General features: G+C 38.3%; 6 protein-coding genes, 1 long non-coding RNA gene and 1 pseudogene across 7 annotated transcripts in view; 3 read left to right on the top strand and 5 right to left on the bottom strand.

The window, feature by feature from the left end:
* Positions 1–8,638, bottom strand: part of LOC139719641 (AFG1-like ATPase) — a 13,824-nt gene extending 5,186 nt beyond the window's left edge. Inside the window, exons 1-6 of the mRNA XM_071631047.1 lie at positions 8,506–8,638; positions 6,450–6,691; positions 5,230–5,389; positions 3,841–3,971; positions 1,881–2,039; positions 750–804 (exon numbers count right to left, since the gene is read on the bottom strand). Coding sequence (XP_071487148.1) covers positions 750–804; positions 1,881–2,039; positions 3,841–3,971; positions 5,230–5,389; positions 6,450–6,691; positions 8,506–8,638 — 880 coding nt within the window. The remainder of the gene's footprint in view (positions 1–749; positions 805–1,880; positions 2,040–3,840; positions 3,972–5,229; positions 5,390–6,449; positions 6,692–8,505) is intronic.
* Positions 8,639–13,813: 5,175 nt separating this feature from the next.
* Positions 13,814–20,598, top strand: LOC139719640 (sorting nexin-12-like). Its single transcript, XM_071631046.1, has 4 exons — positions 13,814–14,005; positions 17,227–17,322; positions 18,406–18,533; positions 20,355–20,598. Exons 1-4 carry the CDS (start codon positions 13,835–13,837, stop codon positions 20,458–20,460), a joined length of 501 nt encoding a protein of 166 aa, XP_071487147.1. The 5' UTR covers positions 13,814–13,834; the 3' UTR covers positions 20,461–20,598.
* Positions 20,599–30,549: 9,951 nt separating this feature from the next.
* On the bottom strand, positions 30,550–46,081 carry LOC139719605 (probable inactive peptidyl-prolyl cis-trans isomerase-like 6). Its single transcript, XM_071631014.1, has 6 exons — positions 46,010–46,081; positions 45,515–45,577; positions 44,005–44,158; positions 43,517–43,573; positions 31,380–31,515; positions 30,550–30,667 (listed from the first exon to the last, which is right to left on the bottom strand). Exons 1-6 carry the CDS (start codon positions 46,079–46,081, stop codon positions 30,550–30,552), a joined length of 600 nt encoding a protein of 199 aa, XP_071487115.1.
* On the top strand, positions 35,046–36,336 carry LOC139719665 (uncharacterized). The gene is made up of 3 exons (XR_011710114.1): positions 35,046–35,126; positions 35,730–35,836; positions 36,254–36,336. It is a non-coding gene; the product is annotated as an uncharacterized lncRNA (long non-coding RNA).
* A 32-nt stretch (positions 46,082–46,113) lies between the features above and the next one.
* On the top strand, positions 46,114–53,263 carry LOC139719604 (nuclear receptor subfamily 2 group E member 1-like). The gene is made up of 6 exons (XM_071631013.1): positions 46,114–46,117; positions 47,531–47,787; positions 49,087–49,230; positions 51,169–51,265; positions 52,021–52,170; positions 53,016–53,263. Exons 1-6 carry the CDS (start codon positions 46,114–46,116, stop codon positions 53,261–53,263), a joined length of 900 nt encoding a protein of 299 aa, XP_071487114.1.
* A 13,565-nt stretch (positions 53,264–66,828) lies between these two features.
* LOC139719603 (uncharacterized) lies at positions 66,829–86,917 on the bottom strand. Its single transcript, XM_071631012.1, has 12 exons — positions 86,642–86,917; positions 82,982–83,080; positions 82,251–82,352; positions 78,859–78,960; positions 78,252–78,350; positions 77,638–77,736; positions 76,672–76,770; positions 75,056–75,133; positions 73,687–73,848; positions 71,786–71,915; positions 69,642–69,805; positions 66,829–69,105 (listed from the first exon to the last, which is right to left on the bottom strand). Exons 1-12 carry the CDS (start codon positions 86,759–86,761, stop codon positions 66,829–66,831), a joined length of 3,531 nt encoding a protein of 1,176 aa, XP_071487113.1. The 5' UTR covers positions 86,762–86,917.
* Positions 86,918–108,778: 21,861 nt separating this feature from the next.
* LOC139719664 (1-acyl-sn-glycerol-3-phosphate acyltransferase delta-like) lies at positions 108,779–137,677 on the bottom strand. Its single transcript, XM_071631066.1, has 11 exons — positions 137,541–137,677; positions 135,115–135,323; positions 134,148–134,317; positions 132,466–132,627; positions 125,447–125,464; positions 114,706–114,840; position 114,027; positions 113,381–113,483; positions 112,461–112,539; positions 110,986–111,199; positions 108,779–109,797 (listed from the first exon to the last, which is right to left on the bottom strand). The coding sequence occupies exons 2-11, from the start codon at positions 135,290–135,292 to the stop codon at positions 109,637–109,639; spliced, it is 1,221 nt and encodes a 406-aa protein (XP_071487167.1). The 5' UTR covers positions 135,293–135,323; positions 137,541–137,677; the 3' UTR covers positions 108,779–109,636.
* On the bottom strand, positions 119,139–121,193 carry LOC139719662 (uncharacterized; annotated as a pseudogene).
* Positions 137,678–144,179: the final 6,502 nt, after the last annotated feature.

The following is a 144,179-nucleotide window of genomic DNA, read 5'->3' as shown; positions in this document are numbered from 1 at the left end:
AGTGAGAGGGAAAGAAATATATGGCAATCTCTTATTCTACTGCACTCAATATTCTATGTTGCATTTTGCTATTAAACAGGTAACACTCTGCAATAGCAGCTGCAATAATCACAGTCACAGAAATCAACATACTTTGCTGGTGAATTACATGAGAAAATGGAGCACTAACCATAAAATTCACAGATAGCAAAAGTAAGAGAGTGCAAACTTGGAAACATACACACAGGAGAAAGTAGAAACCCATGTACAATTCAAAAATGTCAAATCATTTTTACAAGATGGCCTGATGTTTATTAGAATGTTACAAATGACTGACATTGTAATTACTGTACATTCTTGAATGTTACCGTACAATGAGGCTCCAATTCACGAAGGTGGTTTAAATTTAGACCTAGGATTGAATTTAAACCATGGCCTAAAATAAGGGTGACATGAGTGTACATCTTTGACTTGCGTGTATCAAGCTGTAATTGTTGTTGGAAATCTGTCAGCGTACACAATCTGTCGTGTGCATTTACACAGAAGAAACAAGCAAAAAAATGGTCTAAATCTAAACAACCTTTGTGAATTAGGACCAGAGAGTTCAAGAACTTACAACTACATATGGTTCGAAGGTCATTAGCTTTAATGGTCATAAATGCAGTGCGTTACTTGACCAATTGCAGACTTTTACCACTACTGCCTCACAGCTGTGAACTAGCCAAATTTCTGATAAAGTGGAAGAGTGATGACTGGTATGAAAGTTTTACCTGAGAGTTTCCTGTAGTCGATACCTGAATCAAGAGATACCACATCACAGTGGTTCTGCAATGACAAGAGAACACAAAAGATAGCACACTGATATGAGCTTATGCATCAATAGTGTCATATTCATCGTAGACTACTGAGTGATCAAAGTGATTGTGGTCATTACAGCTACCACTCAGGTCCATGTTCACTCGTTTGTGACTAGCTGTCCATCTGCTGCATTACTGATCAAGTATTCTTGAAACATTGTGGAGGGCAGTATGCATAGATCATCTGGGAGATGTCTCAACTATCAAAAGAATATTTCGCCAAAATTTGTTTTTGTAGGAATTCAAAAACTGTACCTGACCTATCTCCTCCAGTAATATATCTCATTATTCGAAGTCAAGGCAATGTGTGCTTCTGTCAAGCATGAAAATTTGTGATATGCTTCAACTGTTTCTTAACATCACTGTACTACTCTGACATTACAGATTGTTGTATCCATCTTGTCTGGAGAGCGCAGCACACAGTATTAACCAAATCGTTATTTCAATTTCAATTTATTTTCATATTTCGCACAAATAGCACAGAAGAAAAATATAATGATACAATACCAAAATTATACAAGGCATAAATTAGATGAAACTTCATCGGAATGTACAACAGTTTGTCTCAGTATAAACACAAAGGTCTGTATGTATTAAAGTTGAGCTGTGGTCACAATGCGAGAAATATGATGGAGTCTGCGTAAAAGCAAGCTTGCACAGCTGCAGGTCCCCTGATATATCAGATAGGGGGAATTATGAGATACAGGTATCTATTTAGACCATACTATGAACTGATTAAAACAAAGAAAAAAACAGTCAAATAAATGATAATAAATGATACTAAATAAAACACACTTAAATCTCTCTCAAACTTGGGAGGTTTGTGTTAGTCTGTTCTAATTTTGTGTAGATTTAATGAAATCGACTAGTTTCATCCGATTGTTTTCCAATAAAAGATCAGCAGTAAAATTCAGAGGTGTCACTTTATCAATGACAAGATGATAATTTCTGCAGAAAAATTCCCCCAAGAATTGATAGGTCACACTTCTGAACACCCAGAAAACTTATGATGCTGACCACTGCTTGATGAAAGACGGATGTTACCTTTAGTATGGGGATGAAGGGGACAAAGTTGCTCCTCTGGAGTCCGTTTTTGTAGAGGTCGTCTGGGTGTCTGTTTGAGGTTGCCACCATGACGACCCCGTTGTTGAAGAGCTGGGTGAAGAGCCGCTTCAGTATCATGGCGTCGGCTATATCGGTAACCTGCAAGGGTATACAATAACAGCTTTAAAACAACCTGGGTTCCGTTTCGTAAAACTTGTTATCAATAACAACTGCCACATGTCTATGACAAATTTGTTCTCAGCCAATCAGATGCAAGGATTTCAGTAGCTTATAACAAGTATCGTAACTTGTCATTGATAAAAAGTTTTATGAAACGGGGCCCCGAGTCTCTACATAAAGAAATGACATTGTCGACACGAATGCTCAAAATCCTTTCAGTGCTGGTGACTTTCAACAATTTGAAGAATGGTATGGAGTTTTCTATGCTAATTGGCACTTAAAGCACATAGGGATGGTACAGTATTGGTGGAGATGAGAATTGGGCTTTTAACTTTTTGCGAGATACCAAGAAAACACTTATGATATAGTACAGAGCATACCATTTTAAGAGGAATTCAAAGTTTATTTGATGAAAATCGGGTATGGAATGACTGAAACATCCGAAAACAAAGTAAAACAAAGCGATCGTAATAAAGTGTGGGTCCCACACTTTACAAAACCAATTTTCATCAAATAAACGTTGAATTCCTCATAGAATTACATGCACTTTCATATTTCAGAAGAGGTTTCTCATTATCTCACCAAAAAATGTTAGAAACCTGAAATTAGGTCTCAACCAAAACTATACGATCCCTTTAAGCCTTACTGCTTTGTTCGGCAGTTAGCAAAGTCCATCCACACATCCACTGGAGTGTCTCCTTTGCTGATTGGTGCTCACATATGGAAAATAATTGCCATTGAATAGAGATTATCTAATCCTCTTAATCCATGTTGTGTCACCAGAGTCTTTCTCTTGCACTGAGGCACATTGTTATACCTGAGTGGAATGGTTAACTTAAAACAAAAAGGTCAGGTTTGGAGGAATTATCTGAAAGGTAATGAAAAGAGCACAGCGAGTAACAGCTACTGTATGTGCCGGCACATAAAGGGTGGAGTTGTTGTTAAAAGCATGATAATCTCTAAAATTACAAAATATTGATTTGGGGGTACAACACAAAGCAGCCACCATGACTAATCGCTGAAATTCATGATGGAAAGAAAACATGCTCGTGTCCACAGCTTGCACCATGGCCGGCGGAATCGTGGGAGCTCGGGCCCCCACGCTTTTTGTGCACCATACAAAGGAATACCGGTACATAAGGTGTCATCACTTTGGGCCCCACACTTTTTTTAACCCGGAAGTACGTAAGTGCCACTAAATAAAAATAGATGGAGATCTTGAAGTGTGAGCGTGGTAAGTTTATGATTTTCCACTGAAGACTCTTTTTTTTTGGCTTGTCAGCTGAAAAAAACGTAAATGGAAGGGGAGAGATGAGCTGAGGACCATTTTTTTTTTTTTTTTTTTTTGCTTGTTAGCTCATGAAACCCCCACACTTTTGAAAACGCTCCGCCGGCCCTGTGCACTATCAATGACTGTACAAAGTGGAAATATCTAAGCATTGAAGAATGATACAGCATTAGGAGAAAACGAAACAGAAAATTTAAATCTTTTTCAAACATCTGTGCACAAAAAAATTACCTTGTTATGACAATTTCGAGGGAAAAGGTAAAATATGCTCCAGATATAGGCAGAAAAACAATTCATGATTAACCCATTCAGGATGGGCTGATTGTGCTTCATAGAACGCATTTTCAATAGACACCTTCCCAATTATACTTGGGACTAGTCTTCAACGGGTTAATAATTATCATCAGTGATACAAATCTTCCATTTGTTTGTTGGGCGAATGGTTGTGATTCTACAGGGGGAGGAGTCCAACTGCCATCCCTGAAGCTTTACCTGGAACTCATCAAAACACAGCAACCAAGTCTCCCTGCTGATTTCTTCTGCCACTGGTGAGATGGGATCAAATGGTTGGGGCTTGGTGCTGTCACTGTCCTTGGGCATTTGCTTCTTTATCTCATGAATCCCTACATAAGAAATGAAAGACAAATTAATCGATTGAAACAAAAGTATGATCGCATAGATCACCGATGACATGATAATGCAAACGAAATTAATGCTGTAAAAATTAACGGAATATCATGATCAGGTAGATCTGGCATCAAAATCTAAGTATGTAAGACATGATATATTCGTGGCATGAAATTTTCGCGAATTAGAGCCGACAGCTTTTTAAGCAGCATGAAATTTTCGCGAACTGCCACTGGAATTCAATGCATATAGTGTAGACAAGAACTTTCACGTGCATTTTAATTTCGCCAATCATGGCGCTCGCGAAATTCGCGAAATTAAAATGCACATGAACATTCCTCACTTTACAGTCATCTCGTTCTAGCCTGCCCCTAACCTACAGTTGAGCGTTGTGGGTTTGTTAGTCACCACTTTGCCATGTGATGTACAAAGAATCAGTCTTCTACACTCGAAAACAGGTTGTTCAGCTGTAAAAAAAGAAAAATATTACTGATTAAAATTGTTGGGTAGTGGTCTCTCATTCTTGTTATCATTGATTTCAGTTCTTTTGTGGGAAACCAGTCACGGCTCTTGCGTGCCACAAAGCTGAAGTTGCAATGATGTCAACTACACATACCGGAGCGGGTTCGATGACATTTGCTCCTGCGACGATTGCTCCCATGAAATATTTGCAGGCTAAGCCAATAAATTTTACCCACAAACATAATCTAACCCTAATCCTAATCCCTACATCACACTAAATGTAACACCTTATCACAACCATAACCTTAACCCTAAAGTCCTTAGAGAAAATAAGACCGGAGCCATTGTCGCAGGAGCAAATGTCGTGTCATGACAGAAACAACATCTAAATTGTGAGGCTGAATGCATGAGGAGATCTTACAAGCAGTCCACACAGCATTTATTCTCTAACTGTATGTCCCACCAGTAAGAGGAATATCTGCAATAATCACACTTCCTTTCAAAGGTAGAATTAATCCCTACTGTGTTTTCTTCACCAACTGGTGTAAATGTCCGCAAACTAATTGTCAATGATTTAGAGATTACCTAATCCCCCTAACCCCTATTGCATCATCATGACCCTCAAAATGTTGGACTGAGGCACATTGCTACACCTATCTTTACAACAAGGTGAAGCTTGGATAGATTGCAGAATGATGATGAAAAAGCTCAGCAATTTCAGCTAAGTGCCTGGGCACATGAAAGGTCAACCAACTACGCTCACAATGAGCCAGACCTAGAAAACTATCTCACGTTTGTGGACATCCAGCATGAATGAGTTGAAATGGATCCTCAGCTTCTGATCCACGTCCACATCCTCAAAGAACAGGTCCATCAGCATCGTCTTGCCTGTCCCGACGCTACCGTGGAGATACAGACCCTTGGGACCCGGTCTCGGCTTCTTACCCATAACCTAAATGTGAAGAAAGAAGGCATGACATGGCATGACAACAATTGCCACCATTTAATCAGGACTCACCTATTAGGAACACAGATTTACAAGGCAAAATCACACAAATATTAACAATCTTAAGGTACATTATTTTCACTGCCTCATACAGGAGGAGACATTGGTTTGACCAGACACAATTTTTAATCTGATACTTGTACACAATTTGTACAAACTTTATCATAATGAAGAAGGAAAATCTAATGCATGTAAAGCAAAGTGTTGTCATCTGTATTTAAAACTCATTTACCAGGTATCAATTATGTAAACTATCTGTGCAAAGACACATTCAACAGGAGCTACAGATTTAATGTAAGACAATGCCTTGCATAGTTTGTCAGCAACACTGAGCCCAGCCTCGCCCAAACTGAAGCCTACCACACAATGGTGAAAATTTCAGAACAATTGCTTTTTTTGGACATGAAGGTCTCACTCTGAAGTTATCATAATTAAGTGGTGGCAGCTCTGTACATGGGATTTCAAGAACAGCTCTCTAAAGAACTTAATCTAGAATGGATCCCTTTATTTTGTGCCAAGCCATGCTACAGCTCTCATTATAGTTTTTGGTTTTAAAAATGGAATGAGAGTAAATAATGACATTCTCAACCCAGAAAGTCCAAAGAAATTGTGAATCTGACATCTAGCAACTCCAATATCTACAATGATCGAAGACAAATCTTCATGTGGACTAGAAAATGGTCGTGGGCATACATATTCAATTCACCCCTCTTTAAATCATATCTAAATACAATGATGTCTCGGATTTGAAATGACATGTTATTCACCAATATCAGTTGTCAAAATTGCACAACTCCATGTACGGTTGTAAGAAGTCAAGGCCTTGTGACAAAAGCTGGGTACTCTAATGTATTTAGTTCTAGCAAAACTGGAATAAAACTTCTGAAGTTCAAGTGGAAAGGAAACCTATGTCATTCATATCTTGACTGACTACTACACTTAGGTAAATTTGTGTGTGCCTTCCTTGAAGATGCTGCAGACAGAAGCATAACATGTTATGGCTTACTTTTTCCAGGAAACTGGGCTCTGCAGGCCGGTACCCTTCAACCGTGTCGTGAAGCTCCTGTAACCTAGCAACGATACCCCTCTGGTAAGAGTCATCCTTGAGCTGGTTGCTCTGTATCAGGCGGTCGTAGGTAGCCAGTGGACCTGTGCTCTTCGTTGCTATTACCGTCTGTGTGTATTGCTGTCTCCTTGGGGCACGAGATATGTTTGCTGTGAATCGACTGTATCCATTTTGGAAGAAACCTGTGCCAAGGAAAATCAATTATACTAACAGTGTACCCAGTACATGCTTTAATACATGTAAATGTATATGTAAACCAGCTAAATGTTGTTATGACATAGTAATAATTACTAGTAATTAGAGTTCAAGCTTAGGAGGTAGGGTTATTGCAGACAATCAAAATTCATGGAGTCAATTTGGCTTCATCACTCTTTGCACATGTGCAAGATGTGGTAGAGCTCTATACCGGGTGTACAGTTGTATGTCTGTGAATGCAATATTTGTGGGTAATTCCATGAAGTTGGGGCAGTGTCCATGTAGCATCATGATATTTAAAAAATACATTTCAGCATAACTCAATATTAATTATGCTATACATTTATTGTTTGTAGGCTTTACATTTGCATTGAGGCCACACATTTTCCTGGAAATTTTGTGCCATTCAGACTCAATTTTGATGAAGTTATTAAACAATATACATGTAACAGTGTCCTGTAGCATCGTGACGTGTTCATGTAGCATCGTGATATTTTAAAATTTGGTCCTAAGAGACAAATTATGGCAATTAGCTTGACCAAAATTTGATGCAATATGCATATTTACAAGACATGAATGAGATCGCTAAATATCTCAAATTTCCTGTACACAGTTTTAATTTTAAAAGAAAATTACAAAATGTATCACGATGCCATGCGGTGTCCTTTTTTGTGACATTTGGTGGACGCCGCGTAGCATAGTGACACATTGTGTAATTTTCTTGTAAAAGTAAAACTGTGGAAAGGAGAGTTAAGATATTTAGCTATCTGACTAATCTAGTAATTATGCATATTATATCAAATTTTGGTCAAGCCAATTGCATTAATTTGTCTTTTAGGACCAGATTTTAACTATCACGATGCTACATGGACACGTCACGATGCTACAGGACACCGTTACTTATTTTTTTGATAACTTCATCAAAATTGAGTCTGAATGGCACAAAATTTCCAGGAAAATGTATGGTCTCAATACAAATGTAAAGCCTATAAACAATAAATGTATAGCATAATTAGTGGGAAATGTCACACTTTGTGCCCCAACTTCACGGAATTACCCTTGTACAGTTTAGTGACACTGACATTTTTTTTTTCATATCCGTTTGAGGGGATGTGAAAACATGTCTTGTACTTGTAGGTTGAGAGATTTAGCTGGCACTTGTTTCTTGCCTGATTTATCAAAATTAAAGAAACTTACAGTAAGTCACACTCTTTTATTTGTTTATACTTTTCCTCAAGCAATGACTAGTCTAGACAATGTTCTGCCAAGTAGAATGTCGATCATCTACTACCAAGGTCAACTGAGTTGAAAATAGAACAGAGTTGCACCTAATCTTATACAATACCCTTGGAACATTCGTTTCCTGCAATTATGGTTCTTGGTAAATGAGCAATGGTTGATATTCTCTTCCAGATGTCATTAGACAGTCTACAATTTACAAACACAACAATTTCATATAGGATATAAGGTCAACCTAGGCTAGGGATATCTCACTAACATTAACAAAGATCTACGGCACGCCAAATTTCCCTCTTCTAGCGAGTCAAAAAGCAATCATAGCCAGACAAAAAGGTATATTTTTTCTAGATTCTCTCTGCATGGCAATCCTCCAAGCGGGCCAAGCCAGGCCAAGGCGCAAACTTTGTTTGGCAAATTAAAAGCGCAAAGCCCAATGACTGTGAATACTACACATAAACTTTCACGTGTGGGACTAACAAGAAATGTATTTTTTCACGACTTGCTATTCTTGAATAGATTCGAGGGGATACTAGACTATGGAAACTCGAGCACACCAACTTACCAGGACACCTAGCGAGGTGGTGACTAGATCTGCTTGAGTTGAACTCATTTGGCTTGTAATTCACAGAAGTGAAGACTTTAGCATTTGCTGTAAAACGCCGGGTTCGCCTTACGCAATAAGTCACCACTGACATTTTCACGGCTACCACAGCACTGCACTCACACTCAGCACAAGCGTGACGTCACAGTCGTCACACTACATCGACACGCATGTAGGTGCGTGGTGAGCATGGAGCGAACGCAATTTTTCTCCTCTCCACCACTGGGGGGAAATCTCTTTGAGTGAACATGACCTTTCGTAAACTGTAAGAACGACTAAAACAAAACAACCCCAGGAAAAAGACAAACAAACAAACACCCCCCCCCCCCAAAAAAAAACAAACAAAAAACAAACAAACAAACAAACAAACAAACAAACAACAAAAAACCCCAAAAACAAAAACAAAAACAAAAACAACAACAACAACAACAACAACAAAGTAAAAAAAAAATAACAACAAAAACCAACCAAAAAACAAACAAACAAACAAACAAAAAAAAAAAACAAAAAAAAAAAACAAAACCCCGAAGCAATACCAACCAACCAAACAAACAAAAAATAACAACAACATAGGAACGAAAACAAAAAAGCCGGGCTCAATTCAGTTACATAAACTTCTTTCCCCATTTCTTTCTCTTTTTTTTTTCATTATTGTTGCATTGTTTGCAATTGACATCTTATTTGCTATGGAACAAATAAGAATGATATAATCGCAAACAATGAAACAACAATATACAGAACAATTGCAGTTCTGTAAGTTATTGTTCTTAAATCATTTTTGGGCATATTATGAAAATTGTGTAGGCCTATAACTCCGCAAAATTAATGATTATTCTTAGTGGTTATACACTCTCACTCATGGTATTCACCTGTTTTCGAATCTATAGATATAGTTACCAGCGGTATACACATACTTATTGATTTGAAGTGAATAAAAGATGGAAATCAAAGAACGTTGAATGCTCAGTACAGAGTGTTTGAAGTGCTTATCGAAATATATATAAGATAATGTGATAATTATCGTATATCAACATCTGTATGATGAGGCAGGGGGAATGGGGGAGGGTAGGGGAGTTAGAGGGGTGAAATAACCAGTACAAGAAACATAACGCGAAGCGACACTTTTGAAAACTGTGTGAAATGGCCTAATCTTGAAACGGGCCCGAAGTGAACAGCCGAAGTTATAAAAGGGGGCATATGGATTACCCGGAAGCGTTGTTTGTTATTATTATTTTTTTTCCCCACAAGTATAAAAGTAGTTGCAATTGCAAAGAGATCAATAACATTTAAAATGAAAAAAGGTAATAAACTGAAACAACAACAATTAATCAACCAATTTTGACATTAACTATACAAAAAGGGGATTGGATTCTGTGAATTATACTGTTTTTAGAACTGATCAGAAGTTTGGATTTGAAAGCATGTGCTATTTCATAGTTCGATTAATCATCGAGACTTTGTAGAAATCAGGAGAAGGAAGATGATGAGTCATTTACTTTATATTTCCACATTATGAATTTCTGTATCGGAGAAATGAGGGTCCATCTCAAGCGTGTATAAACTTATTCACTGAAAGGCTCTTCATAAAAATGCCGAACTCTCTTGAGGGAACTAATCTGAGCACTGTGGAAATCTCTCTCTCTCTCTAAAAGCAACAACAAAACAAAACAAAAACATCAACAACCCAAAACAACTAGACAAGAGTGCTGTCGATATTAGTATAGAGTAGCTTATGGTTAAAATAATATATCATGTCAAGTCTAGCTCAACCGGGGGGGGGGGGGGGGGGGGGGCTCCACTTTTTCCATTGCACTTTTCGGCAGAAAATATAGGGTCTGTATGCAGATTTTTGTACAATAAAAGAAAAAGGAAGGAGGAATGAGGGTGCTTATCCAATCCATTAAAAAGTTACAGTTGAGTTTACATTTTCACATCCATGTAGGCTACAATAAAGTCACACAGTGACAGATTCCACGATTTTAACGGCCAAACAATTTTTCCTCAATGTACATGTAGGCCTACATTATACTCAATTCCGACTTTACTGATAAAAAGTAATCTTGAAATTCCACCGAAAGTTTGCACCAGATCGTTGAATTTCAGTTCTAAAATGCAAAAGCTTTAATTCCTCCGTTCTGTCTATCTCCATGACTTTGCACACAGGGAAGACGGAGACACATTCACATTGTCCCTTATTTTTGACCGACAATTTCCAAATTTGCCACCAAAAAGTGTGCACCAATATAGATCGATGGATTTTACTTCTAAAAATGTAAAATCGCCCTCGTGTGGGAGGGGGATTCCCCCTCCCCGTGCTGCATGCACACCCGCCCCCTTTTGACCCAGTCACATTCTACAGTGAAGATATACACGAGGAAAAAGAGGTGACAGATACCATATCATAGCCAGCCGCATTGCCTTGGATATTTATTTATTTATTTTTAACTTTTTGACAGACAGTTTTCCAAATATTCCCCCAAAGCGTTAACCAGATCGTTGCATTTCAGTTCTAAAAACATGAAGAACGCAACTTGAAGCCGCTCCTCTGTGTGGGCGTGGGATACCCCCTCCCCATTCACACCCTCCCCCTTCTGGTTCATCTCCACAGACTTACGCACAGTGAAAACGCCATGCAGACAGAGGAAAAGAGATGCTAGCGATACCATATTAGCTATCTCCATTGTCCTCGAATATTGATTTTTCTTGTTACTATTGACAATTGACAATTTTCCAAATATGCCTCCCAAAAGTGTGCATCATGCATAATGGCTCATAACTTATAACTTTTAACATACAAATTTTATTATAATTTATGTGTTACTTTACATTGTCATGGATGGATGTTGTAAACACAACACTGTATGATTTGTGTGGAAATTTAATAAATGAAATGAAATGAAATGGCTGGATTTCATTCCTATTGTAATAATAACTTTATGTATACAATCTTCTTTGTGTGGGAGGGGAGTTTACAAACACCCTCTACCTTCTGTCCATCCCCGTATGCTGTAGGCCTACAGTTTACCATTGAGGGCAGTGATTTACAAAATGTTCGAGTTATCACATTGATGCATAATGTCTAGGTTAGTTGTATAGCAAAACACCCTACATTATAAAAATTTCGCAATAGAACCTAAAATATAAGGAGATATCAATACGTCATTTCTCAATAAACCATAAATGTAAACGGTTTATATTCTAGAAATAATTCTATTATAACTAATATTCACATTTTGTATAGTTAACAATCTATATGTTAACATTGTTATAGGCCGCTTCTGATTAACTTTTTTACGTTCTTTGTTTCTATATCCCCAACTCACATTTTATAACTTAGGCCTATTTTGAAGCACTAAAACTGGGTTTTTGTTTCAAGTTGCAAAATCCAATTTGGTGAAGGTCCCATACATCAGAAGTGAAAACGCAGACACAGAAAAGCAGGTGATAAATATCACATTCTATAGCTGTTTACATTGTCCTGACAGTATTCATTTTTCTTACTTTTTTGATTGACAGATTTCATTATGCCACCAAAAAGTGTGCACCATCATTATATCGTTGGATTTCACTTCTGTGTAAAAATGTCCCTCTTTTTAAGGGATCGTACAGTTTTGGTTGAGACCTAATTTCGGTTTCTAACATTTTTTGGTGAAACAATGAGAAACCTCTTATGAAATATGAAAGAGCACGTAATTCTATGAGCAATTCAACGTTTATTTGATGAAAATTGGTTTTGAAATGGCTGAGATATCATAAAAAGAGCGAATCTAATGTGGGACCCACATTTTATTACGATCGCTTTGTTTTACTTTTTTTTTTGATGTTTCAGTCATGTCAAACCCGATTTTCATCAAAATATAATGAACTTTGAATTCCTCTTAAAATGGTATGCTCTACCCATAAGTGTTTTCTTAGTACGCGTATCTCGCAAAAAGTTAAAAGCCCAACTCATCTCCACCAATATTGTACTATCCCTTTAATGACTTGTGATCGACGTGTTTTTTCCTCACCCCCCCCCCCCCTTTTCGCTCCCTCGCATTCATGAGTGTTCTCCTCAATCAGGGCCTATGATAGGGCCTATATAATAATACTCCATGTCCCGTAGGAAAAAAAAAATGTCTCTGCTTACAGCCATGCCCCCTCCCAATTTTGAAACACAATACGGTCGAATCGACGTCTTTGTTTCCATTCATACTAAAGCAGGGCCGGCGGAACCGGCGGGTGGGGTGGGGGGCTCAGCCCCAGCCACTTTTTTTGAGGGTGTCCGGAAGTGGCGACACAATTGCTTGTTAGCTGATGAAACCCGGAAGTGCCCCACCCCTCCCCCCCCCCCCCCCCCATTTTTGAAAACGTAGCGCCGGCCATGTAAAGGGCCCTCTCATTTCTAAAAACGTACCGCCGACCCAGTTGTATACACAATGTTGACGTGATTGTCATAATAAAAGCTTTAATGAATATGAACGTCTCAAGGGAAATACTATAGTTTTTCTTCTTTATTATATTTACATATCGATCTACATTACGTATATATGAAGAGTACTATATCAAATATGTAACTGCAGTGGCGGATCCGGGGGGGGGGGGGGCGCACCGTCCGGACGTGCCCCCCTTTAATTTTTGTAAAAAAAAACAAACAAACCTAATAATAATAAATAAATAAAAAATGGGGGCGTGTGCGCCCCCTTTAATTTTGTAAAGGCGCCCCTTCTTTACGGAATTCCTGGATCCCCCTGTAACCGGACAGGTTTGTGAATTAAAATTCTTCAATAGAGTCGCAGTAGGTACTTGACGATTAATCTATTAAAATCACGGGGCCTATTTAGGCTTGGAATTGTTGTCAACATTCCAACGACATTTCTATGAATGTGTTTTAAAATGATTCGCATATGGCTTTCCCCTAAATCAAAAATAGTTTCTGTATTTTTGACACAAAATAACAGGACAACTTTACAAGTGGATTACTGTCCCAATGACCATGTGTTATCTTCCAGTATCTGTTCGTAAATATAGCCCCGTGATAGAGAAGATTTCCAGCGTTAGTTTTGTCAAACAAAAAAAAACAAACAAAAATACAAAAACAGTTAAGGAGGGCTAGGGACCACCCCTTTTTGCATGCTTTCTCGTGGTGCGTTCATACTTGTAGGATGTGAAGCCATTTCAAGTAGGGTAGTACTCGTAGCGGTAGAGAAGTACAGTGCATGCAGTGTACTGCAAAACGATCGTGATTTTTTTTTTTTGATCGAAGTAGAGTATCGATTCTGCAGTTTGCTAAAGCAGGAAGGAACGAAACATGGCGTCGGATGATAGCAAAGCCGCTGACACTAGCCGTTTGGCTTCAAAGAGGCAAACCTTAGATGATGCTTATGCTGCCCCTGCAAATTTTCTTGAAATAGACGTTGCAAATCCACAAACACATGGTATAGGAAACAAGAGATACACCGACTATGAACTTCGAATGAGGGTGAGTGATGTTACTTTACAGTGTGTGCAACCCAATGGCAGTCGTACCGATCACTAGTAGTTACAGTAGCACGCCTAACTGCACACTGCACGTTGAGGTCGTGAGAAATTAGAAAGGAGGCGTCAACACGCAGGTAGTCCTACTGCACTGCATGTGTTGCAGCAATATGCATGCATGTACTGTCAGTGTGTGTGAATGAATGTTGGTGAGTGATTTGTTGAAGGTCCATCTCACTAACTAACACTAACACTGCAGTAACAGTTACGAGTCCTTAGACCAGAGGTGTATGACTGATAACAGCATGTTTTGTGGTCATTTCTTTTGAAGCTTACCATTTTGTTTGATTTCGTAAACTATAAAAATATCCTCAAAGCTGATGATCTCTCTTCTCTGAATTATCATTGGTTTAAAATTCATTGTCGAGATTTCCATGTCAGACCTCAAAAAGAATAGATAAAAAGATGGTGTTGTGTTGTAGTCTGGCCTCCCACAATTCACAATATGAATAAATTACATGTAATCAAGCCCATGGTATTGAGAGTCTAATACATAATCATAATACGTGTATTTATTTTAATGTCGACTGAACACCATGAGGGCAACATCAGTTTGTGAAATATTGGGATTGGGTATGCAAGCAATGCCATGATTTAGTGACCTCTTTCAGTGACTATTGTATTCGAAATAATCTATCAGAGTGAACAATTCCTGTTCAATCTCTATGATTGGTTGGATTGGATTTCTTTTAAAACATGTGTCCAGTCATTTCACTGTTCCAATCTCATTTCATGTACTCTACTACTCTAGCTTTATAATTAGCCGTTCATTTCTTTGGATGTCTGCCAAATTTCACCTGTGAATCAGAATACACCTGTATCACACCATTTTGCCACTAATTGCTTTACATACCAGACACTGCCCACACAGGTTTAGAGTTTCTCACAATGATGTTGTTATGATATTTATAGAAACAAGTGCTTGTATTGAATATCAAGGAACACTGATGATATTATCACCACTTAGAGAGTACAAACTATGAATTATGGGTAAACTCTACAAAGGATGATATATTTCATACAGTGTACATGTATGGTGTGCGTGTGTTCATTGTGATGTCACTATATTTCATACATCTACTCTTCCACTGTGCATTAATCCCAGGCGATAATGCCTGGGATCATTTTCCAGTCAGTGTATAGGCATTTCTCACAGAATGTTGTCCCAGATGCGTATAACAGGGGATGATAGCATTTTCATAATGAGTTCAAAATGGAAGGCCTTCCTTTCTGCGAGAGCTACATTGAATACTTCTTTCTCTAGCACCAACTCTAAATATATTTTCATTGAGACAAATGAGAAGCTTTATTTTGTAACGTGGAACATTTTAATTCTTATCTTTTGCATTCTCTGTCGGGGTTTCCCCATCACACTGCTGTATTCTCTGTATCTGCAGAATTTGTGGCCTTCTACATAGATCCTGTTCTTTCTAGTAAACCACCAGTAAACCAATCTGTTCCTTGTCTGATCTCTTTGAGATGGCTACTGTTGCAATATTGGGTCTATTCCAGTCTTTGACAGTCCCATTGTAGGCCAGTACAACAGCAACCACAGAGTCAAGTACTTGGCTATGTGTCAAGAATTGGATGAAGAGTTGGTTTCCCCTAAAGCATCCCAATATGAACAAACTTCCTATTTATTGATCCCTTCATCTGCCATCTTTACGTCCACCAAGTTGATTAACCCTTAACCCATTCCATACTGAATTCTGAAATCTCCATAGACTTAAAACACATGCCACCAGGTTCCCGTATGGAACAGGTTAAAATGCACTCGGGTACAACGAGAACTTGTCAAGCTTTCTCTTCAGCATTCAGAAATCCATCCAAACGTGACCAACCTAATAGTATAACTTGCAAGTCCACTCAGGTGTAGCAATGCACATTGTTCTTGTTGTTCACTCTGACAGGAAGGCCATGGTTACACAATTAGGGATTAGGGAGATTAGGTGAAAATCTCTATTCATGGGCAATTAGTTTCCAGACATCTGTTCCATTCAGGCAGAGAAAGTCACTTCAGTGTGCATGCCATTCCCCAAGCAAATCACAGTATGGGTTTATTGGCTGCTTGCATAATGAAACTGGACTTTTGTTTCTTTTGTGCATGCGTGTGCATGCATACAATGTACTTTAATATGTCCGTGCTATTGTATCATGACCGCAGTATCTCAGCACAACTTTTCTTGGTTGTATACATGTAATGCATTCCCCTCTAATCTGTACTGGTGATGAAGTCTGTCTTGTTCATGCCATGCCACATGTACATGATTTATTCCAAGTTATCTCTTTAGTCCATTGCATGTACTGTGTAGTGTTCCCTCTTTGTTTTACTGCTCTTCCTAATACATGAGAGTCGTATAATACCCTGTACCTTTTAACTCATAGAAAACAGGCTGGTTTTGCTACAACACTCATTTCCCATAGACACTTGCCTGAGTATACTCGGGACTCGTCTTCAATGGGTTAACTCACTCTTTGACAGTGTCAATCACAGAGGACTACATTATCCTCTTAGTATCATTTCCCAAGAATACTTTCTGTCAGTGCTTCCTTGATGTTCAAAGGTCAGTTATCATAATCAGTCCATCTTGTTGTTGTTAAGCTATTCTCTAAAAAGTATACATGACTAATTACCCAACAGAATGTACATTGAAAATAATGATGTATGTACATGGTGGGTTTTGTGTGTGTGTGTGTGTGTGTGTCTTTGTTTTTGCATATATTTATAAGAGACTTGAATAACATTCACTAAATTAACAACTCCTGAAAATATTGCCGTGGAACTGTTTCAAGTCAAATACAAACTTTTGTCATGAAAGAGGATCAATTATTTCTCATTGTGACTGGAGTTCTCAATTACTAATTTAACCACTGGCAAAATTGTTCTACAAGTCCAAATAAAGATTTAGAAGTGAAGTAATGATTTTGGAAAAGTGGAATGTTAGTTAAGGTCAGTTTCAATTGTGTGCTGCATGTTTATGTGCAATATACATTTCATGATGCATTGCACTTTCACTTTTGCATGTCAGTTAAACTGAACCAATTTAGAACAGACCAACCGTGACTTGTTTTTCAAATCTTGAATTACATTGTAAATTAGCATTGTTCATTACAAATCAACATTAGTTTTATCTGATTTTTCTCCCCTTATAACCATTTCCACAGACAAATTTACCTGTATTTAAGCAAAAGGAATCCACAGTGAGGCGGAGATACAGTGATTTTGAATTCCTGAAGCAAGAACTAGAACGAGACAGCAAGGTAAGAAAGCCTTCGTCTGGGCCCCATTTCATGAAAAGTTTATATGATAGCAACTCTTGCTGGAATGACAACTTCCCATAGCAACAGCCAATCAGGAAGCTGGATTCTTGTCATTACCATGACAATTGCCATGCCAGCAAGAGTTGCTATCATATACATGTAAACTTTTTTAATGAAATGGGGCCAGGAGTTCTGTCAAGTACAACAGTGAACATTTTCTCTGGTGTTGCAAAAACAGAGAGCCTGGAGAAAGATTCACCTGACTACATTGTAGAATCCAAGAAAGATGATATTAGAGACTTGCTCAACTTGCTGTATACACATACATGTACTTGGGTATGACAGGGCATATTATTAGTGAATTCTATTGTCACAGAAGTTCCAATATCAGGTAAATTGTATCTTGTGATGTACGTTAAATATCAAATATCAGCCGAAGTCTAAAACGCATCATAAAATAATTATATCCTATAGCATCCTTAGGTACATTTCACCTTTTGTGGCATGTGCTGTCAAAGCAATATCAGTGGAAGAATGTGGGATTTGAAATCCATGCCAATCTGTACTAGGCTATATCGTTAATACCAGAAAGTGTACGATAATACGCCAGAGGCGGACTGTACCAGACTGGAAGAAGAAGAAGAAGAAGTGCAGTCATGTTTACAAGTGTATAATGTACAACCTTTGGGCTTGGAATATAAGTTATCAAGATTTGTGTATACCTGAAGAAATTAGAATGATCACTGACTTGTTTATGGTGTACTATTTTTTTTCCCTGTATGCTTGTGTTTGTATGCATACAAGAGCAAGATGAAGAGAGAGAGTATATGTGTGTGTGTGTGTGTGTGTGTGTATGTGTGTGTGTGTTTTAAATCAATGAACTTCATCTACAGCTTGATGCTGTGCATTAGTCATGACCTTTAGACCACATTAAATGTCACCTCGTCAAAACAAAAACAAATAGACCCACAAACCAGCAACTTCCTTACTACAAACTTGGTACCCAATGGACTTTGTCTGCTCTCCACCAGTGTTGGTGCAATGTCAATTGCAATATTATGTCACATCTCTCCTCTGTTGCAGATTGTCGTGCCTCCATTACCAGGGAAAGCTCTCACCAAACAACTTCCATTTTTGAAGAAGGGAGATGGCATCTTTGAGGAGGAGTTTATTGAGGAGAGGAGACAACACTTAGAGGAGTTTATCAACAAGTAAGGTCCTTCAACTGATTGACAAACTGCCCTATATCGACATAAATAAGCACTGAATTAATCAGTGTTTTAGTAGTAGCCATGGTAAAAAATCATGGACGTATGTACTCGAGCAGGATTTGAACCTACGACCTCCTGATCTGCGGACAGGCGTCATCTCCACTGGACTACCGAGCTTCCGCCTGACAGCAAGTGATTTTTTATCATGGCTACTACTAAAACACTGATCAGTTCAATGCTTATTTACGTCGATGTAGGGCAATTTGTCAAACAGTTGCAATGAAAATATCTCGACGGAAGAATTTCATGACTTGGAATAAGTAAGTTCCTGTCCAGCCATTCACTCTATAACACCATGTGTATTTAGAAACTGTGTTTGTTTCCCCAAAATCTGCAAGTAGCCTGGTACAATGTATTCTCGAAATTGAAGTTTGCGAAAATATTGCCTTCCGTGAGAGAAGGAGTTCACCGAAATGCAGTGCATAATCTGACTTTGCTAAGATTTCTCTCCAAAAGGGACATTCTTTCACTGTGATTCGTAATCGAGGACTCAACCACTTACAGAATTGTCTGTCACATCCCTGCTTATGAATTAATATGCTTGCGAAGTATGTGACATGTTCAGTACATAATCATGAATTTTCAAAGTTAAGGGTCCAAGGAGTTTGAAGCATATACATGGAATTACAAGGTGTAATTTCAGGAAGGACTGTTTTGTGGAGGGATATGTGCTATGTATGTTATGCTGTGAAGGCATATATCCAGAGACTCCAACCCCAAGCACCTTCTGATCTGGAGATTCTCCCGCCTGAAACCCCTAGCAAACGGGAGACTCCAAGTTGATGTGCGCGAAGATTCCTCGCGGCCCAGGTCCAGGGCCCGCTTAAGGGCCCTGGAAGCTGGGCTTCTAGATGCTCTTTCGTGCTATCTAAGGCCCGTCGAAAGCGGGAGAATTGGAGTCTCTGCATATTTGGTATCAAATGCGACAATTGTGAACTCTGTCATGTTTTGTCTGTCTCGAGTGATATTGAATATCAAAGTCAAAACAATTCTGTCTCATTTCTTGCAGTGTTGTTTTTATTGTTTCACTGGGGTCAGCCAGTGTGAAGTTCCACAATAAATTGTATCACTCTGAGATAGAGGAATGAGGAAGCAAGTCTGAAGTCAAATGTTCATCTATTTATATCATTTGCTCTCATGTGTACGACAATTCAGCAATTCATCCCTTCTTTGATTATTTAGATTATGTATCATTTATTAAGTAAATATATTCTATTTTGTGTATTATTTTTATTATAATAATGTTGTGTAGTTACATTGTTTTGCCCCCCCCCCCCCCCAAATATTTTTTGTAGTTGTGCATTTCACTTTATATAGAATGATATTGGTGTAATGGATATAAATGAATTGGAAAGTACTTTCTTCGTGCAGAGGAATTTTGAAGGTCAATCCTTGGTCACTAGAAAGGTCAATAAACTTAGATCGAGAGATTGCTTGAGAAGTAGAGGCAGTCCAATCAATCGTGCACAGCAGTGAAATTGCTCAAGATGGTGTGATTCATATTTCCATGCCAATTTCCATTTTCCTACATTACTGCATTTCCTATATTTTCCTTCATTACAATAGCAACTTGTTATCTATACCACATCTGTCAGTGGCCATTGTAGACAGGTGGCTGCTATAGATAGGGTCTTTAACATCACTTTTCTATGGGAGAAATTGAGTTTAGTGGTTTCATACAGCAGGTCGTTGCTATGGCAGGTTTGACTGTTCCACTTCTCATCATATCTGTTCCTTCTCGTCGTTGTATCTCTTGCCCAGGATCGCTGGACATCCACTGGCACAGAACGAGAAGAGCCTTCACATGTTCCTGCAGGAACCAGTCATGGACAAGAACTACGTGCCCGGGAAAGTCAGAAACACGTAACATCAGATTCCTCACTACCCCGCGCACATTACTTCTCTACACACACTGTATACACAGCACCAAAATTACACATACTTGTATATGCTACTGATATGACTAGGGCATGATTTCATTTTCTCTTTTCATTTTTTTTTTTTTTTTTTAAACATATCTTATGATATCGGCTACTGCCAGTAAAGGGCCCTCTAGTGTTAACTAAACAGTGGTTGCCTGTGCTTTCGTATGAAAGTAATCCATTTCCTGCTTCTAAATGTTTAGATTATAAAACAAAGAAGCTAAGCATCATGGCTGATCAGCCTTGAGGAATAGTAATCCAGATTATCTGCTATGAATATAATATTTGACCTGCTTAGATCATGTGAATATGCCTTAAGTGAGAGCTAAGTCACAGTTAATGTTTTGTCTGTTTTGTGTCTGTAGATTTATTGACCACACAACATGGATTGTGTACATTCTGCATAGTGTCTTCTGATTTTGCATTCAGCTAAATGACAACAAGCAGAATATTGCGGTTAACAACAGATGCTCAATGTCTAGATGCATTGTGAATAGGAGATTTGTTGTTCAGTGGTCTATTGTATTTACCAAGATGTGATCGGCAACATTCTGTGAGATTGTTAAAAACAGATATCAATCCTTCAGCCAATTCATTTTGTGCAAAGAGATGCTATGCTACATGTGTAGGTCTTATTCTAAGTACTATGAATCGATTTGAATGAGTATATTTTCAGTTATTTCTTTTCTTTTCTTTTTTGCTCCCAAGTTCTTGCAAGTGATTGAGCTAATGGTAGCTCACATTGTGCTCATGAAACTGCAGCAATTCCGATGATACTTTACGAGTAGTCAAAGTATGAAATGCTGGGTTACGTTAGTACAATTTGTATGCCCTTGACAGCAAAGGAACCACATCCCTTGTGTTGTAACCGTAAATCCAGTAAAATATGTGCACTTACTACTGTATTCATTCACCCGTGGAAATGAAACTCCTTCAAAGCAGACAAAATTATTTATCTTGTACGATAGTGGTGTATTGGCATACCTCTCACACACTTTTTATTTCACACTTGTCCATTTTCTGTTTTTTTTGTTATTACAGCAGAGAGATAGATCTTGTGTACTTTGAAATGTATCCTCATAGGCATTTGCCATTGATACAACTTCCAGTTATTCTCTGAATATCTTTTCTCAATGTAAATCACAAAGTCAAAACAACACAGTACAAAAGTATATGCTGTGAAATATCTAGACAGAACAAGTGATGACAAATATAAACAAATATAAAGGAGATAAGATCAAAATGGATAGGTCATGTGTGACCTAGTCAAAGAAAAAATATGTTATATTGATAGTTGTAAGTAGAACATTTGATCATGATCCTTTGTTTGTTTGTTTTTTAATGAGGTCACATCTTGTGTTTCCTCACAACTGAATGTGGTGTGCCAGCATAAGGTACATGATCATGTTTAGATGGCATTGCGACGGAAATCTTGTTATAGCAGAGTTACCTAGGGTTCCGCGGTTGGTTTGTTTGTTTCCAAAACTATTCTGGATTTGATGGCTTATTGCGTATGACTGCAAGCCCCCTGTTGGAAAGAATCAGAGTTGACAACAAGGCTGAGCAATTTGCAATTCACCAGAGAGGGACACTGGTATTCAGTCTGTAATCAGTTAAACAGCTCTGTTTTACTGGTACTCGAGAGGTCCAGTCCCAGTTCACACTGGAAAAGTGTGTTACATTTCAACTCAAGACTTCATTCACACTCCAAAACTGAGAGCATTTTCTACCTAATCACTCTTTGTAGGGTTTGCTCAGATTTGAGTGTATTGATAAAACCATCAGTGGTATTTTTCTTCCATTTTTTTTTTCCAATTTTATGATAGGTTACCATGGTAACAACTGAAGTACTCTCAGCTGGTTGCTTGATATTACTTTGCTGTTGCCATGGTTACAGCAAGTATTGCTAAAGTTGCACTTACGTATTGCAGAGTTTTCCAAAGGTGTCAGCGCCAACCAGACCAAATGGACAAAGCTGAAAAAGATAGGAGGTGAATGGGCCCTCTCCACACTATTTGCCAGAGCCCTGGCAGTGGACTGATGCAAAAAGTTTTATGAGTATCCAACACTTAATAGATAAACTGGCGCAAAGAGGCCAAAAGACCCAAACAAGATTTACTGTGTGGATGAATTAACTCTGGATATACTGATCCACATTTTGTCTCCAATTCGCCCATAAACCAATGTTCTGATTTTTACTTTTGTGTGGATGCGTGTTGAATTAGAGATTTTATGGTGCTTTTTCAAAGGCCTGGAAAATGTTGCCTCTCAAGATATATAATGGGCCACCAAGGTTGTATCAAAAAGTATGATTGTAGGATAGTTACTATAGTACAAAGTATATGGTTAGTAAGATGTACATTTGGGAAATGCAGTAAAAAGTGCATTAAGCTATAGTGTTTTTATTGAAGGTTACATAATTAAACGGGGATTGTAAATTAAAACAAGATACATGAAAAGACTGGGAATGCGTCTGGACATAAGGGTGTACTTTTTTTTTTTTCAAGATCTATATGTCCCACTACACCAAGTTTCCAAATGACTGTTTCAGGTTATTTCTTAGGAGTGCAGTAACTAGAATGAAAGTCCAGACTTTTCTTCAACTGTGTAGGAACTGGGAACGAACATGCTGAAATTTTCTGCCCTTATTTTTGACAATGAACAATCATGAAGGTGTGTAAAGTCTTTCCCCTGCACAAGACCATTCCAAAACATGTGTTTGCATTTTCTCACAAATTTCTGAGAACTATCTCACAAACAGATTCCTTTGTAGGTCTAGGACGTTAGGCCGACAATCTTACATTTCAGAGTGAATGAAAAGAAATCAATTATTTAGGGAGAAGCAGTTCCCTGGACACTGAAGTAATTTGATTTCTCTGCCATCGTTATTCAACAAGCCATTCTGCAAAAACAAGTGCAGGAGTATCAGTGAAACCCATGTGTATTCAGACTACCATTATCTGCATATTAAACTACAATTGTACAAGTATGTTTGTAGTATCCATCCCAAATGCCAATAAGTGACATTAATTTAAAAAAAAAAGAAAAAAAAGATTTTGAAGGTGTGATATCTGTAGCACTCTTCTTTAGAGTAACATGATAGTTCGCTGAGGGTTCCTTTACTTCAAGGCATCCGCTTCGCTCCTATGGTACAACATTACGGCACTAGCTGGCTAGAGTACGTTGGAATTGGAAGTTGTAGCCTCTCTACAAGCTGTACACTGGTCGTGCTGACATGTCCGATCAAAACCTAGTCTTTATCTATCGTGTCTGTCACCCTCAAAATTAGTAGCTAATCTATACCAAATTTTCACTTCATGCAGCGCTATGTAATTTTATAGTCTGTAGAGAAAAAACAAATGAAACAAACTATTCAAAAGGCTTACTTGTATGATGAAGCTACATCGTAACATGATGAGAAAAAAAAAATTGTCAAACTATTTTTGTATCTTAGTGGATTGATAGTAGGAAGGCTCGCTTGGTAATGCTTTTTTTTCCCCTGTTAAATACATAATATAGTGTATGCACATTTAGCATGATGTGAATATCAAAAGAGAAATGTATACATAAAGAATTGTAAGCATTGTATAAATATGGAGCACGGTGTATATGGTGTATGATCTGAACGTTGCACTTGTGTTATTCTGTGTATGCAGTTTGTAACCTTGGTTCCGACCAATACTACATTGTATGTAACAAAATCTTGACTATCTGAAACATTTTGACCGTAGATAATTGCAAACAGTTGCAGACTATGTTTGTTTCTGTCAATGTGTAAATCATTGTTGTATTTTTCATTATAATCTCTATCATGTCCTCTTTTTCTTTCTTTTTTTTTCAAAATATTCCAATGTGGAAGTATTTCATTGATGCTATGTACATCATATGAAGATTTACTTAATTTTCATCTTGTCAAATTTTTAGCTCATTTATTCAGTTAGCAAGTATTTAGCTTTTGTATGCGCAGGTCCTTCTTGTTTATGACTCAAAGAAAAGGCTTGTATTTCCTAATGCATCCATATTGGTTTGTAGCTCATTCATGTACACATACGTGTAGTTCTCTAGAAATTGATGATATTTTGCTGCAAGTGTACATCACAAGTTCCGGAGTCGTCTTGTGTATAGAAAACCGTTTCCGCGTTAGGAAGGATAAACTGTTGCCTAAATATGATACTGTAGTGTCGGGGTGCTTCTTTGCAGCTGTCTTGAGAACTTCAGGTCATTACCATCCAGATTTACTTTGGGAGATGTGGGAGGGTGCACAAAATCTTTTCAGTTGAGTTATTGAAAATCCTCTTCAAATTGTGACTGGCTTGTGCTGTGCAATTCTTAGGGAAAATAATAATAATAATAATAAAGTACATTTATAATGCGCCGTATCTATCATTAATGATACTCTCGGCGCATGAGAGCCTGCGTACTTCAACACATACTGTGTACAACCATCCAAATCTGCAATCTGCTAATTCTCTTCCTTATGTATCCTTCCACCTTTGTTCCATACTTGTGGATTATTTTAATAGTGAAATGCAAGGAGGTAAAATTGTCTACTAACGTAGCAAACTTGCTATCAAGAGATACATTAGCACATCAGATCATAATTTCAGGTGGGTGAAATGGACAAAGTCTAAGATGTGAACTGCTCAGTTATGGGTAGAGTTGCCACCATGTATCTCAGTGGAGAATTTGTAAAGTTAAACTACGCAGACTCGGATGCTTTGCTAGATATATTTGTGGCTAAGTAGGACCATGTTGATATTGAAAGATATCTACATGTTGTACATGGAATTCCCCAGTGTGACTGCCCCCTCTCAAATCAGAGCAGAGACTTTGAAGTGAGAAAAGGGTCATACAGTATGTGACTTTACGTGTTACGTTTGCGGGTGATTTTGCCCCATTTTATTAATGGAAGAAAGAAATACCAAATGCCCTTTGAAAGTGAGAATTAAGTATTACTGTATGGGATTTGGGTGTTACATTTGAGGGCAATTTTTCCCCATTTGTGACAGAAAGAAATACCCATGCAGTGACAAAGTAACAATTCTGTTTACGTCCATGGCCCTCTGTGAAATACTCTTGATGTGTCTATAATTGATCCACAATGGGGCATAAAAGGCTTGCCAGCAATTTATGCTATACACACGGGATTACATAATGAGTTTGCCACATACAGCATACTGCATGCTTGTTGGAGATAGAAAGTGAAACCAGGCTTACACCCAGTGTGTGTTTCATGTGTCGGTATACCGTTTGTACGATATGAACCTTCAGGTCTGTAAGATTCATGGCACAGGTGACACACTGAATGAACATTTTCCTAAAGGTTTTTCCTTTCCTTGCCATGCGGTGAGTGGCGTTTCATTACTTGTGGACATCAACCATCATTTTTTCCTCTCCTCTATTTGTAACAAGAGAATACATGTTGCTACAGTCTTTGTGGTGTTGTAATATCAGATAAGTGTAGCTCCAGAATGCCGGTGATGATGTTTTCTTTCTATTAAGTGGTCTCAATTTGGGGGTGATCTGCCTGCTGTTCTGTTCTTGAATTGTAGCTTATTAATCAATAAAAATCAAAATAAGTCAATTTGATCTCTGCCTTGTTTGCGTCTCATGTCGAGATTTCCAGCAAGCTTAAAGGTGCATAGTCCCGATAGTGTAGAGGGCGCTGTTGATGATACTGCCGAACACCATTAGCATTGATACGAAGATTACCAAAGTTGAGCTGTCATCAGGAGTAAAGTGCGTAGGTGTTGCTAAGTAACGTTGCCTTCGTTGTGCGCAGTCTATAGTAATGCCAGGGTGCGTGCATATGTGCTTGTTATTATGACATCACAAAAGAAGTTTGCTGGAGCTGTCATCCCCCTCAGCCGAATCATGAGCCGAACTGTGATCGGGCCACTGACTACAGTGAATCGGACTTCTTCGGGCTCGGAGAAGTGGGCCACAGCGTAAGCGCTAAAGAGGAGTCAATAGCGTACTAGGTCTCTATAGGAAACTTGCGCCGTGCGCCCGCGTACACATTTGACTAAAACACCGGGACCATGCACCTTTAAATAACATGACTTACATTGGAAGATACTGATTTTTTTTTTTTTATAATTGTTTATTTTTTTGTAACACAGCTTGTGAACCTAGATGCATAACCTTGGTATGCAAACATCTCATGTAAAAGCTACCATACCGTAGCAACTTCAAACTTTGTGCGACTCGACTGGCCATCCTCAACTATACTATGTCATCCCTAATTGAGAAGGCAAAAAAATTGTATGTGACTCCAGTAATTGTTTGATGTCAAAATTCACTTAAAAAACACAAAATTTCTCCAGATACTGCATTATATGATTTTGTTTCATAATGTGGAGAAAATGAAGAAAATCAGTTGGGCCCTTTTCTGTTCATATAAAGTTGTTTGATTCGATAACAAATTTTCAAAAATTGTTACTGAAGCTTGAATAGGCAACACATAGAAAATTAGAGTAGCAATACCCATTTCTTTCTCAATGTGGTAAATTTTGTTAAAATAAAGTTGTCTCTAATATATGTTTCTGAGTATTTAATGAATTGAACTGGTTTGATGTCATCTTTCTCACCAATATAAAACATGCAGAGAAATTCAGAGGTGCCAGTCCCTTAATGATGACAAGGTAATTTCTGCAGAAAGTTTTATACCCAAAGACTAGATGAGTAATACCAACTATTTTCATACCCATGTTTTCATCTTTATTTTCTTTCAAAAACTGCAGTGGTTTGCAAAAGTCCATATGCATATTCTGTAAAATCAGAAACATTTGTGGCATAAAACTTTTGCAAATGGTAGCCGGTGGCCATTTTTTTTTTTTTTTTTTCCATGGCATATAACTTTCACAAATTGGTGACTGGCATTCAATGCATTGTATAGACAAAAACTTTCAAATGTAATTTGATTTTAATGAATCTTGGCTCCTTGCAAAATTCGCAAAGATTTCATGCATGTGAATATTTCTGGTTTTACAGTAAGTACATGTACACATTATGTATAAAATTTGGCATATTTTGTTCATGTCAGCCATAGTTACAATACAGATTTCACATACAAAATTTTGATATGAAGTACAAATGTACCACGTAAATGTGCTTTCATATACATGTACATGCAGATGTGAACTCAATCTGTTTGGTGAATGACATGGTGAAGAAAATTAGGGTTTATACTGAAGACATATGTATTTGTGTGTGTGTGTGTGTGTGTGTGTGTGTGTGTGTGTTTTGAATATTTTTTTTTTATTCAATTTCAGTCTAATGCAGTTTGCTTTGCATAGGGCACTTGAGAAGGTTCTTTCAAGGTTTCTATGGCTTGAACAAAAAGCAAGGCACACGGTACATTCAAAAGAACTGAGAAATGTCGCAACATTAATTCCAATGTTTATTTTCACATTTCTGTTTTGCCCATGAAAATATATACAGTGGGATTGATACATACAATAATATATACATCGCAATATTAATTTACTCTGCTGCATGAAAATACTTGAGCACCAATGCTATGAAATTCATTGGTGGAATCTGTCAATGTATGTATACAGCATCAAACAATATGACAACACAAAATATTAATGCTCCTTGTATAAACAAGAGTCCACTTATGCAAATTTGACTGCATGTGTTCTCATAGGGAAGTGCTGTTTCAAACAGCTTGTACTAACCTTATAAGACATGAGAACAGTAATTTAACCTACCAAAATGTGTTTGTTTAGGACTTCAAGCTTCTTCAGGCACAACTGTCACACTTGCATACAAATTTACACTCGGTAAGATCCTAATTGACTCTTAGAAGTATGATTAAAAGGTGCTCTAATCTCTGAGATTCATGATAAAGGAAAATCCGAAGTACACAGGGTACAGAGCATGGCAACGGTCGGTGGAAAAGACCAGCTACGCGAAATTCTTGTCCCCTGCATCCCGTGGAGTTGAGCATGCACAGGTGTGGACAAACTGCACAAAAGGCACCTTGCGCTAACTTGCACAAGCTGTAACAGCAGTTTTAGTTGACACTGCATGCATTCACCCAACCACTGCAACACTTAATAATGCATGGTGACATACTATACATCTCTGAATGTATAACCCATAAAACAGCCATAGCCATACTAATGGCACCAGTACGTTTATGGACTGCTTTTGGAGGCATAGTTGATGTTATTGCCCCGCCCGACGGCTCCCAACTAGTCCTGTGACCCAAGAAGCTCACTCCGAGGGCATAGCACGGAGTTGAGATTCACAGTGGGCAATGATATAAGCAATGCCCCAAATAAAATTGTGTTTTATATTCAAGAATTACTAGGTAAATCAAAATTTACTTGGTCAATTGCAAATGCTCTAGTCAGTTCACATATCAGATGCTGCCTTCAGACATTTAATTTGCATCCCTATCACATCAGTCACCTTTTGCAATATATGGAAACTCAAGTATTTTGATACAGTTTATGTATATACGCACTGCGTACGTGCCAAAAGGAGGCAATTTGGGTAATATGGGACTGAAAGCAATCGGGGAATTTATGTCCCCAATTTCACATAATCAGAGGATTCATCAAATGAGTATAATTTATGATAAGTATCATTACGACCACATACCCTGTTTCACCAGTGTATCATGATAATACTACTACTTGGATAGGTGTGCATTCGGTGGTGATAAATGATCTCTACACTCGCTTTCACACACTCAGATGCCAAGCTTGGACTTACATACACCATTGGTTTCCTGATTTTTAATGACCGGACATAACTGCCCGTGAAGTGTAATGAATGAGCTTGCCTTTTGAATCAGATTCAACTTGAGCAAGATCTGAGCAAATGAAATTACACTGATGATCACAAAAGCAAAATGCATTGAAGCCTAAGGACAAGATATTTAGTGTGACATTTCTTTTGCATTAAAAGTAGTTTGGGTTTTTAATATCAGTTTGTCTTTTCATCAGGGTTACTTTGTACATGTGAATCATGTCTAACCTGGTGCTGCAAAATACCAAATAAGTTTGTAGTAGACTTGTTCTTGACATTGACGTAAAGGATATACCAAGGAGGTTCAAGAGAATGAAGTCACAACCGTCTTTAAAATATTTCCTTTACTAGATGTTCGATGCCGCTGCTCAAAAGTATTTGAAGCATGTGCCAAACGGGATCTGTCGCGCAGAGAGTAAGACAATTTACTCGTGTCTCATTGCATAATCACCAGCCACTTTCTAAGGAAGATACATGTATGTCTCTGTGATGGCCTTACTTTTCACTATCCCTTATAAAAGATGGCTGGTGCAGACACGAGGATGTGTGAATAGAAATTGCGCAAAAAATGCTGAAATAAAGATGAAAATTACTCGACTGGGCATACCCGGGCACTAATCTGATATATCTATCAATAAAGAACTATACTTGAAGATTATTACATGTTAGTTTTATTTGTCGAAATTAAGTGGAAAAGTGATAAAACCTGCGTTCTACAGAATGCTTTGAGCAGTAATGTGCAACAACCCCACAAAAATATACATCTGAATACTGATTTCTGTACAGGTAATTAACTGATGAAAAAGTAAGGTATGTGACGATGCTCAATCTCATAAATACAAAAAAAAATTTTAGTAGTCTGAAATGGGAAAAAAAAAAGGTCACTCAAGACAAAATCCAAACGAGCATGGTCGAACAAGTGCTGGGATTTGGGGCACCCAAACGATTTCACATCTCTCTTTGCTTCAAATAAACATTGACACTGGCTGTTAGCCACTTGTTTGTTATGCTTACATTTATAATGCTAGTGGTTTTGGTACAGTCAAACTCAGAGAAAAAGAGCAAAAGTAAATAATACAACAGCTTGCCTCCTCCAGCTTTCGCAGACAGCAAGCGCACAATGCACAGTTCTCTTGAATTCATTTGAAATTCGTTCATGCTTGCTGTGGTGGAGGTATGAGACAGAATTCAAAGACGGAAGCAAATATGCAATGTTCTTTGGAGAGGGGTCACCAGTTAGTTCCCACGATTAAAAAAAAACATGTTCCTCATCAGTCCTCTGGGGTGAAAACCCCACAGGCCACGATCTTGCATTCCTTCTTCGGTCTCTCGTTGTAAGTCGCCTGTGCCTCCAGAGTTCGCAGCACATCCGTCCCCTCCACCACTTTCCTACATCGGCGTAGACACAAGGAAAAGAAGAAGAACAGATGTGTCAAAAGAATCATATTTCCTTGAAAGCATTAGCAGATGCCTTTTTTTACATGCTTTTTTAAAAAAAGACTCTTGCGCAAGCCCTTCACTTTAAAAAGAAATAGGCCGGTTTACTGATGTATTCAAAATTATTGCTTTAATTTTTCTCTCCGGACTGAGCAAATAAAAGTTATTTAGCTTAACGATATCTATGATAGTGCAATTTCACTCCAAAGAATCCAGTTTTCATGCATCAGTGTTTTTGCTGAGTTGGGCCAGCTGTCTGGAGCAATCTTTATAATAAAAGGATGCATAAACCTTTTTTCTTGTTTCTTCTTCTTCTTACAGTGATGAAATGGGATGTATTATTGTAAACAAAAAGTATTTTCCAGTGTGGGAATGTTTTCCAAAATTTCATGCCCTGGTGTACTAATGCAAACAGAAGAGCAGGCAAGTACAACCAGGAGATATTGAAATACGCTCAGAAATACACTTATCTGCAATTTTTTTAGAAGCAAGTACACTTTATGGAAACTGAAGCAGCACAAAAGAAATTTGTGAGAAAGTTTCCACTTGTATGGTAAGCCTATAGCATGGCAACAGTAGTAGACTGCCGAAAATTTGCATTGTGAAATTCGTCAGTACCCTGGCCTGAGCGCGGTCATCTGGACCAGTGTCTATCCACACTCACCCGAAGGCCACATATTTGGTGTCCATCCAGGGGGCAGGCTGACACGTGATGTAGAACTGCGATCCGTTTGTGTGCCTGCCTTGGTTGGCCATCCCGAGGATCCCTCGAGAGCTGTGTTTGACGGAAAAGTTCTCATCTGGCAAGAGAGATCAATGAAAGCTCTGTCCATTCAGAAACTGCAGCAGGCAATCAACCAATAAATCATCTTGTCAAAATATTGCACTATGACACTAGCAAGCTCAGTGCTCAACCCTCTACAGCCCATGCAATAAAATATTTTATAGCTTGTGTTCTGGATGTATCAATCCATCTTTAAATATGGGTATTGTGAACAGTAACAGCACTTCAGCAGTCATAACCTCCCTTCAACCGCGATCCATACTCCTCGGTAAGAATATATGAGTAGTTTTTACTGGCATAATAGCAGATAATGATATCACGCCACAGGAACCTTTACTGGTCTCCAAGAGTTCGGACAATGAGATTGAAATAAGGGAAATATTTCCAGCGCGAGTGTAAAAGATAAACCTACCATTATTGTAATCACCACAATCGGGAAATCAACTTCTCAACGTCTTTACTGCCCTGTCAAATTAAAATTAGTATCAACACATAAATCTTCAACCAGGCAGGTTGGCTTCCTCTACAGTGAGAGGTTTGTTGTTTCCAGACCTATCGCGTACTTGTATTATGCTCGCAGCGTTGTGAATTGTATAATTCAGAGTGAAAATTAAAAGAAAGTAGTAACAACTTAAACAAAATCTGAGAAAACAGGAGAGTTGGGAGCTTTTGAATATTCATTTTAGCGCAATTTCACTCTATTTTCAAATCGGCATAAAAAGTAAACAAATACATTAAAATCAGACAGAATGGAAAAGTTTCATAAAAAGTGGTCCTTAAAGGACAAGTTCACTTTCATAGACATTTGGGTTGACTGAATGCAGCAATATTAGTAGAACACATCAGAGAGAGTTTGAGGAAAATCGGACAAACTGTTCAAAAGTTAGGAATTTTTGAAGTTTCTGCTCACTCAAGGGTGGATGAGAAGACTACTATAGCTTGTGATGTCACATAGTAGACCAGCCAAACCTCAAAAAAGGCTCTAGATAAGGATTCGACGGCATTTTTTGTTAATGCTCCGTTCTCATACTGAAAGTCTTGCAAAAATACTAAGGAATAGCGTACGGCCGGATGTCACGCGCGTTTTTGCCGAAAAATGTCATTTTTAGCACAAAATTCAGAAGCATGTCAAAAATCACGATTTTTATTTTTTGCTTGCATTCAATTGATATTTGAAAGATCATGAGTTTCAATTGTCCCTTTTAATGAAATTGCAATTTAAATGTGTTTCCTTAGCATTTTAAAAAGTCATTTTGTACAGCCATATATGGGGCTCTCAAATGTTTGGGTGTTGTTTTCTCGAAATAATATTCACAGATTACTTAACGTTCTGCAAAGTTTGCTTTTCCAAGCTAATTAGATGATCTTCCAAAAGTACTTTAATGTTTTATAAAACTACAAGTGCTTCTTTAATTGAATGTGTCAATATTATTTCTAGTTTTCTTGAAGAAATCTTTACTTTTAATCAAAACTCTGAACTTGCAGGAACTCAGAAAATGCATTTTCCGAGCATTTTCCAGTAGCCCCGCGCAGCTTGTGTGCGCGCGAATACTTAATACGTGTGCGTACGTCTACCACGCACTACCCCTACGATCTAGCTACATACAGGTAAAATCTCTCGCGCGAGAGCTGCATGTTTCGGTCGTTGAGTTGGAAACGTGGTGACTGGAAAAGGGACTATTTCCTTCGAATGTAAGTAACTTAGTAAATAAATACATAGTTCCTTATTGCACTGCATAACGGAACTTAAAAATCTGTTTTGATCTATTAGTTAGATATACAACTTTGATCTGAGACTTGGTTAATATCAAGGTTCAAGCGCTAGTACTACGTTAGGCCGATGTCTTTAATTACTGTATTTCGCACCGATCCCGTGGGCGCGGGCATGCCTACCAACCCCCGGGCCGCCACCCGACCGTGCCGGCGGTGTTTGTTAGTGGAACAGCGATTATTCCGTAAAGCACGTCTTGACACGGTGCGAAAAGAGGCCTAACAAACATTAGGTCTACGTCTAGATTTAGGTGTCTTGTTAGTTCGATCTAGGTTTGTAATTTATGGCCTCATCACATGCAGTTGGACTGAATCCTCGTCTACTGTTAGGTTTAATCTATCTAACGGTAATAGTCTAAACACTCTCTCTAACTGTTAATACTAACGTTAGTGTTAGACATTCTAGCTAGTAGGGGTAGTGTTACTCTAACGACGAATGTTAGTGTTAGTGCTAGAATGTACGGCTACGCCTGTTATTATGCCAAAACAATTCAATCGGGCTAGGCCCTATGACACTAGTAGTATAATCACAATGAACTTAACACCTAACGTTAGCACATTAGCAGTTGTATAACGTGGACAGTACAGGTCCACTACTACTAACGTTACTGCGCTGGTTAGATGTATTTCTATTTGTAGGGCTAGAGCCAGGTCCAGGGCAAGGGGCTGTAGACTATACAGAAGATGTAGATGTAGATCTACCAACGTTTAGAGTCTAATAGTAATATACTAGACCTACAATATAAAATCTAGGGCCGGGGTCTGAAGCATAAATAGCTGGCGTCTGGAATTAGGATCTAGGTCTAACTCTAGTCAAGATCTGGGCCACTGATTCTACCTAACGTTAGAGGTTTCTAGTAATCTACTACTCATATCTAGGCAGTTTTGTTGTAAAGACCCAGCTTACTAGGCCTAGCTAGACCTAAGTTTAGGCATCTAGAGGTTCTAAAATCTATGCATAATAATTATACTATATATGTAGGCTAACTTTGATAAAAAAGTTCATGTTAGATCTAACATTAGAAGATCCTAACATTAGCTCTAACGTGAATTATCTAGGCTAATATTAGTCTCTAGAGCAGAGGTCTAAGGTTGATTCCACTCTTTCTGGTATTTGTAGACCTGTGGGTTCAGAAAAAGAGTCTAGGATTTAGGCCTAGGTGTTTTATATAAAAGCGAGTCTACAACCAAGTGATCTTGCCATTCGAATATGCCTGAAAGAGAGAGAGAGAGAGAGAGAGAGAAAGTGTTCAGTCCTGACTGCCAACCTCTCCTAATCTGTGAATCATTTACATGTACTCTTCTAGTTTACAAATAGATCTAGTCAAAGAGAAACTATTTAGAAATGTCTTTACTCATAAGTACCAAGTTCTTATGTTAATGTCTCAAAGAATAAAGGTTCATTTGAAAAAATGTAAATATTACATTTTTAATGGATCATTTATACCGACTCACTGAAACCTAAATATCTTCTTCTTTTTTAACTTTTTAAAAAGCTAAAAAAAATATATATATCATCTTAATGAAAGAGATATATTTTTAGTTATAATTGATTTGCATGGGAAACAAAGAAAAGTATGTCAATGTCAAGATGCCTTTTCAAAACAATTAACTTTCAAATTGATTTTATTTTTTGTTCACTATTAGCTTATGATGCTCTGCTATAAAGATGAAAAAAAAAATTATTTGAGTCATGTTGATTTCTGTTTTCAGCTAGATGTACCAACAAGTGGACAGACTGAGTCTTGTCTTCAAACTTCACCACAGAGAGAGACATATGCCTATTCTGACTTGCCAAAATCTAATTGTAAAGACTGAGCTCTTTCTACCTGCAACAAATTGCAGAACAACCAGAAGGTAAGAAACGGTAAATGTCTTAAATAGCGGTCTAATTTGAAATATCTTTTAAATACTAACTTACTAAGTGTTTGATTATCAAATGTATCACTTCAGTGCCCAGTTGAAAATAATGCCAAATCTAAATACATTGAGTATCAAATATTCCTATTCCATTTGAATAAATTGTAACAAGCATGTTTTCGCTTTGACAGTTGCATTACAATGCAGTGTACAAATACTTTGCAAACAAAGAGAGGAGAATAATCTTATACACGTGTATCTCCATTTATGTAATAAGGGGAGCAAATCTATGATCGGATGTGTATTCTTGTTTTCTTGTAAATTCATTGCATGTTCTATTGTAGAGGATCATATGAAAGAACGGTATTCTATCTACTGAAGATGAGATCATATAAAAATCAAACATAAATGTAATCAAGTAAGATATTATATGTAATGAAATATTTCTCAACCATGTCAATTGGCACAAGTGTTTAATGTGTGCACAAATGAAAATACGTCTGTAGTCACAGATCAATTAACTTTCCATTGTTATTATGTTGCGTTAAGTATGACGTAAGGGTGATATGCTGTGATGTATTGTTCTTCATTTTTATCAAGGTGTCACCAACAAATGGACATGCTGAGTTTGAGATCACATCCACTAGAGTGAGGGGGAGATAGAAAGATGTCTTGACTGCGATGTGAATGCCCTTTCCAGCTCAGAAGTAAGTGTCATCGATTTGAAATTAGGAATATCATCTCATGAATACAAATCGATTTATGCAAGGAAATCATATCCTAATCCACATACAAATGAGAGCATGATACAATCAAATATTTGTGTACAGGAATTACAGGTGTCAAGATGACTTCCATCCTACATAATTCATTTTCAGTAAGATATGGCTTTAGAGCATCAAAGATGATAATAACAATGACATGATTAATGTATTACATGTAAGACAAATTAATGTTGACAGTGACCTGAAGATCCAAAATCTCATACTAAGGGATTCATGAGATCGTGATGATTAATTCTAATTCATGATGAATGTGTTTGTTTATGTTGCAGTATGATTATCCTGTTTCACTCATAAAAATGATAACTTATTTAAGTTTTTGTTAATTGTATTTTCGACCAGAATTAGCACAAAGTGGACAAAATGGACCCTGCAAACCACAGCCAACTACGGACAAGAGAGAGAGAGAAAAAAAAGAAAGAGAGAGATGTCCTGACTACCAACCTCTAATCTGTGCATCCTGCACTCTATTTCGAAAGGAAATGTGCGAGGTAAGCAATAATACATGTACATGTAAAATGTAAACCCCAAATATGTTGGAATATTTTGTCAAGCCTTTGACATCTTGACCAAATTTTTGACTGTCGATCGTTCATTGGGCAGAAAATTAACGCATGTTTTGCTAAATGAATGCAGTACTGCATATGCATGTAGTCAATCACTCCAACAACGAAGATTTACATGAATTAACGCTGATTATTATTTTTTTTTAGCCTCTGTCAAAGATGGTTGCAGGAGTTTTTATGTTGTTGCAGTCATCATTCACACGCACATCTGTCCTATTCTCATCTTGCAATAACTTAACATTTACTCAGCAGATCATCTTCAACTTTGGTTTTATACAGAAGAGATGATTACCTGCTGAGCCTTGTACAAGTAGCATTTTAGTTATTGTTGTGATTTTGCTGCTGATTGTAAATTACAGGGAAACCCTGATTTTTATTGACTGTAGAGCATTGCTACCATGACATTATATTTACCTTCGGATGGCAAAGTTACCATAACCTCTAAGCAATTTGACTTTGATTAGTTATGAGGGTATTGATGTGAAAGTTCACAGGGACATTATATGCACGAAAGTGTTGAATGTATCCAGTTGCAGTATCAGGCAAGCACTACCTTGAAATTCTTCTGAATGGAATAAAAAGCTTAATGGAAAGAATTGGATATTTGGATCATGAAAGTTTCCTACATTTTATATTTCATCGTGTACTCACGGTTAAATTGCTACAATTAGGATCTACTGTATAAAATAATATACTTTACAGTTTCAAGGAAACACTACATATAGAGGAAATCAAGTAACCGTATGTCTTTATTAGCCTATATGTCACTGTGTCTTCACCAAAGATTAAAATGCCCATGTCACTTTCCTCATCAAGTAAAGACAGATACACCATTTTTTTTCTCTCTCTCTCTCTCTCTCTGTCTCTCTCCAGAAACAACCCTGCCAGGCTATCCGGTCCGCATCCAGATTCCGTATGAAGGATGTCATCAGAACCTGAACTTACATGTGGAATGCATCCATCTAAACTTCTCAAATATAATCACAATGTGCTTTCAGAACTATTATAGAAGTTGAATATATAAAAGACATGTGTATATATTTGACATTTCTACTAATCCAGATTAAATGCTTCTTTTCTAATCTTTTTTTTTCCTTTTTTTTTCCCTTAGTGATGAAGTAAAACAAGACCTGATATCAAAATGTGCACAACACTACTTGGCAAAGAGCATTTACAATATGATTTGATGTAGATCTACTTCCAATTTTGATGGCAGCATTAAAGGGATGAGGGATGGCCTACTTTTGGTTGAGATGGGGGCTGATATGGAGATTTTGTAAAATAATGAGAACCCTGTTACGAAATATTAAAGAGTAAACAATACCAAGAGGAATTCCAAATTTATTTGTTAAAAATTGGTTTTGAAAAGGCTGAGATGTACAAAAACAAAGAGGTCCTAATAAAGGTGGCACCCACTTCTAATTATTATCATTCTGTGTCACTTTTTAAAAAAATTTCTCGGCCGTTTCAAAACCAAGAACTTTAATCAAACAAACTTCAAATTACTCTAAGAATTTGATGCTCTTTCATATTTCATAAGTTGTTTTTATTTGCTTGCAAAAAGTTAAAGTCTGAATCTCCATCTCAACCAAAACTATACCATGCCTTTGAGACTCACAGTTACAAGCCGCATACTAGTAGTTCATGGAAATTGATCCTGTTATTTCCTTTGAAGCCCAAACGCCAACATTTTAATCCTGTCAGATTGGAATGTCTTTTGTTTTTGTTTTTATGGGGGGGGGGGGGGCAACAAAAGGGAAGTGAACTTTGCCTTTCTTCATCAGATGGAGGAAAATATGTGACATGTTAGTCAGAAAAAAAAAAACTGCACGTTGAAGTGCTTAAAAAGAGAAAATTTCACAAAGTAACAGTTGGTGAATCTGAAGGGAAATAGCATAGAGCATGTTTTTTCTTTTCTAGTTTAAGATATAAAAGAATAGTATGTAGCTTAAAGGAACGAACATAAGTAAAATGTTTCAATCCAAACGCCAAGTACAAGAAGTAGTGAAAAGAAAATGTACTGGTCAAGATGTATGTTTTGCCAGGTTTTCTTTCACATGTGCCATAATTGTCATGATGTTGGTAATACTGTAATATATGTTAGCTATTCAGGGCCCCAGCAATGTATTCTGGTACTTGGAATGAGGGAAAGTATTAGAGGGAAATACCGGTACCATGCATTTTGGAGAGGTGATTTTTTTTTCTTCATTGAGAGACGAGTATTCAGTACAGATACCTTATCACACTGGTCTGCAGAACACAAAAATAATATCAGACTAAAAGTAGATTTTTAAAAATTTGGCAGTCACCATTCTAATTTAGTTGTACATTGACGAAAGTTCAATGCAACAGCGTACAGTCATAATTAGCTAGGATATGTAACCACAAATTTTTAAAAAGATAGAGATATTGAAATATTGCTTAAAGAGAACATTTTGTTTTTCTAACTGGTGTAACGTTTGTGATGCTGGACACATTATAGTATATGTCACATTAAAAAAAAAAATTGAGGCTATCAATGCAGTTAATGTAGTCAGCGCAATTTGTATTGTTTTTCAAACTCTTTTGATGTATATCACAGAGATTTGTTCATGAAAGACATTTTCACTGAGGACTCATTCTTTTCTAAAGCTTTTAATCATTTAAGAAGATTGCTTTCTGATGGATTTTTTTGCTTGTTTTTAGATGTCCACAAATGGAGACTGAGGTTCTTTACCTTTCAAAACGAAATACTGTTGAAGAGAAATAATTATATATATTTTGCAGGATTCAAGCATGTTCTTACTGTGTATGGTATTCTAATCAGCATTTTGGTAACCAGCAACATAGATGTCAAGTGCTGCTATTCTAGTAAATGTACGCTAATGGCAAATCATTGCTTTAAAAAAGAGAAATTGCCTCGTTTACTGTTTACTGTATTTCATTCGTGAACGCTGTTTGAGACGGTGGTTGCGGGCGTGTGCACATTGTGTAGTACGTTTTGTTGGTTGACTGGGAATTTAGAGTGTTGGTGATAACTGAAATGATTTTTTTTTTCACAAATTTGTGATAATATAGAAAAAAAATCGAATTGCAAACAAACAAGTTGTTACATGTCTGCTCCAAGGACATAGAACTTGGCCAAGGATTAATATAATCTGCAATATAGACTCGATGATATAACCGACTTAATGATGGGAAGGGGAAATAAAGCTGTTATTGCATTGTACGCATTTCACTTCTACTTCCTTTTCGCTTCTTATTTTCTCTTTTGAGGGTGATATTTGCCTTACTTTTTCACACAAATCCGGGATACATAATAACATTTTTATGTCGCCGACTAAGTGTGCGTTCCAAACAACGTTCATGTCAACAATCAACCATCATAAAAGAAACATTTAGTATAAGTCTTCTGCGGGAGAATAAATCAAAATAAAATGCAAACACCTCGCCTTAGAACATTACAAAAGTAAAAGTGATTTCGTGCCTATCCCTTGCAGGGCTCCGTTTCAGGGCCTGAGAATGCAAACTATATAGCATTACGAATTCCAAAGCATTCTCGGGGGAAGGGGTGAGTATGCAGGATGGGAGATTTGGTATCGTAATTTTTCCCAGTAACATGTGATTTGTTATCACGGTTTCCATGACAACCATTTCCGAACATAGTAAACAATTTTATATAACTCTTAGGTTTCATTGTTAAACATAGATTAGTTAGATTGACACATTTTTCACACACACACAAAATGTTTCAACACTTTCGTACGTTTTACAATTATGAATATTTGAAATTTTCAGGGAGTGACCTAATGATGATCAGTTGCCATGGTAACAACACTACTGATTTTATTTTATTTTTTTTTTTGGGGGGGGGGGTGGGGAAGAAGCACATTTCAGTCATATCAAGGTGCCACAAAGGGTTTTGCAGTCAGCTATCCAACCTGTCCATTGACTTCGCCAATTATGTAAGATAAATACCTACACGCACTATACCATGTACAATATATATGGGCTTACGCTATACATTCGATTTTTCATTCAAAATGCGCGTCCGGTAAAAATACATCGTCCCATTTAGGATAACATAAAACGAGTTATCTTTCGCCTTATCTTGTAATTTCTTTGCTGCATAAGATATCAGAATATATATTATATTTCGGAATAATAAAAACTTTTGAATAGATTGATTTAGGTAGTTTAAAAAAACGTTGAAATATTGGTAGATTTTACAAAGTACAATTTTGAGTAAATCAAGTTTTTATGTTTCATTGCGCCATATATGTGCGTGTAAAAATTCTACATTCAAATGCATATTAGTCAGGTTCTAAACTTGAAATGGAAGATAACACATTTCTAGTTTGAAAGGTACTTATCAACCATTACTTATTTCGGTTAAAAAATAAAAATCGTGATTTTTTACATTCTTTCAAATTTTGTGCTAAAAAAGACATTTTTCGGCAAAAACGCGCTTGACATCCGGCCGTACGCTAAACTTGAGTATTTTTGCAAGACTTTCAGCTGGAAAACTTAGCATTAACAAATTTTGCCGTCCAAAGTAAAAAAAATCGTCTTGGCTGGCCTACTAACATGTGTACAACGACACAAAGAAAGAATAAAGAAAATTCAACATATTTTCACTTTTCTCGCATAACAAAAGAACACTTGACTTCTCTCTTTCAAAAGACGGGGGGAATAATATCACCCTCAACATATGTCAGTAACAAGTCAAAGAAATGTGCACTTTATTAAAAAAGTGAAGTTTTGTGAAACTCTCTTTTATTTTCTTTATATCGTTGTAAGCATATGACATCATACACTGTAGTAGTCTTCTCATCCAGCAGTGACTACGCAGATACTTTTAAAAATTCATAACTTTTGAACGGATTGTCCGATTTTCCCCAAACTTTCACTGATGTGTTCTACTAATATTGTTGCATTCACTCAATCCACATGTATATGAAAGTGAACTTGTCCTTTAATCAGAAAAGTTATGTAATGCTAAAGTTTAAAAAGGAGAATGAAATGATGACATCATTGCCTGACAACTCTCTCATTGATATGCACTCAGTCTTCACTAAATTTCTATCATTTACAAGAAATAAAAAGCAAACAAACTGGACCCTGCACATCAATTGTTTGTTGTGTTTACAGTACCTCATAAATTATTACTTATGGGGAAAGGGTTGTAGCTATTAACGGCTCGTATAATTTTGGTTGAGACCTAATTTCAGGTTTCTAACATTTTTGGTGAGATAATGAGAAACCTCTTATGAAATATGAAAGACCATGTATTTTATGAGGAATTCAACTTTTATTTGATGAAAATCGGTTATGAAATGGCTGAGATATCCAAAAAAGAGTGATTGTAATAAAGTGTGGGACCCACACTTTATTACGATCACTTTGTTTTACTTTGTTTTTGGATGTTTCAGTCATTCCAAACCTGATTTTCATCAAATAAACTTTTAATTCCTCTTAAAATGGTATGCTCTGTACTATATCATAAGTGTTTTCTTGGTATCTCGCGAAAAGTTACAAGCCCAATTATCATCTCCACCAATACTGTACCATCCCTTTAACCCATTTTTTTTTTTTTCCACAGCTTCGTGTACATTGATGACATCAGGTACTTGCATTTTATTGGTGCAACCAATATCACCATTGGGAAAACACATGCAAAAACAATTCCAAAACTTTCATTTTCTATGTCTGATTTCCCTGATATCTGTTTTCCCTCTGTAGATGGTGCATAAAATGTATTGCACCAGGATATCATGTTGCTTGGAAAATTCCTTTTCCAAGAAAAATCTTCTTCACATCACATGTTCCTGGAACATAATTAGAGTATACATGCCTATACATGTATGTGTCTTCCTCTGTGGATAAGTTCTGTCTGTGCCAAAATATTTGAGATAAATGAAAACTAGTGAAATTCTATGTACAAAACAAATGGAGGGCTGCTCAACACCTAGATCACACATAATTGCTAATTCATCTTATTCTCTAGACTTGTACAAATCATAACTTTTTTCTCTATGTGTCAATTTTTTCCTCCCAAAAACTGATGTACAACTCTGATTTTTTTTGTTTCATATAAAGCAACATTTATATCAGCATGGAAAAATAATGACAAATGATGATAGCCATGTCGATTGATATAAAGATGTGTCATGATTTTCATCTTAATGATGCTTTAATTTGTACATAAAAAGACAAACTATTTTGTTTTCTTTCTCCATAAATTTGCTTGATGGCACTGGCTTCCTCAAACATGGTTGCAGATGCTCATAACTGCACAATAATCTTGAGCAGAGTCAAAGAAAAAAGTAAATCGTTGCAGGAGAAGGGGATATAGTGTACAACTTTTCACATTCAAAATTTGCGTAGTCCTCAAGTTCAACACAATTATTATATGAGTAGTAGAGCTATTCTGCAATGCCTACAGGACCTCACATTGTATGACGAATTCATAGTTATCCTGGTTGTAACGTCAAACGCAAATCTGACAGTGCTATGAATTGTCTGCAAGTTCGAGGTGATCATATAGGCAGGGCTCCACACTAACTTTTTTTTTGGTGGCCCAATGGGGCCACCAAAATCATCAATTTCAAATTTTTGGTGGCCCGAGAGAAAAATTTGGTGGCCCGAACAAAAACACTAAAAAACATTAACTCACTGCATGCATTTATGCATTACCGGTGCAAAAAGTTCTGAATTTGTTGACATACTTTAGAAAAAATTTTGGTGGCCCGACGCGGGCTACCAAATCTGCCCTTTTTTGAAATTTGGTGGTCCGACTTTCATTTTTGGTGGCCCCGGGCCACCGGCCCACCGTTAGTGTCGAGCCCTGATATAGGACTAAAGTGGTAGGGCTTTTGCAGTGCCCATATGAAGCCTTGTGTGTGATGACTGATTTGTAGCTCCATAAACATCATAACTTTCAAATGCTTGTCTGTCACTGCTCTAAAACGCTGCTCACAGTTTGCTCATAAACGTTTTGCTGCTTTAATCTCGAGAAATACATCTCGTTATGGTCAATTTTCTTTTTGGCCGAACATACCTTCGAAGACTGGGCCATACACTGACTCTCCTCCATCCCCTCTGCCGTACATAATATCTGTGAGATGATAAAAAGGAAATTTCACATGCAAATGATGTTTACCAACGTGCACATGGCACAGAGTTGCTGATGCCAAAGTTGAGCATCTGACACCGTGATAAAAATTATGAAAACCAAAACACTTGCAGGTGAGAATCTGTCATACGATATCTTTTTTGCCTTTTCAATTCACAGTAAACTATAGTGGAGCGGAAAAATAATTCACAAAGTTAGATTTATGAGATAGAAAACTTACATTTGACAAAATTGACTGAGAAAAATTAAAAAACCCAAGCAAATTCTCTTTAAGATTTAACTATGAAGAATACAACTCAGAAAATCAAATACAGTTTAAAAAAAGCAACAAGCAAATTGGAAAAAAAAATCAGGTCTCCATTGAATATTCAAACTTGCTCAGAAATTAGAAATTGAAATTGAACTGCACCAACCTCCGCCCTGGATCCATCCATTGGGGACAATTCTATGGAAGATGGAGTTCAGGTAGTGGTATTTCATCAGTGATTCATCTGTCTTGTGTCCACGCTCTCCGGTGCAGAGCGCCTTGAAGTTCTCACATGTTTTGGGGCACCTGTCAGTGTAGAGCTGGTATGCACAGACATCAAAATATAAAAAGAAATAAAGATACAAACATGATAGTGCATGGAGGAAACATGCCTCTCAAATCCTGAAGTTCATATGGTTTGGAGGGATAAAAATGCATATAAAACAATTTGGATTCCCCATTTGGATGCACCTTTTAACATGATGGTAAGTTCTATAACCACTATTTAAACTACAAATTTACGAATTAGAAACATTTTTTTTTTTTCATTTAAGCAATTACATCAAATGAAACATTCCAAAAAATCTAGTACAAAGAATTCAATTTCTGCACACTTCTGCATAAAGTATGTATAGATTTTCTACTGGAGACAGCTATAAATCTATGGTAAAAAAAGTTATGATGCTGTTACTCGCTGTGTTACACCAGCATTCCATATAAAAACTTTTATTCATGATGACATTTGTTCAGAGTTTTCCATGTTTGTACCTACCAAATCAAGTTTTTCCTGAAACATATCCAAATTTAGATGAGCAAGGTATTTTTCCCCCCATTTTTTTTCCTTCTGATGTTGTCACACTGTATTTACCAGGAAAGATTACCATGTATGTCCTTAAAATCATGCTGACAATATTTGTCAGGATTCTGATCGTCTTCATATCTCAAGACACTCCAAAATACAGAATTGTTTCTCATATCATTTCTGGTGGCACTTGGCAATGAATATTTCAGATCTAGTGATCCAAAATTGCAAAGCTTATGAATACCCCCCCCCCCCCCCCCTTTAATCTTGAACAACATTAACAATGTGAAGAGCATAATTTTTAGCATTTACGTATTTAACATTTTTGCAATCTTGTTCATCATAAACAACAGAAATTACTCAGCCACAATCCGAGTCTGTGGTATACAAGAAATACATTTTAGAGCATCTGCAAGGTTAAAGGTGCATGGTCCCGGTGTTTTAGTCAAATGCGTACGCGGGCGCACGGCGCAAGTTTCCTATAGAGACCTACGCTATCGACCCCTCTTTAGCGCTTACGCTTTGGCCCACTTCCCCGAGTCTGAAGAAGTCCGATTCACTGTAGTCAGTGGTCCGATCACAGTCTGGCTCATGATTTGGCCGAGGGGGATGACAGCTTTAGCAAACGTCTTTTGTGATGTCATAATAACTAAGCACATAAGCGCGCAACCTGGCATTACTACTGGCTGCGCGATGAGCAGAGAAGACAACGAAGGCATCGTTACTTAGCAACACCTACGCACTTTACTCTTGATGACAGCTCAACTTCGGTAATCTTTGTATCAATGCTAGCAGTGATCAGCAGTATCATCAACACCGCCCTCTACACTACTGGACTATGCACCTTTAAAATAAATGATATTAAATTTCATACCTCAAACAGCAACCGACCAATTGGTTCGCTATCAACGGCCACATCAAAGTACACAAAAATATGCTGCAAAGAGAATGACACAAAATGCACATGATGGTGAAGAAATATCAATCTTCATGCAGGTAATAAAACAAACAGAGCTTACAGAAATATAAGAGGATTCCCTTTCAAATTGGGAGGGGTCATATAACATAAGACCACTTGAACATTCCAGACTTTTATTCCTGGGACATGGTCAGGTAGAAAAACTTGTGGTACATTAAAAACTGGGTCTTGGGTACTGTCCTTTCAAAGTTTTCATACCGGTACCCTATAACAGGACTCGAAACTAACTTTTCTCTCTTGTGGCCTTCTAGGTCCACTGAAATCTTTGAATTTTAAATTTTGATGGCCTGAAAAACAAAGCATGATCATATTTTACACGATATAATATACCTCACAAACAGCATTCATTTACCCACGGAGTTTACACACTGAGCTAAATCCTTCACTCACCTGAGTGGCAAGAATATGCTCCTTGTATGCCTCTTCAGCAATGAGACAAGTGTGAGGGACTTTTCGTGTCATAACATTTTCAGCCATATATATATAGGCCTATTATGAGTAATGGATTTCTGAATTTGTAATGTCATGTCATATCATAAAGTATTGATTAGATGTGCATCTCAACAAATTCTGACAAAATCGAATCAATAATCGCCACGGCTGCAAGTGTCATAATTAGGAGTCTGGCTACTTTTTCAAAATGGATATACTACATTAAAGAATAACTGTCATGTTCCAAACGATGTATCATACATGAATAACAGTTAAGATAAAAACACATTTTTAAGTGCAGCATGAACGAAGACTATAAAGATTGGAATTGTTTGGTTTTGTCATATCAAAAACTTTAGAGAGTAACCACTATATGGATTGTTCCCACGAATTGTGCCATAATAGAGTGCCACGCAGTCTGGATTAATCGGTTTGGGGGTGAAGATGGTATTATCTTTATCATCATCGTCGTCGTCGTCGTCGTCATCATCACCATCATTATTAAATTTTAAAGTAACGCTGGAGACTGTGACAAGGGCACGGACTCGAACTCGATCTCGAACTCGAACACTTAAAATGGTGACTCGACACTTTACAGAAGAGGACAAGACCACCTATCGAGGCTTTGCTCTTAGATTTGATTTATCTTCCACGACATCTTCATTTTTGCTATTTGGATTTACTCCGCCACAGTTCATAGAGATAACTCTATGCAAACTTTGCTTGGCGGATAGCACTTGCTTGGTTTTGAACCTGAAGGCTATATACACGATATATGTTGTAAGGGGAAAAATCCCTCTTACTGTTCCCTCCGTTTTTCATTTTGCCCTCAGACTGAATCAGAAGAAACATTCAATTATAGGTTATTATACATGAAATTATTCTATGAACAGTGAAATTCTGTAGTTTTCGTTGAGTGGGTCTGATGGGGAGGTTGGTTTAGAGACAGAAAAAAAAGAGAAATTGTGAATGTGTGTTTGTGTTTGTGCGCGCACGTGTATGCATGCATGTGTGTTTGCGTGACTGTGTGCGTTAATCCAGGGACTCGGACTTGATCTTGGACGAGAAAGGGATATAGACTCAACGGGTAATGACACAATAAAATTATAATGATAAATCACCAAAGAAGATTGTAATAACTGCAATAAAAACACCCATATCAACTGGCGGAAAACTAACCCTTGAAGCAGTGAACTTTCACCACTAGGGAAATTGATATCAATGTGTGTTACATGAATAGTTTAATTGATATTACATTTAGGGTTGATTTCGATTCTTACTATTTTATTGTCGGATTTTATGACGTGATGGTCTGATTTTATGGTTGATGTGCTCGTTACATTTGTGGTTGAAAGCCTTTGTAGTTTTGATTGAGAACTATTTCATTACAGTTGACAATTGTTGCCTATAAGGTTGTTATCATATTGAAGGGTGCTACAGTAATAAAAATATTGCCCCCTCTTTTCATCTACTTTGCAGCCGTACAACACGAGCGTGGTCCGCGCAATTCGACAATCAAAAAACAGATGGCGCTGTACCTCAAGGAATCGGCGGCCGCGGCGGCCGCTGCGGCGGCCGGAGACCTTCCACCGCCGATCCTCCCCGGTGGCTACCTCTCCGGACCCGCACTCTTCCATCCTCTGCTCAGCATGGAGCCCTACCCCAGCATCATCGTCAACTCGGGGGATTACTTCCCTCTTCCCCCACCAGCCTTGCCATGCTACCCGACGCCAAAGGTGAGGGCGCAATTCCCATAATAATAACAGTAATATCACATGGTTCTTAAGGAAAATGAAACCCAAATACAGTTTATACAAACATGTGGATTGAGTGTATGTAACAGTATTATAAACGCATCATTGAAAGTTTAAGGAAAACCAGACAAGCCATTCAAAGTCGTTGCTAACTGATAAGACTAAGAGACTTTGTGACGTCACATAAAAAATAAAGAACGATAGAAAGAAAAATATTAAGACAATTAAACGAAAGATTTTTTTTAAATGCAAAAGACACTTTCCCTCGACTTGTTAGCTGACATTATGCAGAAGGTATTATTCCCCCTTTGTGAAAGAGTTCAAGTAATCTTTCATTATATACAGTGTTATACTAGAAAAGTGAATATAATGAAGAATTTTCGTTATATTTTCTGTATGTCGTTCTTCACACGTGACGTCACAAACTATATAAAATGTATAGTCTTCTCATGCAGCTGCAAGGGCTGCACCACGCTTATAGATTTCATTATTGGTGAACGGATTGTTCAAAACTGCTGAAATTAATTTATCAAATCTACATGCATGCCTGGGTTTCATTCTCCTTGAAAACGTGCCATAAGTTATGTATTATGAGACTTGTTGTTCACAAGTTACAGAATAAATCCAATCCAATCTCGTTGAATTTCATTCCATTTTGATTCATGCTGATAAGACGTTACAGAAAGCAACTTTATCCATCTGTTCAGACATCTTTTTTGCAATGATCTTGCCTTGCTGAAAGTATAGAGAGATCCATCAACAGCTATATCGGAGAATGTGGATTCCGAAAAGCTGCATGCTATGAAGTAAAATTTGTATGTAACCATTCCATGCCCTAATAATAATCCCACAGTGAAACAAAGGTTTCCACTGTCAATTTAGATTCATTCTTTTTTTTATCATTCCAAGTAAGATTAACGATAGGATTACATGCAGCTACACGATTACAACGTCGTCACTGCTTGAAACAAAAGGGTCTCGTTTTGGGCACCTTTACCTAAATTCAGATTCCGAAAGTAGTGTTTGAAACGCAGTGAAGTCAGTAGACAAGACAATAGAAGAGGCAACATGGGCAGTACATGTAGTTTTAATCTCATCCATTCTGTTTAATTCAATTCAATTCAATTCAATTCAATTCAATACATTTATTGTCGTTCTTCTTTTTTTCCAACAAAACATAACATAGAATAGATAAGGGACTACATCATAAGCAAAAAACAAAACAGAACAAAACAAAAACAAAACAAAACCCAACTTTTTGATGCCATCTCCTCCCGCCAGTACCCGCACGAACCCATCCCTCCGATACCTCCATCCTACGGCTCCGTGGAGGCCGTCTGCGAGACGGCGGCTCGGTTGCTCTTCATGAGTATCAAGTGGGTGAAAAACGTTCCCGCCTTCGTTAGTCTCCCGTACTCGGATCAGGTAAGTCTGTGAAGCGATTTCAGACGACCTTAAAGGACAAGTTCACCTTCATACACATGTGGATTGAGTGAATGCAGCAATAAGTAGAACACAGGAATTTCTAAAGTTTCTGCGCAGTCACTGTTGGATGAGAAGATTACTACAGTGTACGGTATGTTCGAGGTGTAGAACAATATAAGGAAAATATAGAGAGAATTTCACAAAATTTCATCTTTGGGGAAAAGAAAAGTACACATTCCCTGGATTTGTCACTGACATGTGATAAGGGGAACATTATTTTCTTGATTCACATGTACACATGAAGGTGAACTTGTCCTTTAAGATTAACTAACAGGATCGATCAAAGTTTTCAGAGGTGTAGAACCGTGTAGATAAAGCCTATTATACACACGCGTTACCTCGTGGTTTCAGACTCCCCCTGAATCATCAACACTAATTGACGCATAATTTGCTTCAAAAGTGAATGCATGAGGAGAATGCACAGACAATCATTTTTGACCTAGTGGATACATTTTACAACATCTGCAGAATGGGTTAAGTTCTCGTACATTATACATTTACCTTTACTGTTTGGCGCATTGTGTTCAAACTTAACACCAAACATTGTTCCGTGTTCCTATTCCATTGGAAAAGTCCTCTTCACAACTAAACCAGTGTTGGGGGAATGGTTTAGAGAATGCAAGATGGCGACTTAGGCTATAGGTATTATTAACGCACAATAGATCAGCGTCTTCATAATTACCTCTCCGTTGTTGATGATAGTAAAGTCCACATTCAATCTACTGCTAACATCTGGCGTATAAAGAGAATAATTTCAAAGTCAGTTTTTGTGATGTTATCCATCTTAACAGCGTGCTACATTGGCAGTCTCGAAAGGACATTAACTTTTATGCTGCCATGAAAAAAAAAATGGTCTTTTTATTGAACAGGACACAATGTTTGATGATCAGAAAGTAACATTAATCTTGAGATCCGTCGTTGTATCCCGAAGTGACAAAGAGCTACCTCAGACACGGAATTGGCTGATGAATACAGGAATAAGCCGTAGAAGGATCTCCTTTATTGTCAATTTCCCCAATCAGAAGCACTTTGATTCAAGAACAACTCACACTCGTCATGCAGCCTTGACACGTGGCATCTTTATGATGTGTGTAGTTTCATCACGAATTTAGCAGTCTACCAGACTTCAACGGACTATCAAACAACAACAACGGCTATAAAAAAAAGATACGAGGTGATACTTTATTCCACGAAAAAAAAATCCTCAGAAGTGCTCACAGTTCATCTTCCACCACTTGAAATTTTCTTGAAATACAACGAAAGAGTCCATACCAGGAAACTTGTCTGGATAACTCGTTTTGCCAGGAAATTGAGTTGTTTTGGAGTATTTAAAATCAGAGGTGTAAGATAATTTCGATAGTACTTAGTACACGACTTTCATTCCTGAAGCTCCCTCCCCATTCAGTAGTATAGAGGTAGGTAGAACGTTATGTGATGATCGATCGTGCTCTAGCAATTATTGTAATTTCTATCGAGATGCAAGCGATTCACTCAAGCGCGGAAGATCGGTTTATACTGATCTGGCCCGATTTGTCGATCATAAATAATCGATTATCTATAAAAACTTAGAATACGTAGCAAACACGGTCGTGTATGGTCTGAGATTGTAGTACACATCCGGCGAACATTTAAGGTAATATTTGCTTTTTAGTCGATACCCAACTAAAATCATGTTATGGTTTATACCGTGTAATTTCACACATTTTCTATTCACATGACTGTGTACATTTTATCATTTAGGGCAACAATCGACAGTTTTGCTGTGGCAGACATATGAGAACTATGTTTTCACTTTAAAGTGAAACATGCGTTGGTATATGAAAAACCTGTATTATTCGATGAAAATGACTGTGGAATTTTGTCTTTCCTTGTACTCAGCTGACGTTACTAGAAGAAGGATGGAGGGAGCTGTTTATCCTTGGCGCCTCTCAATGGCAGATGTCTGTGGACGGCCAGGCCTTGATGACGTCAGCAGGTGAGAATACACGGCACATCAACTATTCACTTAACTCTCGTATACTTCTATTGTGTAAATATGATGTACATTTCGTAAATAGTACATGATCTTGAATGCACTATACCATGTCATATAATGAAGAGATTAGTCGCAACAGGGGCTATGCGCCTTTTTAAAATATCACAGCCAGACAGCGCAAAATGAAACATCTTCAATATTACCTCACCTGTTGCACAACTAGGATTGTTCTTGAAGTTATGATGAGAAAGTCCAATATTTTCATTGCTTTGAGCAGGCTTAATCATAAATACCTCAAAGTGACAAAAATGGATTTAACTTGCAACCGAACTCTTCATAATACACGACAAATGAATAATTGCCCCCAAATGACTGGGCAGTTTATACTAATTAACAATATGTGTTAGTAATAACATAAGCTAGGGGAATTCCATTGCATTGAATGAAAAAAAAAACACTTTAAATAGTACACGACCTTGAAATATATAATACAAAGACATCAATGAATGTATTGTAGTACCAATTCGACCAACCACAAATCTTGTCATAAATACTCCACTAATCATAACATGACTTAACATCTACCTTAGATGGTTTCAAGCAAATCGTCAAAGTAACCCCTACAACCCGTTTAGGAATCACATGCTTTCTAAAAGAGTGTGTATTTGATATTGTCAATATTACACCAGTTAATATTTTAGAATGACAAAACGATGTTTTCACGCATACATGCATGTTCTCCCTTCCCTCGCAAGGTATGAAACCCGACACCACACCGGCCGAGAAGTTGGCGGCCATTTCCAGCGAGCTTCGCGTTCTGCAGGAACTCGTCAGCAAGTTTCAGCAGCTGAACGTGGACGCCACGGAGTACGCGTGTCTCAAGGGTATCGTCATATTCAAGACAGGTAGGTTCCTGACGGAAACAAAGGGTCTAAGTGATGCTTCTATAAGACATTATGCAGTGACTGCGGTGATTTCCAGTAATCTACAATGATTGCGGCTATTTGCCATAGCTGCACTGCTCGAAATGTTTGCCGTTCTTTCGGTGATGCGTATAGCTCCTATCATTGATTAAAAGTCGGCGCAGTTTCATTTTACGCTCTTCGCAGCTAATTGCCACTTTCAGTAATCGCATTTATCAAAACGGCAGCAATTAAACCAATAAACACCAGTGCTACCGCATAGGTTTTATGTTGTGTGTTGATAACTGCATTTGAAAATACAGTGTTTGCAATCGCCTTCAGTGTGATCATGGAGATCGAGGCGTATAAAACTATTGGTACTGCTGTTTCGATACTGGAAAGCGCTTGAATAACCCCAATTTTTTTCAATATTAAATACCGTGCACATATACTTGCATTCTCGTGTGTTATGTTCCTTTATGTTCAAGTTAATCTGTTAATCGGTGTAGAAGTTTTATTCAGCGAATGATCAAATTGCTACATCGTCTTATGTTATGTTCCCAAAGGCCAAATATGCAAGTTTATCACAAAGACGGACCATCTGATATGGTCAAAAGTCCTAAAGCGGTCTTCTGTCCTTTCGCCGGTTGAAATATATCTGTTTGTTTGTTTGTTTGCTTGTTGTTTAACGAAGACGCTTCCCGTCTCATGATAAAAACATTAGGCCCGTTTGTGACTGAAAGAAAATAAAAAGTTAAGAGGAATTTTTGAGGACTGGAGGAGGACTTTTGCCATATATCTCCTTATCTAATCACATGATTAATTTGTGTTTGTTGTCTTTCCTCCAGACATTAGTGGCATTAAAGAAACCTCGTCGGTAATGGCGCTACAGGACCAGTCCCAGCTGGCGCTCAGCAAGTACATCAGCGTGCGACACCCGTCCCAGCCCTACCGCTTCGGCAAGCTCCTGCTTCTGCTGCCCAGCGTGCGCGCCGTCAGACCCACCACCTTGGAGCAGATTTTCTTCCGCAAGGCCGTCGGATCGACGCCCTTTCACACTCTCCTCACAGACCTCTACAAGAACGAGAACTTTTGAAAGCGACGGATGAGGTCAAAATTGGCGTGGGTCTCATCTCAGTTTGGCACCATCTGATTATTTCGACTCCTGCTGTGACCATGACAACGCTTGTCCTGTTTGTACTGTTTATTTTGTGATGTCACTTCCGGGTGTCACCTCCTTCTTGACTTACGTCGAGGTGAGCGCTATCGATTTGAATCCACCGTCGTATCGAGAAAACTTCTTCATCGGTGGTGAATGTGTTCAACCGTTCTTGGATGCGATATCACATTGGAAGGACACTCAGAATGATATTGCATCATTATTTTTGATCCATTCATGCTGCAAAATCAACGAGTTTTCCCGTAATGATATTTCGGATGCCACAGACAGCTTAGCTGTACATTATAGATGTATCTTGTGCCTTCCCAGAATAAAAAGTGCCCAGATTATGATAACACCACAGTTTGTAAGGTGAAATAAGATTTCACAATGGTATCACTGTCTTCGAATCAACTTTCAGTATCTGCCCAAGAGGCACGTCTTTTGTAAAGTTAATATACTTCTTCAGATAGCCTACTCCCGAGAGTAAGTGAAGGTTACTGTTCAGTGCGAAATCGCTGCTCAGCCTTCAGGTTGATTTAAAGCGCCTTGTTGATTAACCAATGTAATGGGACATAAGTTGATTGTACTATGTTTTGTGAGCCACTATCATGTTTTTACCTGCATTCCTCAAATAAGGTTGCTAAGATTTGGTTTTCACGTCAATTTAAAGCAAACCGTCTAGAAAACACATAACTAATGAGACATCATTGCAAATCATCATTCCTGATGAGACCACTGATAATATTTAATATCTAAGCTTCAAAGGAAATCCCCTTTTAAAATCCTCTTTTGCAAATCGTCGTAAGAAATTTAGAACGGTAGAGGGCTCACTTCAGCAAGCATGACAACACTCGTGTGTTAGACGCACTTATAAATGTCGGAGTCAATTTATGAAGTGACAATTTGGTACACGTACCAATATAAGGCAAACGTCTTCTCGAGGGCGATAGGAAGACGAAAGCTTTCTTTAAAAATAAGAAGTACCTGTACCGAGTCTACTTTAGTTCCTTATTGCTATAAGGTTTAGGATATCTAATGTCACACATGTTTGTCTGATGCTAAAAATCGTCTTAACTTGGTAGAAATTTTGATGATTTTTATTTTTTGGAAGAGGAGGACTATTTTTTAAACCCATCGCGGATTAAACTTGGCGCCAGATGAGGCATTAAGAACAGCATTGCAATCACCAGATATCCTGCACCCACCTAATGACTTCAAGAAAATATGTGATTCCTTGAAAGTCAACCAGAATACTGAGGCTGAAATTGCGTGTCGCTGCATCCGCATGAATGATGTATCTTGCGTGTCTGTGGCTTGTGGCAGCGGGAGAAAGAAAAAAGAAAGTCGATTAAAAAAGACTCAAACTGATTACTCACCATCCACTTTAATCGCGCTGCTTTTCGTCCTTTTACACGACACGGGAGCTTGATGTCTTCGCACAATGATAATAATTATGTCTTTGAATTCGCATCTTTCTGGTTCTCAGGTAACAATGTAATTTATACACTTTGATAATATAAAATGATGTTATCAATTCGCACTGTTTTGTCTTTAGATAATGAAATGTTCCAGGAAAATCTGACTGCTATGTCATTCCATGAACCATGTACAACTTGATATCTCGATAATATTATGCTTTGCTGTGGAGCATTTCATTTTTCATAGAAGATTGTATAATAATCATAAATGACGATGTAGTTGTTTCTACGAAAAGGTGAGCCATATAAAACTATACACCGGGCTTGTAATCGATAGTAAGCGTACTGTTGAATCTCTTTAGTAGCCTGCACTCACAGGGGCGGAGTTACACTGTATGACGGGCAGACAAAAAAATAATGTTTCTACAGAACTATGATATGAATCATTCTAAGAAATAAGTTTTCTTTTCAGCCCCGCATGCAGACCTGAATTGAATGGCGGAAATAATTCTAGGTCTTTAGTCACAGACTCCTTGTTTTGTTAATAATAATTCAAAAATCTAATCACAGATCTTCGAGAGGATAGAAACTGTTACTTGTCAAGTGCATTGTTAGGGCGAAACCAACAAGGGAGCTTTATATGCCTGGACTTGTTATCAATAACCAACGAACCTTGGACGCCGCAATTTAGCACTAAACATAGTGCGGACATGCCGAGTGCGCGCACCCGCTCGTAAGGTGTTAATACAGCATGGTTTTCTGTGGAAGTGAAAAGGCAGGCACGTGAGCGAAAGTAGTACGGAGGTCTACATTGTCAAGTGCACTTCGGAGCGACTGGAAAGTCGAAAGTGTCAGTTTAGGGCGAGATGACTCAGGTGTATGTTCGAGAACCCAGGCCGTATATCGAAAGTAACTGTGGTCGAGATGCATCGCCCAATTCAACATCAATTCGAAACATCGGTGACAATGAACGCTTTCGAAATCTATTTGGGCAAAAGAGCGTTAAAGTAGTGAGTTGATTGAAATCAACTAATCATAGGCCCGAATAATGCTATCGTTTGGTGTTAAATTGTACAAACATTAGAACAAAAGAGAATTAATCCCATGGGGTAGTGAGTTAAATAGTGTGAGTCTTTTAAAAAACAGTATATGGGCCTAAGTTGAAATAATACACACCTTGTCAGTGAACAAAATGACGAAATCTTATCCAATTCTGACATAATACAAAAATGTCATCTTGAATCAGACACTGTATCGTAATGGAGACACATGCAAAACTTCTCAAAACAAAATCATCCAAATTCTACTGCCACAACTCATCGCCAAACAACACTCGATCTAGGAAGAAATATGTTTAAAGGAGCTTGGAATACTTTAAGCAAATCTTTTCAGAATTTCAATGAATTTTGACAACGACGAGACCCTTCCCTAAGTGAATTAACCTTGGCATTGTAACCTTGACTTAAAGGGGCATTCCAGACGATTTTCATAATTCCATAACATGTCTCTTCACATGCGCAATTAGAAATTTAGCAGTGTATGGTGAACTTTAAGTGACTGTAATACATAATTATGGACAAGAGAAGACTCTATAATCCTTGCTGTGCTATAGGAGGCAGTTTGCACGGGGGGGGGGGGGGGGGGGGGGGGGGGGGGGGGGGGGGGGGGGGTCTCGCAGTTTGTCCTCTAAAATCTTCAATCTCTCTTTACACGAGATTCCCGGACCGGTACGCGATCTGTCTTCGTGAGCGCCGAGAAAAATCCCACGTCTGCTGCCATCTATAGTTGGGATTATAATTATGTGGAAATTGGACAGCTCAAACTGCAAAAATGAGGTTTACGCCCTCTACGTGCAGACTTTTTGCCTCACAAACACAGATAGAGTTCTATGAGCACAAAACGTACTTTGGCGTTACAATGCTATAACAATAACGAGCTTTTGATCTTCGACTCGGACGCGAAGACGACGCTAATTAGGCAAAAAAGGGTGTCCTGCGACAAGCGCGAGACAGCTGTTTCCATTGTCCAACCCAGGAGGCTGCGTCGTCTTAGCGTTCGCGTCGCAGATCTACGTACAAGTTCGATAATAATCATGACGAGCTGATTCTCAGTGAGCTCTAAAACAAGAAGAGCCCTCTAGCGACATGTACCAAATAGGCGCTAGTTGGGTTTCGTGACAATCTTGGATTGAAGCCGTATAACTGTGATTCACCTTTAATAGGGCTAATAGCTTAATCACTCGTCATTCAAACGAAAGGAGATACTGCATAAATGATGCGAAATGTAGAAAATGATTGTGTCTAACATGTGTTAATGTGCCTGAAAGTTTGATAGAACTAAAACAATAATCAGTTGTGCCTTTAACGCTAAACTCTTCAGGTTCTATTTTCTGTCAAATATATAATTTTATCATCTGAACGTATTTCTTGAGAATAGATCACTCTTCTTGAGAAGAAAAGTAGACTCTTTCAGATGGAAAAGTGAAATGGTATGGTATTAGATGGATTGTGGCCTGATTTGTGTGCCTTGGAACCAAGCTTCCGTTTTTAAATCCTGTTTGTGTAACAAATGCAATATGTATATAAGAGTTGTCAGTGTTTTGTATTGTCCGACAAAGCAATATCGAGTTTGGTTTTACAGAAAAAAAAAAACATTGAAAAATGTCAACAAAAGAAGAACTATGTTTGTATGTATATTGCTCGCTTCCAATTTTGGACTGGGATTTTCTAAAAATCTGCAAAAATTTTGTAAATACCGCTGTAAATTTTACTATTTTTGTGGTTTCATCTGAGAAGTGCGCTTGATTTTGTGGATTGAAATGTGATGTTACGACTCAAAACATCGTAGATACGATGTTTTGGCGAGTTCTATGTTGTTGTTGCACAATAAATTTGAATGAAAAAAAATCTAAACATCTTGATTTCATTGGTGCATTTATGTTTATCAACTACGTATGATATGTCTGCATTTCAAGCATCATGTTTAAGGTCCTGTATACCTTTGGGAGCAGTGGTTCAAAAAAATTTCAAGATATTACTTTTGATGCACATGTGTAGGTCAGTTGTATCACAAAACAACCTACCGCATAAGATTTTTGCAATAAAGTCTTACATATAAGGAGATATCACTATTTTTTTTTTTCATTAAACCATAACTGCAGACGGTTCAGTTTGAAAATATTTTTATTATAACTTTTGTTCACATTTTGTCTGTTTAACGTGCTTTTAGGCAATAAAGCCTAAAATATAAGGAGATATCACTATTTTTCTCATTAAACCATAACTGTAGACGGTTTAGTCTGGAAACATTTTTATTATAACTACTGTTCACATTTTGTCTATTTAGCAATGCTTAACATCTATTATACTGGTTCAATTTTTTACATTGGTTGTTTCTATCCCTAACTCACATTTTAGAACTATTTTGAAGCACTAATGCTGGGTTTTTGTTTCATCTGCAAATGGTAAATTATGCCTTTAAGATGGAGAGAGAGAGAGAGAGAGAGAGAGAGAGAGAGAGAGAGAGGGAAGGGGGGGGGGGGAGAACAAGGTTTTGAAATCATTGCGTAGTTTGAAACCGTGGGTGTGTCCGTGTGTACGCGTCTGTGTGTTTATCCGGGAATGAGTGCACATACAGGTTTATGCAGCTTTTGAATGAGAGGAATTCTCACTTTTAGGGGACACCATTGCGAACGCTACAAAAAGTGCCCAGTGAAATGAAGCTTCATACGTGCACACACACACACACACACACACATGCACACTCGATATTGCCTTCAACCTTGATGAAGCACCTTGATACCAGTTACCAATTTACCGTATATGATAAAAACAAAAACAAACATAGTTATCAAAGGGATGGCACAGTATTGGTAGAGATGATAATTGGGCTTTTAACTTTTTGCGAGATACCAAGAAAACACTTATGAAATAGTACAGAGCATACCATTCTAGGAGGAATTCAAATTTTATTTGATAAAAATCAGGTTTGGAATGACTTAAACATCCAAAAACAGAGTAAAACAAAGCAATCGTAAAAGTGTAGGTCCCACACTTCATCAAAATCGCTCTGTTTTGGATACCTCAGCCATTTCAAAACCAATTCTTATTAAATAAGCGTTGAATTCCTCATGGAATTACATGCTCTTTCATATTTCATAAGAGGTCTCTCATTATCTCACCAAAAAATTCTAGAAACCTGAAATTAGGTCTCAACCAAAACTATACCATCCCTTTAATACACATCATGTACCAACAATGGTTATAACCATACATAATCAAATGAAAAACACTTAGGCCCTTGTTCCAAAAATATCCTTTTCCCATTTCATCAAATGTAACACTAACTTTTTTCTTTTAAAGCAATTTCTTTATCTTCATACGGATATCCTATTATCTTCTCATGATAACTTCTTCAAAGGTACGAATGAAACACACACACATGCACACACACACACACACACACAACAACGCCCAAAACACGGATGCCATTCAATCCACAATCACTCACCTCTACATTCACCTTTGAATAGTTCTGTTATCCCACTCCACTTGCAGTCCATTGAAATCATGTAAATCATTTACGAAGAAGATGAAAGTCCACTGATTATGCCTAAATTACCTCAGCAAGATTACTTTAAATACACAAACACCACATGCACACTGAACACGTGACAAGAAACCAAAACGGATCACAGCTGCTCAATGTTTGTGTATGTCGTTTTTATTCTTTTGTATCGTATAATGTATGATGTATGATAACCAAGACTCTTTTATATATATAGATATTTACAAAGGGTGATTAAAACACACCAGTGTAATATCAAGTAGGAGTAAAAAGAGTAAAAAGACAAAAAAAAAAAAACCCAACAAAAAACGATACAATTACAAATTCATACTGTGCCAGGTAATATGGTCACAACGTATAGGAAGCTGAAATGTAAAGTTGTGTAGTGTGGCATCTGGGAACTGCAGCAACAAGGGAAAAACTAATTTCATCACAGACGGATTACTTTTTGGATGAACATTCCAGCTGAAATGTGACATTTATACATTAAAAATACACCTGTATCACATTTATCATTCAACTGTCTGGTACGGTGGCCTAATTTTTGGTATGAAAGAAAGAAAAGACATGAAATTCTCTAAAATCAGAATAAAATGATGTCCACATTGCAATGAATGCACATTGTTCTCACTATGTTGATAGTCTGTGTGGAAAAAAAAAAGAGGAAAAGGATGATTTACAAAGTACAGTATAAACACACCTTGCTCAAAATGTTTCGTGTCTTCACACACTCATGAATACTCATGTAAATAATGAAATGAATATTCATCACTGAAAATTCAGTTCAATGAATGGCTTGATTGCCTGAATTTGAAACAGAGCTGCAGCTTGTGTGAATAGACCATTACGCCCCTAATTTCATAGACAGAGTGGGGAAGAAGGTGTACATATGTCCCTTGTAACATTGTAAAATCATATGTGAAACAAACAGCATAAATGTGTATGGACACATTTCTTTATTGAAATGTCTCAGAAACAAATATCAGTAGTGTGGTTTTCCATTTTCAGAGTATGATAAATTAGAATGAGAATTAGAATACTGATTGAAAATGAATATTCAAGTCCTGCTGCATCTGTCCAGGTGAGATCAAAAAGAAATATAGCAAAATAAATGTCATGATTAAAACACATGATGTCAGCTTTGGTACGATTGTAGTAACAATCAAATGAGACATGATCACTAATAAGAGATTTTTCCATCAAATCTTGAACTGAAATTAAGCTATCATTTAGTGCAGAGACTCAGAACTGCAGGTTTGAAAACTGAGGACATAGAAGGGGTAAGCTAGAAATGGAATTCCACATTTGTGAAATTCTACAGATACATGGAATTCACAAGAGTAAAGGGCACTGCACTTTTAAAACGCATGAAATGGCAGACTTCTTTTCTTCTAAAAGTGGGGAGAAAATATCCCTCTCCAAAGGAAAAAAACATTGACAATTACAACAGATTTCTTGACCACAGTGTTAAGACATTAAGTTCGAGTAAAGTTAGCAGTTAACTATATTTTCTCCTAGTTATTCAGAAATGAGGAATCTCCTAAACCTTGTAAGCAAAAAAAAAATATACAAAAAGAGTAATTGTATATCTGACAATGGAAACATGCGGACAAACAAGGCTGCCGTGTGTGTGACAAAGGTTCGAAGGAGCATTGGACAACCTTTAAAACTGTCAAAAGAACACTTTGAGGCAGAAGTAGGCATGCATAGGAAGTAAAAAAGAACAAAAACAAAAACAAAAAACCCCAAACAAACAAACTTGTGAGAAAGAAAAGTCTATGATTTTGGTCGCTGTCATTAGAAACTTGTACTTTAGCATCCATTGCCATAATCTAAATCACCGACAACTGGGTACTAGGCAACACAGGGGGGTGTATTTGCCTCTTTCAACAGACAAAGTAGACAAAGTCATTAACTGTAATAAGCAATGACAATATGCTTTGGTAAGGTCTCTCAAATTGGCATCGCAACATGGTTTCAATATAACTGGGTTATTCAAGGTTACGAAATAATCAGCGCATCACGCTCTTTTCACTTTCAAAATGGAAGACATCTGCTGGTGTCAAGGCAGGTTCAAACATGTCTCTTCTCTATATGTGTATTTGTGTATATACACGTAAGAGCGAGGTAGCTTATTCTAAAGTATCTCATTTTGCCAATGTCATATGGCACCCAAGAAAAAAAAAATGATCACATCATATCACAATCAGGGGATAGTTTACACAACTGAGGGCTTCTTCTCTGTAAAAAAGAAAAAAAAAAAAGGTAGATGTGGCAAAATTGGGTGGTGGGCAGTTTAGCACTGACAAAAATATGCAATGTACCTATCCTACATATCAAAAATCTTTGTCAAAATCACTTGTTCAAGCAAATTTGATTCATGACCTGTCTCAAGGACTATCTTAAAAATTGTTATACTTTGGAAGATACTTTGGAAGATAGGCTCTCTCATTTTACTCATACTAGACTAGCCATCCCTTTGCCCCTCCATACGCATCCCTTTGACAGCCTTTGGCTATGGTTCGTGGCATTAGCATGCTATGGTGAAAGAGTGAAGTCCGGCCTGCCTCCAGCCAATGAAAGTGTGGTTTCCTATTCTCAACCCTTCCCATTCCGCTTGCTGCAATTGTGAGTAGACACATCACAACAGTCACCAAAACTGCAGAAAAAAACTTCACACCAAATACTATGAATCTTGAGTCTGTTTAATGTAATGAAAAAGCCTAAGTGTATCTTCGAAGCTAAAAAAAAAAGGGAAGGAAAAAGAAACTGCACCAATCACAATATTTCCTTCAGGTGCAAGTGTGGTTCGCCTATGGGCAACACAGTGATATTACTCTATCATATCAAATAATGCAATGATAGTGCAATCCAATTCTGACAATCATGTGGATATACCTCTCATTTCTACTGACATGTGGTCAGAGTGAGACCTGCAGAGGAAAGAGTTGAAGTTTCCAAACAAATGCAAGTTGTTAGGTTCAGACACAATGTAATGTCACTTACACTGTTTTCCCCATCTAGGTATTGGAAACATAAACGCAAGCCCTACAGAGTTGGTTGCACAAACGTCAGACAGCCTTGCTGATGTTCTTTGGGGTTTCTTTCTAAGGTGAAATACTGACAAAGAAGGGGTGAGTTGCACTGAATATTTTGATCTGTTCCTCTGACAGCAAGGCACATATTTTGTACGGATGAAATCTGATGCAGCATCGGAAGGCTTCCAAAAAGAAGGCCGTTGCATTTGCTGCCACTCCTCCTGTTGGATGCAATTGGCTCAAGACGAGCCGAACATAAAATAACTTTGCGGCTGCGCTCTCCGACCTGCGTGACAAAAATTGACAAAACAACCTGGGTACAAGATGCCTACTAGTGCCAATGAGTTGAGAGTACTAACTTCTACAAGTAAAGTGTTCTGTAAAGGGAATGAAAACCGCTCGAGTGTCCTTCATCCATCAAGAAAAGATCTCTGTCACCAGAGCGAGAGATAAAATTTACCAGAAGAGAGAGAAATAAAACTTAACCCTATGAGGTTTCAAGTACTTCTTGTTAACAAGGTAACTGGGAATATTTTTCGAGAGCTACCTTGTGATCTCAACATTGTCGCATGGCAAAATATCACGAAAACCCTTCAAAACAATGGTAACAAAACCATTCTGGAATAAAGTGTTGCTCTCATAGCGATATATTCATTTATAGTTTCTTTCAAATAGCGAGTTCGTGATGGAGTAGAAAGAGAGAAAGAAAGGGAAAGGGAGCGAGTTGAAGACCCATCTAAACTGATTTCGCTATTAACTCTCGAGACATTGATTCACAACTGCACAGTAAACAGACAACGCTATGGTTACAAACTTCTTGTTAAGTGGCCGAAAGCTATATCATGAAATTGCTTCTCACGGTGTGGCCATGACAGAGACAGATAGACATCTGGAGAGAAAGATGGATAGATAGATGGATAGCTAGAGAGATAAATGGATAGATAGACAGACAGAGATATAGATGGATAGATAGACAGACAGATAGATAGATTGATAGATAGATAGATAGATAGATAGATAGATAGATAAATAGATAGATACATACCTGCCAACCCTGCGACTGAACTTTCACAAATTTCATATACTTTACTATTAACAGATATTTCCAAAAAATCAGAACACACTGAAATTAATGCATTTTCTTTCAGTGAAAAATCTGAATATTCAGATTAAAACTGAACAGTTGGCAGGTATGTACATAGATAGATAGATAGATAGATGAATGGATGGATAGATGGACAGATACAGCAGATAGATAGATGGATGGACAGATGGATAGATAGACAGATAAATAGACAGCTAGAGAGATAGACAAATGGATGGATAGATAGATGGATGATGGATAGATAGACAAATGAATAGAGAGACATTTGATAGCTAGAGAGATAGACAGATACATAAATAGATAGAAAGATAGATTGATATACTGATAGACACATTGATGAATGGATATATAGATAGATAGATAGAGAGAGAGAGAGATGGATAGCTAGAAAGATAGATGGATGGATAGAGAAATATATAGATAAATAGATATGTAGAGATAAATAAACAGAGAGAGATTAAGAGAGAGAGAGAAAAAAAAAGAAACCATGAAAGATAAACAGAAACTCTTGCATCACCTCCAGTGTCAAAACAGAATCACCCTCTGTTAAGCATCAGCAAGCTCCTACATGGCCATGCCCATGCACAATCTATGATAGCTATGTTTGTGAATCCGAACGAGAGAGCAATCTTCGCTCACGAACTCCACCCTAGCTCCACAAGCCTCGTCTGCTCAAATGCTCATAGGCGAGATTCTTACCATACGTCTAGCAGTAACTCAATCGACCTTCTATTTGTCACGTCATGAAACTACGGACGACAATTATCACATCTTTGAGGTCTTGCAAACTGCCAGATTCCACCCATACTGTGCTCTGATTAGTCACATAGCTTTGATCCTCTTCTGATGTGCCCCATGAAAAAAGAACATCGAGACATTACTTCTGGACTCACGACATATAACATAATGTATGATTAGACTCACTAAATCCGAACTACATTACGATGTCATTGCCAGAGAACTATACTGAAATTTAGTTGAGCAAGTCCAAGCTTCTGTGGGCGTGTTGAAGCTAATCCCCTATAAAGCAGATCTGAACAGTATCCTGTGATTTATGATACCTTGAATTGTAAATGATGACTGATAATTTGCAATGGATAAATTCTACAATAACAAAACATGCCTTGGAGATCCCCATGAACTTGCAAAAGAGAGCTGACAGCCACAAGGATGTGCAATACTGTATACACTTATTTTCACGCACAGACATTTTTGCAAGATGGTGCTAACACAGAGGCCTTCATAAGTGCACTATTATCTTAGCGCATGGTGACATTTTCAGGTGTTGTTAAATTTGTGGTCCAACTGTGATTCGCAAAATTTGGGAAATTAAAACACTTGCAAAAATAACAGCTTATACAGTAGCTGAGGTACACACTGACAAACAATTATAGACAATAGGACGTTTTTTGGCATGAGTACAAAAGACATCCTGCATGCCTGACCTTGTAATAGTTTACACAGTCAAGTCCTGAAGGTGCTCAGGAAGTGCAGTACTGTAAAATAGTCACCTCAAAGACAATCTCATACTGCTCTTCTACCACATGATACTTTTGACAGTTGTTCACACACCATCTACGTGGTATGCAAGAAATCATGATTTCACATCTATTAATACTGATTCAAGGAAAACAAGCCATAGTACTATATAAATTACATTTTGTCTGGTGAACAGGCCAACATGATGACTGACTTAATGCCAATTGATTCTACTATGGAAAACCAGACGTCTTTTTGAAATTTAGACAGATAAATGAAATATTCTCTCATTTCTACTTTCCAGAAGACAATTTCCAGTGATTTTCTCAGTCAATTTCCCTGAAATTACACTTCAAATGATTTCCTACTTTGATACAAGAGCAATGTGACAAATCCAAAGCAGCCAACACTCTGGCCACACACAGCCTCATCAGCACTCGACAGCTGGCATTACTGATCCAGCCGTTCAATAGCTCAGTCGATTGCACACAAGGGTCTAATCGGGCTGGTAGAGATCCAATTTGCGTTTTGGGTCGATGTGGTCACATGATTGTCATTGTTGATCACATGACAGAAACAGTCTGCTGCCCTTGGCATTGGTATTCTGCACTGCCAGAATGTGACCTAATGTCGTCTTTGGCAAATGTCATTGTAGGATACGGGAGTCACACAATTCTGATGAGTTAAGTTTTCTGTTTTAAATGGATGTACAAATGTATACACTGTATATATGATAGCAGTGGTGGACATGCTAATGTCAACCATTAATGATTATACATGCATAGTCAGTTTCTTTATTCATGACAAATGGAAGGCAATGCAAACATTGTTGCCTCAAAGAGTCACATATGACTGGGTGTCAATAACTGCTCTAACGAAACCTCGTCAGAACTTTCCACAGTGAGGCACGTAATCCCAAGGACTGAATGCTCTCTAAAAGGCGTGATTGGCCAATGCATCAGTTTCACTTCCGTACATATTGTATATTTCCTTTCCCCACAAAAAAATCCAGAGCATACTTGGGTTTTTTTCCATTCTACTACAGACATCTAACTTGGGGAAACAAAAAAACAAAAACAAAAAAAGATGTGAAATCACATATGCCAACGAAAAGACATAAAATCATGAGAATAGAGTAAACCAATACATATAATTGCCTCAGGTATCCTATGGGGACTGAGGCATACATACAAAGGTGTCAATCATGGTATTGGATTAATCAGGGAACAAATGCTTATGTGTGACAGGAAACAACTCTTGACCACTGATGTATAGCACTTTTCAAATCAAATCTTGCTGAGCACTAGTTTCTGAGTCACATGAGCCAAGTTCGGCGAAATTGTGAAGGTCGTACAGTTTCAGTTTTCAAGGGAAGAATCCATCATTTTAAAAGCTGCAGTTATCAAAAGGAATACTGTTACTATTCTTTTTCTGTGTCAATTCATTGATTTAACACATTCCTTACCAGATTGTTTGACACTCATTGACTTTGTACATTACCCCAGTAGGTTCTTGAGGCTTAACAGATTAACCAACAACAACAACAAAAGAGCACTGTTAATATATCACCCTTTCCTTTCATTGTACTTTTCATTTCTTACATCCTCATAGTGTATCATATCTTTCTTACTAACCTTAATGATCCCCTGAGTAATTTAAGTTATTGGATTTTTTTATAATCATAATAAGATAGACAAATACTCTAACTTAAAAAAAAAAATAGGGTCAGTTATTTCACTGTCAAAATGTTGGTCCTGCAACAAATATATCATGCAAGCTCTCATACAATCAGGAAAGGAGAGTGCAGTTTACAAATACACTTTTTTGCTAGCTGTTTTGAAATATCATTTGATCATTACACTTACAAACTACATGGGCAGTGCACGCTAACAATCAGAGAAAGAGCTCCTTGGTGTACTTCAGCTTTTGCTGGGGTGGGGCACTGCGGTTATAGTGTTCAACGTCCCTCATGAAAGTACTGCTGCTGCTGCTTCCATTTCGCACATCGACACTGTTTGGTCTGGACGCGTTTGCGGCGGTAAAACTTGGCGGTTGGACTGCACCAGTCCTGGATCCCGACGGAAGAGTTCTACTATCAGAGCTTGCGTAAGTGGTTGCAACGTTGCTGCCACTGCGGCTGGGCATGTGAGTGGTGGGAAGGGATTGCTGGGGAGGATGGCTCCCGCCGTTGGGAGGCACGTGGCTTGATGAATACCTGAATCCGGAGAGGGATGGGGTCACTCCAAGACGACTCGCTGCTGACCTCGGTGGCACTGCACTACCACCTGCACCATTTTCATAGTGGGTGCCAGCAGGATTGTTTGTGGCATCCGGACGGTTCTGAGCCCCGACTGGCCTGCCTATCATAGCAAACGTTCTGGAGGGCGGTCTGTTGGGATTAGGTTGCTGGTACGGCTGGCCATTCCCTGGGTGATCCATGGTGGGATTGTTCGGAACATACGATCCATTGTTATTGCCATTATTGAAGTTCCTCACCTGATTGCCACTGTTCCAATGAGGTGGTGGGCCACCGCGCAGGGCACCGTTTGTTCTGCTCGAGTACGCTGGAGGTTCATCCCTGCGAGGAGGGGCCCAGTTACGCGTCGCGACGTCTTTGACAAGATCCGACTGATGAGCCGCGGGGGCACGAGGATTGTAGATTCGCTGGTAGGACTGACCGCTTTGGGGACTAACCACATTGTACTTGATCGGGGAGGAGTTTGGAAAGGAGGACGCCTCCCCTGAGGAGACACCTGAAGAGGAGGTGCTGGAGGGAGTTTTTGCAGAGTCTGTTGGGGAGGGGTTCTCACTTGTAGGGTGCTCATTGACGGGGGTCACCATTCTCTGTCCTTCGCTGGATGTCAGCGTTGAGGTAGACAGTGGCTGGGACGCTGTGGAGGAAGGCGACACCGGTGGACTGAACGCCGGCGAAAAGTTGGCCTGCACGCGCAGCTGAGATGGTGGTGGCTGTGCACTGAATAGGGGGCGAGAGTTTGTGACTGCCTGCAAGGGAGGAGGGGGTCTCGCATTGACCGTCAGAGCCCGATAGGCAATCTGGTCGCCACTCATTGGTGCAGTCGACCTGCGGCCCGATGACACGCTCGAACCCTTCATTGTGTGGTGACCCGAATCGCGAGTTGAGGACGACACATGCGTAGACCCTCCTATCGACTTCGCTCTCGCCGAGACGGTCTCCATGGACATCTGCGAGGCCGTCTCGGTGTCCGTGTCCGTGTCTGTTTCTGATGAGTCAGTGTCGTCTGTCTCTTGAGACGGAAGCACAAAGTCTGGAGGGAGCGAGTGATGGGGGTCAACGGGTGGAGATCGTTCGTGGCTCGCCACCAGGGGCGGGCGATAGGTACCCGCCACCATGCTTAGCGGTGTCCCTCTACTGCTGTTGCTTCCTCCGCTTTGTCTGTCCTCATCGCTGACAGCTTGCCTGAAACTGCAGCTCCGCCCCTTCTTTGGAATGGCGCCAGTCTTGGCATACTCGCTCTCCTCGCTCCGGCTGCCACCATTCCTGTAGCGGTGCGGTGACTGTTCGCTGGGCAGCTGGGAGCTCGTCTGCGTCTCTTCCATTGAAAAATGGCCACCGTGGTCGATCTCATCTTCTTCCTCATCACTTTCATCTTCCTCCTCGCTATCCTCCTCATCTTCCTCCTCCTCCATGAAGTCACAGTCACTGAGATTGCTCTCAGACTTTGAACGCACCCGACCGAAAGCCATGTCGTGACCATGGAGCCTATAGCGCCCTGCTCGCGGCCTTCCTCTCCTCGCGGCCTGAGGGGCCTCGATGCACGCATCATCTAGGCAAGTCCTGCTGAGCTGCTCATGCAGCGGCTGTATCCTCGACTCAAACCACTGCCTGAGTTCCCTCCGCAGGGCATCAGCCCGGCGCTCTTGGTCCCTGGCCCACTTCTCCCGCTCCTCCATGGCCCTCTGGTCGATCCGGTGGATGCAGTCCGCCCGCTCAGCCGCTATGCGCTCCTTGCACAGCTGGTCCAGGCACTGGGCCTGGTGGACCATGCGCTTTTCCATATTGTTCATTCGGCCCTCAAAGCGGGCCTTGGACATGTCCATCTCATGAAGCAATCTTTCCTTGCTTGCCTCCACCTGATTCTCAAGTTTCTTGATGTACGAGGAGCAGTTGCAGTGAACAGGCATTGGCACCTTCAGACACACAGAAGAAAGGATAACAAAAGTATATTTTGAGATGCTGATAAAATTCTACAGTGAGAAGAATTTGCCTTTTCATAGACCAGATTGCAGATACGAGATTGCATACATTTCTTCAAGATCTGATGAAATCCTCCTCACCATCAGAGAACATTTCACATGTATTTTCTGCTGTTTTTCTCAGTTTTGGCATTTTGCTTTTGATCACGTCAGGCAAAGATAGGGGAATGTGTACAGAGACATGATAAGACATACTTTTCAGATTCATGACTTATTTGCTGTGTTGCTTTGGCCCTCCTTGGTTCAATTTTTGTACTTCAAGAAACTCACAAACAAAACAATCTTGGTTTAGCATCACAATCCAATAGCTCATCAAACATTACCCCTAACAGACAAGATGGAGTACATCACACCTAATGTGAACTCAAACTTAATTTGGCAGCTATATTTGCAGCTGAGGATGTCATATCAGAAATTCGGGGCCAAGTCGTCAATAGGTTGCAATATTTAAAGGATTTTGCCTAGCCCACCTCCAGGACCTTGCCGGTCTTGTCCTTGAAGAGCTGCGTCCTGACGAGGGGGTGCCCCGCCCCCGTGGGGTTACCCATCTCCCTCCCCCTCTGGATCTCTGCCTGGAGCTTCTTCTCGGAGCGCACCTTCTTCCTGAGCTCCTCCTTCACGAAGAGGTGCTGGTCTCGGGCCAGGTCCATCCTAAACTGGCCTTCCTCCCGCCTCTGAAATGACAAGAGGGCATCCAGTTGAGTTAAGTGAGTTTTTCATCAATGGGGTGAGTTTTTCATCAATGGGGTGACAAAAGCTTGTATCTCAAATTCTGGTGAAAATCACTTCTTCAGAGTAATCGTCAGATAATCAGTCAAGAGATGTCTTGCCCAAACCCCAGCTGTCTTACAAATACAAGGCAAGTGCCAAATTGTGTCTTGCCCATTCGCGAACAAGAAATTAATATTTTTCTAAGTCCCAGAAGTTCATTGACCCGCCTATGACCTTTGACCTTGTGGTGACCTTCAACTCCCCAAGGGACATTTACCATCCAAGTTTGGTCACAAACGCACAAAGGGATCAAAAGTTATGAGCCATAATCGAAACATGCCATAAAAAATTAACAATGGGCCCATAAAATTTGTCGACCCCTTTCTGCGACCTTTGACCTTGTGATGACCTTTAATTCCCCAAGGTCTATCGACTGTCCAAGTTTGGTCACAAACGGACAACGGGAACAAAAGTTATGAGCCATAATCAAAACGCGCCATAAAAACTTAACAATGGGCCCTAAAAGTTTGTTGACCCCTGTATGTGACCTTTGACCTTGTGATGACCTTCACCTCCCCAAGGAACATCTACCATCCAAGTTTGGTCACAAACAGACAAAGGGATCAAAAGTTATGAGCCATAATCAAAACTCGCCATAAAAACTTAACATTGGTCCCTAAAAGTTCGTTGACCCCTGTATGTGACCTCTGACCTTGTGGTAACCTTCGACTTCCCAAGGGACATCTACCATCTAAGTTTGGTCACAAACAGACAGATACATCAAAAGTTACGAGCTATAAACGAAACGCGCCCTAAAAACTTAACATTGGGCCCTAAAGTTCATTGACCTCTGCCTGTGACCTTTGACCTTGAGGTGCCCTTCATGTTTGGTAAAATGTGTAACTTTGTATAACCACTCTTCCCTCCAAGTTTGATTGAAATTGAAATCCTCAGTAGAGAGTTATTCAAGTTTTTGTAGCTTTACGGACAGACGACGGACGGACGACGGACGGACGGATGACGGACGGACGGACGGAAGACCTTACGGTGATATACTTGTGTGTCTACCCCTTTGTTCTCCCTTTTGTTAAAATAGACACACAAGCAAAAATTTTAGCCACACAAGCCTGACGGAATAAAGGCCATCTATTGTGCACTATTGTTCTCCTAGCCACACAAGCATACTCTCGTTAGCACGGACGGACAGACGACGGACGACGGACGGACGGACAACGGACGATGGACGGACAGACGCCGCAGGCGATCCCTTAGTCTCCCCACACCTCTGGTGGGCTCGACAAAAATGAAGCTACCACTGTATGTCTCAGGAAAGGCAATCCTACAAATGTATTTGTTATAGTGCAATGGCTGCCATGTATTTTCGCTCTCCGGAACATTTGACATTTGTGAGAAACAAAGTTTTGTTGCCCCAACAGCGTTATGCAACTTCTTGGATGAAACTCTATCAGCACGATGGCTCTGTAACCATGAACCCATCTTACTTAGAAGGGCAAATGTCAGTCACTACACAATGTGCTACAGAATTTTCAAAACAAAACTGTAATGAATTGCAGAGTTAGTGCCCTACAGCCTGTGACAGTGTTGCAGATTGTAGTGCTAGACAATGGGTTTGCATAGCCTTGAGTGGTCGACTAGTCCCACTCTTGAATGACAACCTTGGGAGCACTAATTTTAAAAACCAAATAATGTCATTCATCAACATCGAATTCCCAAAATATACTCCCCCCCCCCCCCCCCCACAACATGCACATATCCGCACTATAAAGTGATAAGTTAATGACGAAAAAAATTCCCTGGTTCTTTTGATCACCCCTTAAATCATCTGTACACTGCACAGAGCGGCTGCCAAAAGAAATTGAAACGGCAATGAAAAGACATGAACCACTGACCTGGTCACGTTTCTTCTTTGACTTGCCCTTGCTGCTCCCGGAGGAGTGCCTCTCCAGCCCTCCCAGCTCCCGCCTCCCTCTCACACGGGCTCCTCTATGATCCCCGTCAACATCATCATCGCCCTTCTTACCATCTCTCTGTGTAAAATGTAAAATTTGGAGATTTTGTTTCAAGTTTGGTGATAATAAATGTGCAATCCATCCCCTAAAAACAAACAAAGACACCAACCAACCAACCAACCAACAAACAAACCAACCAAAATATAAGACAGACAGGCAAGTGTTCTTGACATCTGAAAATTGTACCAACGACCCTGTCATACAATTCTCGCTATCGCCAGTGACGTAAAAAGTACCTGGATGTTGATTTAAGCGTCATTTACGGTGCATTATGGGATAGTCCGGGAGCCAAGTCACTTCCGTTTGTACGCACGTGATACATGACTAATGCTATTTACACATAAAACCGACTGTATTCTACGTGTACTTACTGTTTCCTCGACTTGAATTTTAGCTTTAATATGATTTGAAATTTCTCCATTCTTGAGAAATTGCTGTAAATACGACTATAGGTCGTTACTGCGGAGCTGTCATGTGTTGTTCGCATGACAATAAATGAACAAATTCTACAGAAATAGGTCCCTTACTGGCATGCGAGACGTGACGTGGCCGCGTGGGTGAAGTTTGCGGGTGACTCCACAGCGCAGCGCGCGTGCGACTTGCTTGGAAGAAATTGCTTCAATCGGAGACAGGATAAGTTCGAGATCACGGTTCGTTCCCGATTGTGTTCGCGGCACCTCGACAGAGAACAAATAAAAAAAGATGGGCATTCCATGACGATATCCAGGTGGGTGAATATTTTCCAGTATTACTATTATTTTCAGCGTATGCAGAGATGACTGATCATTGATGTGCAAGTTGATCGCGTGATCAAGCAGTACGATGTACTGGTACGCGGTATGTCTAGCTTGTGTCGCGTACATACACTACAATGCAAGGCCTAGGGCAATGCAGGGGCTATAGCTACAGTATGTATCCATCACAGGCCTGCCACTGGCTGGTTCGGGTACAGCCGCCTACTGTACTAGTATCCGTGGTCGGCGCTACGCGCACACTAGCGCTGTGCAAAATATGCCCCGCGCCGGAAGTGCCCCAGTCCCGGAAGTGCACTAAAGCTTGACGAAAAAGCCACATCCGGGTACTTTTTACGTCATTGGCGATAGCAAGAATTAATGCCAATTCACTCATGAAAATTCAATGGCTGTACAATTGGTGTTTTCCAAATAGCAATGGCAACTCACAAAAATATGACTGAGATATGGACTACCCCTAAAAATGCACATGAAAAGCTGGAAAGCTGACTCTGTACATGAGGACAGATGGCACCTGCATTTTATTATCATCTCATGTACTACAAAATTAAAGAATTCATTGAGGCCAGAGCAGATCACTGAATGGAAGCCATTTGAATTGAATGTGAAGTACTCGTATGACTTAACAGTCAAATAGAGCAACACCTTACTTTTCTAAAGACCTTTCGAAGCCTTTCATAGGTGTAAACTAGCAATTTTCTTAATTGCAAATGATCAACAAATTGCCCTACATCGACATAAATAAGCACTGATTTGATGAGCATTTTAGTAGCAGCCATGACAAATCATGGGCATACATACTCGGGCAGGATTCGAACCTACATGTGTACGACCTCCTGATCATCGGACAGGTGTTGATGTAGGGCAATTTGTTAATCATTTGCAATAAGAGCAACTCGATGGAAGAATTTCGTGAATCTGAATAGCAGACTTCTATTCTTAACATACCGCAAGATTACGCTGGCACTGACGGGGTGGACTTTCCAAACTGTCTGATACAACAAATAGAGTCTGCGACTCACCCCCTTTTCATCCCTGTGTCCACGACTGTGTTTGTCATCATGCTTGTGAGGAGAATGGTCTCCATGGCGATGATGGTGGTGAGAGGTGTCGCCAAGGTCGTCTGCTGGGTCTCCGCCTTTCTTCTTCTTCAGCGAGAAAAAGGATCGTTTGCCCTTCCGCAACTGATGACAGTAAACATATGACATACAAGTGTAATGAGCAGTGTTGGTCACATATAACATAGGCACAGTTCCCAAGCATTGTTGCTATTCCTTGTGAGGCGCCCTGTATTGGCCAGATTAGGACAACTCTATTCACGCAGAATTTTATCCTACTTTTGAACTCTGTCAAAAACTACGCTTCCGCTATTGGTGCAGTATGGACAAAGCACATCACAGTGGGTTTCTTACACTAAAGCCCAGATACTAAATAATGGATAACTTTCTTTATGAAATACTGGACAAAGTTATGAATTAAACAATGTACACAACATATATTTTGGGAGTGTAATATTTTGTGAGTGGTCAAATCCAATCTTGAAAAATGCACTGATGGAATAAAAATAGAATTATCCCTTTTCCTTACTACTACCCCCCCCCCCCAAAAAAAAAAAAACACACCTATTTCTTAATCATCAGTAATGTTGCTCGCAAGAGGATAGAGTGTGAGGGCAATCTACATGCAAATTTGATTTCATTGGGTGACTGACAATGTCCCTATCGAGGTGTATTGTTGTTGTATTGCTATCTACAATTTCTCATTGTCAAACTAAGGTGCACTCTTTACTATGGAACATGACACCATATTGTACCAGAAGACAGTGCACAGCAAAAGGAGGAATAAGACATAAATCTAACCTACATTTAATTTCATGTCTATGACAGAACCTGCAGAATGTAACTCATACAGTTGAACCTCTCTTATCCGGCCTCCCTTTATCCGGATCTCTCTATTATACGGACGCAATCTCGCCGTGATTTTTTTAAAAATAATTACGGGAGGAAAGGGGGATTCCCAACTCCTTGAGATCTCCTACACAAACACACATGAATTACATATACATGATACATTTCTTAATGTATTATTTAGGCAAATCATCCCAAGAATTTATAAAAGAAAATGATTTCATTCTTGCAAACACGAACCTCTATTTTGGGGTCTGTTACTGAGTGTAACAATGAAAAGGTTGCAGTATAAACATTACTACATGTGGTACTACAATGGGCTACATCAGTACATGTGTATGTATATGTACATGTATAAAGCATTGAGTCTCCCGTATCCGGCCAAATCCCTTATCCGGATGAGCCCCGGTCCCGACTTGTTCGGATACAAGAGGTTCAACTGTACTCCGTGTTTCTCCGACAAGGGAGGTAGAATTGGACATACCTTGTGAGCACCAAGAAGGAGCAACACAGCGTCTGCATGATCGTTCTGGCGGGCAAGTTCCAAGGCTGTTTGATTGTTCTGTCGGCAAAACATATAGGGGCTTCCATCATCACAATATGAAAAATCACAAAAGCATTCAAACATCCACGGGGCTACTCAAAATTGTGTCAGTTTTGCTTATTCATCTGCTTGTTTCTGTACCAACATCAGGTTGACTTATCACATTTTTACATTTTTATTATTCTGGTCCATTTCCAATAAAGCTGTGATATAAAAGATAGAAAGACTCTCTCATTTTGTTTGTGATTCAAGTACAAGGAAGGAAAGTATTCAAAAGTAGTGCAGTTTACGTAAGTTGGCATAGAACTGCATGTCAAGTTCAAAAGGGCCATTTTTTTTCCATCTCCAGGAAACGTAGATTTTGAACAATTGCATTGACAGAGCAATGATAGACATAGAATTCAGTGTCAAAGTGAGGAAAGAAAGTCAGACTCTTCAATGGCTAGAAGAAAAGCAAAATAGATAAATAAATAAATAAATAAATAAATAAATAAATAAATAAAATTAAGAGGCAGAGTGTGCCTGTATTGTGTTTAACTACTATGCTATAATAGTCATTTCATTTATCAGATACATGATGCAGACTTTTCAAATTTATTTCCATCTTACAACAGTAGTATATTGTAACATATAAACTTCTTTAGATTAGTTGTTGTGTCAGTCCTATCATCAGTTATAAAATCATGATGTCCTGCAGAGGAGAAAATTTGTGGCTGTGATACTGGGAAAAGAGGACATGCCAAGAAAAATTATACAACAGAGACAATACAATGAAGAAGCATCACATCCACTAGACTACAGAGCTTCCAAGAATCATTAATTTGAATAGATATGCAGTATCCACCTCTACACGGGATCAGAACCATCATTGAATATCAAGCAGAAGTTCAGTAGTCTTGTGGATATGACACCTGTCTAGTAATCAGGAAGTCATTGCTTCGAGTCCAACTGAAGTATGTATGCCCATGATTTTTATCATGGCTACTACTAAGATACTGACTAATCAGTGCGAATTTAGTCAATGTCGATGTCGATGTAGGGCAAATTTGACAATCAGTTGCACCAGTTTCGACCTCATTGTGTGATGGTTTAGATATGCTACTGTGAACGCTCGGTAGTCTAATGGATATGACACCTGTCTGGTAATCAGGAGCAGTGGCGGATCCAGAGGTGGGCGCACTGGGTGCGCACCCCCTCTTTATATTTGGTTAAAACAAAAAGAGATAAAATCAAAAGAATGGGGGGTGGGGCACCCCCCTTTAATCTTGCAAAGGCTCCTCCCTTTACGGAATTCCTGGATCCGCCCCTGAGGAGGTCATTGCTTCGAGCCCAACGGAAGTATGTATGCTGTTACAGGGTTCGAAATTGGCGATGGTCCGCTGGCTATTGGCCACCCAAAATCACGTCGGACTAGCTAAAAATCATAAAATTCTGAAGTTACTGGTCCGTCTGGCTTGCCAAAATATTGCTTCAGTGTTAAAATTGATTCTAAGTAGTCCGCCTGGCTAGTTAAAAAAAAAGTTAAGTGCGACCCCTGTGTTAGATGTGGAGCTTACCTTGTTCCTGAGCTCCACCTGACACTGTGACTCAATCAGCAGTCTGGTGATCTTCAGCTTGCCCAGGCTGGCGGCCACGTGAAGGGCGGTGTTGCCATCCTGTGGGTGGGGTGTGGGCAGAGTGTATGAAGAGTGTAAAGAGAAGTGGGTAGGGGGGTAGGGGAGAGGGGAGATGAAGGCGGCATGAAGAATGGGTAAGGGGTGGGAAAGAAAAGAGAAAGAGAGAAAGGGTCATTAATTCTTTGGTTCCTGACATGCCCACAACAATCCCTTTGAATATCACTGAATCATACTGCATGCATATGTGTGTATATTTTTAATGTGTGTGTACCTGTGTGGGTGTGTGTTTGAAAGCACGTTTGTGTCTTTGCCTCAGTTATGCCAACCCTGCATCACTCTTCTCTGTTATTCAACGTTCAACTGAGGTGAGAAACGTTCATCAGCTTAATCCCTGCCATGAGTTTCAGAGCGACCTTGTAAAGAAACTTCTGGCCTCAAAGACTGATGTGCTAAAAATGATGTGCTAAGAATGATGTGTTAATAAGAATGATGATGGTCTGTTTTATAATGTGTTAATAAGAATGATGATGGTCTGTTTTATAAAGTGTCTATTGCAATCAGTAGGTGACGGTACGCATTTTCAGCCATGGCTGGAAGAACATATCAACAGCAGAATGCTCAAAACGAATATGTGTTCTGACAAATGTCATCATTTATCATCAACATCATCAGTGTCATTTACAGATGCTGGCATCGACCTAAACCCCAAGCAAAGCTTATGAGTATGTACCATGACCAACAGACTGACACCAGAGACAGTCTGTACAAGATAACACATCTAAACAGAGTCTCTTAGATTATAATAACCATGAGCTCAAGATTTGTTTTGCATAAGATACTAAGACAACAAGAGTCCCCAATCCCAGCCCATACATACAGATTGTGAACATGGCCTCAGTCCCATACCTGCTTTTTCGCGTTTGCATCACAGCCGGCGCTGAGCAGAATCCTCGCACAGGTGATGTGGCCGAACAGGCAAGCGATGTGGAGGGGTGTTTCACCAGACTATGGAGAAAAACGATGGCAAAGAAAACATCAGATATGTCTTTGTTTACAACAGAGCATGATAAAGCCCTGACACAAGCTTTACGGAACAGTTCCCTTCTTTGACAGCAACATAAAGTAACAAACTAAAAGCATTTTGGCAATGACGCTTTTCACTGCCAACTGAGAGAACAATGAAATTAAACACAGCAAAACTGGAGTATTTTACTTCATGTGTGATACTTAGAAAACAATATAAAAGATGCTAGGATACTTCAAAACATGGATTTTTACACTGATGGTCATGTTGAACATGCCTGAAAACTGTTTGCTTGCATTCTACTGACCAAAACTTCATCACAGTCCTGCAAATCAGAGTTTTGTTGTTGATTTAGAAGGGGAAGGAAGGGCACACTACAATGGCTGCTAAAACAGCAAAAACTACAAGAACGACTACTTGCTATTTTTGAATCTATTTCTCCTTTAGAGGAAATTACAGATTTTACACAATCCACCAGGACTGATGATAATCTTACGTTGTTCTTGACGTTGGGATGTGTGCCAGCCTTGAGCAGGAGCCTGGTGCTCTGGTTGCGGCCGTTCTGACAGGCAAGGTGAATGGGCTTCTGGCCAGTCTGTGTGGGAGAGAAAGGATCAAGACTGGTGTTCAAGAGAGGTACTGCTACTCAAAGAAGTGAATCTTCTCATGTTGGAATGGTAGAATTTAAGATCTCCCTGATTTTGAAATTACTTTTACTCTTTCAGATCAGATGCATGTCAACATGCAGGTTGTACAGCAAATGGTCATTTTGCCACTGTGTAAAAGAAACAAAAGTAGAATGAAGACTGGCAAGAATGGACAAATTGTGCAGAGAGGGGAGAAAATATACCAAGCTGACTGAACATCTGATCAGTCTGTAAAGAAAGAAAGAATTAAGACTGGCAAGGCAACTGACTGACAACTTATTGGATGTAAAGAAAACAAAGAAACAAAACAAAGTAGATGTAAATGTATTGCGGTATACACATCCGGGAAGCAAAAACTGAACTCATTTTGTATTTCATCGGATATCTCTATCACATTATTTTATTTCAATATTTGTAGGGGTGGGAGACAAGTCACATGAAGGAAGCACCCCATACCTTGTTGCTTGCATGTACATTGGCCTTGCCCATCTTGATGATGGTGTCGACAGACTGGCTGAAGCCGTACCAGGCCGCCTCGTGCAGGGCTGTGTTACCCTTCTGTGGGGGTAAGAGAAATGACAGTAATTAAAGGACAAGTTCACCTTCATATACATGTGGACTTAGTGAAGGTAACAATATTAGTAGAACACATCAGTGAAAGTTTGGGGGAAATCCGACAATCCGTTCAAAAGCTTTGAATTTTTATAATATCTGTGCAATCACTGCTGGAGGAGAAGACTACTACAGTGTATGATGTCACATGCGTACAACGATATAGGGAAAATCAAAGGGGAATTTCACAAAACTTGACTTTTTGAATAAAGTGCACATTTCTTCGACTTGTTACTGACTTATGTGAGGGGTAATATTATTCCCCGTGACTTTTGAAAGAGAGAAGTCGAGTGTTCTTTTATTATGTGAGAAAAGTGAGAATTTGTGGCTTGAATTTTCTTTATACTTGCTTTATATAGTTGTACTCATATGACATCACAAGCTATAGTAGTCTTCTCATCCAGTAAAAACGGATTGTCCGATTTTCCTCAAACTCTCATTGATGTGTTCTACTAAATATTGCATTCACTCAACCCACATGTCTATGAAGGTGAACTTGTCCTTTAACAGTAATTGTCTGAGGAGGTCACTTCAGCCAATCTTTTTACCAATTTGAAAAATTCATACTGATAGCATTACTTGAATACCACCATTGTGTCTATTAACTATCTGAAAAACCTCTTTTTAAAACTCACTGCCTGAGGTGAAAGAAAAAGATATTATTGAAAAGGGAAGAAATGAAAAATGTTCCTCTAGCGGCCACAGTTGGGTCCTAAAACAATAGATTTTACCAAGAAAAGAAGGAGATGTACAATGTACATTGTGTGTTGATTGAAGGTTTGCATGGTGAAGTAAATGAGGGAGAAAGGTTTGCGGTGACCTCATGTGTATGTACATGTAGTCCTTAACCGGATCATTGCTTGGCAGAAGAAGAGTCTAGGAAGAGGAGAATTGAAGAGGGAAGCGACATATGGGGGTTGTAAGGAGAGCAAGAAGTGAAGACTGGGGGACAGTAATGGGCTGGAAGTTGAAGTTGCACTAGTGGAGACGGTAGGGAAGGGAACACAGAGAGTGAATAGAGTGAGAATCAAGGAGGATGTTCGGACATGGTTAGGAGGAGAAGATGAAATAGAAGGGAAGAGGAAGAGGGAGGAGTTGAAGGTTGGAAAATCACAGAGATAGGAGAGAGAAGTGAAGATTCATGAAACTAAAGAGAAGAATGAAGTCGGTGAACAATGTGAACTATGGAAAGCGGAATCAATACGTCGCTTACCTCTTCAATTCTCCTCTTTCTACACTCTTCTTCTGCCAAGCAATGATCTGATTAAGGACGACATACACATGGTGTCACCGCAAACCTTTCTTCCTCAATGTACATTGTATATAATTACATTCATATGTACAATGTACAAGTATGGATTAATAAACCCTGCAATTAACACAAGATGATATCTATCATAAAAACAAAACAATCAATTCTAAAAACATTAGGTTGTAAAACAAGTCTGCATATTCCATGCTCTTGTATACCACTTCATTGGAACGTAGTCAAAAGGTTACCCGCACTTGTAGACTACACCACCTTTCTCCTCCTTCCCCCACCCATCATACATACCCTTGCCATGAACGCACAAACGCACTCTGATTTTGTAAATGCAAAGCCCCAACCAACAATCAATATCAAATCATACTCAATTATAAATAGATTCTCACTTGGCTAAACTGATATTCAGTCAAGGACCTGGGGGAGAATGAGCCACGAAGTGCCATACTAGGAAGAACAGGTGTCAAAAAGTCAACCTCTTTTCTCTTTTTCTCTTTTCCTTTTCTTTTTTTCTTGCCTATAAAGAGATTTTGCCATGCGACACGATTGAGCGATTCTCGATGGCATATTCAGTCCCTCAGGGGTCTAAAATTCCTTCCTTAATGGGCGACTTTGTTGTCCCAAAAATGGCTATGGTTGATAAAGAGTATGTCATTGTATGTCTGGGCATTGCTGTACTCATACTCACCCCTAAACAAACATAGACAGATGGAACACACATATTTTCTTTTTCTTTTTTTTAAAACAAGAATACGGAAACAAGCCATTGTTTGGGATCCACACCGCTTCCGCGCTTCACTCACGCATGTTTGGATGAAATTTGTCACTATGGGCTTGGTCCTCTACAAAGATTTGTCTTGGAAATAACATCATGCGCCCCAAGGCTTTTGATGAGCCCTAAACACGGCCACTGACAAGATTTGCGGTGTGCGAAACAGGTCTTGCAGCATTGGTAAAGAAAAAACTTGATGTGACACAGGTTTTTTTTTTTTTTTTTTGGGGGGGGGAGAGGGGTGGGGGCAGGGGTTCTTTCTTTATTCTGTTTTTTATGTATGTGTTACTGTGCTATACAGGCACACATAATTCTCAAAATACATGTTATGTGAATGAATTAAGTGCAACCAAATGATATTCACTGTAGAGAAAATAGATTTCTTTTACAGGTGAGCCATAATTTTGTGGGTACTAGTACTGTACATGAGCGGTTTAGACAAGGGGATACTAAGTTTGAAGAGCTCAATGTTTTTTAGAAGTCAATTTACAACAACAAGTGATATTCACCGGATCGGAACGAAAAAACATCATTAGACTTTGGATGTTGGATATGAAATCAAAGAATGACAAGGGCTCAGTTCTGCTATCAATGCCCAACAGTGTTATCAATGCCTGAGAACAGTCTACTGATAGAATGAAGATAAAACTGATAGAGTTCTGGAATGAGTACCATGACTCAGGATGAGAAAGATTTGTTCTTCGATGTTTTTTCACACCGAGATGGATTTACATCATAATCGCATGCCTTGCACGTTCTCAGCCAAACTAATTTGACTAGTCACAAAATTAATGCACATAAAAATCTAATCAACAATGCAAAAAAAAAAAAAAAAAATAACCTAAATCATTCAAAACATTTGAATACATTTATTACGGAAGTAAGGCAGATCTTGCAATGAAAATAAAAATATCTTATCAAAATATATCAACACACACAATAGTTCATTGAATGGGCACCAAGTTCATTCAATGAACATTCATAATGTGAACAAATCCATTCAATATAGGTCAATATAAGGAGTAATGACTACCAGAAAGTGTACCATGCAACGATGCATTTCCTATAACATCCTTCTGCCCTTAATCCATTGAGGACGGACTGAATTTACTACAACATGCATTCCCCACAGACACCTGCCCGAGTATACTCTGGACTCGTCCTCAACGGGTTAAAACTGGTCAAGCGGATCGGACTTACCTCATCCTGCCTGTCCACATCACAGCCTTCCTCAAGGAGAGCTCTCACAGCATCCACGTGGCCATCAGACACTACAGCGACATGCAGGGCTGTCCTCCCACACTGTAAAGAAGTGACCATTGGGAATGATCAATGCAAATTACAACCAAATTCACTCCATGTACCCAATCCCACTGGGCTGCTAACCCTTTGAATAGTGTGCCCTACGTGTTGATTAGCACAGAAAACCCCATAGCATATTGTACACATTGTCCAAAGTCGCTACAGTGTAGTTGATTGCAATGAAGCATCACTAGAATAACGTTTCAAATGAAGCATTCTTGCCATGTGAATGCAAACTGGAATTGTGGAGGGCGATTTGAAACGTTATTCCTAATTGTGTTTCAAATGATGGTCCGGAGGTGTTGTCCAATCACATTTCGCCAGAATTAAGCAATGAAATGACCATGCGAACATAACAGAATTTTAATCACGTTTTTTTTAGGGGCAGAGACTCCAGTGACATTTCAATCACTCCTGCAGAAAGAAGGCTCAAAGGTGATTGATGGAAACTTGGCAAGGATTAAGGCAATCCTCCTCTCCTCACTCTGAAATTGCAGAATCTGTGAAGCCTTTCTCAGTCGTGTGAACGAACGATGATTCAAATCATAATTGCAATCGTGTTTGTAATTCAGCATTCAAATGAACCACTCTTGGTACGTGTAAAAGCATGGTTTATCAAGCATACTTACACTGTCTTCCACATCCTGATCACAGCCTCTGGCGACACACAGCCTGATGGCTTTCACCTGACCACTCTGAGCAGCATAGTGGAGTGCCGTCCGTCCATACTGAAGAATAGAAACAAAATGGATAAAAATAAGAAATGCAGGTCGAAAGACCTTTCCTGGAAGGTGAAATGCAGTTGATGAATGCAATTTTCAATTAAAGTAAAAAAAAAAAATAATAAGAGAGTACTAGAAAGCATCATTTAAAAAAATAAACAACATATTCAAATACCATAAAACAATACATATTGTCAGCATGTATTATTTGACTAACCAGGAAATGTTTGTTGGTGTGCATCTTGCAAACTTTGAGAGCACTTAACGTTCCGACAAGTTGGAGCTTTTCTCAACTTCAGTCAAACACAGAGTTCCCCATGCGCAAGAATACTTTTATTGGTTTGGATTAGAACACAAACAATATTTACAATATCCTGTTTCTTTCTATGTAACATAATTCCCCAAACAGTCCTGCAGTGTGTTCATATGAGAACCTAACTCATTCCACTGAAACTTCAGACTATCAATTAAATGGTGACTTTCTGACTTTCTGGTATTTACTGCCTATGACAAATGGCCATGGTTACCACGGTAACACCAATCCTAAACCATCAAAACTCACTTTTAATACCCCTATGACATTTCATGGGTTGACACAGGTTGCTTGGCACCCAATTAGGAGGGGTCACCACACAGGGTTGACTTCTGACAGAGCTTGTCTTGATTATTCTTGTTTCTGTTGTCTGTCATACTTTGAGAAGGCATAATTCTCTCACATATGATTGCTCCTGTTTTCCTTCCTTTTGTTTGTGTATGTGTGTGTGTGTGTGTGTACGGAAATGTGCTTTTATCAAACAATATATCTTGCTGTAGAGCAGCATCATCCCTAAATCATTGGAAATTTAAACCTGAACTACAATGTATGATTTAAAAAGCATGCACCTTTTATTACCCTTCAGGAGTCAATGGCTCTGAGTTGGGAAAACAACTTGGCAGAACATTGTTTATTTTAGTAATGGATTTACTTGTTGCTGTGCAGTATTAACAGAGGAAACTGTGACACTTGAAGCAGTTTTTGTTTTGTTTTTGTTTTTGTTTTTGTTTTTGTTTTTGTTCTTTTTTTGTTTTTTGTTTGTTTTTGTTTTTGTTTTTGTTTTTGTTTGTTTGTGTTTTTTTTTTGGGGGGGGGGGGGGGGCTAAGCCAATTTTTGCTTATAAAATGATTTTGCAGATGACAGTATTTCTCAACACCTTTCAATATCTACTAAAAAAAAAACCAAAATGCTGTTCCCATATTTGGACTAAAGTGTAGAATTTCACTGAGAGCAAAATTTTCTACATGTATAAAATATTCCACACTGCGAAAGAGTTCCACGTTTACAGCAGCACACCAGAAGATGAGATTTGATATCAAAGTTGGTGGATGTTATGCACAGTAAAATACATGGCCCACAGGAGGCAAATCAGGTACAGGTAGCTACTTGCAGGGCCTGCTAAATGCCACATTATATCAAGTCTTGAGGACATGTATAATTTCTATCAGGAAGGATGTGAAGTGGCCACATAGAGCAGATGGCCACTATAAACGGGTGGCTGCTAAGACAGGTTTGACTGTTGGGTGATGTACTATCTATAAAAGCTGACTAACTTGGGGCTTGTACTCACACTTCACACATTCTTATTGAATAACTTGTGATCCCTACAAGGGTAAAACCAAGATAAGTTACAAACTGTTGTCACAGTGGACATCACCGAGCTGATAACTTGATGTACTATCAGATAAAGAACAAACACCTGCTTGCATACCAAGAGGTCATCTGAATATGTGCATACAGTGTACGATACCAAGGTAACTGGTACCTTCTTAAAGATGCATTTCAGTGCATCAAAGGCAGGGAACAGAATAAAAAATACACAGACAAGATTTAGGGCTAAATTTTGCAAAATCTTTGACAATGGTAGGAACAGAGATCTCACAAAATATGTGAAGAAAAATGATACAAAATATGTGAAGAAAAATGATGCAAAAGAAGTACAAATTATGCTGCACTTTGAATTTGGAGTTCATTGTACAAACGAGAGGTCTGAATGGTCAGTCTCATTACTGTAAAATGAGGAATGTTTGCGTGCATTTTAATTTTGCGAGAGCCAAGATTCGCGAAATTAAAATGCTCGTGAAAGTTCTATACACATTGAATGTTTAGAGGCAATTCGCAAAAATTTCATGCCGCGAAAATATTGTGTTTTACAATAAATTGAATAGCAAAGCACTGCAGAACCAAAAATGTTCACATGCATTTTAATTTCGTAAATTTTGCGAGAGCCAAGCTTCATAAAATTAAAATACATGCGAGAGTTCTTGTCCACACTACAGGCCCATGCAATTGAATGCCAGTGGCAATTTGCAAAAGTTTCATGCCACAAAAATAACTTGCTTTACAGTCGCCTGTACATCAACAGGGTGTACAATGTTCTAACCCTCAATAGATTCTGCTGCCGATTTCTAAAGAACAAAAGTGTACAATGTATGAAAAATGGTGTAGAGTTACTTGTAGTAACCTCTCCCTTAAATATTGCTGCAAATTGTTTTCTTCACCTTACTCCCATCCACCCCCTCCCCCATCTCTCTATCTATCTACAAGACATCAATGCTCATACACTGTAGTTGAAAGGTCACTCTGGGTCGACCCTAGGGTGAAAGAGTAAACTGCTGTTTGTATTCACAGCATGGCGTCTTCTCTGGGTGGATCCACCACCACACCAGTCAAGTCCAATATTTCCCTCTTCCTCTCAAAACTCCAGACATCCATCAGTAGTCAGAAATGCACTGCCCTTTTGAAAGCTCCCCATTGTTTCAGATGCTTACTGGTGTACTCGCTTCAAACCATGCCGGCAGAGGGGTAATGGCCCGTGTCACGGTGGGGTGTAACAAATGCGCCCATTAGTCACACCCCACACCACAAGCATTGAGTTTCCAGCGGAAAGGGTGCCGACCAGTTACAACTTATGGGTAGCATAGATTGTATTGTACATGTATTTATCCTTCTTTTCCTTTCCTGGTTTGTAATTGTAGAAATAACTATTAAGATGGTGTGGTGTGTGCACACTGCTATGCAGTACACAAAGTGACTATTTATGATATTGGTGTACAAAGAGTCATTTTGAATCTGCCAACGTCAAGCAAAATTTTTAATGAAACGTTGCATTACATTTTCAAGTGGCTGAGACTAAACTTAACCAAATTTTACTCCAGAATTTCTCACCCCTTGACAAGTCGAACCCCATAATATCAATGTTTAACAGAAGGCAGGAAAATAAAATCACTGTCAACTATTTAATACTGTAAAACCAGAAATTTTCAAGAGCATGAATCTTTAGCGAATTTTGTGACCACGATTTGTGAAGGTGTTGTAAAATGCATGTAAAAGTTTAGCTACACTTGTAAATGCACATTGAAAGCCAGGGGCAATTCAAGAAAGTTTTGTGCCATGCAAACGATTGTCAGCTCCGTCGGCTCCAATTCACAAAAGTTGTACATGCCATGACTGTTTCTGGTTCAAATGGCAGATTTGCCTGATGTGTCTTTTGGGGAAGAGGCATGCAGTAAAATTTGTTCCCTATGACTTACCCTGTCGGTGTCAAATGTCGCTCCGAGGCGAATGAGTTGTTCCATCTCCTCAATGTTACCCTTTGTGGCCACATGGCGCAGGCGTTCATTGAGGGCGCTGATCGACGAAGATGCGGCCATGACCCCTGCGTCACCCGGACCTGGGCCTGGGTCCAGCCCAGTTCCTGGTCCAGAAACCAAGAGCGGTCTACCTCAGCCTCTCCTGAGGAACATGTAGCCCTGAAAGTTTTCCCCCCATCTCCTTCATCACATTGTGCTCTGTAAGCTGAGTTACATCATGACCTGCAAAAGATGGCAAAAAAAAAGAAGAAACAAATAATAAGAAAGAACATCATTTCTTTCCCTACAATTGCTGCACAGCATGATTCAAAATTTGCACCGTGTATATTCACCTCATTTACATGCATTGCAGAGCTTACTTTGAAAGACAACATTTTTGTTGTAGATTTCACTTTCTTGCAGATCAAACTTCATCCTCAGTTTTGCAACAAGAAAGAAAAGTACATTTCACACTTTTTTCTTTATTTTTTATCTGCATCAAATACAGCATGTAGTTGCATTGCTAAAAATGTTCACAGCAGATGTACAACTGTAGTTGTAAAAGGGTCTGCCTTGAAGCTGGCATGCTTGTATGTTTGTACCATCAAACACTTTGAAATGGCTCCTGGTTGAAATGGTCAAGGTGAGAGTATCATACATATTAATATGATAAATGAAATAGACCTGGGGCATAAAACATTCTCCCACTGCATAAAAGTATTGAAAAAAAAGGAAAGCAAGAATTTCTTATGAGCAATAAAAACAAATATTGTAAAGTAAGACTCTGTTTTAAGATTCTGTTTTTACTGTGTGCATTGAACATTTAATCTTCAATTTGTTGGCAATGAATATAAGATATCTAGAAGTCACATTTATCAATGCAATCTTATTAAGAAAAATTTGTCGATTAAACCAATGACATACACTGTACTGTAACTAACTGTATACGAAGGGTACAGGCATGTACATATCCACCCAAAAAAAAAAACAACAACTTATTTCAGATGTATTCACTCTTGTGAAGACTATCAAAATGGATCGCTGTACCTCTTCCCAATAACCCTCCCCACCCACCTCCATAAAATAGAAAAAATGAGAGATAACAAACAAATTATTATAGAGCTACAGCGGTATCAATATCAAAGTTATTATAATACAAACTTCTGTAGATCAAGAATATGTAGGCCTTAAACACAGTCTTATGTGAATTTAAAGAGTACTGGTACAGGAAACTGGGGATGACACACACAACTGTACATGTGCAAGTACACTCAAACAGTATGGTTGAAACAGGGAGGTGGAAGAGAGGTCTCTTCCACCTTTTTGGTTGAAAAAAGGAAGATTCTGACCACTACACAGGCAACTGGGTAAAGTAATATTCTAAACCAGCACAGGTCACTGTTTTTTTCTTTCACAGCGAATCCACTCATAATGATGTGTATTGTACATGTACGCGGTCTTAAAGCGGTATTTGATTGATAACCCCATGAACTTGAGGGGAGGGGATAAATCTAGAGGTGGAATGCCTGAGAGGATGACATGTCTACCAGCTGGGAACTCTCACTGCCCATCGACATGGCAACAGACTGGAGACAGAAAGAAATACAGTCTGTAGGCCTATAGTGTATATCGCAGGCATCTACAGGCCATATTATATCACAGCTTGATGCCAACTTTTCTGGTGGCTCGTTGGGGCTACTAACGTCTTTAAAATTTTCCCCAAATAGAAACTGTGTACCGGACCAATATAAAAGGATGCATGTACATAAAAGTCCATTTTGAATCTTAGTTGCCAATTTGGGCCATGAGAAGATAACCTCAAATTGTAAAAATTTGGTGGCCGACATCAATTTTTAGTGGCCCTGGGCCACTGAGCCATCACTAATGTTGAGCCCTGTATTACGGTATACAAAATGTACACACATCTCATAATAAATACAGTCGATATCATGCATCCAAAATATTTTCCACAAAATGTACAGTTGCTGTAGGTTGGTCACTCATGAATTATCTGGTTTACATTGCAAGAGCCTTTAAAATATCAATGAAACATGCTCAAAAGATGATTTAATGCTTAAACAAACAATTTGAGCAATGTGACGATTCAAACTACTGGTACATTATACAGGATGGTCCTATCCACCAAGCCAGGATCATTGATCCCAGAAGAAACTGGACTGTGCTAGCTAATGTATAGTACTATATTTCCGAACACAAAAGTGCACGTACAATGTACTGTATGTGTAATACACTGTAAATGCCTTACAGGTACATGTAGGCCTATTGTACTTGTTCACTTCTGATCCCACAAGTGGTCCTACTCAGTCTACATTGCTACAATGTATTTAATGGCAGTGGGGTATACACTAAGATAAAAATTTACATGTTTCTCTTAAAAAAAAACCTACTTGTAGTTTGTCTCTTTACTATTGGTGTATTGTATATAATGTACTTTATTTGAACCAACACAAATGACATGATATTGCAATGCAAATGAAAACTGATGTTACATGTGTAGAGTGCATTTTACAATAAAATACAATGCAATGCTTCAAATAAATTAGTATGCTATACTTTAATCTCTATACACTTTCACAGTACAGTATATGCACAAAACTCTAGACTAGGAAACTGAGCAGTATACTTACTCACTGAATACTGCACATAAATCACATACAAGTCAGTTGTTCAAAAAAATCCTACCAAACAGTGCAAGTACGTCCAAAATTTAAATCACTCTCCACACGCACCTTGAAGGGTTTCGCTGTTTGTACGCCACTTCACACACACACCTGATTGTTGGAGTACCTGTGTTATCGTAAGTCTCTTATTTTGCAAGCTCTGAGAGCATCCTACTAGTCTTCGAAAACAGCCCCAATGTCAAGACTGACACAACAGTAGTAACTAAATAATTTTCCTGATCTTGGTGTACAATTGACCAAGTGATAAGACACCGACCTATTCAAGTGATACACCCCCCAGTGCATTTTGGATACAAATTAACACTTCCAGAGATCTTTCATGTCTGACTATAACCTGCAATGAGTATCGAGTCATGTCCATTATAGGACCTATTTAGTCGTGTCATGCAATGAGACAAAATATGAAGTATACAGTACAAACTCTTTGAGAGATGATTTTTTTGATACTGAACTCATTACCAGGTATGTAAAATGTATTTCATTCAACAGATGAACCACAAATATGAAATCCCATGTACTGTATACATATGTACATGTAGTATATTTGTGCATATTATCAAACATTTCATTAAAGTTGCAGATCCATTTTCGAACCTCATGATGTGTATGATACTTTACATACACTGCTGTACACACAAATACACACAAATCCCTACAAATGTTGTTTCTCTTACAAATATTGTTACTAGAATGTCTCGTCTTTCAATCCTTCTTATTAAAGCTCATGACATCAAATGGTGGTGTTTACAAATAAGCAATGCCCTCCTTTCATGCCCACTCAAATGTTCATATCAAATATAAATACAAAACTAGATTATAAAAAACCTGTCTGTAAATGAGACTAGATAAGTTAAAAACAGAGTCACAGTCGAGTGGCATTGCTTGTCCCTCCTCTGACAAAACCCTAATCTGGCAGCCAACGAGGGCACGCCATCCGATCAATGAAGTGCGACATCCACCACAATGGACGCCCAAGAGCGCACAATACAATGGACAAAACCAAGGAGAGATGAGGCGTTACTGTCAGCTAGACGTGAGGCAACGAGAGAGGACTATCCGGCTTGCCGTGCCGTACCCGTCAGGAGGTCGGCTTCTGTGTCACCTCGCCACATAGCGATCTCGTGCATATAGTGGCAAAGAATGTGACTATGAATGTAGTACTGTGGTGAACGGTTGATTTAACAAAGTGAATGCATCCACATGATAAAAACAGGAATATCGTGAGAATCATGCGACTTGACGCTTAACAAACTTCAACTCCATCACAGCTACAATGCATGTTGTCAACTGTATCTTGTCTTTCAGTCTTGGCATGATGAAGAATGAAGGTGTGTTGTGTACGCATGTGCACTGATTGAAAGAAAGTTTCTTTTGTTTACACAACAACAAGCGATGCAAAATACGCTGTGTGGCACACAGCCAAAAATTGATGAAAAGGCCACTGATACACAGTGCAATTCTGTGTACCCATACTACTTAACTTTTAGTCTATCACACATTTAGCATAGGACATGACATGCTAAAAATGGGTTTAAAAACCTACTCCAATACAGAAGTTTCAATATGTGTATGATCACTTAGACATTTGATGAAATATAAAAAGTCTCATTAACTAATCATATTAATGATAACAGGGGGGATATTAAGTACTCTACTAGGCCCTACGACATGCAAACTACATACAAAAAAAAATATCTTTCATTCCCCACTAATTCTCCCAATTTGCCGCAATCATTGTAGAGACTCCTGACAAGATCCCATATTGTAGGACCTACATTTTAAGTTTCAATGCACACCGGTACTTGTGGGTGATTTAACATTTTTGAGGTCCAAAACACCCACTGGTCTAGCCTTTTTTCCAAAGCAAGGGTAGTAAGAAAGAGATAATCTTCCCTTTCAATACGAGAAAAGCCATACAATAAAAAACCACAGGACATCCAAAGAGTCAGTGCTCTGAGAGAGATAAACCTACTTCAATTGTGAAAACTTGAGTGGTTTTATGGGATGGCAGGTGAATTGCGGCTATCTATTATCAAAATGAAGGAGTCAACGTACGACAAACGCACATTCCTGCTCACCCCAGGTATTTCAAAACTACAGAGCTCTGTACATTGTCTAAATCAATTACTTCCTCTTTAAAAAAAAAAAAATGAAAAAAAAAGTAAATCACAAGCGCATGATTTCCCAAATGTTTGTCTATTAAATATTGCAGGGCTACAAGCATGGGCTATTCATTGTATGCAAGTACATGTACATGTAGGTGAGAGTGACCAACTGGAGTGTGGGTGTGGGATGGGGTATCCCCCCCCCCCACAATAAGGAACTTTCGTATTATATTCTTAGTACTTATATCAAAGTGCAATTTGATGCATAATATACTGATTGTTTTCAATATGCACTTAAAATGTACAGTAGCTAGATTCTCGTATCAAACTGAAATATAGTTTGGCCTCTGGGTCAAGTACATTGATGTACACCTGTCGCTCTTGATTGATGCTATTTCATCTCTTTCCTTTTCTTTTCCCTCTCGATGGTAGACAGATTGATTGCAGCCAAAAGTTTGGGAAACTAAAAAAGTTACATTCCTGCCAGATAGTCTGATACTGACAACACTGTATGTTATTCCAATTTTCCATACCCCTGAAAACCCAATATACAGGTAGTGTAATATTATATGATTTTTTTTTTTTTTTTTAGGAATTACAAAATATATGCTTAAAATTGTCTGTACAGACAAGAGATGTTCAATGTTTAGTATCTTATCGAACACCAGAACATCTGATATCCCAATTTAGAGTTAACCACGGCTAGAACACTGACGTAAGATTCACAAGTATTCAGAGTGATGCAATCTGTATCTTCAAGACTTCATCATATTTTGTGTTTTTTTTTTTTGGATTACATAGTACTGGTTAGTATATGGTTATCTCCTAAATCAAACCCATTTTAGAGACTGTGCAATATCAAATCAGTGACTGACTTCAGCTGTCTAAGCAAAATGTGATTGTTGCAAAATATGTATACAATTTAATTCATTTTTCTCTTACATATACTCTTGTATAACACTTGGACCTTACTAAATGCAGTCAGTTCAACATACCAAAAAGGGTGGGGGTGTTTTTGGACCCATTTTTTAACCTTACACAACAACTTGATGAAACCTGAGATAGTGATTCAAGCAAAAATACAATGACTAAATCAAACAGACCATGAATTGGACAGAGAACTAAATTGTTATTTGCTTTAAGAGAGCCTAGTACTCTCTTCCACCTCCCTGGACAGACACACTAATACTGCACTACTACTCTTCTTTCTCTCCCCCCCCCCCCCCCCCCCCAACCACAGTGCAAAAAAAAATCTACTTTGGAATTTTGAATCAGAATCACATTCCTTTCCCCAGTTGTGTATCTTTCGACAATTGAAATCTACATTATACAAGTTGTTTGTACCAGACAGGTATTGCTTCACAACAGGACAGATATCTAGCCAGTACTAATCAAGCTTACTCTTCCATCCTGCTGACTCCATTACATCTGTGTACACAAGGAGCTCAGCAAACTTCCTCTCCCTGTATGGAGCCTGCTCATCTGCATTTTGTAATCACTTTGGTCAATATACGTTTGTAAGTGGCAAGTTTTCAGTATTCGAGCCAAAATGAAGAGATTCTACTGTACATCAGTCCTGCACTGGCCGTAATATTAAATGATGTGAACTTAAACAATTTAGGAATTGAGATTCCATTACAGCTTCCACATACACTGTACTTACTTGCTGATGGACACGAATAAATGTGAGAGAGTGAAAGCGAAATGACTGGGGGGGGGGGGGGGGGGGGGGGGGGAGTGCAGGAGAGGGTGTCCCCCTTTCATATGATGGTAGGGAGCTTTTTCATTTTGGGATTTTGCAGTAATTGTGCAATTTGCTGCATAGGCCTACAAATGTACCTGTGTAGCTGTAATGCAATTTTACTAGCATAATTCTAATCTGTTTGTGATGTGGAAGATGGTTCTGAAAGACACCACTTGGAGCTTTTTCCTCCAAATTTTCTTCAAGGGTAAATTAGTGTTTATTAATTTTGGAGAATTCATACACTGACATGACTCAGTAGATGATACAATTTGTAGAGAACTCTTGATTATCACTTTTATAGACAAATAGCAAATAGCTGTACGTTGCAAGAAGCAACCATGTACAATATGTAGGTATCCTCTACCCAACCTATGGGAGGCGTGAGAAAATACTTGCTGGGCGGGTGAGTGTGAGGTGGGTCACTGGGGCGCGAGACTTGGTTCATTGTACATGTAAATTGTAATGACTTGAATGAAGTGAATGTACAGGAAGTCATGAAGAGTAAAACAAAACACCAAATTTATAGGAACAGTTTCATCACAAAATGAGTTAATTTCCATTCACGTTAATTCAAGATATTTGCTATCAACAAGCTGCTAAAAAACAATGAAAATACAGCTGTAATAAGAAGTATGATATTTTCAATTATAACTTTGGTGAAAAAAAGTGACAAGCACTGCATTAGACCCAACCTCTAATACATAAAACAGAGTCTGAAAAGAGACTACAATACTGTCTACTGAGCACACTTTGTGCAACCTTCAAAAGCATACAATATCATTTACACAGAGTATTGAATGGAGGGCCAGTGTTTAGTTGCCTGTCATTCACATTCAAACAATGGGCTCATTCAGTATAACACATTGTATAATAGGGGGTATGGAAATACAATCAATACTTGTGTCTTAAAAAACAAAAGACACAGCTAACTAACTTTATACCTATCCTACAGTATATGACACACAGACACTACTTTGTTACTCTACAATGCTATTGTACCCTTTGAATACAGGCTTATTAATTATCCAAGCACTCTGAATTCATCGATGACAATGCAAATTTTGTGAAATGATATCATACACTGAACCTGGGGCACACATGCACGAAATGAAATTTTTCACACATAGGGTGCATTCAAACCATCAGCATTTCTTCCCATACAGCATTGATCACCCTCACTGAAGACATATCCTGTGAGATTAAGAGTCATGACAGACAGAGGCCAAAGTACAAATTCAATGCAGAATATGCAGCAGTGTAAACATACCAAGCGGTATTGTTGCTATCCCACCGTGGCAACACCTCCCACTGTGTGCACAAAGTTCTGACAGCGGAAAAAAAAAAGAACACGGAGTTCCACAAAATAAAAGTAAACAAAATAAAAACCTATGTCTAGCTGGGTGCTGTGCTCACTAATGCCACTGTGCCATGACAAATATTTGCAAAAGAGTAGAGTACATTTATGATTTGTTGATTATTCACAGTATGAGTCATACGCAGTACAATGAACAGAATGTGCAAATGATTGTATCACACTCAGTAATGTACAAAGTATAACGGTAAAATTTTGTTTGTTCAATGCGAAGCCAATACTGCAAGTATGAGGATTGATAGACCTGTGTTTGGCAAATTTTTTGTGGGTTATTCACTAACAGAGATGATATACGGAGTATTGACATGATATATCTCAAAAGGATGACTACGTTTGTACAGTGTACTTGATAGTACAGGGCCCTGTTTTATGAAGAGTTAAAATTGATTATACAGTTGATTTCAATTGTAAGTCTATAGCAGCCTGTGTGGTATGGAAATCTAAAATCGATTTTATCTTTTGATAAAACGGGGCCCTGATACTGTATTTTGGTATCATGCATTGATACTTTTCATGGAGGGGGGGGGGGGGGGGGCAGGTGGCCAATGTTTTAAAAGTGAAATATAGTTACACACTGAAACTGGCAAGTACCAAAACAGTTTTGGGTGTGGGTGTGTTTTGGTTTGGGTTTTTTTTTCCAACTGGGCCAGAGAATGACAAACTTTTTTTCTTCTGGAAGGCAGGGAGAAGTAGGAATCTCAATATGAATACGGAAATTTCTTCTGGAAGACAGGGAGAAGTGGGAATCTCAATATGAGTACTGAAATTAGAAACAATCTGAAAAAAAAGGAAACATGCAGAAATGGAAGGGAGTGACAGAAAACATGTGTCTCAAAGCTTTCAGCATGGATGCTAGACAGGACATAGTGTAGACACAGTGTCAAGACAGGAGATGAACTGTATACAGGTGTGCCTGTGTTATTCTGCAAACATACACTGTACACTGTGTGTCTATAATATGTAAAAGTTATGTACGATACATGATATGTGAACAAGTCTTTAGGTTGGCCCTTTGATAAAAGAGAGATCAAAGGGCTGGTTCTTGTACCTCTACCAACAAGATTGGGAGAATACTGCTAAAATGTAGACGGAAGTACAAATGCAATGTATTTTGTGCCTGGGTTACCCATTCCTAAGCCACTGCTGTCGGGGTGTGAATCTGGTAATGATATGGTGCGCTTGGTCAACCCTGCATGACTGTCTGGTGTGAAATAATGGACATTGTGTGATGTTATGTGGGACCAAATTGTGTGTGAATGGCAGAGACTGTATTGGAGCAGATTGCGAATCGCTTTGGAAGAAAGAAGAATAAAAAAGGGAGAGGGAACAGAGCCCATGCAGTTTAATTTCACACACCACTGAGTTCACCTGCCTACCTCAAATTATTACCCTTTCCCTTATTTGGGTGATTGAGCAAGAGAGAGCCAAACTGAAATAATCAAAGCAATTACCCGACTTTAAAAAATTGTGGTCTACAAACTTTTGACATTGATATACCCCTTCTTTACATGTTCTGACTGGCACACGCACTACATAACTGTGATAATAATGTTTGTAGAGCTATCAGTGTGGTTACCGTTAATCACTCACTTATATTGTAACAAGAGTGTTATTGGAGCAAATCTGATGGACGATCATGTTCTGCCATTGTTATGCTTGGTATTTGCTGGCACACAACACACACACACACACACACACATATAATACAAGATGTTAACTATGTGTGTAAAATGTACATCTCAAAACTAAACAGCTTGCAATTCTGGTCTAAGTTGACTTCAATAGAGTAAACATTTTTTTCAAAGATAATCAAAAGTTACAGATGTTATGGTCTATCAAAGTCGGACATACCTTATGTTATACAAAGGTATACAGTACATTTACATGGATTTTGTATAATGCGTTTGCACACTACAGAGATGTATAAATTTTTGTATTCTGAATATTTCTGCTAGCGAGCATGATATTTCACTACAATGTAATTGGGACTTACACCTGTACACAAAATGTTGTTTGAAAAGCCTCTCCTCATGCAAACCTCTCTTTCTCAAATTGGGACTTGTACAGTGTATTAAGACAATTTTGACTTTGCAGTCGAGAACTGTGTACATAGAGAAATTTATAAAGAAGTACACAAATTTGACACATTCACTTTCCAAAAGAAAACTTGTAAATAGCAATTCTCCACTTTTGAGGCAACATCTTGGCCCATACAATCCATAAAACAGTATGTACAGGTAGCAATTTTGTATGTGAGTTATTAATTTTACAACTACCAATCCACTCATGAAATTCCCATATCAAAATATATAAAAATACCACAAAATATACCAAGTACACAGTTTATGTGTCTGCCTCAAACCACCAAAATCACAAATCAGATGATGTCATGTGATGTTGTCTTCACACATGAATTCCTCTATCCTATGCTCAAACCTTCACTGAATTGCCTTTTCAGGCTGTGTGGAATGTACAATGTACATGTACTCAAAAAATTATCCTTAGCATCAAATTAGCATAAAGTTGTAACAACTTGGCAATTTGGGCTTCATTTAAAGAGGGGTTGTAGTTCCTTTACTAGCAACAATGAAATAATGATACATTTTTAAGTACACACATGAAAAAATGTCATTAGTTCTGAAGTGATGACACTTGATATCAGTTCTATTTATAAATGGCATAGGTCTACAAATCTTCACTGTGACTGATAAGTGATACGTTTGTTACGTACTCGAGTATATGTACACATTCAGATGAGAAACTTCAACATTAATTTATGCCTACTTTTATATTCATTACAAATGTATGAAACTTGATGTTCTACACTTATTTAAATACCATTTGTTTTATCTATATATCCAAATTGTAGACAGAAAGATCAGTCTGTCTGGAGGAGTCTTTTATTTTGTTGACGTTATTGCTCTCCTCCTCTAGGAGGGGTTCCATGAAGCCAGATGCAGTCTCCGCGGAACATATCCCTGACGCCCAGATACAGACCATTCTTTCGGTCAATCCGAATTGTTGTTTACAAAGCAAATTGTCCAAGGTTCAACCTCTCGTGCCAAAATTCGACCACACGCAAAAGCTATATGTTTTACCCGTAGCAGGCGGTCCAATTTTGATGGCATTATGGTCGAATTATGGGAAGTTTGCTTTAATTTGATAAAGTGATTTTCAACAAATCCTTGCATCTTTGCAAATCTTTTTAATTCTAATGTCCAGCAGCACAAATGTAGGAAAGCTAGGCAAATTGTACCAACTACAACCTTGAACCTTGAAGAAGTAATCCCTGTTGCAGGCATGCAGCTTTTCGTGGGAAGCATACATCGTATGCCTGATTCGCTGTGCACATCAAGTACAGAACCAAGCAAAGTAGCTACAATGGCTGAATGGCTGAGATACCCAAAAACAAAGAAAAACAAAGCAATTCTAGTGCACAGTGCAGTGGGTCAACACATTTGCCATTGGTTGCTGTGGGTGCTGCATGCTGCATGCTGTGCATCGTTTACTTTAGGATATGAATCTCAGTCATTTCAAAACCAATTTTCGTCAAATAAACTTTGATTTCCTCTCAGAATTACATACTTTTTCAAATTTCATAAGAAGATTCTTGGAAACCTGAAGCCCCATCCTCACCAAAACCAGAGACTCCAACTCTCCCGTTTTCGACGGGAGATCTCCCGCCGAAAACCCATTTTTGCAAAATCTCCCGTTCTCCCGCTCGAGATTTAATTTCTCCCGCCCTGGCTCTTTGTCTCCCGTTGGAAAGGATTTCTTACTTATTTCTAGACTATCGTACTGTTGAAAAAAATAAACCTTAGATAGCACCAGAGTCCATCGGGGAGAGCATCTACAAGTACAACCCTAGGAACTTCGCGCTTCGCACACATCAAGTTGGAGTCTCCCGTTTGCTAGGGGTTTCAGGCGGGAGAATCTCCAGATCAGAAGGTGCTTTGGGTTGGAGTCTCTGCAAAACTATAATTTATGACATGTTCTAATACCATCCCTTTGCCAGCGGATTAATTGCAGGATTCGCGCATCGAGCGAGAGGCCAGGCCAGCTCAGAGGGTGCGGGTTCTCCACAGCAGCGAGAAGCGCTCCCGGCGGCGTTTTTTTTAAAGACGGCACAGATTGGGGCATGGCGCGTGTTAAACCTATGGGAAAAACGTTGGGTTAGGGTTTTTGGTTATGGTTATGGTTAGGGTTAGGGTTAGAGTTGGGGTTAGGGTTAGGGTTAGGGTTAGGGTTAGGGTTTGATGGTTAGGGTTAGGATTAGGATTAGGGTTAGGTTTAGGGATAGGGTCCCCGATAGATTTTTAGTTTCCCCAATCTGTGCCGTCTAAAAAAAACACGCCTCCCGGCGGCAGCTCGAGCAGCTAGCACCTAGCAGCTGCCTCGCGATCGAGCTGCTAGACTATCGTCATGCTTACATACATTCTCGAACGTCACGTAATCTTAGAACGACAGTACACCTACAAAAGTAAAACTTACAAGACTGGCTGGGTGAAGAATCGATGTATGTAATATCCTCGACACGAACAAGTCAGGTTATACGGTTAAACCACTTGAAATAGCAAGAAATCACTCTTTAGAGTCAGTTTCTGGGCGCAGTCGTCAACACAGTCCAGCGAGATAGCGTCTGTCGCCGTGAAAACAATTACTGATTTCGCTGCTCCCGAGCAGAATTTTCGGATGAGTATAATAATTAATACGTGCGCTGCCCTGTCACAGAAAGTAAGCAGAGCATCCATGTATGTTCACAGGATTTAGGAGGGCGGAGGTTGCTATTTTTATTGGAAATGGTTATTTTTTTTTTTCAATTCTTTTTCATTTCAAGACTTTTCAAAGTTACTTTCGTCATGGTCACGGTCACATGCATTAATTCAAATCAAGCAAATGGAAAATTGAAAAAAAAATTGTTAAAGTTATATATTGGACTTTCTGAAATTTCACATGATTTCACACAGCGCAGCAGCGATCGACATCGACTGCCGAATTTATGGCGTACTGCCATCAGAGGAAACGTTTTTGATATTCCCATCCCCCAAAAGAAGAATTTTTATATGAAGACTTATTTTTCAGTGAATTAAGCATCTACCCTAGGCTAACCTATAATCATTCCCTTTACAGCACAGTGATTTGATGAGCAGAGTATTACAGTTCCCAGCGCTTCTGTATCGCTTTGATCGTGAATACCAAAAAAAAAAAAGAAAGAAAAAAGAGAAGACTATGCTTGATTGAAAATTTTGTTATATAAAAGCATATTTCAAATGCATGGTATGAGGCGCACAAACATTGTTCACTAGCTTGCTTCATCATATTTTGTATATCGATGTGATTGTGACCATGCGTCGATCGTTGTTAGCCTTTCACCTTTGGGAGCAGTGATTTTATAAATGTTCAACATATCACATGCTTGTTGTGTAGGTCTGTTGTATCACAAAATATTATACCTAATTATGTTGATAGTTTTTCGTATAGTTTGAAAAATGTCAGGTTAATGTATTATGTTGTTTTGTTGTGATATTCAATGTACAAAGAATTTCCAGGGTCAAGTGGACAACAGGACCGGCGGAGCGTTTTCAAAAGTGGGGTGGGGGGGGGGGGGGCACTTCCGGGTTTCATGAGCTAACAAGCAAAAAACAAAACAAAACAAAACCAAGAACAAAAACAAAATAGATCCTCAGCTCATCTCTCCGACCCCTTCCACTTCCGGGTTTCTCAGCTGACAAGCAAAAAAAAAAAAAAAAATAATAATAATAAAAATAAATAAATAATAATAAATAAATAAATAAAAATATGTCCTCAGCTCATCTTTCTCCTTTCACTTCTTCAATATCTCTACATATCTCTCTTAAGTGCCACTCACCTTACGTACTGTGCATAGTTTGCTATAAGTGCTGGTGTATTTTTCTAGCCTAATAGCTCTTAATTCTATTTTCTTTCTCTTTCTTATACGTTTTATTCCAGTCGCTCAGGTTTCCCACCTCCCTGGGTTTATTGAGGAGGCTGGAGTTCAAACTCTTTTGGGAATAAAAATTTGCAGCCGATAAAATCGACTAGACTGCGTTGAGTGTCACAAGGGCCTTCTTGAGTGTCTCCACTCCTTCATGTAGTAGCCGGAGCACCAAGCACTTGTCGCCAATCGATTTGTAATCACAAACGTCATTATTACACTGACCGCTTGGGCTTCGCTCAAGGACAATAGACGGGCAAAAGTGTGAAACGAAGCGTCTAAAAACACGCACAGCCCACTTTAGAGGTAATCATTATTGTGGGGCGATTGGAGGATGGCCGAAGCTCTGCAGCGCAGCCATGCATTCAGCATAGTATTTTCGCTGCTCCCCCTGTATAACTACGCTGCTATTGACTGGAAAAATGCCAATTCACTCGAGTGCTACTTAAAAAAAAAAAAAGTGAATATCGCCTGTAAAAATAAACTATTATATAAAGTGAGTCATTAAAAAACAAAGTCACATAAAACGTGAATCACAAACCATTCAGCATTATAACAATTAAGTATATGAATGCTTTAATATCAATTTTTTACACGTCGGATTGTGAGAAAGATATTCATAGGATGTGAATTCAACCATAAATAAGTAGGCCTTTAATACAGAGGTTTACTGAGTCCCCTAACCAACTTTTTTGTAAACCTTTTTTTCTCAAAAGCATTACAGTTTGAGCGGGAAGGCGCCTGATGTAATAAGATGGACCATTAAGTTTTGCAAGGAGTTAAAGGGATTATATAGTTTTTGGCTAAGATGGAAATTCAGGTTCTAACTTTGTAAGAGATAATATTAGAAACTTGAAAGAAAATGAAATACAAAAGAGCATACCACCTTTATTGTCAGAGGAATTAAAAGCTTATTTGACAAAAATCGGTTTTGATATGACTGAGATATATGAAGAGTTTGTTTGCAGAAACCGATAAGTCCATTTTTGAAGATTTTGAAGTACGGCCTCTGTCATTAAGTACAAAATAATACCTTTTAAATGATATATTGGTCACTACATATAAAGGTATATTTTTTTAAGTTATGGTCAAAAGAAGCAAAATTTTTCTTATTATTCTCTTTATTTTTCTTGACCTTTAAACGCAAATATCTCCATTTGGCAAATATGGACTTATCAGTTTTTGCAAACAAACTCTTCATATCCAGAAACAAAGACATCCTAATAAAAGGTGACTCACATATCTTCCAGTCAGGCCACTTGGTTTTAATATGTTTTGGGTATTACACCCATTTCCAAACCGATTTCATCAAGCAAACTGTTAATTTATGTTAGAATTGTATGCTCTGTACAGTATTTCATAATCAGTTGTTCCTAATTATCTTGCAGAAAGTTAAAACCTGACACTCTCATCTCAGCCAAGTTCTGGGAGAGTAAATTGCAGAGAGTTTATACAATCTATGACTTTCATGCTCACAATAAAATTCAATGGAACCATGGAGCTCTTGTGGCTCCATGATGGAACTAAAGTCACATTGGAAAATCAAACTTGTGCATGCTGCTGTAACTATATTTAGTTTAAAGTGGCACTTGGTGTGATAACTATTGTTCTGAACAGTTAATGTGCAAGCATAAACACGATGGGCAATGGAGTTAATGGCATTTTGTTTTGTTAATTGCTTTGTTTGTTTTTGCTTTTGTTTTGTTTTGTTTTGTTGTTTTGTTTTGTGTTTTTTGCAATAGCACCAAGTGTAGGTGCTCCTAACATTATTAATCTTGACAGAGATGATGCAGAGTAAACTCAGAATGGAAAGCATGGAAAGATCTCACAATATTGCTGCCCTATATACCAGTCTCTTCTTTTTCCTGCCCCCCCCCCCCCCCCCCCCACATGCTTGCTCTATGGAAAACGTGGATAGGGGAAAATGATGTGTCCTGTGAAAGATTTTAAAAAAAAAGACTGCACTATACATACACAAGAAACAAGCAGGGCTTACTCATGTTGTTAGTTGTTGTTTATTCATATGGACAATTTTCACATGCAGAATTATAAATCTGTCAATTTATAACCCATTCATAATGAAAATAAGTACATGTAGTTGCAGACTGACATTGCCACTTCATCTTAAACAGTATTGAACAAAGACTACTACATAGATATAGTACTTGTTGCACCGCTTCATTTTGTTGCTGTTGTTGTTGTTGGGCTATTGATTTCTTTGCATGTAGCCTCACTTCCAGACTATGTGATTGCTTATAACAGATTGTAGCAATCTTGCTTTACATTGTCATGACAGCAGAAAAGAAGTTCGCAATATAACCATGACACTCTCCTCCACATTCAAATCTCATCCCAGCTCATTATATCTATCACAAAATAATGACTTTCATTTCAAAATTTTGGACTTTCAAAGCTAGTGAATGTGCTGGAGAAATACATGTATTATGACAAGTTTAAGACACCGTTTGGTATAAAGGCTCAAACAGGTCACACACAAAAACTTCAAACCCTATATAAATAAGACCTTATGGAACAGTTTTGCAGTCTCCCTCGAGTGGAAGTATCTCGGATATCTGAAAATCACTATACCAGAACAAAGGAATATATTCCCAACTTATATTACAAAGAGGTCTAAATGCATTGTTTGGTGCATATTCTTGTTTTTAAAGCACTCTCAATCGACGAGGACACCAAATGCTGGGACAACTTAAAAAAGACAGATGACTGCATTGACAGCAACAGAATGTGTGAATGTACTCACAAACATGAATTTCCTTCATTTAAAATACATCAGGGACTACAACCATCAAACAATGATGGAATGTGAGTTCAAAGTCATGTAGTATTCATCTGGGCCCCGTTTCATTAAAGATGTTAGAATAGCAACTCTTGCTTGAATGGCAACTTCCAATAGCAACAGCCAATCAGGAAGCTGGATTCTTGTTGTTACCATGACAATTGACATTCCAGCAAGTGTTGTTATCATATCAACTTTTTATGAAATGGGTCCCTGGTCTTCACATTTACAATGCATCATAAGAGGATGTAAATACTAACATGTACCATTTAAACACAAATACTGTAATTACTGGGTAAACTTCAGAAAGTTTTAAAATAACAAAACAGCCATTATTATTCAAAACTATGACAGTCTGTGGACAATGTCAAACAAATCTTTACAAGACTGTTGGAACATACATCTCTCTTCTTGTTAAAATCCATTTAACAGGCACAGAAATTATCATCCATAGAAACATTGGATAGATCACCCATCCACCACCCTTTGTAGACTCCAGTAGCCAGTATTTTCAATGCAAGGCAAGATTCAATCACAAAAATAAAGTTACCGCAAATTCCAACCGGCCAATTAACTATTATAGTCAGTATATTTTTTCCCCTGAGGACCTCATGATTACTGTACGAGCTGAAATTTTCGCGGTGGTTTTATTTTCGCGAATTTCGTGAATCGCCTTTGAACCGCGAAAATAACAACACGCAAAAATAACAACGCACGAATAACTAAGTTCAGTCAGACCCTCGCAACCGCGAAATTAACAACATGCCAAAATGTCCTCCAAGTAGCAATTTGCGAAAATATCTGTACGCGAAAATTTCAGCTCATACAGTATTTTTCTTTTAAACTCTATGTATATCACATGATTTGCATTTTAATGAATATTCATACTTGGAGTCAATCAAAGTTTGCAAGCATTTAGTTTTTGCTGAATTGGGCAATGTAAAGAAAAATCTTCCTGGCTGAAAGGAACAGCCTTTGTTGTAAACAGAAACTTGAAGTTTCAGAATGCAAATGTAGCCAATTTACTGACCCCAGATAAATTTGACCTTTATTTTCAAGCCTAGTTATATATCTAATCAGCTAGTAGCTGCCTTGTCAACTTTACAAAGATATAATTTCCATATGCACACAAAGGACAGATACCATTTTTTGTTAGCCTATGGAGTGGGAAAAGGCACAATTCATTCAAAATTCAGAAAATTCAGAAATAATTTCCACGCTCTTGGTTCAGGGGGCATTTCATCAAGCAGTGAATGTTTGCAAATGTAGCAGATTTTTAGCCAGGATTTGTAAATAGTTGTGATAAAGTTTGTAAACAGTTGCAATCAAATTCACAAACAGTTTTCACTGTCGCAAATGGCTTTTCCTTGTTGTAAAAACTGACAAAGAAACTTTTAACATGTTCAAAATTTCTTAGCAACAAGAAAAACTGTTTGCAAATGTGATTGCAACTGTTTACAAACTTGATTACAACTGTTTACAAACCTTGACAAAACATGAAATTCACTACTTTCACATAACGTTCATTGCTTAGTGAGATACCCCCTTTACGTAAATATGCACTCTTTCTTCCCATAGAGTCATTAATCTGAACTAGCTCTGTGCCTACAGGAACAGGCATGAGAAATATGCATCATATGTTTTGACATTGATAATGCAGAGCACAAAATGTCTCACTTTCATCTCTGATGTAATACCTTAGAATGCAATTAGTGAAAGTTACATATATAGATGTACAATTAGCACGATACTGCAATCTGAACTTGTTCAAAACAAAATCATTGACTGAATATGAATTATGTAAATCAGATAGAAAAATATTTATGAAAGAGGTCACACGTTATAGTCACATCATCGATCAATCAAGAAGATATTCCATAAATTGAAGTGAGAAAAATATTGAAATATCAAAATACCTTTAATAAATGATTAAAAAAATAAGTTTAACAGATGTTTACAAATTGATACATGATGACACATCACACATCGTTCGATTAAATTCAATATATCTCAAAATCATGTGTATAACTCCTTTAGAGTCATATAAATGGAATGTTAAAAATTTGTACACCGAGTTTGTCTCATTGCCACACAAATTTGATCACAATGCCAATCACTGCATGCCAGGATACGAAAAAAATATGTGCGTTACACTGGGAATCGCAGTACAAACAACATGGAAAAATATACTGCTTAAATTCAGGCTAACTCTTTCATCGCATTCATCCACTTCAAGGAAGTAATGATTACGATTTAGGAAAAAAAATATCAGCAAATAACAATGAGAAGCACTGCATTTTATTTCAAAACGGAATGAGTTTAGTGAAGACATCATTATCAAAATATGTGCATAGATATTCTTCAGGAAAGAAAGTCACTTGAGAGGAACAAAATTGGATAAGCAAAGTACTGATATCAACTACTGTAGTAACTAAAGATTCATAAAACAAACAAAAAGACATAGTTGCCATAAAAAATTCCACCTTACCCATATCTTCAATGTATGCTTCAATACAAATGTAAATGAGTTTTCCGACAAGGTTTTGTAATTTCATTAAAATTTCCTTATCTGCAAGGTCTACAATATACCATGCAACAATCGGCAAACTCAACCATTCACGACAAGAATAGTTTAGAAAGAATTCTTTTTTTTAGGTCAGTTTATCACATGCACAGTGGATAATTGACGTGACAGGCATTTCAAGTAACTCTAATTTAAAATGAAATCTGTCAAATTCTTTTGAGAAAGGAACAATTGTAGCAAAAGCATAAGGTGCATGTCTGCAAAATGAAGTTTTACACATGATGTGAAGACCACAATCTTGATATGTTACTTTGGACAGGACTATGAAATTTCAGGTTATGCCACCTTACCCCGTTGAGGACGAGTCCCGAGTAAACTCGGGCCGGGGTCTGTGGGAAATGCGTGTTGTAGCAAAATCAGCCCGTCCTCAAAGGGTTAAATCAAGTTGCTTCAAAACAATATGTGGTACTGTTGTATCATCAATGTGATGACATTTACAAAGCTGGAAACAGCGAATCTAACAAGCCAACAAACAAGTGATGAGAAAAAAAAAGAAAATAAATAAAACAACAAAACAACAACACTGCAAATGAAGCTAGTCACTTAGGAATTCCATGAGAGCATAGTGGAACAGTTTTATGACTCAATTTTGGGCACTGCAAAAATAACAGGTCTTGAATGTCAATGATGACAATTGCATCGGGCAATTTGCAGGACGTTTGCACCAACAACGCACCACAGAGCAATTCTGTCTTGACACTCAGGCCAGGTGAAGTTCTTTAAAACCAGTTTCCATGGCAATGAATTAACTATGACATCACACTTTGTTACTCTCTGCCCACAAGGACAGGTGGTTCTATTTATACTCCATGACAACAACAAGAAGAACATTGCTCAGCTGGTGATGACTGCAAATCAATATAATGTTCCAATCAGAACTTAACATTCACCTCCCACACACACAGTGCCAAAGTACCGCTAACAGCAAACAGGCAATTCTATAGCTAGTCACCATTTTCCTTTTACGTTCAAGGTATGTACGCTGTTGATGATTGCACACAACAATGTACCCTTTTTTATAGAAAATTGAGAATTATATACCACTACCCAGCATACAGAATGAATCAGAAACAACAAACTAAAAAACAAATGGTATTAAAATGTAAATTTGGTCCACAGTTCAAATTTTTTGAGTGAAGAAAGCGTGAGATACCGAGTGATATGTTTGGCATGGTGTGCTAAATGGAATCATAAATCTTATAGCATCAGCATCATTTTGAAAACAGCTTTAGAAAAACAAACAAACAACTTAAGGCACCAAATACATTTCTGGAGGTCTTCAGATTTGCTTGTCTTCTTCATCGCAAACTTAAAAAAATGAAATTAGCATGTACCAGATAATACCGGGATTTCACTTGTTCCTAAGATTTTCAACGTGAATATCTTTGTACATCATTTAATAGCTCCACAGGACACTTGCACGTTATTCAGGAGTGTGATGGGGGGGGGGGGGGGATTGCCACCAAGAATTTGATGTTTATGGCAACTGCCTAAAACAGGCGTACATAGATGTGACAAGCTTGCTTGGGGGGGGGGGGAGTTACAACATTAAGAAGGCATTCATGACATTGTGTAAGACACATAATGGTAGAGTTGATGAGTTATGCTATCAGAAGGATGAACGCAATTTTGAATCTTGTATTCATCACTACAAGAATAAAACACAAAATGGCAAGATACCATTTACCCTACTCTATTTTTCTGACAACTTGCTGGGGCTTGGCAAGAATAGATATCGTCAATCTTTGGTGCCTCAATGTGACAGTGCTCTGAATAACTACCAAGACATGTTTCTATATTCATGCATTTGTACATCACAATCAGATGAGTTTAAAATTTCCAAATGAAAGTTTTCATGACTTCAATCAATTACAGTTACTTCAACAATTACATGTACCTTTACTTGTACATTTCCTCTTTTCAAGAGGGGGCCTTGCTTGCAAGCATTTATTGCCAGTAACAAAATCTAAGCTATCCCTAAAGCAAAACTGATTTTTATATTTCTGAGCCAAGAATATTTTAAAAACACTCACAGCCATATTACACAAGTTTTTACATCTCTTGACTGATTTCACCCTTTTGAACATGGATACTTCTGACAGTCCTCTTAAAATCTAAAATTGATAAGAAATTTTCTGTAATATGGATCATCATTCATCTCTTTAAATCTGACCACATAATGTCACATGCCACTGTTTTTTCTGTCAAGAAGGCAGTGTAACCTCGGAGCATTAATCTTGATTGATTTTTGACAAGTTTTGACCAATGAGCAGAGACAGAAAGCAGCAAGCTTTACGTTCTCTCTTAGCCCAGTCCCACCCATATAATACTGTGAGTGGTAACTGGGCATCGAGATTTATTTCAATGCACAGGCTCATGATCTGTGTACAGATTGTAGCTCCATGGTTTAGAGCAACATATATATTCATCGAAAAGGATGTTTCCTGCTGAATTTTCAATTCAGTCTCATGCTCAAAATGATTGATACTATGCAAGTGCTGAATGACTGAAATCACATACACGATCTGGTGTCCATGGAAAATGGGGAGGGGGGGGCAGTGATTTAATGTTGCTTTGATCACAGTTATCACAGTAACAACTCACATATTTGCATCTGATTGGTTGCTTCATGGCTACTGCCACAAAAACCGCAAATTATTGCAAATTACAACAGGTGTAAAAAGTTTAATGAAATTGCGCTGCAGTGGTGTTTACATTTTTTAAAAATTTGCTCCTCCTCAATAATTTTGATTTCAGCCGTCATAGATTTGAACTCATCACTTTAATTGTTTTTCTATAGAATATAGTTACCATCTTAAAGCAAAAAAGTGTTAAATTTGCCCTGACTTTGGGGGTATCAAATAATGGCAGAAATGTACTAAGACTTTGAGGTATCAATGAAGAGAACATTGAAAGTGACAAAAACTTTTGGAAATCATGTGAAAATCTTCTTCGGATAAAGTCAAGATGGATATAGCACTGTATGTCTTCTTCACATGAGAAGTGGGGGAGGAGAATGGACATGATTCATAGTCAAATATTGGGATACAATATGCATACATTAGTATAAACCTACTAAAAATATGTTTACAGTTCTTCTAAACTACTTTATCATGTCAGTATTAAATCATGTGAGTTAATATTCGTATGCGATAATTAATTTCTCACAGGATTCAGACCAAGAACCAGTTAGAGTGGCTCTGACACAAAGACTGCAGAGCTCTGAATAAGAAAAACTGTATTAATCTCAAATGATAATATATTCTCATATAAAAGTAAATTGAGATACCTCAATGCTAAAATTCACTCAGAAATTTGTGGAATGATGCTGCTACATTTGGTCCAATGGTAGATGGCTGGCACGTAGTGGTGAAATAGGTCATCAATTTTTCACGTCCACATGAAGAGAGTTTAAGTGAACAGCCAGGCAAGATAATGCCTCACACAAAACATTTACATTATCAAACACAAATTTCTACCCTTCTCTTTCTTTTTTTCATCAAAGAAAGCCCCAGAATGTGAACATTCACAGCAAAAAAAAAAAAAAGAAAGAAGAATAGAAAAAGGAAAAAAAAAGAGACCCACAATAGCATGCATCCCTGATATAGAAAAAATTTCACAACTTTTAGACACGGTTTCACACAGGAAGCCATGAAACCAGAGTTTCACAAAATTCACCATAACACGGCACATAGTTCAATCCGTCTTCTTTTCGTCGGAGGGGTGAGTCGACGTTCCGTTGGACTCTGCGTTGCCATTTTGCACACCGCTCTTTGACCTTCCCTCCTTGTTGCTCCCGTAAGTCGATCCCTTTGACGCCACGGTGAAATTCAACATGGACTTGACGACAGAAAATGCTGCATGGGAGAAATACATGAAAATACCCATTATCAAAACTTTGTGAATAGTATCATTAAACAGGAGACTTCACTTCATAGTTGTTTGCAAAGTACAAATTTTATTACAGGAGCTGTGGAAAGTTTATCAGGATGGTTCCAGCTATTGTTACTCTTGTTATTTATACTACTACCACTATTATTACTACGACTACTACTCCTACTACTACTACTCCTACTACTTCTTACCACTTCTACTACTACTACTACTACTACTACTACTACTACTACTACTACTACTACTACTTCTACTACTACTACTACTACTACTACTACTACTACTACTACTACTACTACTACTACTACTACTACTACTACTACTACAGGTAATGATAATGATCATTATCCTTATCATTCTTATATCATTATTAGTACTGTTAGCTTCACTCCAACCATACACTACCATCAGTGAGAATCACGTGTACACGAATTAGCAAGATACAAATGTCGAGATTTACATCGCGACTGAAATCTCAAGATTTTTGCCTGTGTGTGGACACAAAAATCCCACTACTTATCGTGATCAGCATTGCGATGTAAATCCTACAAAATCTTGCACTTATTTCTGAATTATCATGATAATTCTCCCCACCGTGACCGTGTGAATGCTGGAGCAAATAATCTCGAGATTATATATCTCATCATTCAAATTGCACATCACAACAGTGTGCACATCACAACACTGTGACACACCAGAAAAGAACAAAAGGGCAAAGAGAAGCACATGCAGTGAAGTACCCTGTGTGCGCCAGTTTGGCAGATTTCGTGCATACACATATTCATATGCAAATTATCGCGATCGGGATATTTCTGTCAATGTCAATGCTTGTAAAAAATCTTGAGATTTTGATCGCAATCGTTATCGCATTACTGCATAGGCCAAACATTTTGCGAGGCTTGTATTTTCGTAAATTTTGCAAGTCAGGTGCTATTCGGGGATATTAAAAACACGTGAAATACCGACTCTGATCCCAATGTGAATGTAAAGTATGCGTGTACACTTCTCCGTTCAGTACAGGACTCCAAGATCGCGAATTCAACCACTTGTGAAATCGTCAGGAATTCCCCATTCGCAAAAATTTAGACTTGCGAAATATATGGCGTATACAGTATTTTGTACGTGTGAATGCGGTCATTGGTCTTGCCCACCTCCATAAAAGATGGCCACAACGATGAGCATGAGGACCGTGGAGCCGGAGAGAAGGACAAGCAGGGTGTAGTAGATGAGGGGAAGACCGATGGTGAGGGTCCAAAAGACCATGACGTACTTGGGCCGCATGGACTGGGGTAGGCGGTGCTCGGTTCGCTCCGCGTCGTAGCCGGCAAACGTGTTGTGGTCCAGGAAGTACTGGTACGTCTCGTCCTGTTTGGCAGAGAATTGGCAAATCAATGCAGAATACCTCGGTTTAGGAAGACAGCATAGGATGTTAAGGCTAAAACATAGTTCTCAGAAGGGCACTAAATTCATCTTCCACCATTTGGAATTTGCTAGCAATACACTGGAAGGGTCTACCACAAAACCCAGAACAGTAAGTTGTTTTGGAGTATTATACAAGGGTCTACCACAAAACTCAGAACTCGTAAGTTTTTTTTGGAGTATTTTGAGATCAAACGTCTGGAATAATAAAAGTAGGTGTACACAACTTTTATTCAAGAACCCTCCCCTCCCCCAATTCAGTAGATAGGTAAACATTACTACAAAATGTGTCCTAGAAGCAGTACTGATTGTAGGCTGCTAACAGGCTGCATGCTATTCATTCTTGCATATGGGATACTGCTAGCCCAATATATTGTAATCGATGTTACTGATGTTTTGTAATCAATGTACAAAGCATCAAGTAGAAACCATGTTCAAGAATACTCAGAGACTGCAATACTTCCTGCGTACCTTTTTTCAGTAACATTCCACACTTTCATTTTACCAAACTGAAATTGTGTTGTTACTGCCTATTTCACATTCTTATGCACTTGTCTCCATTTTAGAGCAAAAATCAGCACTGTATGCAGCCACTGGAAAAACTATGTTTTGGCTTTAACTCTTTTAACAGCCAGTTGCTGTAGACAGCAGCTTCTCACACATTCAATTTACCCAGTGCCGCATGATGGCAAATAAATACCCATTCATTAAATTGGAAATACTTCTGATAAATCATGTAACCAAATCTGCTACTAAATGAGCCCTGGAATACATACATGCCTTCTGGTATAGAGCTAAAACTCATCACTGAATACAGAAGACAAATTGTTTGGAATCCAACAAATACAGAGACTCCAACCCCAAGCACCTTCTGATCTGGAGATTCTCCCGCCTGAAACCCTTAGCAAACGGGAGACTCCAACTTGATGTGTGCGAAGCGCGAAATTCCCACGGTTCTAGATGCTCTCTGGTGCTATCTAAGGCTTATTTTTTTAACATACGATAGAAATAAGTAAGAAATCCTTTCCAACGGGAGACAAAAAGCCAGGGCGGAGAAATTAAATCTCAAACGGGAGAACGGGAGATCTTGCAAATATGGGTTTTCGGCGGGAGATCTCCCGTGAAAACGTGAGAGTTGGAGTCTCTGCAAATACCACTCCACTGGTAAATCTACTACATTTAGCTGTCAGGAGAACAATGACATCACCTTTTTCCGATACAGCTCATGACAGTACTCAGATGTTGCCTCCTCTGTATCGGTTGGAATTTCCTCTAGTGGTATCCTCCTGGAAGTAAATAAATGCAATTATGATATTTGAAGATATGTTCAGAAAAATGACTACATGTACAAATATGAAAAGAAAGTGATATACACGTAAGCAATAGACTAATATACGTAAATAAGAATCAAATAACAGACAGGGTTATACGATGAGCTCTCCTTTCTTTAAACTCTTACCGATCTTTCTTAATAAATCTGCTAAACTTATCTTAACGAACAAACAAAAAGATTGGCACAAGGATGGGAATTGTGTAATTTTACTTATTTCCTACTGTATCACACCAGTCTTGGGACTTAGGATTGTGAAACATGAGTTCTTTCTTTCTTCCCTTCCTTCCTTCCTTTCAGATGAATAAATCTGCAACAGAGGACTTTGATGATGGAGTGAGAAATTATCCCTTTTCAAAAATTGTTATGGGTGATTTCTCACCTTGCAGACAACACAAACCTGACTCCATTTGAAGTATAGGAGACAAAATTCCGGTAAGTTGCTCATTTTAAGAAATTCAGTTGACTTGCGAAAATCACAAACGTAAAGAGCACCATCAATACATCACACCAAAATAAAAACAGTATGTATAAAATGGCTTCAAAGGAAGTTACAGCTATCAAAGTGCTGTAACACACAGGAAAGATCAGCTGGATTCAATAATGACCACACTATCAAAACGTGGACTCTAAACAAACAAACACATAAAACACTAAAAACATGTACATGTATGTCTATTTCATTCATTTTTCTCAATCACTGATGATGAGTGTCTGAAAACTTGGACAAGATCCACTGAGAAGCGAGTGGGGGTAGGCACCTTCTGCGATCACCACAGACTGGGACCATTTCTCACCTAGAGTGAATGTGATAGACAAACTTCTTTCCACACAGCAGGTCATAGAGAGATGACTGTGCCCCGTCTTTGTAGGCTATTGTTGCATCATAGAGTGCAGGAACTGCAGAAATAAGACCAGCCAATTTTGTATGCTTGCATTATTGAAATGAATCCAATATTCATGTTATTTCACAAAGATATCGATAATAATAATCATCATAATTGTTATTATCATCAATTTGCATATTCAAATATTCTGAAGCACATTAACTAGAACAATACAAACAATGACATATATCAAATAATGACTATTAACTATGACAATACAAACAATGACATATATCAAATAATCACTATTATTACTAAATTAACTATGACAATACAAACACTGACATATATCAAATAATCACTAGATGCACAAATATTACAATAGGTACCTACCAGTCAGATAACATAACGTGAACAAAACTGCAGGATAATGATTTGTAGCTTGAAAAAGGTAGGTTTTGAGTCCATTTCTGAATGTTTCAATAACATGGGACCATGGTGCCGCTAATGAACAGGGAGGCTATTCCAGCTTTGGGGCACAAGGGGAAAAGGCCCTAGTGGAGTTGTGTGTGCATATATGAGGATTTGTGCACAAAAAGGGTTTTCAAGGTTTAACCCTAACTTTAATACTGGGCTATTTAGCGAGCTTGAATTCCGGGGGGGGGGGGGGGGGGGGGGGGGGGGGCATTATGCCAATTTCCAAAAATTTGCATTTTCTATATTAAGTTAATTAATTATGCAAATATATGCAAAAAACCTCATTTTCGTCTGTAATTGGCTTATAAAAGCTTATGGAATGCTGATTTTTTGGTGTAAATATTCCTAGTGACATTCCTAACATTTGTGCGTAAAAAAAATTCAGTATCAAAATTATTTTCATATGTTTTTTTATTGTTTTATCAATTTTTTATGTATTTTGTTGTTTTTTCAAACTTTTGTTTTTGTTTTTTCAGCAGAATTTGTCATACACATTTTTTGATGCATAATTCTCATAAACTGATTTCAGCCATTAAAATTAAGAATATGAATCTCTATATGAATTAACTGAAAAAAACACAATTTGTATTGACTTTGTACACAAAATAACGGTTTTTGAGCAATTTTGGGGTTGACGAAAAATTTTTGAAGGGGCGTGGCTTCGGAACGGTATGCCCGGGTGCGACAAATTTGGTCTCAAAAGTTGCGGGAGACTTGAAAGTAAAAAGTCAGCAAGCGGCGCGGTCAAAAAAATTTGCGCGCCGGAATGGTCGCAGGTAAGTTAGGGTTAAAATGGATAGATTGTAGCCTCCCCTCACCTTCCCTTTATACGCCTCGACGCACAGGTTGAACCCCTTGGTTCTCGGCAACAAGTGATGCTTGAGACCGGGGAGTCCCTTTGCCTTCGCAAATGCCTGACTCTTCTCGTACTTTTCTTTGGTATAGCGAGTCCCCTTCACAGAAGATCAATGTCTGCAGGGAAAAAAAAGAAGAAATGATAAAACAGGTTAACCCATTCTCAGTGCAAAATATTGCAACATTTAAAACAGCAAAGTTTTAAACCTCCATTCACATTGCAATAAAAGTATTGCTTTAACAGGAAAATTGCATCACGATATTATGTTGCTTGGTCAGTAATGTGTCCGCAATGCAAACTAGTGGGCTCGGGTTTCAATATCACATGGAGTCTAGCTGAGCAAATGCTGTGTGAGATCATGTCGTCCCCCTCTCCTAGTAAGAGGCAAAAAAACATGCTGTCCCCTCTGATAGGACATCAAATGGAGGTCCCCATGTGTGAGTTAGCCATATGTCATGCAGGTAAAAAGATCCCACTTCATTCATTCGTCGCAAATAGAAAAGGTGCTAACCCAGTGAAGATGAAGGTTCACCCATGTATTCACACCAGAAAAATGGGCGAATGATGCCAAACCCCTTGTGAATTGCCCCCAAGTGATTGGCAATAGTCAGCAAATGGTGGCAACCAGGCACAATGCATCATACAAATGCTATGTAACCACTTTTAATCATCTACTTCAAGTCAGTATCATGCTTTCATACAGAGTAGTAATCACAAAGCACTGAATGGTGTCTTGAGCATGTCATATTGAAAATATAACAAAAAAAACTAACAAACAAACAAATAAACAAGATATGAAAACTCGTCAGACTGACGAGTTAGGTGATACGCTTGGGGTTATCAGATGTCGGTCATCTGTGATCGACAAAGAAAAGAATGTGATATAGGCACCTTGAAGTTATAATTGAGTTTGCATGCAAAAAACCGTTTCTCTAACCTCTCGGCCACGGGACATCCACGGAAATGGTAAGGCAAAAAAGAAAATGTATAGATATTACAGGGAGAAAAGTCAATGCCCCACTCAACCAACGTGGCCGCGTGAAACATGTATTGCATTGCTAGACGGAAATGCGGCCTTGTAACTACTGATGTCCCTATGCCATTTCTGGCAACTTGGGAAAAATACGTGCCGTAAACATAAAACCTATAATCGGCTGGTTTTGATACCTTGCCTTTAATCACAATTTTTCAGTGCGATGACGTCATCAAAGTACAAAACAATGACATGGTCTTGAAAGACAATTGTTCAAAGTACAACACCTTCGTCGTCGTCATTACATACTATGATCAGTTTGACAAAGTCAGCCTGCAAAAATTTTTGCAGCAGTCGAAGCAATATGGTCTCCAACACAAAAAAAGAGGGATATGGTGTGTGTGTGTGTCTGTGTGTGTGTATAGGTGCATTTATATATGAATGTGATTTCTACATGGACGAATATGTAATACAAAAATTGAAGAAAAAAAAAGTAAAAATAGCTAAGTATTTTGTTTCGTGATCTTGTGGGGTTCGAAACCCGCACGTGTGCAACCTCACGTCTCTGAGACGTCGCCTTTAAACCACTCGGCCATACGTCTCGACGAGAAAAAAAGAGGAACGTAAAGTTATGTATGTGAAAGATGAATCAGGAATCGTTTTGTCCACATTCCATTCTCATTTTTCAGTTTTTAAACTGCAAAATTGTCAAACTAATGAGGAGATTTCAAAAGAATAACATGCATGATTACTGCAGCTTATTGTCTCAGTTACCACACACTTAAGTTACAGAGGAAATGGAGCAAAATCATCTGAGATAAAGGTGCTTAAACGTTTGTCAAGTCAATGCACATTAAAAAAAAAAAAAATCACCTCCCATAGAGATAACACGTAAACTTGTCTGATTTTGAGTCTTTACCTTTAATAACAATTTGAAGTATGATGGTAAGTCTTCTCGAACCAAGAGTGTGGAACGTAAGCTTCTACGTGAAAGATGAATCATGACGATCACCCGTGACCGACACATCTTCAAAGGGATCAGTTATTAGAAGTGGAAGCCCTCGTGCCAAGCATATTGTCTCAGCAATTCCAAAGCAATGATACCCTTACATTTATGCATACCATAATTTCCCTCTGAAATCAATGGCAGGTATTATTCATGTACAATTGCTTGCCTTGTCCATAAACTTTGCTTTACAAACTTTCAGTGAAAACGTGTCATAAACATAATTCTGTAACTCCATTAGCAGGGATTGACTTCATAAAGAAAGATATATCAAATTGAACGCTTAGCGCGTATAAACTAAGGGGGATTTTAGCCTGATGCTCTGTTTCTTCACTGCTCAGATACCAACAACACTCATTACCTACGGCTACGTATAGAGAAGCAGCCATGACGAAAATAAGTTTTTCCTTTTCTTTGGCAGATAGACACACAACCCCTTTAAAACCACACTATAATTGACATGGAGGGACATGAAAAAGTTCATTACTACTACTAAACAGTGATGCCTTCTACTCATGTGGCACAAGATACCTCTATAGCAACATAAAAAACCTGTCTACAACTCCGTTATTGCGTCAAACAATAACATCCTGGAATTTCAAAGAGATGAGCGAGACGCCATACACCTGGCCTAGAGTTAATTCATTCAGTTGCCATTCCTGCTCCAGTTGAGTTATGCAAATTATTTTCCGACCTGTCTTGTGACAATGTAACAGGAACAAACGTAGAGAAAAGGAAAGGGAAAAGGAAAGGTGGCAAGTGGGGCACTGTACCAAGGGCAATTTAAACAATACGTATGATAAATGAAGCAAATCCAACCTCCAGCCTCCGACAAAAAAAAAAAGGAACTTGAGCGACTGTGTGTCGTGGGGTAGTATAATTGATAAGATAATACGATAAATGACATCGATCGGAATAAAGCTGAACTGCCAAAAGAAACACAAAGAAAGAGAGAGAGAAAAAATGATAGCGTCCTGCGGGTCTCGAACATCTCGTCCTAAGGTAGTGCATAATGACCATGCAGCGCGCTAAGTGACTATAAAGCCACACGGCTGTACCGAAAATTGGATGTGAAATTTATCTTTAATCTTTATATATATATATATATATATATATATATATATATATATTTATCTTAAATATTTTATACCATATACAACATGAAAAAGTTCATTACTACTACTAAACAGTGATGCTTTCCACTCATGTGGCACAAGATACCTCTATAGCAACATATAACCTGTCTACAACTCCGTTATTGGGTCAAACAATAACAACCTGGAATTTCAAAGAGATGAGCGAGACGCCATACACCTGGACTAGAGTTAATCAATTCAGCTCCCATTCCTGCAAGTTATTTAAACGTACATGTTCCTACCTATCCTGTTACAGTATAACAATAACCAATGAAGAGAAAAGGAAAGAGCAAACGAAAGGTGGCAAGCAGGACACTGTAACAAGGGGCAATTTACAACATTAAGTGTGACAAAATTAATGAAGCAAACCCAATCTCCAAACTCCAATACAAAACAAGGGAAATAGAGCAGCAGTGTTCACGGGTTACGTACACTTGATAAAATAATACGATAAATGACATCGGAGTAAAGCTGAATTGCCGAAAAAAAAAGAGAAAAAAAGAAAGAACGGATAAAAGTCCTGCGGGAGTCGAACCTCTCGCCTTCCGGTATGGCGTTATGAACAACCAGCGCGCTAACCGATTATGCCACATGCATAGCTGCCAACATTTGAAATTCAAAATTAGTAATGATCAGATAAAAAACACAGAAATGTGCGCGAAGCGCACATCACGAGCGCGAAGCGCGAAGTCCTTGCGGCCGGGGTCCAGGGCCCACTTAAGAGCCCTGGAAGCTCTGGGGTTCTAGACACTCTCTGGTGCAATCTGAGCCTTTTTTTGGAGCATTTTAACCTTTCTCCCCATTCCTGGATTACATCAATGCAAAGCTATTTCTTCACATACATAACAATTAACATATAAATCACACAGAGTTGAGATCTGCCATTTGTTAAAAGATGTGATCTCCAGTCTATTATCTACAGGGGTTTTCAGTTGTTTTTAGGGTGAATCTTAGGTTTGAGAAAATTATTGCCCAAAATATTCATAAATCTGAAGATAAATGAATAACACAATAAAATATGATTAAATGGACCATTCAAAATATCATTAATTAAAGTATGCATTTGAATTTTTACTGCCCTTAAGAAAAAAGAAAAAACTTACCACAGGCACAGGTGTTAAGAGCTCTATGTAGCTGATGCTTTAAGTTCTTAATTTGTTGAGGTATAATGGTCCTGTCTGCTCTCACTGGAGGAAAAGTAAAGTTGAGTTTATTTCAGTAGCATTGTTCAAACATTTGTTGACTGTCTGAAATCAGTTTCTTTCCTCATGACACATAGATTGTTATTCATTGAGAGCTCTACATGTAGCCGACTTAGCTCTCCTGAGAAATTTGTCATCAAAGTCTCTCAAGTAGCAAGGTCCTGTCTGCTGAGCCTTGGTGATTAGTAAACTTGACAGAGTTTCATCACTCATTGATCCTCTGAAATCAGTTTTGTTCTTGCGTACTTGGCTGAACACCCGTTCACACTCCGCGTTTGTATGTGGTATTGTCAGGATCCCTAGCATTACTCTTCCAAGTCTATCATAGCTCAGTTCACCTGATGCACCCTTCTGTGTCATCATAACTGCCCACTGCTTGTCAGCTCCTTCCTCTCTTAGCACTGAGTCTGGAATCTGAGCAATTTGATAGCTCACAAACTGGTTTTCCAGTGCATCCATCGCACTATGTCTGTCTTCTCCTTCTTTGACGAGTAACATGCACGGAAACTTGTCAATGAAAAACTTCACAGAGGTGAATTTGACATCCATTCTACATGAAATATCTGCAACCTGTGCATGGATGATGACATTGGATTTCAGTGGAAATTTTGCAACAATGTAGTCACATGCCTTTGAGTAATAAGAGTATACTGCTGCATAAAACTGTTGGCGATCAGCCTTGTCCAATGTGCTCACAGTCTCTCTTGCTTCACTTCCTATGACAATCTCACTTTCTTCTCTAAGATTCTCCTTCTTTTTGTAATCAAGAAGGGTCACATCAGTGACTGCCATAATGGCTTGTGGAGTGACAAATTTGCTGTACAGATCACGCAGTAGGTTTTCAAGTTCTCTTTTAAGTCTGTGGATAAGAGGACTTCTGGTCTGGAGGATGACACTTTTCCTGTCAAATGAAGTAATACTTTGGCTCAGAAATTGTGCAATGGCCAACTTCAGCTTTGATTTCAGTGTCTTCAGAATTCTCACAGGTCTTGTTTCTTCCTTTTCAGTTACATTGCTGGTACCTTGACTAAGTTTAGTTGAAGTCTCAGGTGTGAGTATGTGTGAGCTTGTTTTCTTTGCAGTAGATTTTCTGGTCACTCCTGTAGTACATTTGCTAGGATGACTTGAAGTTCCAGGCTTCAGCTTCAATGTGCATACTGCCTTAGCAGAAGGTCCTTCTGTACAAGTCTTTTGTTTCTTTTGGTGAGGTACATGTACGTTTACATTATCACCATGCCGTTTCTGTCCAACTGAATCACTTGCTGGAGACACATTTACTCGTTGAGGCTGTGATGATGATGCACTCACCTCCGGCTGAAGCAGTTGAGGTTTGCTTACAGTTACATCTGGTTTTGCATGAATTGCAGATACCTTCTTTGGAATACGAAACTTCTGGAGGCTTGCTGTGATCTTGGCCTTGCTGGTTTGTGGAGCAAGCTTCTTCTGCTGGGAGACACACGCAGGTTCCTGAGCAGGTTTGCTTTTCAAAGTTGGATTTGCTTTCTTCGGTACAAGGTTGGTCTTGATACTGGGTGTTGTCTTGGTCTCTTTAACAGGCTTCTGCTGCTGAGCCACTTCCTCCTCAAAAAAGAGAATGAGAGCTTCCCACTGCTGGAGAAATCGTGGCAAACACTGTCCCAAGCTCAGCCAGCGAGTACAAGCATGTTTCAAGATTGCTTGCACTTCAGTACCAAGGAGCTTTTGGAAATTTCTGAGATTAAGTTTCCTGTTTACGCTGGCTTCAAGATAATAGAACACATCAATGAGAAGCGAGTCTATTGAGCATGGTAACGCTGATGATCCAGCTTTGGCGGCAAGATCAATGAGATGATTTGGGCAACCAAGCACAATGAGCTCTGGCTGACATTTTTTGAGGCATGCTCCCACTCCTTTCTTCACACCTGTCATGACCGCTGCATTGTCTGACCCCAATGCTGTACAGTTTTGCCATGGGATACTATGCTTTTGCATTTCTGCTATAAGCAGCTGCGCAATGTTTTCGCCAGTTCCCGCTTCTTCCAAGTTTTGAAGGGAGAAAATAGAACAAGAAATTTGCTTACCGTCAAAGTAGTTGATAACTATTGGGTACAATTTACTGGTGCTTGTATTACTCCCATCAGTTGAAATTGCAAAGGGTCCTGCTTTCATTGCTAAAGCAATCCGTTCTTGTTCATCTTTGGCCATTTCTTTAACTAGACAGGAAGTTTTGGTCCTTGCACTTGAAAATTTCTTCACCTCCTCCGAATTTGGAAAGGCTTTCCGTAACAATGGCCCCATATGACTAGCAGCAGAAAGAGGAATGTTGTGCTCCAAGTAGAATGATGTAAACAAGCACTCAGCTCGCGTAACATTTAAATCCTGCGAAGTTGACATCCATGATGTTATCTTGGGTGTGGATGAAGATTCAGACTCAAAATTACCAATGTGAAGTTTTGATTTCCTATGCAAAATGATGTCACTGCGGCCGCCATGAGCGATTGAAATATCCCGGCGACATATCTTACAAAATGCATGCTGTTTGCTCTTTCCAGATTTTGTGATGAAGTCGAACTCTGTTTCGTATTTGCTATTGTAACACTGTCCCTTTTTACGATCCATTCTCTGTCATTTATTGTCCAAAAGTCAAAACTAGAAAAGAAGAAGTGAGAAGATAGCGTCGAACGTTCGCTAGCAACATCGCAACTGTACTGCATCACACACAATACACATCGGTGCAGCGCACTTGCAATCATCATAAAGCTATACATAGGCAGTGTGTATGCACTAACATCAACATGCATGTACTATGAATGGCCTCTTACTTTCACACGAATGCGCTGTTTTCGTCTACACGTACTAGCGTGGTATACTGTAAACGTCAATATTTTCGCGCGATTAATTTTTCGCGCTGAGCGGCTAAAACCACCGCGAAAGAAACCACGTAAACAGTATTCGCAGGTTCTTAAATTCGCGCTCCGCAGCAGGTTACTTTACTGTAGTACACATTCACTGCTTTCATCCAAAGCCTCTGCTACATAGCTTGCTATGCCAGCGTACGACAAGCGACGTAGCGAGCGGCTCGACTGCGAGTACAAGCACTCAAATACGTAGTACAGCTGTGACTGTACCGTAGTCACGGGGGAATGTAGCATCGGTGCGCGCGGTGCACACTGCATGCTACATACAGTACACAGCAATCTATCGTCTCTTCGCACAGTTACAGTAATGGTCCACGCCATGCATGTGCACGTACGTACGTGGATAGAATTGCGCTGACATGTTGTATAACACATGCGTGAATGGGCATAGTATAATACATGTATAATGGCGCTCATATTCGTAAAATTTAAAGGTGCATTCGTATTTTCGTAAAATAGGTAAAAATTTGTAATATTTACGAATTTTTCGTAATACTTGGCAGCTATGCACATGGCTGTCCTGAAGATCGAATGCGAAACTTAAATCTAAATACTATCGTGACAGTGTTGACTTGTGATGGCGCTATTTAACTTCCCACAAGTGGCAGCGTGGATTCGATCAATATACAGTTGCAAAGAAAAATTGGGAATTGTTCCGTACAGATTGCATTCTCATTTTCAGTTTTAAATTGCAAAATTGTCAACCTGATGAGGAGATTTGAAAACATAAAATGCATGATTACTAAAGCTTATTGTCTCAGCTACAACATATTTATGTTTCAGAGGAAATGAAGCAAAATCAGCTGAGATAAAGGTGCTTAAACGTTGTCAAGTCAATGCATGGTTTAAAAAAAATCACCTCCCATAGACATAACACGTAAACTTGTCTGATTTTGAGTCTTTACCTTTAATCACAATTTCTAGTATGATGACGTCATCATATTTCAAAACCATCACATGGACTTGAAAGGCAAATGTTCAAAGTGCAACATACCTGAATTTGGGGTAATATTGAGCTTAAACAACAGAGATACGAGCAAATGAATGTCAGAAACAGTACCTCAAAAAAATCAATTCCACTTTTTTTATTTAAAATGACGATATGATGACGTCATCGCGTTTTCCTGGCAATATTGATACTTGGAATGTTATTTACAATTCATATACTTTTGTAATATGCAATAGAAATATAGAGTCAACGGACGATTTAAAGAGCTATGGCGAAATAAACAAAGACATGTTTTTTCACTATATTTGCAGAAAGACGCGCACGCGGAATTTCAACTTTGACGCCAGTGCATTCCTTTGTTATAGGTCGAAATCGATCGGAAATCAATGGATATTGTTACTCAAAGTATCAGGAATCCAAATCAGTCAAAAAAATTGCATTTTCATGTTGCTTACGGGCTCTGCGCGCGAAATTGCGCGGACGGACGCGCACGCGAGAAAATGTTCGAAACGCTTAAAATTGTCTGAAACTTCGAGATTTCCCATTGGGAAGTCGTTTTGAGCCTTTTAAAATTTTGACGCGCTCTTACGCGCGCGTAATGATGACCTGTGTAACTAGCGTTAAAAAGTAAGATAGAGCGTGACCTGAACTTCACGTCCACCGAAAATGATACAGAAATGATATCTAGTTATGAAGTTATGATCGATCATTTGACAAGGTCCGAAAATCACAAAATGGCGCCTAGATGACGTCATAGATATGTTACTGTCATGAAAACCCTATTGTGGCTAGATTTTGTCATGAGACATGTTGACTGAAAATGTCATGTTATTTTGTAATGTCATTCTTGAGATATTGACGACACAAAATTGTCCAGAAAGAAAGAAGAATAAAAAAAAATAAAGAGAGATTTTGACAATCACAATAGCGTATCACCTAATAAATACAATCTACCCTGAGCATCATCTTTCAACATTTCATTTATCTACATGTAGTATATTCACATACAAAGGCTACAGTACAACTCTAGTGATTCACAAAACTGAATCAATGTTCACTGTTTATAGAACTACTACTTCTGATGCACTGGGTATGAATTGGTGTAGAAAAGGAAAAGAGGTCAAAGGGGAAAAAAAAAATCCTTGAGAAACAAAACATCATATGAAACTTCACTGTAAAAAGAAACTGAAGGTGGATGAAAGTTTGCTTGATGAGCTAGCTGAAATATTACCTAGTACATAAACAAAACACTTGTCAAACATGTCTGATATTTGACTGACAAGCAGATCTGATATTTGAGCTGCACAAGTGGTCATCAGCGCAAGTCAAAGGGCCAAGCCTACTTTACATGGAAGGTTTTGACTTGGTGTGTTAGTCTATGCAAGTACATAATGTGTGACCCTGCTTCACAAAACCAAAAAAGAAGTCGCCACACATGGATTTTTGGTTAAGGGCAGATTATGAAAAAACAGACTTTCAGCAATAAAATGATGTATAACTCAATTCAAATGGACTCTCCTAACCTATCTAAATATTGAAAAGAAAGCCATCCTCTGAAAAAGTGTGTCCTGAGAAAAGAGGCTTTGAAGTATAGTGTCTATTCAAGCACTTAATCCTACCAAGCCATGCTAGCTGTGCAATGAATGAGACAAATAACAGGATGTAAAACACCATATCAACAACAATGACGAATTATCAGATTAAGCTGAAATTAGGCATGCTCTATTAACACATTCTATTCATGACTAGTACCCACTTTAAAAGCTTACCATCATCCTGTCAAAAGATACTTAGAGTTGAACATGAAGAGTGTTAAGGATTATTAAGGAATTAAAGGGGAAGGCTAGTAACTGATCAGTGGGAATCAGTGGAAATGCTGGGAGATGATTGTTCCAATCCTTGTGGGATTCATTCAAGAGTTCATTGTTTTATCTATTATTGTGTGAAAATGATTTGCTTCAGAACGGTCTCATATTCAAGTAATGTGCAGATTAATGCTCCGTCACTGACCAGGGACGCTAACCTGGAAGCATTAAACTGCACATTACTTGAATATGAGACCGTTCTGAAGCACATCATTTTCACACAACAATAGATATACAATGAACTCTTGAATGAATCCCATAAGGATTGGAACAATCATCTCCCAGCATTTCCACTGATTCCCACTGATCAGTTACTAGCCTTCCCCTTTAAAAGGGGCCTCTATGATATGCTTAACCACTCTGTTCTACAAGCAAAATGTGTTCTAGAAAATACTGCTTAATACTCAATTTTAACTTGTTTTATGATCCAAAGCTGTAGAATTATGCAGAAGGTTACTCTTTCACAAAGTGCAAAAAACTCAAGATTGACTAGATTGATGTGCTTCGCCTATTCTGAATCCTCACGTAAAATCAGGGTGTGCAACTTTATGTCAGTTTTGTGATACACAGTCACATATACAATGTACACCTTCTGTTTAGAACTTCTAGAGACTCCTGGTACAGACTGAAGTTCAAGTGTGTGCAATTGTACATTGTCTGCACTATTTTACACACTTCACAGATTAGCAAAAACTAAAAAAAAAAAAAAAACTATACAAAAAAAGTGAGAGAGAACAACTACCAATGCACAAAAGACGCTTTGTTCACTGTGCACCCACCATATCTCAAAGACTTACATATACCATTCAATCAAAACACTTTCGTTTGCAAAAAGAACAGTTTCCTTATTTGCCAGCAAAAAAAAAAAAGGAAAAAGAAATGCACATAAAAATGTAGATGAAACATGAAACAACAACAACAAAAAATCAGTGGCCCTACTCTAATGGAGCCAGTACTATGGCAAGCCTTGTCCTTGAAATGTTGAGTGAATCTCAGTTTAATATTAAGTGTTTCTTTGTTTAAAAACATTCCATCACCTAACATGCCAATCTGAGAGCACATTAAAATGTTCACTGAATTGTTATAGATCTGTGTAGTGTATCCAAACACAAATATACAAATGATCATTTTGCAAAATAAAGAAATTCTTTGCCATAAAAAAAGTGCAATTTAGTGTTATACCTACATTGTATTAATATCTGGCAAATATCCACTGTATACATATATTTTTTTTTACTTCTATGTTCAATCAAATATATTTCATTTTGCAAATAGAAGGACTTCTTCACGAGTAGTGAATCAGTCATGTAGCTGATCTGAAATACAGTAAAGCCTGTTGAAGTCACCCTAGATAGATCTATCACCATGATTCAAAATTTTGCAACTTCTACAAAACCAATCAGATTACACCAAAGGACTCAGTTCTGAGTTCTTTTTCGCCAATCATCTGTCACTGTACTATTTCAGTTCAAATAGATGTTTGCTTTTAGAGTTTTTAGAGAAAGAATGCCGGGATTCATTTCTGTTTTGTTTTGTTTTGCAGAAAGTGTAGCTAGGGCCTACAGGGATTTTACTTACACAGTTACTCTCTGTCGTGAATAAGATTCTACTTTTTCACTTGGTGAATACAGATCGAATAGAGAATCTTATTAATGGTAATGGAAAAAAGAAATGTAACATTTTTTTTTTGTTCACTCTGGGAGATGAATGCATATAGCAGGCCCATTGTTGTGAAAAAGCTCTATTTGTATGATTACAATAGTTTCCTCCTTCTTTTTTTTCCTTGTTTCTTGTGCAACAATCATAAAAATTCTTTGCATTACAACATCATGCTTCTTAAAATCAATTGTTGTTTCCATTTCTTCTCCTCACGCACAAAACAATGACAACCACCCTGCACTTTGAATAGCAGGGTAGTTGAAATTAAGATGTGATATTTGCTGGTACTTGGAAAGGCATGCCTAGAGTATGCATTAAATACGAGAAGCAGTCAGAAAAGGGTCACCAGTACAAATCCACCACCTAAAGCTTGCCAGCAGTACACTTGCTGCACGGTATGTTTTTTTTTAGACCATTTTACACACATATTTATATTCTATTCATTGTTTAAGAGACAAAGTTCAGTGAAAAAGCTTGTATTTCATCTCCTTGTTCTTGTTCAATTTTGTTTTTCCTGCATGTTGCACCCTTTGGCATAAATATAGCACTCTAACAAAGTGTGCGCAACAGCCCCTCTAAACATTGAAAATGTTGTTACAGTTGCAAAGTGGAAAGTAACAATATATTGCAGTATTTGATACATAACATACATGTCCCTTGTATATTTCTATGGGTGAGATTAGGTATTAGAATAACATTAAAAAAGGGATCAAAACACGGCAATGACATACACGTATACCAAAGTATCCCCAGTTGCCTTCCTAATACAAAATGTACAAAGGTTTTATCAGTCTGCAATGGCATCATAGCCTCTTATTCAATGTCAAACAATACACATACTGTATCTTACCATTTTTTTTCCCTGTCTAAGTGCCAGACTTGCCATTTTGTTTGTGTGTGTGTCTATGCCAGTAATTTTGATTGCATTCAATGCTTCATAATATAGCATTAGGAGTTTGAGTTGGATAAGCAACTGGAATGCTGTGGTAATGATGGAGTCTGCCTGCATTCTACCTATGTATCACATCATGCATAGAAAAGAAACCTACTGTTGATGACTCTGAAATATGTCCTGTCATACACATGATCAGGACCTGCAGCTACATGTACCTGCAGTTATTCAGGTCTGAAATGTCAAGACTAAAATTTTGAAATCCTCTGATATGAATGAAATTCAATTATATCAGTCTCGATTTCAATCCTGCTCGGAGGGGGTCTTATCAAATCACTTTTAAATAGGAAAACTCAGCTGGAGAACAAGGTCCATATTTGTACTGCAGATATCTATCAACTAAAGCAGGATATAGTCATATATGCTACAATAAGGAGTACATACACCGATGCATTGTAAATAAGTAGGTTACGGCTATTACTTTTGTCAAGGGTCTGATCCAAAAATCAAGGGAGCGCGACGGGACGGAATTTGAATGGGTTTTTTATTTAAAACAAAAAAAGTGTAAGTGTTAGCAGCCATTTATTACTACAAATGTGTTAGGCTTACATGAAGACATCACACTGCACTATGGACAATATCAGCATCTGTTTTGTTTCCATGGCAACAACAAATTTTATTAGCGCGACGGGACGGACTGAAAAAATCACTGGTTTTTGTGAAGAAAATTCAAAGGAGAATTAATTCAAAGTTAATGAGCAATACAGACCATGTCATGTGGTGTTTGTTTGTCAATGTTCCAAACATTACTTGCACAAATAGAGAAACATCTAGATCTAATAGATTTTATTTTTTAGGTAATTTTCTCAATAGCTGTTGAAGTCCGTCCCGTCACGCGACGGGACGGACAAAAATGAACTATGTACAAAACGAATGGGAAATTCTAGAGAATCAGCTAATTTTCATCAAAATGTATTTAAACTTTGGAAAACAGTTTTATAACATCTTAGTGTAGATTAAGCACACCAAGATTCAAACTACTCATGAGTGCTGAAAAATTTGATCAACAATTATTATCATAAGGCCAAAAATTCTCATTTTACAAGAATTCTTACACTTTTGGTATGGTAATCCTTGATTTTCTTTCTCGAGGAAAATTACTTTACATGAATGATAATGTTGCAATGGCATTTCGTTTGCCCAAAGATTGAATCTTTCCACCAAGATTTGATCACCAATGCAAAGGCTGTCTTTAATGACGATCTTGGCAACTGTGGATACTCTTCATATTCTCCTCCATTTTTTTTTCTCCAATTTCCAGGGAGAAAAACAAAAATGAGCCTCTGAGTCTGATCCAAAAAATCAAGGGACAGCGATGAGACGGAATTTAAGAGAATTTTTATGCTCACAAAAAAAAAAAAAAAAAATGTTAGCATGATAGCAGCCATAGGTATCAAGCTTACATGAAAGCATGAAAGTGCACTATAAACAAGGCAGACATTTGTTTTGTTTCCATGGAAACAACAAATTTTACTCACAGAATTAAAAAAAATCACTGTTTTTTTTAAAACAAAATTCAAAGGAGAATTGTATCAACGTTGATGAGCAAGACTTGCCATGCTATATGGCATTGTTTGCTACCACTCCCTACATTACTTCAACAAAAGAGCTATCATACAGATTTAATATGTTATACTTTTTAAGTAAATTCCTCGAAAGGTGTTGAATTCCATCCCATAGCGCAACGGGACGAAACGATATGCACTATGTACAAAACGAATGGGAAATTTTCAACACTGACTAATTTTCATCAAAATGTGTTATAGCCTGTGGTTAACACAGTTTTATAACATTTTAGTGTAGAGTACGAAGATTTAAACTACTGAGAAATGATGGAAAATTTCAGTAACAGTTATCACTATCATAGTTAAAGATTTTCATTACACATAAATCCTTGCACTTATGGTATAGTAATCCTTGATTATATTTTTCCCAGTAATATATATATATATATATATATATATATATATATATATATATATTTTTTTTTTTTTTTTTTTTTTTTTTTTTTTTTAATGAGTGAAAATGAGACTCATTACGTTGCACGTCATTTGCACAAGCTTTGATTCTACCTCCACGATTTGACTGACTGTGCTATAAAGTCTATACAAGTTTTCAGCAGCAACAACGCCACTCAGAGTAGTGGCAAATCATTTTGGGGAAGTAATTTTGTGATAATCTTAGTATCCAGATGCTGTTTTTTTTTTTTTCATTTTCCATCCACAAGGGGTTGAGCATCATATATTAGCATCACAGTTTTTGACAACCATGCTGTAGTTTTTCAGTTTTAAAACTTCACCTCTTTTTTGAGTTGCAGTAATTTTGTTGACATTTCTTTTTTTTAATATAAATTGTATTTTTAAACTTGTATGTCAGAAGTGTCTAAGAATTGAAACAGGTTTATGTATTTTTTAGATGAAGAATTTTGAATTGTCAATTCCCCATGTGCATTCCATCATGGGGATGCTCAAAATCAGTGTTTCAGTATTGAAATTCAAACAATTGTCTATTAAAGAATGATTTTTTTCCCCATTTTTCTCATAAACTTTTTGTGGCAATTTTTCTTCCCTATTTCTCAGACAGGGTAGGAATCTGCATGTTGATAAATATTAACCTCAATTTAAAAAAAAAATACAGTTCGAACACATGGACAAGAGAATCAGCTTTATCAATGCAGTATTGACTACCAGAGTAGACTGTGCATTTGTAATTTACAATTATTTTTTTTTAATGTCTAAATGGGAATTGCCTTGCTAAAAATAAGTTGGTGAATTACATCATGGACAAAATGAAACAAAAAGTAAGCATAGATCTTAGTACATTACTCCAAACAGTAAAAGGCTATTCATGTACATGTAAAATGAATGCAACTACAAATCAGCAGAACATCAAATATTAAGGGAGAGTACAGTATTGGTTGGGATGAAGATTGAGCTTTTACACTGATACCTTCTTTTTTTTTTCAAGATACTAAGAAACCACTATATGAAATAATACAGAGCATACAATTCTAAGAGGAATTTAAAGTTTATTAGATGAAAATCAGTTTTGAAATGGCTGACATATCTCAAACAAAGTAAAACAAATAATATCCATTGCCGAAAAAGGTGGAATCCACCTGGCTTTGTTTTACTTTGTTTTGCATATATCAGCCATTTCAAAACCAATTTTCATCAAATAAACTTTAAATCCCTCCAAGAGTTACATGCTGTTTTATATTTCATAAAAGGTTTCTCATTACCTCACAAAAATAGATGAACACTTGATGCCCCATCTTGACCAAAACTATACCATCTCTTTAACTTCAATTGGTCAACCTCACTAGTCAATCAGATCATGGGATGGGGGTAGAGATACATCTTTATGATTTAAAAACTGAAGGGAAGATGAAGGATCCATAAAACCCCTTGACCACATACAATGGTTACTCTTTTCACAAGTTTGCCAATTACATTGTAGTCTTTTTATTCTGTTCAAGTTAGGGACACTCTTTTTCTAGCCCATTGTGGTATACAAATTCCGTCCCGTCGCACCTACCATTGTTTACATGTGCAGTCCGTCCCGTCGCGCCTACCATTATGTAAAGTCCGTCCCGTCGCGCGACGGGACGGACATTATGTTGGACAATTATAATTTTCTTATGAATAGAGAATTATTTAATTTAGTGTCATGGATATAGAGCCCCACTAATTCATTGATACATTATGGAATATGAGTGACCAAACTCAAGTCTATCATACAGAAAAAATAATAATTTTGTGTCAAAGTGCTGAAAAACATGTTTTTTCAAGAAAAAATGAAGATTTTGACCCAAAATTAAACTATAATGAGAAAAATGAATACCAGATATGAACTGCTCCTAGGAAGAGTACTCTATGATAAGAATTGATGTTCCCCTACTTTTGTAGTTTTTGTGCAAATTACTTGAAAAAGTAAAGTCCGTCCCGTCGCGCAAAGAGGGCGCTTTTCATGTTTTATCGGTAATTTACGGAAAAGTCTGACGTCAAATATATTAGACACGTACTTTTCTGAAAACTGCAGATTCTCAGCTTTTATATGATATATAACATGAAATACAAGTGTCAATATGAAAATTTAGCCCAAGTGAACACTATTTTTGGATCAGACCCTCAAAGACACCGTTTAAGATAGTGGTGGCCCAATTTCAGTAATTGTTGAACTTTGCCAACTGGGCCATACTATGATATTCAAATGAAGGGGGATATACTTAAGCATACAGAAGGGTGAAACTATGCTGTTACTATCCAGAAATTTTTGACCTCCTCCCCCAAATTTGGCTAGTCTTTGCATACAGAGTATGTGAAAATGACTTTCAGCTGTTCACAGCTCATTCTGGGGGCTATCAAACTTTTGAAAAAACAGGAAACAGACAGGTCATATTGACACACTGTACTCACTTGAGCCCTATAAAATTGGTTCGACAACCATTCACTGGTATGTTCTGGTAACATACCTGATGAAAGCAGACAGCATTCAAAACTCTATATGGTGCTTGAGTGCAACCCAGATTTACACAGTAAGTGGAATTCAACTGGAAACATGCAGACACTTAGGTATCTGCTCTGGACAAATCGGTATGATCATGTCTGGTTTTTCTTTTCCTTTTGATTCAGGGGGTCGGAAAAAAGCTGACGCAAATACACTCAGACTTTTTCTTTCCATATTGGCAAGCAGTTTCAACAATAGATAGCTCTTCTGGGCCCTGTTTCATAAAAGATGGTAGGATGGCAACTCTTGCTGGAATGGCAACTTCCAATAGCAACAGCCAATCAGGAAGCTGGATTCTTGTTGTTACCATGACAATTGCCATTCCAGCAAGAGTTGTCATCGTATCAACCTTTCATGAAATGGGGCCCTGATGTTTACCTTTAACTGCCAATTAAAGCTTGGAAGTGGGTGAGTATGTGAACTGATGTTTCATAAGCTATTACAGACTACTAAAAAGTGACTATTTTCATACAAACAAACAAACAAACAAATACAAACAAACAAAAAGACAGACAAACAGTAAGATGTGAGAGCTTGCCAAAATAATGTATGGATAATAAGATCAATAACTTACGACGCATGGGTGGTGGAATGTTGTAATGTTCTTAAAGTGTTTCATGAGGCTCGTCTTGTCCTTGGCGTAGTCGCGGCTGACAAACAGCTGCTCGGTGAGGTAGAAGGACCAGCCAAAGAAAGGCACGTACTTCAGCTCATTCTTCATCACACTCTTGGCACCCTGTATGTGTGAGACGGACAAGGCAGGACAACTTTGGCGTCAAGGCATAGCAGAACGCATCACAAAAGCTTCACATGTTGATTGTAATACTATGCATAGGTATCCTACATCAATACTGTTACTCTATACAGCACAAATTCATTCAGTCACAGGTCTCGAATTTCATCAAATTTGAGTAAAAGCCACTTTTTTAAGGGGGCACAAATCCACTAGAAGCGGCACAAGTGAATAACAAAATATTGTGGCCGTGAACGGTTTGATTTTAAAAGAGGCATTCTGGCCAATAAGAGGGACTCGGCAGCAAATTGCCGATGGCTGATGGGTATTTCAAGCACTGCAGTCAGCTTACTAATGTCGCAGTGAATTTGCCTTTCAGTATTTTCAGACATCATAAATGGATATAATATGACTGGCAAACCACAATCAATGCGTCCAAATACACCCAGGATTTGTGATACTTCCATATCAATTTCTGGCTTTTGCCCATGGATCAAAGCATCTGTCAATGATAACATCAATGTAAAGTGACAAATGATACATTACTACAATTCTTTTTTTTTTTTTTGAAGCTTTATCAACAAGTCTTATGAAGATGAAAATTAGAATTAAAGTCACATAGCATCAACAATGATACACATGTTTCAACTGGTGAAACAGACAAGTTTAGTAAAAATTGGTGGTGAGGATGATATGGAAGAGACAGTGGTGGTGAGTGATGGGAAAGAGGATGCTAATGATAATAAAGATGGTGATGACAACAGCAGCGGCATTAAATCTTGATGATGATGATGATGATGATGATAATAATGATGACAGTAGTTTCTTGTTACTTGTCACTTGTCACTTGTTGCAGTAATTCCAATTGCAGCTCTAAGGAAGCTATACCGGGATGCAAATCATGCCGTGTGCCAATGGAGGTAGGTGGTGACAGTAATTTGCTGTGATTTGTATGGCTCACACAAGTGGTGTTGCCATGGTGATATCAGCGGTACTGGATGTATTGCTGGTGAAGAGCATGTTTAAAGTGATGATGATGGTGCTGATGATGATGATGCAGTGCAAAAAGTGATCATACTTTGGTAATGCTGGCCATTGGATGATGATGGTAATTGTGATGGTGGTACTGATGGTGATAGTGATGGTAATAGTGGTAGTGATGGTAATAGTGGTAGTGATGGTGATGGTGATGGTGGTGGTAGTGGTGGTGGTGGTGGTGATGGTGGTGGTAGTGGTAGTGGTGATGGTGAGGGTGATGGTGGTAGTAGTCATGTACAATGTAGTTATATGTAGTAATTGTGGTGGTGGTGGTGATGATGGTAATGTTGATGGTGGTGGTAGTGATAATGGTGATGGTGAGGGTGATGGTGGAGGTAGTGGTGCAATATCGTTATAGTAATCATAGTGGTGGTGATGGTGGTGGTAATGGTGATGGTGATGGTGATGATGATCCAGATGACGATGATGGCATGGAAATGGTGGTAGGAGAGGGGGTGGAGACATTGACAAGAAACTATTCATACTCTCAGAACTTTGAACTTTTCTGCAATCTGCCAGGTGACAAGCCAGTCCACGTCCTGACGATGGTTGAAGATCAGAAGACAATGTTCATTTCCCAGGAGCCTCATCTCTTCCTCTGTCATATGCAGAATGACCTCTGACCCCGACCAGCTGTCAATCAGCCATACTAGTTCTAAAAAGATCAATGATATGCTGACATCACTCATTATGAGCTCATGATAGCACAACATTAAAAGAAATCACATTTCTCTTACATTCTTCTTGGACAAATTCAATTATGTGGCAAGGACAGTTTTGCCCATCAAACCTTAAATCAAGATATGACCCAATGTATGCATCTATATAGCAAGGAGGAATTTATGACACAAAAATGGCTGAAACAAACTTTAACTTAAGCAGTCTAAATGCAATAAGGACAGCAACAAGAGATATTAGCAAAATAAAAATCGACTACTTTCAATCATCATTTTTCTCTTGGAGTCATGTGTCAGGTATTGTACCAATTGTATTTTCTAAAGACTGACAAATTCAGTGCATCAGACTGAACAAGTAAAGCATCTACAATGATTACCAAAACAGAAATGCAATGATTGTGAAATTGGAAACTGTTTGTGGTGTGGAAATTTTCACACATTTTGTGCGACCAGAAACCAATGCAAAAACAAAAGCATACAAATATTTTCCTTGTTGTGTGTACCACCTTGTGATGTCTTGATTCAGCAGAATCAAAAACATGCAAAATTGATCTTTCTCGGCAGAACATGAAAAATTACTCACGTGAAAATATTCGCTTTTACAGTATACTTAAAGACATATGAGAATTTCATGATGAGCTACCTCTTGGTTAAATGACAAAGAGTATGCTCTTTGTACAACAGGCTTGGTAGGAGATGACACTAATATTCTCTTTTTAAAATACAACAATGGTAGTGAAGAGATAACTGTCTGACGACTAAAAACAAAAGTTACCTAGCCATAGCATGTTCATGATGAGTCCGTTGGCATCACGATACAGTCTCTTGCTGAAAGGCCACAGAAAGAGGGTGAGGCACTGGCAGCTCGTAACAATGAGGGCGCTGATCAGCAATGTACTCATCAGCCAGATGTGGACCAGCGTGGAGCTTTTGATGAGGGAAACAACGTCCATGGTGCTTGTAGAGTTCCGTCAGCTTCTAAACCTGTGTAATGAGGAATGGTACCGGTACATGTAGATCTCATTTTAAAATTCGACGAATCAAGCCCCTCTATTAAGAACTACAGCATGGTATTTTATAGAGCCTAGGTCTTTTCACAGATGCTAAAGATTGAATAGAACCATATTTCAAAAATAAATACACATTACAATACATGTATAAGACTTCACTTAAATGTCAATAAATGCTTTTATGAAACACTTGCAGGATGTACTGGTACGTGTAAAACGTCATAAGACTCAAGAGCACCCATCTTTGAGTGGGTGAAGCAGGATACTGTTTGAAGTACACACAGCCCTGTCGCTGTACAGAAGTCGCACAGCATCAGGACCCCGTTTTATCAAAAGATAAAATCGATTTTAAATTTTCTTACCACACAAGCTGCCCTAGACTTACAGTTGAAATCAACTATATCATTAATTCTAACTCTTCATAAAACAGGGCCCTGGTCGGGCTAGAAGTACATTAACTACGGACAAAAAGCAACATTACCTGGTAGTACAACGTCAACTTAAATACAAGTTCTACACCTTTAGCATCATTGAGGCCCAGCTGTAATTAGTTATATTAGGCCTACTTAACAGGGTTCTACCGGTAAATATTAGCTTTAATATATCAAATACATTTAAATGCCAGAACCCATCACAATCTTGCTTTGAAAGAAAAAAGACCAACATGCTCATCATCAGCTTGTGCACAGTGATTAGCTTCAGACAATAACTGCTCACATATTGTCTCTGGGCTTTGCTGGCACGAGTAGCAGAAGTGATTCCTACATCTTACATGAGGAGTCAGACGTCTAGAATTTCTATAAATACTACACATGTACTGTAGACCAGATCCTAACTAAGTTAAACTCGTTAGCAAACTCTGGCCATCATTGTGGACAATGAGGGAAACTATTGCACAAAGTCTTTTGACATGTCATCGAATGTTGAATGGAAAGCTTTCAGGCAGGCCTAGACATTTATACTTTGTTAGAATCTAGAGTCTAACTCGGTTTAGTAGAATTGCAATTGGACAACCCTCTTAGAGTCTTAGAGTTAGAGATGATATTTTTATTGTTACCACAGTCCACACAATTATGCAGTGCAGTGGTCAACGCAACTTCTAAATCTATTTTTTTTTCTTTCTCATCACAAGCACAAATAATACAATTGAATTGAACTAAGTCACAACAAAAACAACAACAAAAAAATCACTCTCTCTTTGTGACAAACACGTTATGGCAATCATGCACTCGTTACATAGAGCTAGTGGAAGTGGAACCCTGGCCCTTCTTGCCCGCCCGACCAGGCGCCGTGCTTTGCATCTGCCATGCGCATTCATCAACGACAGGGTTGTGCATGAATTCAAAGTATAGATACATTCTAGATCAGTTCTAAATCTAAAAATGCAAGATAGCAGGTTCCTGATGATATATAAGTAACTTTCATGAAAAAGATCATCAGCTGAGCAGCACTTTTCTTCGACTGCTGGCAGAGAGCAACGCTGCATGCTGCACGAAAAACATCGGGAGGGTGTTTCACAGAGATTTTAAGTCGAACTTATAAATTTAAGATTGACTAAAGATTATGGTAAATCTATGCTGCATGTGTCTTCAATGGCAATGTTGCCCAACTTTCTACAAGAATTAAGATTTTGGAGACCTTTTTCATGTTAACAATGAAATTATTCTGTAAACATTACCGGTACTGATAATTTGAAGTGGGTGATGATTAGCCTGATGAAATTGAACAGGGAAACCAGTGGCATACCATAATTTTTAGTCAATCTTAAATTAATTTAAGTTCGACTTCGTGAAACACCCCCCGGGTGATGGCAGCTAGAGCCATGTCATCAGTTGACCGAAAGAACGGTCTGTATCTGTCCGTCGGGGAATGTTCCGCGGAGACTACGTCTGGCTTCACGGATCCCCTCTGTCTACGGAGGACGGCGTTAATGGCAAAATACAAAAAGAGTCCTCCGGACAGACGGATCTTTCTGTCTATGTCATCAGTTGCCATTCATTCGCCAGGCAGGCAGGCCAGTGCCTTGGCCCTTGGTCGGGCAGCGCGCCAGCGCTAGCGGGAGGCCAGCGGCGCGGCGCACCCACACCTGACACCCAATTCAATTGCTGCAGCCCTGCCAATTTCATAATTGCCAGGCGCAGGCTAGCCTGAAGAATGCAAACTTATACACGCATACAAACGACAGTCTCACCATGCAGGAAGTCGTGCACATAGCAGCTTCAATAACAATTCCCTCATTAATTGAGCTGCGTTTCGTCTCAGTTATTTCAGTAGAGTGCGTTGTGCCTGGTCGTGCACGCAAGGTGATCATCGATACTACTACGAATTACAGGATATTCAAGGAGGTTACATTTTACGTACTGTACTAAGACTAGGCGACTACCGGTAAAAACAGATTATGACGTGTAGCTACCGCTAATTCCCGCGCGCACGCATGCCTGTGCTTTCACGAAAGTGACTTCGAATCGACGCGACGCCTTCGTTTCTTCTCCCACAAAACGACAGCAACAACAACAAAAACAAGAAGTGTTTGGTATGGAAATAGTTGTTGTATCAAGAATACAAACTGTACTTGGCCGGCTTGACAATGGTCCAGAGAGTTCAAAGTTGAACGTCGAATGACAAACCAGCTCAACCTGAAGTGATCGTATGATTTGGGGTTAACAAAATATAAAGATGAAAGTCATAGAGATTTTGTGTCTGTGTATGTTCATCCCATACGTTGTTCATGCATGCAGGTTGACAATCGAGCATGAAAATCAGAATGACACATGCCTATTTCAGACTTTCAAGTGTTCAAATCAGTGTTCTCATCTTGGCAATTAATAAACACAAACTAAGGCAACTTAGGCACAAAGGCAAAAAATAACCTTATTTTAGACAGACTTGCAAAGATACAACACATAATAATGTATAGGTATATATAAGCGTGTTGGGATTTCAAGTATTATTGGCTCCACAAAGAAGTAAAGTGTATATATTCATAAGTTTATTGGGCTCGAATAAACTAATGAATATGTACTTTATTGGCCAAAAATGCATTGCCAATATGTTTCTTTGGATGTGATAAATATATGTAATATATATAATATATGTATATGTAATATATAAATATATATATATATATATATATATATATATATATATATATATATATATTAATACATATATTCATTAGCTTTGATAGTGCATTTGAAAACATACAAACAAAACAAATATCTATATAATGTAGCTAACAGATAAAGCTGTATGCAATATTTCAAGATGCGCAGAAAATCAAGAGTATACATGTGTTTTGGTCTACCTATATATACTGTACATCAGTTGATTATGTGTGTTTGTGAGCAATTAAAGTGTGTGTCGGCGAGTCAGCCATACGCTTGTCATTTCAAAGTAACATTCAGCCATTAATTGTTAGCCTTGATTATCATCAGGAATTGAAATCTGCATGGATAGGAATTAAACTTCTAGTGTATTAGATAGACACACATGAATTCATCAAAATAAGTTAAGTACCGTTTATTTTCTATTGGCTAATTATGAAGCAGCCCAAGAAATTACTTGCATACTTTGTCCGGAGAAAACTAAAAAATAGCCTCAAGACTCTACAAAAACACCAGGAAATACTATACAAAAAAAAATGAAAGCAATGCTCTAATTTCAAATGTGACTGATGTGGTTCTAACACTAAAGGTTCATATGAAGAGTTTGTTCGCAAAAACCAATAAGTCCATATTTGCCAACGATTAAAGGTCAAGGAAAATAAAGAGAATAATAAGAAAATTTTTGCTTCTTTTGACCATAACTTCAAAAATGTACCTTTATATGTAGTGACCAATATATCATTTAAAAGATATTATTTTGTACTTTATGACAGCTAGAGACTGTACTTCAAAATCTTCAAAAATGGACTTATCGGTTTTTGCGAACAAACTCTTCATATACTGTGGCAGAAGAGAGCATGATAAGGACCCCAGATATCAAATGTCCGGAAGCCCAGGGAAATGGTTTCGGTAAGTGACCAATGCCACACTGTTTCATGATGAAAACATTTAAAACTTTCTCATTGCATGTCCACTTGTCACGGCACTTTCAGATCTGCTTCTTTCAACACTTCCTTCTGTTTTCAAAGTAAATAGAGATCTGCCTTCCACTTTTAAAGTTGTGCAATTCTACACCATCTTCAAGCAAGTGAACCTTTTTTTTTTTCTTTTTAAAAAGGTATAAAATCAAACAGCGATGGTAGAGTTTTCATCAAAATTGGACCTACAAGAAAGTTTTGGCATGTTATGAAGAACAGTCACATCAATCTGACACCTGTGAATTTCCAAAGGTTCCGGGAGGGGGTTCCATTGACCTCGACTGTCCCTCCCCCCCCCCCCCCCCACCCTAAAAAACGTTCCATGGCCCCTGAGCATTAACCACAGCATGCAAATTGGAGCTGATGACATTACCACCTTGTACCTATGTTTTTTTTTCTTTTTGGACATGAAATAAAAAATAAAAAAAACAAGGGGAAGTTGTGTCCTTCACAAAAAAATCTTTGTAGTCTTGCATTTATAAAAAAAATGTTGATTCATTGGAGGGCATATAACTGCCTACTTTAGAAATATGATTTTATCATAATATTTTAGTGTTACACCATAATGGGAGAGTTCGAAGGTGACATATCGCCTATTTTGATCTATATGTGTGGCTGTGAATGCCATCGTTAATTCGTGAAAACATGACAAAATTTAACACCCCATAACTTTCTCATTTTAGGTCTGATACAATTACCCTGTTCATCTGAGCTCACTCTATTCATTACAGTCTACTTGTAACATGGTGTAGAATTTTGTGTGAAGTCAAGATTTTGTCTATTTCTAGCTTACTACACAATGCTATGTCTTCTCCTGCATACAGTCATGGATGGATATAGAAATTAAAGTAATATTTCACACATTTTTGTCAAGTTTTCTATTTTAGTTACACCTGGGCTATTCACTCTCTCTTGAGGTATATAAAACAACATAAGTTGTTTCAACGCAAAAAAAAAAAAAATATCATCTATACCAATTTGAGATATTTGAGTTTCAATCTGCTGAAAAATACAGGGAAAATAGTTAAACATATGTGATGACTTAAATGACCAAATATTTCTTGTTGCATGCACAGGTAATGAATGCAGTATCACTGAAAAGATTTGATTTTTCTTTAACCTGATAACTTAAATTAGAAAAAAAAAAGAATGAAAAAGGCACTGATATGTTTTGTATTCAAACTCTTTGTATGTTCTTTTCTCTTCCACATTAATGATGATGTGCATAATGTGAGGATGGGAAGGGGATTAAGGGAGTTCACACGTGCAGACAGCTCAATAAAACAATATGTGTTAAGCAATTGTCTTGTCATTTCAAATATAATCATTTAATTTATACAATAAAATCACATGTCTCTATTTTGATCATTCCTATTCATTTAAAAGTAGAACTTCTCACAAACTTTCCTTGTTTAAAAAAGAAATGTGTCAAACTTTGCTCTACTGCATTCAAAGCACTTTGCATGTTAGTACAAGTCATTAGCAAGCCAGTAACATAAATCAGTAATAACACTCATTTGCAATTAGCTTCTTCACACAATTTATCGGTCTTCAAATCTGACAAATGTGTCCCCATGCTACTGCAGAGTTGCCAGCATTTGTAAATGCCTTTCAGTACTTTGATGGCTGAAAATCAGTAATTTGCACCTTTTTTTGATTGAAAATCAGTAATCTTTAAAACAGTGTAATAGAATATATCACAGACAATGATGTCTAAAATCAGCAATTCCATATTGCTTGTAACCTTCGGTATTCTTCTCCAATTTCAGTAGAAATTACTGAAAATCAGTACTAGTTGGCAGCTCTGCTCCTGGGAATCACAGTCATGTTCAAGTCTTTGCATGGACTCCCAGGAGGAAACTTCTGATTAAGTCACAGGATCTCATACTTCAAACACAAAGATAAGCAAGAAAACAATTAACACTTGCTATTCATTACTTCTCTTTAACAAATCCACACATCGCAACTTAACAGATGTGACAAACTCTTAAACATACGCTCCAGCGTAACAATGCTAGCTTTGGGGCCAAATTCTAACTTGTAGAGCAAGCATTGCCAAGCATAATCACAGATTTCTTAACATTTTGTTTTTCAATCACACATAGGCCTATTGCAAAATTACACACAGTTAACTCTAACATACCACAATAGCTGCATTTTTGAAATTGTGCATTGATTAAAGACATAAAGCTAACAGATGAAACACTAAACCTAATCATGCTACGCTGCTACAATATAATACATCAAAACACTTCCATTTTTCTTTAAATTAACAGCTGCACTGACAAATACTGCTTCTCATCAAGTGGATGTGGAACAATTGAACGATAAATTAAACCTTAAATGGAACAACAGAAGAAGAGGAAACTTTGCCAATAATCATAATACTGCTAATAATCATTTTGACAGCCCTCTGCATCAACGCATCAACAGGTTTCCATGTCAACAGGTTTCCATGACAACAGGTTTCATAAATGTCTCTGTCATATAACATGAATACATTCACAGAGGTCATCCTCACAAAATATGGCATCAATCTGCAACAATACCCTTTGTAAAGTTGTTGTTTATTTGCTTGTCTTCTTCTGGTAGTGTACGTTATAACTTATAGTCATAATTGAGAAGAAAAGTTCCCCCAAAAGTAACACTTTCCACACAATATTATGTAACAATGGCTTTTTGATTTGCATATTCTCAGATTGGACTGTGCAGGATAGGGCAATTTGCAGAGACAACACATGCTTGTTCTCTTGCATGTCTGCTGCCATAACAAAGAATGGGTCTGTGGATGGTTTCATGTCGGCCTTGACTCTATGAAGATCGGATGATGTCACTGAGTGTCCAATTCACTAATCTGAGGGTGGTGTCACGACGTTGTGGTGTTTGTAACGCAAAGCCAGAATCAAAATGGGTTCAAACAAGGTGGACAGCAACCACCAAAGAACTACAAGTCCACTTACATACAATCAAAAAGCCCTTAATGACTGCCACGTGACACAACAAGGTATTAAAGTGGTATGGCAGAGCAGCGTGCAACATTATGATATAATAGCAATAGACTAACTTCCTAATACACTGAAATTTTATGCATACCTTTCTAGCCCAGATTGTTCCTGACAACGAGAGACTTGCCCGACACAGCAACATGCAATGCATTCAAACTGGATTCCTAGTAGCAGTACTGCGGTGCAATGTGTATACACAGATTGGTAGAATAACTTGTTCTTAAGTCCTCTGACAGAAAATGTACATGCATTCCGAAACACCAGTAAACTGGTCATTTGAGTACCAGAAGGATACAAGTTCATTCCACAGAAAACCAGACATTGGCACATGTTAATCTTACTCCCCTGTAATGCTACTGCAGGAACGTTTTGTCCAGGTTTAACTAGCAAGATGCAGATGCCAGTTATACACATGCATATTTTTAAGCCAAACGGGACACTTGTGCACACTGACATTTATCACACAGGCTTGGGTGAAAAAACATAAGTACACATTTTTTACAAATATAAAATCTAATATTCTGGTTTTAAATTGAACATGCACTAATAACAAAATCCAATAACGCATAGGTGATTGTCATACAATTTTGATAAAATGAATATACAGCAGTGAGACTTTGGAATAATGCTAAGCTGCAGTTTCTTTAAGCACACAAACTGTGCAGATGATGAAAAAAGAATCAATTCATACATACATCAATAGTGCTCATGCAATAGTACAAGTGCGAGTTACAACATTTATCATGCTCAGATTAAGTAATTCTGCCCTTTGCATCGCATTGTCTCAATATCATGTCAGCTTAGAGATTTCAAATCAATGTCTGTACTGAAACTAACAATTTTCATCCAATATTGATATGTCACATGTGGTAATACATCATTCCTCATTGCCCATATTCATATTTTTTGCATGTTTGTATACACATAATAATTATTTCAATCATGCATGAATTATCTTTAAAATATTGTAAACAGAAACTTCTCAGGCTATTTCAAGCGGCAATGAGTGTTTGCCAGTACTAATACAATGCATTGCAGTTCCTTCTACAACAAAATCCAAAGTCAACAGGCAAATATCTATGAACACAAAAAGCTTGGAAAAAACCCCCCAAAAACACCTTAACAAACAAAAACAAACAAAACAAAAACAAAAATGTGCATGTTTAAAATTATATCTTGTCAGAACTGCTAAAATTTGGTGGGCCAAACAACCTCAATTTTCAGTCTGCCTGATAAACTATCTGTACAATTCTAAAAAGGCACGACATTCTCACATAATTATGCAATAATTACTACACGTATCTGTCCACTTCAAGCCCAGACACTTTCTGATAAGTCAACCCTGCCCATGGCACAAAGAATGATTTTACAAAAGCTTGACCCACTCCTCTTTTCCCCTCTTTTTTTTTCTTCCATTTCTTGATATCCAGCTCACTCTGGCTGTCTGGCTTTAAAAGACAAACAAACAAACAACAATGAGTATGTAGAATGAAGAAAATCAGGAAAGGAGAGTAAGGGTATTAAAGGCAACAACAAAAACTAGAAAACAAATCATTGATAAGCTTGATTTTAATATAAAACATGGTGCAACAATTGCCATAGGACTTCTTTGGTGGGCAAACTGAATACTGTTACTATTTACTTTACAAAATACACAAGCGATGACAAAGTGTCCATTCTTCCCGTCAATATGTATTGAGAACTCTACTTATGCTTTAGATCCCCTCCGTGAATACGAATACTA

The sequence above is a fragment of the Diadema antillarum genome, unplaced genomic scaffold (assembly GCF_040938485.1).
Source record: "Diadema antillarum isolate AM-2024a unplaced genomic scaffold, OU_Dant_1.0 scf00000112, whole genome shotgun sequence".
Classification (NCBI taxonomy): Eukaryota; Metazoa; Echinodermata; class Echinoidea; order Diadematoida; family Diadematidae; genus Diadema; species Diadema antillarum.
The sequence above is the reverse complement of the archived record's forward strand: the minus strand, read 5'-3'. Positions and strand labels throughout refer to the sequence as shown.

Coding starts and splice junctions, on each gene's coding strand:
- LOC139719640 (XM_071631046.1), top strand. CDS start 13,835: ATGGCGTCGGATGATAGCAAAGCCGCTGACACTAGCCGTTTGGCTTCA. Junction 14,006..17,226: donor ACTATGAACTTCGAATGAGG/GTGAGTGATGTT, acceptor CCATTTCCACAG/ACAAATTTACCTGTATTTAA. Junction 17,323..18,405: donor AACTAGAACGAGACAGCAAG/GTAAGAAAGCCT, acceptor CCTCTGTTGCAG/ATTGTCGTGCCTCCATTACC.
- LOC139719605 (XM_071631014.1), bottom strand. CDS start 46,081: ATGACACGAAAAGTCCCTCACACTTGTCTCATTGCTGAAGAGGCATAC. Junction 45,578..46,009: donor AGCATATTCTTGCCACTCAG/GTGAGTGAAGGA, acceptor TTCTCTTTGCAG/CATATTTTTGTGTACTTTGA. Junction 43,574..44,004: donor TGGATGGATCCAGGGCGGAG/GTTGGTGCAGTT, acceptor ATCATCTCACAG/ATATTATGTACGGCAGAGGG.
- LOC139719604 (XM_071631013.1), top strand. Junction 51,266..52,020: donor GGCCTTGATGACGTCAGCAG/GTGAGAATACAC, acceptor TTCCCTCGCAAG/GTATGAAACCCGACACCACA. Junction 52,171..53,015: donor TATCGTCATATTCAAGACAG/GTAGGTTCCTGA, acceptor TCTTTCCTCCAG/ACATTAGTGGCATTAAAGAA.
- LOC139719603 (XM_071631012.1), bottom strand. CDS start 86,761: ATGGCCGCATCTTCGTCGATCAGCGCCCTCAATGAACGCCTGCGCCAT. Junction 75,134..76,671: donor AGGTGGAGCTCAGGAACAAG/GTAAGCTCCACA, acceptor TTTTGCCGACAG/AACAATCAAACAGCCTTGGA. Junction 69,106..69,641: donor AGACCGGCAAGGTCCTGGAG/GTGGGCTAGGCA, acceptor GTGTGTCTGAAG/GTGCCAATGCCTGTTCACTG.
- LOC139719664 (XM_071631066.1), bottom strand. CDS start 135,292: ATGGACGTTGTTTCCCTCATCAAAAGCTCCACGCTGGTCCACATCTGG. Junction 132,628..134,147: donor AAAAGTTCAAAGTTCTGAGA/GTATGAATAGTT, acceptor TCACACATACAG/GGTGCCAAGAGTGTGATGAA. Junction 111,200..112,460: donor ATGAGCTGTATCGGAAAAAG/GTGATGTCATTG, acceptor TCTGCCAAACAG/GACGAGACGTACCAGTACTT.